Raw genomic sequence first — 121,896 nt, forward strand, 5'->3', positions numbered from 1 at the left:
TGCTGTTAGTTTGGATAGGGCATCCGTCAAACACAGGATTTAAAGAAGGAATGGAGGGTTGAAGAGGGGAGGGACCGTTGGCAGAGGGGCAGGAGGATTGAATGATGGCATTTGTTGAGTGCTTGCTATGTGCAAAGCACTTTTCTGGGCACTGGGGAGATTACGGGGTGGTCGGGTTGTCCCACGGGGGGCTCACAGTCTTGGTCCCCATTTTACAGATGAGGGAACTGAGGCACAGAACTTGTACCTCCCAAGCCCTTAGTACAGTGCTCTGCACACAGTAAACACTCAATAAATACCAATGAATGAATGAATGAAGTGACTTGCCCAAGGTCACACAGCCGACAATTGGCGGAGGCGGGATTTGAACCCCTGACCTCTGACTCCAAAGCCCGGGCTCTAATTATTAATGTCCGTCTCCCCTCTAGACTTGTTAGCTCGCTTTGAGCAGGGATTGTGTCTGCTCTGTTGTCCTCTCCCAAGCGCTTAGTACAGTGCTCTGCACATAGTAAGCGCTCAGTGAATACCTTCGATTGACTGATTGATTATTGGTTTGTCATCCATTGGCGTGGCCCGGCTGTAGACCGATTACCAGACTGTGAGCCCACTGTTGGGTAGGGACTGTCTCTATATGTTGCCAATTTGTACTTCCCAAGCGCTTAGTCCAGTGCTCTGCACGTAGTAAGCGCTTAATAAATACAATTGATGATGATGATGATGATGATTGAACACCCGTCCCTGACTATGGTTCTCTCTGCTTTTGTCTGAATCGGTCAGTCAATCGAGAAGCATTGCAGATAAGACAAAGTGCTGTTAGTTTGGATAGGGCATCCGTCAAACACAGGATTTAAAGAAGGAATGGAGGTTTGAAGAGGGGAGGGACCGTTGGCAGAGGGGCAGGAGGATTGAACACCCGTCCCTGACTATGGTTCTCTCCGCTTTTGTCTGAATCGGTCAATCAATCGAGCAGCAGCGAGGCCTAGTGGATAAAGAATGGGCCTGGGAATCAGAGGCCCTGGGTTTTAATCCTCGCTCCATCACCTGTCCGTTTTGTGACCTTGGGCAAGTGTCTTCACTTCTCTGAGCTTCAGTTACCTCAGCTGTCAAACGGGAATTAAGACTGTGGGACAGGGACTGTGTCCAACCCAGTTAGCTTGTATCTGCCCCGGCAATCGATCAATCAATCAATCAATCAGTCGCATTTATTGAGCGCTTACTGTGTGCAGAGCACTGTACTGAGCGCTTGGGAAGAACAAAAGAGAAGCAGCGTGGCTCAGTGGAAAGAGCACGGGGTGGGGAGCCAGAGGGCGTGGGTTCTAATCCCAGCTCTGCCGCTTGTCAGCTGTGTGACCTTGGGCAAGTCACTTAACTTCTCTGTGCCTCAGTTACCTCATCTGTAAAATGGGGATGAAGACTGGGAGCCCCACGTGGGACAACCTGATTACCTTGTATCTACCCCAGCGCTTAGAACAGTGCTTGGCACATAGTAAGCGCTTAACAAATACCAACACTATTATTATTATTATTATTATTACAAGTTGGCAACATATAGAGACAGTCCCTACCCAACAGTGGGCTCACAGTCTAAAAGGGGGAGACACTTAGTACAGTGCCTGGCACACAGTGAGCACTTAACGAATACCATAAAAAACATCTCTCTCTCAACGTATATATATATTTTTCTCTCTCCCGGATCTCTAGGTCTGAATCTGTCTCATCGTGGGCAGAGATTGGTTTGAAATTTGGGCTCCCTACCATTTGGGTCTGGAGTTGTTAACATCTTAACGACATCTTAGAGAAGCAGCATGGCTCAGTGGAAAGAGCCCGGGCTTTGGAGTCAGGGGTCATGGGTTTGAATCCCGGCTCTGCCAATTGTCAGCTGCGTGACTTTGGGCAAGTCACTTAACTTCTCTGGGCCTCAGTTCCCTCATCTGTAAAATGGGGGTTAAGACTGTGAGCCCCCCGTGGGACAACCTGACCTCCTTGCAATCTCCCCAGCGCTTAGTACAGTGCTTTGCACATAGTAAGCGCTTAATAAATGCCATCATTATCCCCACTTTACAGATGAGGTCACTGAGGCCCAGAGACGTGAAGTGGCTGGCCCAAAGTCACCCAGCTGACAAGCGGCGGAGGCGGGATTAGAACCCACGACCTCCCAAACCCGGGCTCTTTCCACTGAGCCCTGCTGCTTCTCTTAACTATACTGTCCAAGCGCTTAGCACAGCTCTTGAGTGAATGAAAGGCCGCAGAGGCCGCGTCAAGGGGGAGATGACGCGAAGCAGCGTGGCTCAGTGGAAGGAGCACAGGCTTTGGAGTCAGAAGTCATGGGTTCAAATTCTGGCTCCGCCAATTGCCGGCTGTGTGACTTTGGGCAAGTCACTTCACTTCTCTGGGACTCAATTACATCATCTGGAAAATGGGGAGGAAGACTCTGAGCCCCCCGTGGGACAACCCGATCACCATGTAGCCTCCCCAGCACTTAGAACAGCGCTTTGCACATAGTATGCGTTTAACAAATGCCATCATTATTATTATTGTTATTCTCTGTGCCTCGGTTACCTCATCTGGAAAGTGGGGATTAAGACTGTGAGCCCCCCCGTGGGACAACCCGATCACCGTGTAGCCTCCCCAGCACTTAGAACAGTGCTTTGCACATAGTATATGCATAACAAATGCCATCATTATCATTATTATTATTATTATTCTCTGTGCCTCAGTTACCTCATCTGGAAAGTGGGGATTAAGACTGTGAGCCCCCCGTGGGACAACTCGATCACCGTGTGGCCTCTCCAGCGCTTAGAACACTGCTTTGCACATAGTATGCACTTAACAAATGCCATCATTATTATTATTATTATTATTATTATTATTCTCTATGCCTCAGTTACCTCATCTGGAAAGTGGGGATTAAGACTGTGAGCCCTCTGTGCTACACCTCGATCGCCATGTGGCCTCACCAGTGCTTAGAACAGTGCTTTGCACATAGTATGCGCTTAACAAATGCCATCATTGTTATTATTATTATTATTATTCTCTGTGCCTCAATTACCTCATTTGGAAAATGGGGATTAAAACGGCGAGCCCCCCGTGGGACAACTCGATCACCGTGTGGCCTCCCCAGCACTTAGAACACTGCTTTGCACATAGTATGCGCTTAACAAATGCCATCATTATCATTATTATTCTCTGTGCCTCAGTTACCTCATCTGTAAAAAGGGGATGAAGACTGTGAGCCCCACTTGGGACAATCTGATAAACTTGTATCTCCCCCAGTGCTTAGAACAGTGCTTGGCACATAGTAAGGGCTTAACAAATGCCATCACTATTATTATTATTATTCTCTGTGCCTCAGTTACCTCATCTGGAAAGTGGGGATTACGACTGTGAGCCCCCCCTTGGGACAACTCGATCACCGTGTCTCCTCCCCAGCGCTTAGAACAGTGCTTTGCACATAGTATGCGCTTAACAAATGCCATCGTTATTATTATTATTATTATTATTCTCTGTGCCTCAGTTACCTCATCTGTAAAATGGGGATGAAGACTTTGAACCCCACTTGGGACAATCTGATAAACTTGTATCTCCCCCCGCGCCATAACAGTGCTTTGCGCATAGTATGCGCTTGACAAAAGCCATCATCATTATTATTATTATTCTCTGTGCCTCAGTTACCTCATCTGGAAAGTAGGGATTAAGACTGTGAGCCCCCCGTGGGACAACTCGATCACCGTGTGGCCTCCCCAGCGCTTAGAACAGTGCTTTGCACATGGTATGCGCTTAACAAGTGCCATCATCATTATTATTATTATTATTATTATTTTCTGTGCCTCAGTTCCTTCATCTGTAAAATGGGGATGAAGACTGTGAGCCTCCCGTGGGGCAACCCGATCACCGTGTGGCCTCCCCAGCGCTTAGAACAATACTTTGCACATAGTATGCACTTAACAAATGCCATTATTAATATTCTCTGTGCCTCACTTACCTCATCTAAAAAGTGGAGATAAAGACTGCGAGCCCCCCGTGGGACAACTCGATCACCATGTGGCCACCCCAGCGCTTAGAACACTGCTTTGCACATAATATGCGACTAACAAATGCCATCATTCTTCTTCTTATTATTATTATTATTCTCTGTGCCTCAGTTACCTCATCTGGAAAGTGGGGATTAAGACTGCGAGCTCCCCGTGGGACAACTCGATCACCGTGTGGCCTCCCCAGCGCTTAGAACAGTGCTTTGCACATAGTATGTGCTTAACAAATGCCATCATTGTTATCATTATTATTATTATTCTCTGTGCCTCAGTTACCTCATCTGAAAAGTGGGGATTAAGACTGCGAGCCCCCCGTGGGACAACTCGATCACCGTGTGGCCTCCCCAGAGTTTAGAACAGTGCTTTGCACATAGTATGTGCTTAACAAATGCCATCATCATTATTATTATTCTCTGTGCCTCAGTCACCTCATCTGGAAAGTGGGGATTAAGACCGTGGGCCCCCCGTGGGACAACTCGATCACCGTGTGGCCACCCCAGCGCTTAGAACAGTACTTTGTACATAGTATATGCATAACAAATGCCATCATTATCATTATTATTATTATTATTCTCTGTGCCTCAGTTACCTCATCTGGAAAGTGGGGATTAAGACTGCGGGCCTCCCGTAGGACAAATCGATCACCGTGTGTCCTCGCCAGCGCTTAGAACAGTGCCTAACCTATATATATGTATACCTGTATATATGTATATATGTTTGTACATATTTATTACTCTATTTATTTATTTTACTTGTACTTATCTATTGTATTTATTTTATTTTGTTAATACGTTTGGTTTTGTTGTCCGTCTCCCCCTTCTAGACTGCGCGCCCGCTGTTGGGTAGGGACTGTCTCTATGTTGCCAACTTGTATTTCCCAAGCGCTTAGTACAGTGCTCCGCACACAGTGAGCGCTAAATAAATACGATTGATTGCTTGCCTTGCACATAGTAAGCGCTTAATAAACGCTATCATCCCCACAGCACCTGTATATATGTATATATGCTTGTACGTATTTATTATTATATTTATTTATTTTACATATTTACTATTCTATTTATTTTATTTTAATATGTTTTCTTTTGTTGTCCGTCTCCCCCTTCTAGCCTGTGAGCCCGCTGTTGGGTAGGGACCGTCTCTAGATGTTGCCGACTTGGACTTCCCAAGCGCTTAGTCCATCATCATCATCGTCAATCGTATTTATTGAGCGCTTCCTATGTGCAGAGCACTGTACTAAGCGCTTGGGAAGTACAAGTTGGCAACATGTAGAGACGGTCCCTACCCAACAGTGGGCTCACAGTCTAAAAGGGGGAGACAGAGAACAAAACCAAACATACTAACAAAATAAAATAAATAGATATGTACAAATAAAATAAATAAATAGAGTAATAAATATGTACAAACATATATCCATATATACAGGTGCTGTGGGGAAGGGAAGGAGGCAAGATGGGGGGATGGAGGGGGGACGAGGGGGAGAGGAAGGAAGGGGCTCAGTGTGGGAGGGGCTCAGTCCAGTGCTCCGCACACAGTAATTGCTCAATAAATACGATTGATTGATTGATTGCTTTGCACATAGTAAGTGCTTAATAAATGCTATTATTATTCTTCTTCTTATTATTATTACTAGATGACCAGCAGCGTCAGATGAGGTAACTGAGAAGCAGCGTGGCTCAGTGGAAAGAGCTCGGGCTTTGGAGTCAGAGGTCATGGGTTCAAATCCCAGCTCCGCCACTTGTCAGCTGGGTGACTTTGGGCAGGTCACTTCACTTCTCTGGGCCTCAGTTCCCTCATCTGGAAAATGGGGATTAAGGCTGGGAGCCCCACGTGGGACAACTTGATTACCTTGTATCTCCCCCAGCGCTTAGAACGGTGCTTTGCACATAGTAAGCGCTTAATAAATGCCGCCATCATCATTATTATGATGATGATGATGACGATGACGACCAGGCCAAGCGAGCGACCGTTTGGCCGCCGCTCTGCGCCTGCGCGGGCCGTTGCCGGGGCAGCCGCGGGAAGGGGCGGGTCACCTCAGCGGTCACGTGCCGCTCTGTTGGGGCGCCGCTCTGCGCCTGCGCGGGCCGTTGGGCGCGGGAGGGGGCGGGGCAAGGGGCGGGTCGCCTCCGAGGTCACGTGCCGCCGTGTGGGGGCGCCGCTCTGCGCCTGCGCGGGCCGTTGAGCGCGGGAGGGGGCGGGTCGCCTCAGCGGTCACGTGCCGCTCTGTGGGGGCGCCGTTCTGCGCCTGCGCGGGCCGTTGACGGCGGGAGGGGGCGGGGCAAGGGGCGGGTGGCCTCCGCGGTCACGTGCCGCTCTGTTGGGGCGCCGCTCTGCGCCTGCCCGTCCGTTGGGCGCGGGAGGGGGGCGGGGAAGGGGCGGGTCGCCTCCGCGGTCACGTGCCTCTCTGTTGGGGCGCCGCTCTGCGCCTGCGCGGGCCGTTGACGGCGGGAGGGGGCGGGGCAAGGGGCGGGTCGCCTCAGCGGTCACGTGCCTCTCTGTGGGGGCGCCGCTCTGCGCCTGCGCGGGCCGTTGATCGGGGGGGAGGGGGCGGGGAAAGGGGCGGGTCGCCTCAGCGGTCACGTGCGGCTCTTCCCCCCCGCCCCTTTCCCGGAAGTGGCCGCCTCTCGCCAACGCGGCCCGCGCCGGAGGCTGTGACGTCACAGTCGGCCCCCCCCTCAGGAGGAGGGGAGGGAGGGGAGCGCGCGAGGCCGCCCCTTCCCCGCGAGGCGCGCGCTGATTGGCTCCGGCGGCGCGTGCCCCTCGCGCGCGCGCGCCCCCGCCCCGCCCCTCCCCCCGGCCGCCCGCCCTCCCTCCCCCCCCCCTCCGTCCGCCTGTCATTGATGTTGTCGTCGTCGCCGCGGCGGCGGTGGTCCGGTCGGCGGGGCGGATGGCTCTGTGCGGGCCGGCGGCGGCGGCGGCGGCGGCGGCGGCGGGGGCGGGCGCCCTGTCGCTGCCCAGCGAGCTGATCGTGCACATCCTGTCGTTCCTGCCGGCGGCGGACCGGCTGCGGGCCTCGGCCTCCTGCTCGCACTGGCGCCAGTGCCTCTTCTACCCGGCGCTGTGGCCGCGGCTCCGGCTCGGCCTCCGCGTCGCCCCCGCCGAGCGGCCCCGCCTCGATTTCCTCATGCGCAAGTGCGGCTGGTTCGTCAGGGACCTCAGGGTCGAGTTCGCCGCCGACAACTACCCGTGCGGGGCCGGGGCCGGAGGAGGAGGAGGAGGCGGTGGAGGAGGAGGAGGAGGGGAGGAGGAGGCGGCCCAGGCCCAGGCCGAGGCCCAGGCCCAGGCCCCGGCCCCGGCCCCGGCCCCTCACCTGTCCTCCCGCTGGCTCGACGTCCTCCGCACCTACCTGGACCTGGTGCTCTGCGTCCTCAGCAGCATCCGGAACAACAGGTACCTCCCAAACGCTTAGCACAGCGTTCTGCGCGTAGTGAGCGCCCCAGTCAGTCAGCCGGTCGGTCGTATTGATTGAGCGCCGGCCCAGTGGAAAGAGCCCGCGCTTTGGAGTCAGAGGTCGGGGGTCTCTGACGGTGAGCCCGCTGGTGGGTAGGGACCGTCTCTAGGTGTTCCCAAGCGCTTAGTCCGGTGCTTTGCACACAGTAATTGCTCCATTCATTCATTCATTCAATCGTATTGATTGAGCGCCGGCGTGGCTCAGTGGAATACGATTGATTGATTGATTGGAAAGAGCCCGGGCTTCGGAGTCAGGGGTCAGAGGTTTCCAGACTGCGAGCCCGCTGGTGGGTAGGGACCGTCTCTAGATGTTGCCAACTTGGACTTCCCAAGCGCCTAGTACAGTGCTCTGCACACAGTAGGCGCCCCATTGAGTCAGTCAGTCGTATTGATTGAGCGCCGGCCCAGTGGAAAGAGCCCGGGCTTTGGAGTCACAGGTCGGGGGTCTCTAGACCGTGATCCCGCTGTCAGGTAGGGACCGTCTCTAGATGTTCCCAAGCGCCTAGTCCAGCGCTCTGCGCATAGTAAGCGCCCCATTCATTCAGTCAGTCAGTCGTATTGATTGAGCGCCGGCCCAGTGGAAAGAGCCCGGGCTGTGAAGTCAGGGGTCTCTAGACGGTGAGTTGGGTAGGGACCGTCTCTACATCATCATCATCATCATCATCATCAGTCGTATTTACTGAGCGCTTACTATGTGCTTGGGAAGTCCCAAGTTGGCAACGTCTAGAGACGGTCCCTCCCCAACAGCGGGCTCGCGGTCTAAAAGAGGGAGGCGGAGAACAGAACCAAACATACTAACAAAATAGAATAGATGTGTACAAGTAAAATAAATAGAGTGATAAATATGTACAAACGTATATACATCATCAATCGTGTTTATTGAGCGCTTACTATGTGCAGAGCACTGGACTAAGCGCTTGGGAAGTACAGATTGGCAACATATAGAGACAGTCCCTACCCAACAGCGGGCTTGCAGTCTAGAAGGGGTAGGCGGAGAACTAAACCAAACATACTAACAAAATAAAATAAATAGAATAGATATGTACAAGTAAAATAGAGTAATAAATAGGTACAAACATATATACCTATATACAGGTGCTGTGGAGAAGGGAAGGAGGTAAGATGGGGGGAATGGGGAGGGGGACGAGGGGGAGAGGAAGGAAGGGGCTGAGTGTGGGAAGGCCTCCTGGAGGAGGGGAGCTCTCGGTAGGGCCTTGAAGGGAGGAAGAGAGCGAGCTTGGCGGATGGGCAGAGGGATTGGGGGCATTCCAGGCCCGGGGGGTGACAGTGCTCCGCACATAGTAAGCGCCCCAGTCAGTCAGTCAGTCAGTCGTATTGATTGAGCGCCGGCCCAGTGGAAAGAGCCCGGGCTTTGGAGTCAGAGGTCGGGGGTCTCTAGACCGTGAGCCCGCTGTTGGGTAGGGACCGTCTCTAGATGTTCCCAAGCGCTTAGTCCAGCGCTCTGCGCATAGTAAGCGCCCCAGTCAGTCAGTCAGTCCGTCGGTCGTATTGATTGAACGCCGGCCCGGTGGAAAGAGCCCGGGCTTTGGAGTCAGAGGTCGGGGGTCTCTAGACTGTGAGCCCGCTGGTGGGTAGGGACCGTCTCTAGATGTTCCCAAGCGCTTAGTACAGCGCTCTGCACACAGTAAGCGCCCCCATTCATTCAGTAGAAAGAGCCCGGGCTTTGGAGTCAGAGGTCATGGGTTCAAATCCCGGCTCCACCAATTGTCAGCCGTGTGACTGTGGGCGAGTCACGTCACTTCTCTGGGCCTCAGTTACCTCATTTAGAAAATGGGGATTAGGACCGTGAGCCCCACGAGGGACAACCTGATCACTTTGTAACCTCCCTAGCGCTTAGAATGGGGATTTGCACATAGTAAGCGCTTAATAAAAGCCATTATTATTAGTCAGTCAGTCAGTCAGTCGTATCGATTGAGCGCCGGCGTGGCCCAGTGGAAAGAGCCCGGGCTTTGGAGTCAGAGGTCGGGGGTCTCCAGACTGTGAGCCCGCTGGTGGGTAGGGACCGTCTCTAGATGTTGCCAACTTGGACTTCCCAAGCGCCTAGTACAGTGCTCTGCACACAGTAAGCGCCCCATTCAGTCAGTCAGTCAGTCGTATTGATTGAGCACCGGCCCAGTGGAAAGAGCCCGGGCTTTGGAGTCACAGGTCGGGGGTCTCTAGACCGTGATCCCGCTGTTGGGTAGGGACCGTCTCTAGATGTTCCCAAGCGCTTAGTCCAGCGCTCTGCGCATAGTAAGCGCCCCATTCAGTCAGTCAGTCAGTCGGTCGTATTGATTGAGGGCCGGCGTGGCCCAGTGGATAGAGCCCGGGCTTTGGAGTCAGAGGTCGGGGGTCTCCAGACCGTGAGCCCGCTGGTGGGGTAGGGACCGTCTCTAGATGTTCCCAAGCGCTTAGTCCAGCGCTCTGCACACAGTAAGCGCCCCCATTCATTCAGTAGAAAGAGCCCGGGCTTTGGAGTCAGAGGTCATGGGTTCAAGTCCCGGCTCCACCAATTGTCAGCCGTGTGACTTTGGGCGAGTCACGTCACTTCTCTGGGCCTCAGTTACCTCATTTAGAAAATGGGGATTAGGACCGTGAGCCCCACGAGGGACAACCTGATCACCTTGTAACCTCCCTAGCGCTTAGAACGGTGATTTGCACATAGTAAGAGCTTAATAAAAGCCATTATTATTATTCAGTCAGTCAGTCGTATTGATTGAGCGCCGGCGTGGCCCAGTGGAAAGAGCCCGGGATTTGGAGTCAGAGGTCAGGGGTTTCTAGCCTGTGAGCCCACTGTTTGATAGGGACCGTCTCTAGATGTTGCCAACTTGGACTTCCCAAGCGCCTAGTACAGTGCTCTGCACACAGTAAGCGCCCCAGTCAGTCAGTCGTATTGATTGAGCGCCGGCCCAGTGGAAAGAGCCCGGGCTTTGGAGTCAGAGGTGGGGGGTCTCTAGACAGTGAGCCCGCTGGGTTTTTTTTTTTTTGGTTTTTTTTTAATGGCATTTATTAAGCGCTTACTATGTGCAAAGCACTGTTCTAAGCTCTGGGGAGGTTATAAGGTGATCAGGTTGTCCCACTTGGGGCTCGCAGTCTTCATCCCCATTTTACAGATGAGGTCACTGAGGCCCAGAGAAGTGAAGTGACTTGCCCAAAGTCACACAGCTGACAAGTGGCGGAGCCGGGGTATGAACCCGTGACCTCTGACTCCCAAGCCCACGCTCTTCCCACTGAGCCACGTTGTTGGGTAGGGACCGTCTCTAGATGTTCCCAAGCTCTTAGTCCAGCGCTCTGCATATAGTAAGCGCCCCATTCAGTCAGTCAGTCGGTCGTATTGATTGAGCGCTGGCGTGGCTCAGTGGAAAGAGCCCGGGCTTTGGAGTCGGAGGTCGGGGGTCTCTACACTGTGAGCCCGCTGGTGGGTAGGGACCGTCTCTAGATGTTCCCAAGCGCTTAGTCCAGCGCTCTGCACATAGTAAGCGCCCCATTCAGTCAGTCAGTCAGTCCGTCAGTCGTATTGATTGAACGCCGGCCCAGTGGAAAGAGCCCGGGCTTTGGAGTCGGAGCTCGGGGGTCTCCAGACTGTGAGCCCACTGTTTGGGTAGGGACCGTCTCTAGATGTTCCCAAGCGCTTAGTCCAGTGCTTTGCACACAGTAATTGCTCCATTCATTCATTCATTCAATCGTATTGATTGAGCGCCGGCGTGGCTCAGTGGAATACGATTGATTGGAAAGAGCCCGGGCTTCGGAGTCAGAGGTCAGAGGTTTCTAGACTGTGAGCCCGCTGTTGGGTAGGGACCGTCTCTAGATGTTGCCAACTTGGACTTCCCAAGCGCCTAGTACAGTGCTCTGCACACAGTAAGCGCCCCAGTCAGTCAGTCGTATTGATTGAGCGCCGGCCCAGTGGAAAGAGCCCGGGCTTTGGAGACAGAGGTCGGGGGTCTCTAGACCGTGAGCCACGCTGTTGGGTAGGGACCGTCTCTAGATGTTCCCAAGCGCTTAGTCCAGCGCTCTGCACACAGTAAGCGCCCCGTTCATTCAGTGGAAAGAGCCCGGGCTTTGGAGTCAGAGGTCATGGGTTCTAATCCCTGCTCCACCACTTGTCAGCTGGGTGACTTTGGGCAAGTCACTTCACTTCTCTGGGCCTCAGGTCTCTCACCTGTAAAATGGGGATTAAGACTGAGCCTCCTGTGGGACCACCTGATCACCTTGTAACCTCCCCAGCGCTTAGAACAGTGCTTTGCACATAGTAAGCGCTTAATAAATGCCATCATCATTATTATTATTATTATTATTATTATTCTCCCGGCCCCGCCACTTGTCAGCTGTGTGACTTTGGGCAACTCACTTCACTTCTCTGGACCTCAGGTCTCTCATCTGTAAAATGGGGATTAAGACTGTGAGCCTCCTGTGGGACAACCTGATCACCTTGTAACCTCCCCAGCGCTTAGAACAGTGCTTTGCACATAGTAAGCGCTTAATAAATGCCGTTATTATTATTACTATGTGTAGACCATTCATTCATTCAATCGTATTGCTTGAGCGCTTACTGTGTGCAGAACACTGGACTAAGCGCTTGGGAAGTACAAGTCGGCAACAGATAGAGACGGTCCCTACCCAACAGTGTGCTCCCAGTCTAGAAGGGGGAGACAGACAACAAAACAAAGCATATTAACAAAATAAATAGAATAGTAAATATGTACAAGTAAAATAGAGTAATAAATCAGTACAAACACATATACAGGGGGATGGGGAGGGGGAGGAGGGGGCTCAGTTGGGAAGGAGGGGGTGACCATTCCATCGTATTTATTGAGCGCTACTGTGTGGACACCATTCATACATTTAATCGTATTTATTGAGCGTTTACTGTGGGCAAAGGATTCATTCATTCCTGTTTGTACATATTTATTACTGTATTTATTTTACTTGTATGTATTTACTATTCTATTTATTTTATTTTTGTTAATATGTTTTGTTTTGTTGTCTGTCTCCCCCTTCTAGACTGTGAGCCTGCTGTTGGGTAGGGACCGTCTCCATATGTTGCCAACTTGTACTTCCTAAGCGCTTAGTACAGTGCTCTGCACACAGTAAGCGCTCAGTAAATACAATGGAGTGAATGAATGAATTTATTGAGCACTTACTGTGGGCAAAGCATTTGTTCATTCCATCGTGTTTATTGAGCACTCGCTGTGGGCAGAACATTCATTCATTCCGTCGTATTTATTGAGCACTACTGTGTGGAGACCTTTCATACATTTGATCATATTTATTGAGCGCTTACTGTGGGCAAACCATTCAGTCATTCCATCGTATTTATTGAGTGCTGACTGTGGGCTAAGCATTCATTCATTCATTCCATCGTATTTATTGAGTGCTCACTGTGGACAGAACATTCATTCATTCCGTCGTATTTTTACTGTGTGGAGACCATTCATACATTTAATCGTATTTATTGAGCGCTTACTGTGGGCAAAGTATTCATTCATTCCATCGTATTTATTGAGCACTTACTGTGGCCAGAACGTTCATTCATTCCATCATATTTATTGCACACTTACTGTGGACAGACCATTCATTCATTCCATCATATTTAGTGAGCGCTTACTATGAGCAGAGTATTCATACATTCAGTCGCATTTATTGAGCACTTACTGTGTGCAGAGCATTCATTCATTCCATCGTATTTATTGAGCGCTTACTGTGTACAGACCGTTCATTCCATCATATTTATTGAGCACTTACTGTGTGGAGACCGTTCATCCATCGTATTTATTGAGCACTTACTGTGTGCAGACCATTCATTCCATTGTATTTATTGAGCGCTTATTGTGTGCAAACCATTCATTTCTTCATTCCACCGTATTTATTGAGCGCTTACTGTGTGCAGGGCATTCATTCATCAGTCATATTTATTGAGCGTTTACTGTGTGGAGACCATTCATTCCGTTGTATTTATTGAGCGCTTACTGTGTGGAGACCATTCATTCATTCAGTCGTGTTTACTGAACACTTACTGTGTGCAGAGCACTCATACATTCAATTGCATTTATTGAGTGCTTACTGTGTGCGGATCATTCATTCATTCCATTGTATTTATTGAGCGCTTACTATGGGCAGAACACTGGACTAAGCGCTTAGGGAGTGCAAGTAGGCAGCATATAGAGACGGTCCACACCCAGCAACGGACTCAGAGCACTGTGTTAAGTGCTTGGACAGTACCGTGGCTCAGTGGAAAGAGCCCGGACTCGGGGGTCAGAGGTCGTGGGTTCTAATCCCGGCTCCGCCACTTGTCAGCTGGGTGACTTTGGGTAAGTCACTTCACTGGGCCTCACTTACTTCAACTGGAAAATGGGATTGAAGCCTGTGTGCCCTACGTGGGACACCCCGATTACCTTGTATCTACCCCACCACTTAGAACAGTGTTTGGCACATACTAAGAACTTAACATATGCGATCATTATTGTTATTATTATTATTACAGGTTAGCAATAAAGAGAGACAATCCCTGCCCACTCGGGGCTTCATGTCCATGTCCCTAAGCAGCCGGCACACTGACTATAATAATAATAATGTTGGTGTCTGTTGTGCGCTTACTACGGGCCGAGCACTGTTCTAAACGCTGAGGGAGATACAAAGTAATCAGGTTGTCCCACGTAACTGAGGCCCAGAGAATAATAAGGATAGTGGTATTTGTTAACCACCTACTGTGTGCTGAGCACTGATCTAAGCACTGACGTCGATACAAGGTCATCAGGTTGTCCCACGTAACTGAGGCCCAGAGAATAATTATAATAGTGGTATTTGTTATGCACTTACTATCAATCAATCAATCAGTCGTATTTATTGAGCGCTTACTATGTGCAGAGCACTGTACTAAGCGCTTGGGAAGTACAAATTGGCAACACATAGAGACAGTCCCTACCCAACAGTGGGCTCACAGTCTAAAAGGGGGAGACAGAGAACAGAACCAAACATACCAACAAAATAAAATAAATAGGATAGAAATGTACAAGTAAAATAAATAAATAAATAAATAAATAGAGTAATAAATATGTACAACCATATATACATATATACAGGTGCTGTGGGGAAGGGAAGGAGGTAAGATGGGGGGATGGAGAGGGGGATGAGGGGGAGAGGAAGGAAGGGGGGGGGGGCCGAGCACTGTTCTAAGCGCTGACGGAGATACAGCATAATCAGGTTGTCCCACGTAACTGAGGCCCAGAGAATAATAATAATAATGTTGGTATTTGTTAAGCACTTACTATGTGCCGAGCACTGATCTAAGCACTGAGGGAGATACAAGGTAATCTCTAGACTGTGAGTCCGTTGTTGGGTAGGGACAGTCCCTAGATGTTGCCTATTTGTAGTTCCCAAGAGCTTAGTCCAGTGCTCTGCACACAGGGGGAGATACAAGGGGATCAGGTTGTCCCACGAAGGGCTCACTGTCTTAATCCCCATTTTACAGGTGAGGGAACTGAGGCCCAGAGAAGTGAAGTGACTTGCCCAAGGTCACACAGAAGACAAGTGGCCGAGTCGGGATTAGAACCCACGACCTCTGACTCCCAAGCCCAGGCTCTTTCCACTGAAATGCAATTGAATGAATGAATGAAGGAAGGAATAATGATGGTACTTGTTAAGTGCTTACTAATTGCCAAGCACCATTTCAAGCGCCAGGGCAGAGACAAGATCATCAGGTTGCCCCACGTGGGGCTCACAGTCTCCATCCCCATTTTACAGACGAAATAACCGAGGCCCAGAGAAGTGAAGTGACTTCCCCAAGGTCACACAGCAGACGAGTGTTTATTCTAGTGTTCTGCACACAGTAAGCGCGCAATAAATACGATTGAATGAATGGAAGTGGCAGAGCCGGGATTAGAACCCACATCCTCTGACTCCCAAGCCTGGGCTGTTGCCAGTAAGCCCCCCCCACGCGCGCGCGCGCGCGCGCACACACACACACACACACGCACACACATACACACACACACACACACGCATCCCCGCCTCGCTGACTTGGGGTGGGGGGGCAGTTGGGGAGGCTCTGGATGCTGTCCCGGAGGCCCAGGGAGGGTAAAAATAAGAATTATCATAATGATGATGATAATTAGGATGGTATTTGTTACAAGCGCGCTGACAGGAGATACAAGGTAATCAGGTTGTCCCACCCAACTGAGGCTCAGAGAATAATAATAATAGTGGTATTTGTTAAGCACTTAATGTGTGTTGAGCACTGATCTGAGCGCTGAGGAAGATACAAGGTAATCTCTAGACTGTGAGCCCATTGCTGGATGGGGACCGTCTCTAGATGTTGCCGATTTGTACTTCCCAAGTGCTTAGTACAGTTCTCTGCACACAGTAAGTGCTCAATAAATACGATTTAATGAGTGAATGAATGAATGAAAGTTGTCCCACGTAACTGAGGCCCAGAGAATAATAATAATAACGGTATTTGTTAAGTGCTTATTATGTGCCGATCACTCTTCTAAGCACTGAGGGTGATATAAGGTAATCAGGTTGTCCCATGTAACTGAGGCCCAGAGAACAATAATAAGGTAAGCGCTTACTATATGCCAAGCACTGTTCAAAGTGCTGGGGGAGATACAAGGTAATCAGCATGTCCCACTTGGGGCTCACAGTCTTAATCCCCATACAGATGAGGTAACTGAGGCACAGAGAAGTTAAGTGACTTGCCCACAGTCACACAGCGGCAGACAAGTGGAGGAGCCAGGATTAGAACCCATGCCCTCTGACTCCCAAACCCATACTGTCACCACTAAGCCATGAGAAGTTAAGTGGTTTGCCCAAGGTCACACAACAGAGAAGTGGCAGAGGCGGGAGTAGAACCCACATCCTCCGACTCCCAAGCCCGGGCTCTTGTCACTAAATCACGGGTGTCCCGGGTCATTCCTGCTCCGCGATCGGCCAGCCCCCAATCAGGCCCCGGCCATTCGGCCCGGGGTGGGACCCGGTGACCTACAGGTGGGTAAACCGAGGCACCTACAGAGTGTCACCGGAGGAGGTCAAAGTCAAGTCCAGGTCGTCTTTTCCAGTGAAGGTCTTGGAGAGGGGAGAGGCTGCCTTGCGTACTCCAGGGGACAAGTGTGGGTCATCTTTTTGGCCTCAGAAAGGTGGCTCCGTGTGGGAACTGTGGGCTCAAGTTCAAGGCGGAGCATGGGAGGGGTACCTTCAATTGGCATCCCCCTCCCGCCCCCCCCCCGCCCCCCCCCCCCCCCCACTCCCCATTCAAATTCTTCTTCACTGAAATCAAGGTGCATCTTGAAGGGCCAGAAGGGGTTCATGCTTGCCCACGGAGGGGCTTGCCCAATTGTCCTGTGCACTAGCTCCAGCTCAGAGCTTGGCCACGCATTTGAACTAGGTTGACGGAGCTGCAGCCGGACACCAACCCTCGTGCTCATAAATAATTGTAGTATTTATTAACCTCTTACTACGCGCCAAGCACTGAGTTAAACTACGTAGGGGCAAGTAATAGCTATGCAAAGTAGATGCAGAGTCATCCGGTGGGACACAGTAACTATCCTACCTGGGGCTTACCGTCCAAGTAGGAGGGAATAGGATTTAATCCCCGTTTTACAAATGGGGAAACGGAATGACTTGCCCAAACTCTCACAGCCGGCAAGCAGCAGAGCCAGGATTAAAACGCAGATCCTCCGACTCCTAAGCCAGTGCCCTTTCCATTAGGCTGCATCCCTTTCCATCTGCAGCTGTCAAGCCATCCTCCTTCCCAAACTGGAAATTGGGAGGCAGAGGTGCCCTCCAGATCAAACGCGGGCACCGGAGCCCATCCCTGGCTTGGATCCATGTCTTCCCCAGACCTCAAGGCCACCATCTGGCTCACATCCCAACTTGCATTTCACGGCGAAGTGAGGGAATGGGGCAAGTCAGCAGGCTGAATCTTTGACCTCCCCAAAGTCTCTTCCCCCCTTTCTCCAACCCCCCGGCTCTCAACACTCTCTGCTACTCTCCCATCCTTCCCAGCGGTATCCTCAGAGGAACTCTCCTCCCTCCTCTCAAGTGCTACTCCGGCCACCTGTGCTTCTGACCCCATTCCCTCTCATCTTATGAAATCTCTCGCTCCATCCCTTCTCCCCTCCTTAACTTCCATCTTCAACCGCTCACTCTCCACTGGTTCCTTCCCCTCTGCCTTCAAACATGCCCATGTCTCTCCCATCCTAAAAAAACCCTCTCTTGACCCCACCTCACCTTCTAGTTATCGTCCCATATCCCTCCTACCATTCCTTTCCAAACTCCTTGAACGAGTTGTCTACACGCGCTGCCTAGAATTCCTCAACAACAACTCTCTCCTCGACCCCCTCCAGTCTGGCTTCCGTCCCCTTCATTCCACGGAAACTGCGCTCTCAAAGGTCACCAATGACCTCCTGCTTGCCAAATCCAACGGCTCATACTCTGTCCTAATCCTCCTCGACCTCTCAGCTGCCTTTGACACTGTGGACCACCCCCTTCTCCTCAACACGTTATCTGACCTTGGCTTCACAGACTCCGTCCTCTCCTGGTTCTCCTCTTACCTCTCCGGTCGTTCTTTCTCAGTCTCTTTTGCAGGCTCCTCCTCCCCCTCCCATCCTCTTACTGTGGGAGTTCCCCAAGGTTCAGTGCTTGGTCCCCTTCTGTTCTCAATCTACACTCACTCCCTTGGTGACCTCATTCGCTCCCACGGCTTCAACTATCACCTCTACGCTGATGACACCCAGATCTACATCTCTGCCCCTGCTCTCTCCCCCTCCCTCCAGGCTCGCATCTCCTCCTGCCCTCAGGACATCTCCATCTGGATGTCCGCCCGCCACCTAAAGCTCAACATGTCAAAGACTGAGCTCCTTGTCTTCCCTCCCAAACCTTGTCCTCTCCCTGACTTTCCCATCTCTGTTGACGGCACTACCATCCTTCCCGTCTCACAAGCCCGCAACCTTGGTGTCATCCTCGACTCCGCTCTCTCATTCACCCCTCACATCCAAGCCGTCACCAAAACCTGCCGGTCTCAGCTCCGCAACATTGCCAAGATCCGCCCTTTCCTCTCCATCCAAACCGCTACCCTGCTAATTCAAGCTCTCATCCTATCCCGTCTGGACTACTGCACTAGCCTTCTCTCTGATCTCCCATCCTCATGTCTCTCTCCACTTCAATCCATACTTCATGCTGCTGCCCGGATTATCTTTGTCCAGAAACGCTCTGGACATATCACTCCCCTCCTCAAAAACCTCCAATGGCTACCGATCAATCTGCGCATCAGGCAGAAACTCCTCACCCTGGGCTTCAAGGCTCTCCATCACCTCGCCCCCTCCTACCTCACCTCCCTTCTCTCCTTCTACTGCCCAGCCCGCACCCTCCGCTCCTCCACCACTAATCTCCTCACTGTACCTCGCTCTCGCCTGTCCCGCCATCGACCCCCGGCCCACGTCATCCCCCGGGCCTGGAATGCCCTCCCTCTGCCTATCCGCCAAGCTAGCTCTCTTCCTCCCTTCAAGGCCCTGCTGAGAGCTCACCTCCTCCAGGAGGCCTTCCCAGACTGAGCCCCTTCTTTCCTCTCCCCCTCGTCCCCCTCTCCATCCCCGTCTTACCTCCTTCCCTTCCCCACAGCACCTGTATATATGTATATATGGTTGTACATATTTATTACTCTGTTTATTTATTTATTTATTTTACTTGTACATTTCTATCCTACTTATTTTATTTTGTTGGTATGTTTGGTTCTGTTCTCTGTCTCCCCCTTTTAGACTGTGAGCCCACTATCGGGTAGGGACTGTCTCTATGTGATGCCAATTTGTACTTCCCAAGCGCTTAGTACAGTGCTCTGCACATAGTAAGCGCTCAATAAATACGATTGATTGATTGATTGATTGATTTGACATGATGCCTAAACCAAGTGCCACTGATTCAGGCGGTTGACCCAGTCAAGCACTGGTATTTTTGAGCACTCGCTGAGTGCCGAGCACTATACTAAGTGCCTGGGAAAGTACAGTACACCACCCTGAAAAGACACATTGCGCATCTTGTCAATTTTGTCTTGGTCAATTAGAGAGTCTGGACCCTGACTAATCAGTCTGGGGCAACTTGCATGTGGGCAGTATTGGATGTCCGGGTATTGTTTTCTACAAGCAGAAGTTAAATGAAATCTTCAGTCGTATTTATTAAGCGGTTACTGTGTGCAGAGCACTGTACCAAGCGCTTGAAAAGTACAATTCAGCAATAGAGACAATCCCTCTCTAGATCCCTCACTGCCAGAGAAGCAGTGTGGCTCAGTGGAAAGAGCCCGGGCTTTGGAGTCAGAGGTCATGGGTTCAAATCCCAACTCCGCCAATTGTCAGCTGGGTGACCTTGGGCAAGTCACTTAACTTCTCTGAGCCTCAGTTCCCTCAACTGTAAAATGGGGATGAATACTGTGAGCCCGCTGTGGGACAACCTGATCACCTTGTAACCTTCCCAGTGCTTAGAACAGTGCTTTGCACATAGTAAGCGCTTAATAAATGTCATTATTATTATTATTAATCCCTGCCCACAGTGGGCTTGCAGTCTAGAAATGGGCTTGTTCTTTAGTGAAATGTCGCGCACCAGTAGTAGTAATGTTTAAATGCTTACTGGGTGCAGGGTACTGTATTAAGCGTTGGGAGAGAGTCCACAGGTGAGAATTGGACTCATTTCCTTCCCTTTGGAGGGCTCACAATCTAATTTCTTAGTTTTTGTGGAAGTAAGCAAATCCACCCTGTACCCGGTAGTCATGGAACTAGTCTAAGGTCTCCTGAAAGTCCTGGCAGCTGAGGCAACTGTTTAAGGTTTGACTTGATAGTTTTGGTATTTTATCCTTGTTTCCTTCCGTAGTCGCTTGGACCACTGTCTGCCGAGCAAACGCAGGGACAAATGTGCTGTAGCTTTTTTTAAAAACAGGAAGTAAAACTTATCAGTAACTCAAGATAAGAATAAACATTTTTCGGGGCTCTGTTCCTCTCAAGAGTTCGATTTATATAGCATTTTAAAAATAGATGATGATTCATAGGATTGGCGCTGTAGAAAGAGTAGAAAAGCCAAATAATTAAGAAATAGAAAATGCTGTCCATGTCAAGAATTGAGACTGCATTCTTTGATAAAAGACCATCTTTTGGTAAACAATTATTTTTATCTCGTGGCAGAGTAAGGGTTTTTCGTAAGAGTGAAAGAGAAGATTGGACTCACAACCTTGAAATGTGTAGCACTGTTCCTTCTAGAGAACTGCTGACCACTTGGGTTCTTTGTTTGGCTTTAACCCACATTTGAAATGCTAAGTTTCAAATACCCAGAAGAGAATGAAAAGGGAAACCTGTACCAGCTTGGTAAATGAGGTCTTCATTCTTTCCATAGTACTGCCACTAGAAAAGCCCTCGCCTAGCTAAAGAGCTGAACATTTTACCCAGATTTTATGGCCTTTCCACTGTTCAAATGCACTTAAAAGTGGGCTGCTCTTTTCATTTGTCCTTAAGGCAACAGCTTATTGGGTGGGGGTGCATAGTTTAACAGTTACCAGTGGCCCATTTGGCCAGGTTTCGTGACACCATTTAAAAAAAAAATGGTGGGGGGATTTGGGGGGGATTTGTTAAGTGCTTACTATGTGTCAAGCACTATTCTAAGTGCTGGGGGAGAAACAAGTTAATCAGGTGGGACACAGTCCCTGTCCCAAATGTGGGACTTGGCTGATAGTTCTTATAGTTCCTGTATGCTCCCTGGAAGGCCACTGATTCTGTACCTTGCTTTTAGAAGTAATAACAATGGTATTTATGGAACACCTACCGTGTAGGATGGCACCTGGCAACTACAACAAAAACCCTGTACACAAGGAGTTTACCGAGGAGTGTTGCTCTCCACAACAGTGGGTGGGAAACTCAAATTACTTGCTAGACTAATTTTTAAGGTTATTTCTTAAAGTATGATGGTAACTACCTTTCTGTTTGAGGTAACACATTATTATTTGGAGATGCCACCTCTTCTCACAACTGGGGCAGGTACAACACATTTCTGACATTGGTAGTTAGATATTCAGGAGTGTATTTTTTCCAGAGAGGAGGCAGAGTGGCCTAGAGGAAAGAACACAGGATTGGGAGGGGGCTAGAGGATAGCGTTCTAATACCATCATCATAGTCATCATCAATCGTATTTATTGAGCGCTTACTATGAGCAGAGCACTGTACTAAGCGCTTGGGAAGTACAAATTGGCAACATATAGAAACAGTCCCTACCCAACAGTGGGCTCACAGTCTAAAAGGGGGAGACAGAGAACAAAACCAAACATACTAACAAAATAAAATACCAACTCTTCTGTATGGCCTGCTGGGTGACCTTGGGCAAGTCACTGAACATCACAGGTTCATTTTCCTCATCTGTGAAACTGCAATCAGGTGATTGTCCTCCCTCTCCCTTAGACTGTGAGCCCAGGCTGGGACAGGGGACTGTGTCTGGGATGATTGTCTTGCATCTTCCCCAGAGTCCAACACAGTGCTAGTCACTTGGCATGTAGTAAATATCATAATAACGTCTCTGCGCCGCTCTTGGTGGCGGTGATGCTTTTCAAGTCTTCTCAGGTTTAACCCTAATTTTTTTAAAGGTGACTTCAAGAGTAGAAAGTGGGTTAATTCAGGTAAAACCCTAAAATTTCTACCCTAAGTACAAGAGATCGATAATTCCCTGTGCCATCTAATACACATCCTAAATTTAGTTGGATTTCTGCTTGTACTTGTTCCAGGATCCTGTCTCCTAGGCCGTGAGGCCCCGTTTGTTCAATCCAGTCACCTTGCATCTAGCACAGTACTCTGGAACAAAAGAAGCATTTAATAAAGAATTATCAGTGGGGGAAATACTGAAATCAGATCATAGGCTATCAAAAATCCAGACATCAAAAATATGGAAATATTTGAAATCTGGAAAGTTCGAGCAAAAGGCCCCTTAAAAAAAATATTCAGGAAAGGACTGTCAGACCTTTCCACCCCCTTGGCTACCCTCCCATGCCTCCTGCCATCGTGGCATTGAAGCTGCGTCATATTCTCTGCTTCCCCCAACCCTGCTGCCTTCTAGGTCCAAGCCCAATTTTACATCCAGTTTGCCCAGTACCAGGCTGTGCTTCGTGGAGGGTCTCAGTCCGCCACAACCCATCACTCTGGCTTTAAAGCCCCAGTTCTTGCCAGAGCGAGCAGTAGGCGGAAGCTGATGTGAGTCAGAATCAGGTGAACAAATGTCTGAGCTTAGGAGAGGCAGAAAGGGGAGGCGTAAGCATGGAGGAGGGGTGAGGAACCGCTGCTAGAGATTCAGGAGTGTCTAGGCATTCACAATCATCGGTCCAGAAAAATTAGAAATGCATCTGGAAATGTCCAGGGCCTGATTTTTTACTAGACTGTTTTCAGGTAGAGAACAGTTCCTCTTTTGAAAAGAAACTAAGTATAAGTTGGTAAAACCTCAGGACAATGGCGAAGCAATTGCATTTTAATTTAAATATTTAATACATCGGTAGGGTTGTGTTTGCATTTTTTTTTATTTAGGCTCCTGCTATTCAAGGCCAGGGATAATACATTGTTTAAAACATCTGACTGGCAATTGTCAACCAAATACATTCCATTATTTCACAAAAAGATATATTCAGCCAACTCTGATGTAACTCCAATTTCAGCCAACAAAAATTCACTCTAGCCTTTGAAGTTCTCGTTGACTGTTGCACTTGATGATTGGTAATGACTGGGAGAGCGTGCATTTAAGGGGAATAATATCCCTACTACATGATATTGCCCTCTCTGAGCTGTCAGCCCTCCATCAGGAAATATCTCCTGAATCATTTTTTTATTTTTTCCTGAGATCATCTAGGCCACAAAGGCCAGTTGAATTCTGACTGTAAGGAAGAGGATTAAAAAAACCCTCACATTTTTGCGATGCGAATTCATAATGCATTCACTCTCAGAATTCTTCATGAGATTTTAAAGACAAGGCAGTTGGAATAGGTCCAGAGATGGGCAACCAAAATAATTAAAGAGAGAAGGCAGCTTCTCTGAGAAGGTGGGCTTTAAAAATTCAGATGTGGGTCTGGGAATACAAAGACTGGGAATGGGTGTGATTGAAGTCTACCAAAACATGAAAGGAGTGAACCTATCCCGTAATATGGGACTTGAACCCATGCTCCCCTCCCCTTGCAGCTTGAAGGTAGCAGGTATAATGAAACATGTTTTCACATAGTGGAGAGCAAGCAAGGACTTCTCAGGCAGTCTGCTCCTAGAAAATATCAATAAGCCCAACAAGAAGGGTTTTGCTAAATTCATGATGAATTGGCCCAAAATAGTTTTTTGGTTAATTTTGTGGGAATTTTTATGGTATTTAAGCACTTTGAGGCACTGTATTAAGCAAAGGGGTAGATACAACTAATACAACTAATCAGGTTGGACAGAGTCCAATAGGGTTTGGGAAGAATGCTAACCAACACCACCAAAAGGCTGTTGACCGATCTAGATTGTAAACCACATTTTAGTTCCCTTCCAGGCTATTTTCCTCTTAGTCATTCAGCCTGAAAGATTTTCCCAACACTGAGTATTTGGGCCTTGTGCATTCATGAGAAGCATTCAAATTTTTTCACTTGCTCTGAAGAATAAGAACATTCTCTCATTTTTCCTCCTTCGTCATGCAAGGTCTCTGCTCACTGCAAGACTTCCACCGGAGTCTTGTGGAGTTTCTCTGGAAAGCTGGATTTATGCGCTTGATGAGGTGTCGAGGATCCTCCAGAATGAAAGGAAATATAGAGAAATTACGAGGGCATAGTTGAACGGTCCAGCTCTAGATTGAACTATGAGACGGAGAAAGAACAAGGACAGCCTTCCTGTTCTCAAAACTGCATTTGGGTCTGAATTGTGATAAGCATTTCTACAGGGACCTCAGCCTAAGATTAAGGGCTGTAGATATCTACATTTAGACTTTGAAGACTGGCTTACTGGCAATCACTGCTGCTTACTGAGGGAAGATAAGCCAAATTCAGTGCCCCTACATTTAACAGTTTTAATTGGAGAGCAATGGATATTTGATAGCACTCTTCTCAGCCCGTACTTCTTTTTCAATCAGTCAGTCAACGAGTCATATTTATTGAGCACTTACTATGTACAGAGCACCGTACTATAAATACCTGAAAGAGTACAATTCAACAGAATTAGCAGACACGTTCCCCACCCATAACAAGAAGCTCCAGCAGTTGCCCATCCACCTCCGCATCAAACAAAAACTCCTTACCATTGGCTTCAAAGCACTCAGTCACCTTGTCCCCTCCTATCTCACCTCACTACTTTTCTACTACAACCAACCCGCACATTTCTCTCCTCTAAATGCCAGCCTTCTCACTGTACCTCAATCTTGTCTATCTCAACGCCGACCTCGTGCCCACATCCTGCCTCTGGCCTCCTTCCTCCAATCCGACAGACAATGACTCTCCTTCCCCCAGTCCTCCCCCCAAAGCCTTATCGAAGCCACATCTCCAAGAGGCCTTCCTTAAGCCCTCCTTTCTTCTTCTACTCCTTTCTGTGTCTCCCTGACTTGCTCTCTTCATTCATCCCCCACCCCCTCCCAGCCCCACAGCACTTGTGTACAAAAGTGTAATGTATTTGTTTATATTAATGTTTGTCTCCCCCTTTAGACTGTAAGCTTGTTGTGGCCAGGGAATGTGTCCGTTTATTGTTCTGTTGTACTCTCCCAAGCGTAGTACAGCGCTCTGCACACAGTAAGTGCTCAGTAAACGCACTGAATCATTGAATGAACAAGTTTGCAGTCTGAGGTATGGGATGAAAAATATTTTGAGCATTACATTTTTTATTCTTGGTCATGCTAGAAGGAAAATAGATGTGTTACTGATTAAAATAAGAGAAATTGAATTCTACCGTATTTGGTGTTTAAGTGGGGATTCGGTGTGATGTTGATGTGTCTGAAACAACGGGTGACATACAGATTAGTGATTTTGAAAGCGCAGCCAAATATATTTTGGGAATCTTTCAAAATTGCTGCTTTGTATACTTAAGATGACTTTCATGACCACTGGATACTGGATGAATTTTAAAGTGCAGCTCTCCTGAGGTAAAATAAAAACAATGAACCCAGGTGATGTACTTTGTCTTCAAGACCATTACTGTTTGTACTTCTGATCCTGCCCCACTTTGCTGTGGTTAACTCAAATTTAGTGTTCCCCCCCAGTTTTCTGTCTGTTTTCAGTAAACAGTGCTTCTCATCTGTATTGAAGAGGATGCCCCCCTCCCCCATTGTTATTAGCAAGGTTATTAATTGTAAGCCTGCTTCTCTCCTCTTTGCCCTCCTACATCTGACTAATAACAAGCACTCAATAAATACGATTGAATGAATGAATGAAGAAACAAACCGTGGGGCTGGTTGGACTTAGAAATTTCAAGGATAGCCCACCTAGAAAAAGTAACTGTCACTTTCCAATCCAGGATGACAGTGTATTTTTATGAGCTGTAAGTGGAGTATTTTATTTTCAGTGTCAAGATTTTAGTCTCAAATTGAATAGAAGATATTTTTTTTGAAGTAGGTGGGAGGATGTTAGGTTCCTTAAAGATTTAGTTTTAGATAAGCTTTGCTATAGATTATGATTCATAACATTATAAACAATGTGCTGTAATGCACTGGCAGGGTAAGGATTTTTCAGAGGGTTGTAGGTTGGTAAAGTTCCTAATCACGTAGGGTGTAGCAGTAATTAATTCTGTTGAGCTGTCATCTCTGTGTTTGAAGGAAGGCATTTCAGGCTCTTGTAATATTTCCCCAGCATATCTTTTTGTTGCTTACCTTTAGTTGGATTTATTAGTAGAGAACTCTAGTCAATTTGTTGGTTCCACATGCAGAAACAACAACAAAAATAAGTCTGGGGTCACCAGTTTCACTTCAGTTGAAGAGAATTTTGCTGCAGAAACTCCTGGCTCCATGAAGATCATAGGGTGAAAGGATAATCAGTTTATTGCTATGAAATTAGCAAATTTTCCTCTCATGTTACATAGACTCCCCAAGTAGGCCCTCATTTCTTATTTTCCCATTTTTGTCACCCTCACACTTGGACTTGGTTCCTTTATTCACACATTGGATTTGGATCACACACACACACACACACACACACACACACACACACACACACACACACACACACACACACACACACACACACACACACACACACACACCCTCCCTACCCCTCAGCCCCACAACACTTATGTACATCCTCATAACTTATATTAATATTTGTTTCTCCTCTAGACTGTAGACTCACTGTGGGCAGGGAACATGTCTCCCAACTCTGTTACACTGTACTCTCCCAAGCGCTTAGTTCAGTGCTCTACACCAAGTGCTCAACAAATACAACTGATTGATTGGTAAGACTCCCACTTTAGTCATCCATTTGACCCCTGACAATACTAATCTTATTTCAGTGACTGAAGTTGTTGCACTCTATTTTCCATGCCAGGATTCAGAGACCAATATGTAAAGGAATATGAAATGAAAATGGTGGAGCGGGTAATTAACCTGAGTCCTCATTGTGCCTTTGCGTGTCTCTTAAAGAAAGTTTATAGTGAAAAATGTTATCGTTTGAAGTGGTTCTAGCGGACGACTTTGTCAAAGTACTGTTCCATTGATCAGTATGCACATATTTTTCTTTTTTAACTGAACTATTCTGTAGCTTTGAGAAATGTGAATGGTCTGGATTTTTCAGGCTTAACCTAATTTCTACCCCACATTTCATTGCTTTAAGACAGGAAAAACACAAGTATGTCTCTTTGCTCCAGAACATTCTGTATTTCCGCTCTGCTTTTGTTGCTTTCTCTAACTCTCCACTTCATCCCTCCCAGTTCCTCTTTTAGCCTCTTGTCTCCCCTTCCTGGAAGTTAGGCACTAATTTCAGGGGAGGCTGAACCAATACTAGTCACCCCTTGGGGAGGGTGAGAGAGAGAGCACACCTGCTAATACTACTTTGGGGTCAATCAATCAATCGTATTTATTGAGCGCTTACTGTGTGCAGAGCACTGTACTAAGCGCTTGGGAAGTACAAGTTGGCAACATATAGAGACAGTCCCTACCCAACAGTGGGCTCACAGTCTAGTAGGGGGAGACAGAGAACAAAACCAAACATATTAACAAAATAAAATAAATGGAATAGATATGTACAAGTAAAATAAATAGAGTAATAAATATGTACAAACATATATACATACAGGTGTATATAAGTCAGAGCCTTCCATTCTTTTCCTGCACCCCCCCGCCAAACCAACAAAGTAAATATTGCTAGTACCACCCCATCCACAGAAAACTCCCACTGCCACCTCTACCTTGGGCAAGTGGCATAAATGCCTTTCCACTATAACCCTCTAACTCTCCCCCTGCCCCCCGGGGACCTTATCACTTGGGAATCATTTTGTAAATAGCTGAAATTTTTTAAAAAAAATTTAAACCTGGCTTTACTTGAAATTTTTTTAAAAAGGTAACCACTTATAATTTTCCATGAATTGTGTTCTTGTAAACCTCAAAGATCCATTCCTTAATTATAAAGGGGTGTGGATAAACTCGAGAGACCATGCTCCTTGTATGCTCCCAAGTGCTTAAAACAGTGCTCTGCACAGCAAAAGCACTCAATAAATAGTACTGATTGATTGATTGATTTTTTTAACTAATCTGATCTGTCCTCAGCTGCCTTCTTCCACATATCTACTGGTGCACCACATTGTTTGGAATTTTGCTTCCCTATGTCGTTAAACCATTTCCTCGGACCACTTTGTTTGCAGTGACCGTATTTCAGCTCATCTCACGTGTAGGGTGTTCTTTTGTCATCCATTCTCGTAATCCTCACCCTTCCTAGTGAAGATGAGAAGCAGCGTGGCCTAGTGGAAAGAGAACGGGCCTGGGAATCAAGGGACCTGAGGATTAGAACCTGTCTGCATGTGACCTTGGGAATGTCACTTCTATACTTCAGTCGCCTCATCTGTTAAAATGGGGGTTAAGACTGTGAGCCCTCATGGGGACATGAGCTGTGTCCAACCTGAATATTTTGTATCTATCCCAGCGCTTAGTCTAGTTCCTGGCACATAGCGCTTAGTAAGTACCATTACAAAAAAAGTGTGGGGAGGTGGAGGAGGAGGAGGAAGCGTCAATGCTAGTAAGTGGTCTTGGCCATAACAACTGCCGGATAGTCTTACATAAACTTTGAGGAATGAGTGATCATTTGTCATTCATTGCTCAAATCAATATCCCTCCCCCAAGGAGACAAAAATTATCTTTGAACCAGAAAGGCAGATATGCATGTGTGGTTATGCATAGTAGTGTGGTTAGTTAACATAGTTAACCATGTAGAGCTGACTTCTGACTGCAAGATTGTGTCCCTGAGTATGACAGTCATCGAGAGAATCACTTGCGTGCTGTGCCTCCAAAAACATAGCAGGGCACCTTTCCAGGACACTTGCCATTCGGGGTGGGGGGAGGCCGAGCTTGGGCATCAAGTGGGCTGCTAATGGAACTGCCATGTCTCCCTCAGCAAGGGATTAAGGCTTAATTTGATGAGGGCTTAGTCGGAAAGGCCTCCTGGAAGAGAGATGATTTAAGAATGGCTTTGAAGGTGGGTAGAGTGGTGGTCAGTCATATATGAAGGGGGAGGGCATTCCTGGCCAAAAGGAGGTCATAGGCAAGGTGTCAGTGGTGAGACACACAAGATTGAGGCAGAGATTGAGAGTGAACCCAGGGAGTAGGTGGGCAGGGGAGCAGGACAGTTAGATGGCCATTTTACAGATTCCTGGTGTAAGCCATTCCATCATGTAAGACAGACAGGTTTGGGTCTTTGGTCCAAAACCTTCACCACTGTTGGCATAATGCCACTGGCCCCTCTCTGGCTTCTAGCTGTTTCTCCATCCCCCCTCCGTGGTGAGGTGTGGGGTGGGCATTGCGGGGGGGAGGACAATATTAATAATACCAATAATTATAAATAATAAATGATAAATATGACTGATTCATCGGTCCCTACCACAGACAGGCTAACCCGCTGTTTCTTCAGAGTTCCAGGCCCATCACTTGGTTCAGAGTCTTGGAAGCTTCCTCCTTTACCCACTTGAAACTCTGCCATCATCCATTTCAGCCATGGCTTTTTCTTCAACATCTCTGGAGCCAGTATTTCCCTTCGGTCTCTGCAGTCCATTCTCAAATCCTGACATTGGCCACATCTTATCTAAATTTCCAAATTATTTTTCTCCCTGGCCATCTAGTTTCTAGCCTTTCTCCTCGCCAGTAAATCCAGAAATGGTGCTGTAAAAAGTCAGCTTTCTTGCTGATGTTTTACCATATCACTCCAATTCTCAAAACTCTTTATTGGATTCCCGTGGACCTTACCAACCGACTCAGCCTTTCATGAGTCAGGGGTCCCTGCCTTCATCATTTCCTTCACCTCCCTTTTGTTCTTCTGGAAAGCATTCTCCCATTCATACTCTTTGTCCTACATTCCTGTGAAAAAACGCAATAGAAAACTAGCCAGAAGTGGCATTTTTAGTGATTTGTCCTATGACGTGAATACAAGACTAATTTACAAGCCCCATCCCCCTGGCAGCTTTCTCATTTCTTCCACCAGCCCCTCTCCATCACTTTTTTTAAATGGTGTTGAAGCGTCTACTCCATGCCAGACACTGAACTAAATACCGCGGTAGATGCAGTCCGTGTCTGGGACTCAGTCTCAATCCCTAATTTACAGAAGAGGAAACTGAGGCCCAAATAAGTGACTTGCCCAAAGTGACCCAGCAGGCTAGTGGAAGAGTCAGGATTAGAACCCAGGTCCTCTTGACTCCCGGGCCCCTAAGTGTAGTTAGGGGTAATACACATTGTACAGTAAGTGCAGTACTCTACTAAATATTTTATATACCGTATTCTTTGTGATTACTAAAATGATCGCTATTGCAGTATCAGCGCATTAATAATGTAGATGCTACTCTCCTTTTCATAAACCACCTTCATTTGTCACATTGGTCCAAGTTGGGACATTTCTACTTTTAAAGACACAGTTTCCAGGAAACAATTTTAAGTCTGAGGACTTTGTGGTACTGGTGCCATGGTGCCTCTTACGCTGTTCCTAGAAAATAGTCTCAATGACACGCAGGCCCTTCGTTACCGATTGCAGAAAGAAAAACACCGGCAGTGGTGGAACTTGAACAAGGAATAGAGGATCAAAAGCAAGAGAATTTGTCTTGCATTTAATTCTCATAAATTCTAGTGTAAATTGAGTACATCTTGTGCTTTCTGCATTTTTGAAATTGTACTTTGCATTAATCTGTAGGCAGCTTTAACATCTCAAGTCATCTTAAATTTCATTTTATGTAGCTAAAAAAATCTTTTAAAAAGCCTGGAGGCAGAGGGGTGTTGTAAAATTTAATGAGTGAATTGGACTCTCTTATCTGTCACCTGCTTATAGTAGTTTCAAGCTGTTTATTAAGACACCAGACAGTCTTCATTTTTGTAGGTGATGGGACTCTTTAAGTTCTTCCTTGATGCATGAATTTACTACTTGTTTCTGATAGAATGCTATTAAGGAACAGTATTCTGACTGTGCGTGTCTAAATCCCCATTTTATAGAAGAGGAACTGAGACCCAGAGAAGTTGTGACTTGCCCAAGTTCACATAGAGGACCAGTTGCAGAGGCAGGATTAGAACCCGGGTCCTCTGACTCCTGGACCTGTGCTCTTTCCACTAGGCTATGCTCCTTAATTGTCATGAAGGATGCCATTCTCAAACTCTAGAAGGATGCAAAGCCTGAGTACATCAATACAAACGTAAATTCACATCCCAGCTTCTTTAATGTGTTCGTTTGAAATAGAAATTCTTCTGACTACAGTTTTGAAGTGTTTTTTGTTTTTCTTTCAGGAACCTCCAGAAGTTTAGTCTCTTTGGAGACATAAACATTCTACAACAACATGGCAGTTTATCAAACACATACCTCAGCAAGGTGGACCCGGATGGCAAAAAAATTAAGCAGTAAGTTGCCCACTACCACAGCTTAATAGCTTGAACTCCCGAAAAACGGCACAAAGCACTAGTTATCAGAAGCTTTCCCCATGACACATGACTGATTTGAAGCTAGTCCAATTGATAGGGCTTTTGGATATTCACCCCTCTCCCCCCGGCCAACACCTATACCCCCACCCCCCGACTCTAGTTGGAGGTTAAACGTTCTGGCCCAAGGTGATTCTCTTTATTATAATTTTTACAGTATGCTATGTGGGTGGAACATCAAATGGGCTTTAAGTACAGTAACAAGACAATTTGCTTGTCTCTGCCTATGCTCCTGCAATTACACCAGAAGCCTCTGTTTCCAGGGGTCTGCATTTCCTTTAAAAACGAAAAAGTATGACTTGTTTACAACTGTGTCAAGTTCCAGCAAGGATCGTTACCGTAAGCATTCGGAGAAATAATGTCTGACCGACTCCCTCCGCCGTGGCCCTCGAGGTTCACAGCAGTGCTGCCCTTGCTCCGCAACAAATTCCAGACCTTCCTTTCATCCCATCTTGGGATTTTTGAGCCACTTTCCTAGCAAGGGGTAAGAAGACTAGCCAGAAGTGGTATTTTTGTGATTTGGTACATGAAGTGAATATGAGACCAAGGTAATCCCGGCTCTGAATTTACATTACCTGTCCCCTGGTGGCTTTCTCATCTCCTCCACCAGTCCTTCTCTCCTGCCCCTCATGCCAATCATTTTGCCCTTGGGCACCAAGTCCTCCAGTGGCTGCTGATGTCTTCAGGGGAGTGCCCTGCCTCTAGGCAATATATAGCATTTCTGCTCAAAGATGCATTTCTTTCTTCTAAGTTTTTTTTTAAGTTCTCCCTGTTAAGTTACCAGAAGCACCTCTGTGCGCAGATTTGTAGCCCATTCTACTACCACCGGGGCCAGGGGGCATTGGGGGTTGGGTTCAGGATGATTACTACGGAGATCTTGGAAAAAAGAAACACTTTTTATGCTTTCATATTTAGCAAGATTCCTAAATTCTGAGCCAGAAGCAGGTGCCTCAGCCAGAAAGCTGTCCCCGAGCGGTGTTTGAATCTCTACTTAGTGGCCTTCCGCCGGGCACCTTGTCAAAACCTTTCTTTCTGCTTGGGATCTAGTTTTTCTTAAAATTTTCTCCCTCGGTGTTATTTCACGTGCTTACCGAATAAGTTTTTATCTGAATCGTTTTGAGGTTTATAAACAATATTGCTTTAATGGGGCTAGTTTTTAAAGATCTTCTTGGTTTCTCCTTTCTTCTGCTCCTCATGAATTAATTTGCTCGAGAGGGTGGGTACTTCCCAAGCGCTTAGTACAGAGCTCAGCCCCCAGTAAGCGCTCAATAAATACGATTGAATGAATGAATGAATCGCAGTGTGTAGAGTTTGAGGAATAGTTACCAGATGTCACTCCGTTTAGAAATTTGACTTGGAGGGTTTTGAGGAGGTCATTGTTCCGTCTTCCTTACAGAATTCAACAGCTTTTTGAAGAAATATTGGGTAACAGCCGGCAGTTGAAATGGCTGTCCTGTGGGTTTATGCTGGATGTAGTGACCCCTTCCTCGTTGTCATCTCTTTCTAACCCTATCGCCAACACCATGGAACACCTGAGTCTTCTGGATAACAATATCCCTGGGAACACCACTCTGATCACTGCAGTAGAATTGGAGCGCTTCGTGAACCTTCGTTCTCTCGCCCTGGATTTCTGCGATTTTACGGCCGAAATGTCAAGAGTCCTGGCCGAAGACAACCACGTGCCTTTACATCGACTCTCTCTCTTGGTCCATAACATTTCCCTGATGCACAAGACCCTGGATAACATGCCAGAAGACGAGAACTGGAAGGCTCTGACACGAAACAGCACAAATCTCCGGGTCTACATAATAGCTTTCGACATCAAGAGCGATGACATGCTGAAGATCCTCAAGCCCAGCATACCACTAGAGAGGATTCATTTTGACAGCTACATCACTTGTGTTTCGGGGGCCGTGGTTGACCTCATCTCCAGGCAGTATGACAAATTCCTCACTCATTTCATACTAATGAACGATGTGATAGATATGTCTGGTTTTCCCGATCTTAGTGACAACCGGAATGAAGATCCTCTGGTCTTGTTAGCATGGAAGTGCACGAGGCTCTCTCTCCTGGCAGTTCACGGTAGGTCGTTCTCTGCCCCGCCCCATCCTGACTGGGCTCGCTTGTAGTAACGATAATAGTAAGAAATAATGACCGTACGTGTGCCGAGCACTGGGCAGTGACGGCGGTTATTGTCGAGCGCTTACTGTGGGCAGAGCACCGTGCAAGGCACAGGGAAAGATTCCTCGGGGGGAAATTAGACCCGGCCTTCGAGGGGCTCCCGGGTTGAGGATGACTGAGGGGGGTGATGGGGTGATGTGCGACAGACACAAAGGGGTAGGTGTTGGAGGAGGAGGTGGAGGGTCTGGCCAAAGGAGCTTCTGGAGAAGGGAGGCCGTGACTGATGGCGGCGGTGGTCTCTTCTCCCCCCCCCCCCCCCCCTCAACTTGTGCATTTCAGGTTACACTGTCTGGGCTCACAACCTCATTGCCGTGGCCCGTCTTCGGGGCTCCAACCTGAAAGTGCTGGAAGTCACCGAGGAGAGCATCGACTTTGATCAAGGGGAACTGGCCGACCAGGATGTCGATCCGGTGCACAACCTCATCGAGCAGGTATCCCTGGGCCTGGGCCGGCCTTGGCACGCAGTCATGGACATCGAGCTGCTCAGTGTCTTCACCGAGCCCAACCGCCATTTTTACAGAGAGATGCAAAGCTTCAGTGAAGGCATTTAGTTTTTGTTTTGCTTTTCGTTTCGGTTTTTTTTTTTTTTGCCTTTTTTTGCCCTTTTTTTTTTTTTAAATCTAAGATTCCTGTGGTTACATATGCAAGTAGGGTCCTATTATGTTTCTCAGTAGTGTGAATTAACCCCCTTGTGCTGTGTTTAATCAGTATTAGCTCTATAGAATTATATATGTATATTCTACTTCTTGATCAAAGAACGTAGTCGGGTATTGGTTTAGAAGTTGAAAGTGGCAACGTTTAGGGCTTTCACGGTTAATGGATCTGTCCACCGACCCTTAAAGATGTTCGGCCAAAGGTCATCTGAGGTTGCCGGCTAACTTTACCTTCCACTGAGGGACTCTGCGTTTTCAGTGTCTCGGCTTTTGTGCGGCAGAGTTCTGAACTCAGGAACCAAATTGTTTTTTATACATGTATAAATATATATATATATATATATATATATATATATATGTATATATCTCCATAGCCCGGCGGGTTTCTGCGCAATGCATTGTAGTCATGCATTCTGGTCGCATGTCATTGGTTTTGCTATCACAACAGAAAGGTCAGAGGAGAGTGGGACCCCAGCCGATCCAAGGTAACAGTAAAGCCAAGACTTGAAACTACATTTCCCACGGGACAGTCAGCGTGCCCACCACCACGGGGGGTTTTTTTATCGTCAAGCCAGTGGCTAGGCCACGGATTAGTCTCTCTCTCGCTCTCTCGCTCTCTCGCTCTCTCTCTTATTTGCCTGAATGAGAAGCTCGCCCTCCCCCTTCCCCCGAAAAATATTTGGGTGTCCTTTCTGTTCGTGTTTTTGGTTAATTTTTTCCACCGTTTCCATCTCACTCTCTTGGTGATTACATCGTCCACCGGAGTTAGCTTTTAGCCCAGATCTCAAGCGGAGGAGAGGGAGAGAAGGAATTGGTATTCCCCCGGGGTTTCAGACCTCTCCAAGCAACCAAGCAGAGTGACCCCTCCCGCTCCCAAACAAACATTAGTCGTGAAATCCCTAGCAACAAGTCACTGGATTTTCTCTGTCAGCGCCTGTGTCAGCTGCCAAAGAATAGATTCCAAACGAAGAAGTGCCCACATGCTGGCAGGGGCCGAGGCCAACTGGTGGCCAGCCAGATCCTGCTAGATTGTAATATATAAGGTCGAATTTCGACCTGTGGTACACAGCTATGCTGTGGCTCAGTCAGCAACCTCAGAACTCTTAAAACAAACATGCACCTGTTTCACTGTGAATAGTGAATGGAAAGGAAGGGAAGGAAGAATTCCAAGCTTGTTCTATCACAGGTATGAGCTGCTAAGATGCATGAAGAACATTCCACGAAGTATGTTTTAAAATCTTGTTCTCTCTGAGAGGCTTTAAAAGCCGATTTAAACTGTTTCAGGGCAACCGCGGTACAGACGTGGTCTCTGTGAGACTTCCACCTGACCCCAGTTTTAAGCGGTACGAATGTTGTGCATTTAATGTTAAAGGACAGTCTGCAATAATATTAATCCAGCCAGTGGCCATCGTGGGTGCCCAGCAGTGCTGAGACCTGGCTGCTCTAGTGTAAGCTTTGGAAAACACAATTTATGCAACAGATGTCCAGATATGATTCTATTTATGGAAAAAGTTTATATGTGTTTTACAAATGGTTTTACCATCTTATATTAAAATGACCTTTTGACAGGTGTGCGCTGTTTTGTCTCCAGCGAGCACATACCATGCGGATTTTATATGTACATCAGTAGCGAATCCACTGGCACAGTGTGTGTGTTCTATGCCAGATGTGGTGAGATTTTATCTTGTAAGTGTGATCAGATTCCAAAAAACTCCTGACAGAAACTGTAAGGAAACCAGCCGAATGTTTGACCTGATGACTGATGTTGTTTGGTTTATGTTAACTGTATGTTCTTTTAATCGATGAATAAAGCATTCAAAGTTGGTCATTGTAAAATGTTATTGTATCAGCATGGTAACTTTTGAGTGTGGAGTAAGCTGCAACAATCCTCCGTAAATTATGAATAAGCCTGTGTTAGCTCTCATTGTATTCTCTGGTGCAAGAAAGCTTCAATTCCGAGAACTCATCGTAACGGTCTCTCTTGTTAGGCTGGATATTTTTGTGACTTTACATTTTTTTTTTTTTTTTTTTTAGTATCACTTTAGCAAAACTCAGAGCTTAAATGAAAACGATTAGACTGGCTAGCACAAACCCCGGTGTTTTATTATGCATTTGATATGCCTTATTGATACAGTAGATTGTAGAATACGGTAGTTTGGGTTTTTAGAAACTCCTGCACCAGTTAACATCTGCTGGATTTTAAGAACATTGTGCTTTAGAGAAATGTGTCGTATTCTTATTTGTGTCCCACTATTAAATAGATTATAAATACCTGTATTGTTTCAGTTTGGCATTTTATCCATTTTTTTTTTCTTTTGGTGGCTGCAAACATAAAGTGGCAAATGTGACAAAGAGAACGCCTCGTGTCGTTTCTGAAAATGACAGGCCCGAAGAGGCCGTCACATCACTCACTGCGGCTCCCCCTGCCCTGTTTTCCTGATGCATTCTATCGGATTTATGCCATCTAATTGGGATAGTGCAGGCAAGGGACGTCTGTCAGGTCTCCGTGGGGCAGGTGGTTTTCTATTTTATTGTTGTTCTTTTTTTTGTTTTTGTTATTTTTAGGAAATTGACAGTGAAAAAGCGTTTGCCCTGAGATGGGTGGATTCTGCCCTCTTTGTTTTTCTTTTTTTCAGCTATTTGTTTTGCCCCATTTGTCTGGACTGCAAATTCTGGGTTTCGTTAGCCTTGATGAGAAGCCGGCATAGAGCCAAGCCTCCATGATAGTTACCTGGACTTCGTTCTTCAGTTGGCACAGGTCCTAGTGTTCAAGATTAATTATATCACAGCACCTCTAAATCCAAGAAATGGATTCAGAAATTGAGTTGGTCAAGTTAAATGAACCAGTTAAAATGTCGTGGGCTGATGCTTTGCCATGAGATCTCTGAGCCCTTCCCATTTAAGAACCCAAATGGGAAATATTCATCCATTGTCAGTCATTTGATCGTATTTATTGAGCGCTTACTATGTGCAGAACACTGTATTATCACTTGGGAGAGGACTTTCCCCCTCACACCTCTAGCTCAGAGAGGGAAATACCACCATTCCAAACCTTTGGTAGTATCACCGGGGTCATTTCCCTCCCCTCTGCTGACTGTACATCCTTCCCGATAGTAAAAATGGGCTCAGTGGGAACCGAATGGCCTCTGGAGCCGGACTGGGGACTAAAGATTTGGCTTCTAACCAAGGAGCTATAAGGGAAACAAGCACTGGCAGTCTCCTGCCTCAGGCCCATGTGAGTCACTACAGTAATAATAATAATAATAATGTTGGCATTTGTTAAGCGCTTACTATGTGCAAAGCACTGTTCTAAGCGCTGGGGGGGATACAAAGTGATCAGGTTGTCCCACGTGGGGCTCACAGTCTTAATCCCCATTTTACCGATGAGGTAACTGAGGCTCAGAGAAGTTAAGTGACTTGCCCAAGGTCACACAGCAGACATGTGGCAGAGCAGAGATTCAAACCCATGACCTCTGACTCCAAAGCCCGTGCTCTTTCCACTGAGCCACGCTGCTTAGTAGACTATATAGTAGACTATAAACTGGGTGGGTCAGGCCCATGATAATGATAATTGTACCAAGCACATGGGTAGATACAAGATAATCAGGTTGGACAACCCTTCTCCTACATGGGGCTCACAGTCTTAAATAGAAGGGAGAATAGGTGTTGTGTCCACACTGATAGAGGAGGTTCAGAGAAGTGGAGTGACTTGGCCACGATCACACAGCAGGTAAGCGGCGGAGTCGGAATTAGAATCCAGGCCCTCTTGAGTTTTCCACTTATCATGCTGCTTCTCCAATAATTTGGCCTTCAACAGGGGCACTGGGATCCTTGGAGGAACAATGATGTTTGCCCTCCTTGGCTGGCATCCAAAGGTTTGGAGGGTCCACTTATCATCCCTACCGTGGCCGCAAGTAACCACTCGCTACTGGAATTTATCCAGGCCCCTCTTGAACCGGTGATCTTTTCAGCTCGCGTTACTACCACTGGGAAGAAATTTCAGAGCTCGCCCCCGCTCCGGGCAGAAACGTTTCCCTTTGTTTTGAACCCACTTGGCTTATTGGCGCCTAGTGGGATTCAACAATATTTTAGCTGATTTTCATTTTAAGTTCCAGGGCGAATCCTGGCATGGCTGCTAAATGTCACTGTAAGAAGAGAAACCTGCACGTAGTCACGCTTATTTCCTTGACATTTTCCCTGTAAAGAAGACCCAGGAGAAAAGGGCAGTTGTAGAAATTTTGACTCTTCGCGATCTCGTCACTAGTCAAATCTTTCCAGCACCGGGAGAGGAATGTGGAGAGGAATTTTCAAGTAGAAAAGTTGCTTGACCTAAATCCGCATTGGGCAACATACCTCTGACAGCCAGGGAAGTGTTAGGAGGGAATAATACTTTCGAAGGCTTTGTTCTAGTCTTGTCTCAATCAAGCCCCCAAGGAATAATCTTTGGGTCAGCACATGTCCCTACCTGTCCCTGCCCATTTCCTGGTGAGGGGAAAAAACAGGGTTTCAAAGTGTTGATCTTGATGGCATTTCATCATCACCATCATCAATCGTATTTATTGAGCGCTTACTATGTGCAGAGCACTGTACTAAGCGCTTGGGAAGTACAAATTGGCAACATATAGAGACAGTCCCTACCCAACAGTGGGCTCACAGTCTAAAAGAATAATAAAGGCACTTGTTAAGCATTTATTCTATAGAGCTCTTATACAAGTCTTTCTGGGACTGGATTTTTACCAGTCAGTGATATTTGAGTGCTTACTGTGTGCAGGGCACTGTACTAAGCCCTTAGCTGAGTTTAATAAAATCAGTAGGCAATTAGTAGTAGTCATCAGAAACTGGCAATCTAGTGGAATCCCTCCTTGATACATTCCTCATTTTTCCAGAGAGAAGGGAAGGTTTTAAATGTGCTCACAATTACACAGCTCGGTTTTCTCCCATTTCAGTAGAAGCTGAAGTTGGCACGGGGAGTTTGAAGGCCAAATGGGTTTTCAAGAATTGAGGCCGGCACCAAACTAGAGCAAACTAAATACTGAGGAGAGACAAGAGACAGACCGACAGGATTCGCGAAAGATGGCTGGTGAGGGGAAAAGGCTCCCAAAGCATTATCAGGTACGTGATGGAGATTTTTACTCTGGCAACCTTAGGTGATATTTTCCGACTGGATTGTGCGAGGGAAGATGAATACAACACTGGGGGAGAAAAACGGGTCAACCCTGACTTGCAGTGGAATTAATTTACCTAAAAGTGTGGCCTAGGGCATAGTGTGAGCCTGGGTTCTAATCCTGGCTCCACCACTTGGCAGCTGTGGGACCTTGAGCAAGTCACTTCACTTCTCTGTGCCTCAGTTACCTCATCTGTGAAATGGGGATTAAGATTGTGAGCCCTATGTGGACAATGGACTGTGTCCAATCTGATTAGCTTGTATCTGCCCCGGAGCTAGCACATACTAAGCCTTAAATACCACAGTTATTACTAATAAAATAGTCCCTACTGCTTTGGCACAGGGGAATGGTTTTGAACCAAGGCAGGGGAAGATTCTACACACCTCTGAGAATAATAATAATAATAATAATGATGGCATTTATTAAGCGCTTACTATGTGCAAAGCACTGTTCTAAGCGCTGGGGAGGTTACAAGGTGATCAGGTGGTCCCACGGGGGGCTCACAGTCTTCATCCCCATTTGACAGATGAGGGAACTGAGGCACAGAGAAGTGACTTGCCCAAGAAGACATCTCTGAGGCTCCTGGCCTTTGGAGGAGCTGAAAGGGGCCTGGTTTTGCTCTGGGGGCCAACAAGCCCAGGGCTAGCTGTCAGCTGGGGGAGGGTATGGAGCTGCTGCTACCCCGAGGACCGAGGAAATGGGAGGGGATTCTGAATAGGAAGAGGTGGATGAGATGGGGAGAGAGAGAGTGTGTGAGTGTGTGTGTGTTGGAGGTAAGGGGAGCCCAAGGGAGAAGTGAGTTTTAAAAGGAATTTGCCATCAATTTGTGGCCCACACCTAACCTTCAGCGTCAGTGTCAACTGAAAAGCAACATGGCCTCGTGGAGACCAGGGGCCCGGCAGTCAGGAGGACCCGGGTTCTAATCCCAGCTCTGCTTCTTGTCCTTTGTGACACCTTGGGCAAATCACTTCTCTGTGCTCCAGTGACCTCATCTGTAAATGGGGATTAAGACTGTGTGCCCCACGCGGGACATGGACTGTGGCCAACCTGAAGCCCTTGTACCTACCCCAGTGTTTAGAACAGTGCCCGGCCCATAGTAAGCGCTTAAAAAGCACCATTGAAAAAACACAAAAACGAAACAGTACGAATAGGAATCTTCCCTTGCAGGCCGAAATAATTGCTGTTGGAGACAGTCATGCTGGGGATGAACAGTGCACCCCCAAACCAATATACTATTGGGCTCAGCTGAGTGCTCAGCCACCCCGGAGAGAAGAGGTAGAGCCAGCAGGAAATATGGCCACTGAACTGAGCGCATCTAGAGGGGGACCAGAAAGAAGGATGGTGAAGGAATAGATAGAATTACGTATGGACATCAGGACTGTACCAGCGTGACGGAGTACAGAACACATGGCCTAGAAGGGTTTACAACTGGATAATGGTAACACTGATCCAATCAATACAAGGTCTGTGTGCAAAACACTGTACTAAACACTTGGAAGAGTCAACAGAATGAGTAGTGGGTCAAGGGCATTAGGGGTAAGGAAGCAGAGGCAGCAACTGTACACAATCCAACCAGGAAGTTTGGCAGATAACTCCTTGAGGGTACTCTCCAAGTGCTGTTGCTTAATATTAACTCCCACATTTGAACACCCCCGCCCATGCCCTCATATTAATGCTCTCAATATAATAACCACCAGAGCAGCCCCAAGAAGTCAATGTTGAAATTAAAGTGCTTGCTACGCGCAGGGCATTGTATTAACCACTGGGGAAGAGGTAAGAAAATCAGGTCGGACAGCCCCTGGCCCACGTGGGGCGGACGCTCCAAGTAGGAGGGAGAACAGGTATTTAATTCCTATTTTACAGATGGGGAAATTGAGGCACAGAAAAATGAAGCGACTTGCCCAAGAGTCACTCAGCAGGCACCTGGCAGAGCTGGGTTAGGGGCTAGTTCCTCCAACTCCCAGGCCCAGAGACGCAGGCAATGTCCCTAAGGCCCATCCCAGAGGCATGGCCCCTGAGGGGGGGCCAAAACAGAGCTCCTCCCTCTTGCCTAGTTTAAATTTCAGTTTCTGGAAGGCTACGGTTATGGCAATTTCTGTTTAGATGCCACAAAACCATTCAGCTTTCGACACGTGGGGTGATGAAGACCCTCCGGGACACCCACCCGCCTCGGACCGTTTTTCCTCCTTCCAGCTCCACTAGACGGAGAGCCGCGTGGCCTAGCGGGGGTCTTCTTGTGTCATTTCACCCGGCTCGATTAAAATTTTCAACTCCAAGCCAGTCTTTAAAATAAAGGAATTTATTAATTTAGGTTAACATTAAGTTACTTTCACATTTGTTTTCGACCTCCTGGATATCCAGTTCTTGGCCTGCAGGAAAGGCCTGTTCTGTTACAACCCCCGCTAAAAGCGGGGCTCTTAAAAACACCCCTGATGTTTGCACAAGGGGGTGCGGGGCCGGAAACGTTGCACGGCTCCATTGTCGCAGACAAGAGCTGCTCTGTCACTGACCCACCCTCTCGCGGGTGCCTTCTCAACACAGTACCTCAGATAATATACGCGAAGGACTGTACAGTGGACATTACTTATTCACAAGATTCCTAATCATCTTTATTTGCGATTTCCTCTCCTGAGGATTGTGATTCCATTAAGCTCCAGTCTGAGCCAAGATATAATCATCGAAGTAACTACAGTCGCTTAAAACCGAGATCAGCAGCCAAGCGGAGGGTACCGTGAGCCGATTCGAAGTTTCTCCCGAGGGCGGCGGGAGAAATGGTCAGGTATCTTGCTGCGGTTCCAGTTGCGAAGCAGGCGGCTTGCTCGCAGGCTCCATCGTCTCCGGAGCCGGATCGTTTCTACTTTCCGGAAAAGGGGGGAAATATCCAGCCCTCGGGGGCGGGTAGTGTGAATACGGCCCATACGGATAGGCACTTCTCACTGTTGGTGGGAGAGGAGGGGTGGAGATAAGACAGAGACTTGTTTAAGGCTGTAGCAAAGCAGTGGCAGGCACCCTGGAAAAACCAAGCCCGTTTCTCTACTGTCAAATCCTTCCCTAACAATTACCGAACTTCCCCAGCACCGTGTGTGAAGCGGGGAGGAAGCTCCACGCAGAAGGGAGGGCGGAACCAAGGGGCTGGCCTTTCCGATCGGGAAAAAGGTCTGAGTAAAGCTATCCATTTTCCCCCAAAGTAATTTCTACAATATTCCTAAAGTGCTCATGGATGTTTGGGAATTTCACCCTTGACTTTCGCTAAAACATGATCTAACAGATCGTGTTGGGGGTTGGAAGGGAAAGAACGCATAACCAGCGCAGATAGGAACACCCTGAAATCTCCTTTTCCTTCTAGTCATTTGGACTTGGCGGGAGAGTCTGAAGGTAGAAAGGCCATTCCTTAGCAGCACAAGCTTGCAAAGCATCTTTCTACAGAAGACCTTTCCCAACAACAGACGAGCTTGGTGTCTTTTCGGTTTTACGGTTAATGCAAGGAACAACAGGAATCCCATTTTCCTGTCTTTTTCTAACTGGGGGTTGGACAAGTCAGCTCCCCTCCCACTTCCCAATAGCATGGCCTCCATCACCCCTCAGTCCTACGTGACCACAGGAGATACCCAGGGTGTAAAGTGCAAGAATCCTGTCCCCCTCCTCCAAACAAATTCCCGAATTCGCAATGAGCAACGTACTTCCAAATGGTGGGGGCGGCGGTCCAGGGAAATCCCTCGGGGGGAAGTAGTCCCTTGGAGCCCCATACATGCTTCCTGGCAGAGGTGGGGGGAAAGGAAGGCCCCGTCTCATGAAGGGCCCCCGGGGATCCATGGGCAAGAACGGGCCATGGCCTGGCGGGTGAGGTGACGGACCCCTGATGAAGCCAGATGCCTCGTTCTCGGGTAGGAGGGATGACTCGGGCAGGCTTAGGTCCTGCTCCTCCGACCAAAAAAAGAGAGAAACATCACAAACCACGTTCAACCAAAACTACCAGTGACTGTAAGAAATAATAGTCATTTTCATAGCCTAGGGTTGGCGGAAACTCAAGGAGTCACCAAGTCCCCCCTTGCCTGGCTGCCCTCCCCTTAGGGCTGAAGCTGTCGGCACCAAGAGATTGTGGATCTCAATCCCATTCCCGCTACTAAATATCCAAACGACCGTACTACTGGGGAAAAGAGGGTTGTGCCAAGCAAGGATTTTAAAGAGGGACAAGCTTCCTAAACAAATAAATACCGGGTCAAGCCAAGACCATCCCGAACCACTTACCCTCGGCACCATCCAATCCTCACTAACCGAAAGGGCTTCCCCTTTTACGTTCCCCAGAGGTTCCTGGCACCCTTCCCTCTGCCACTTAGAGATCCTTGGCAATAGGGCTGGGTGGCAGTGGGGAAGATACAATCACAACCCTCTCACCACCGCCACCCCAAAAAAAGACATATTTCTGTCTTTCCTTTTACACTTCCTTTCCACAGTCTTGATCCCTTCTCCCTAGTCCACAGATGATTGATTCTCCCTAATAATCCAAGTGGGGTGCAATAAATTAATAAAATTCCCTCTGCTGCTATTAGAATACTTTGGCTTGAAGAGGTTTGCTAGGTTTTTAGCTAAATTACTTCTATGCAGCTTCCCCCACTCCCAACCTAAGTGCATCATCTCCAAGAGTTAAAGTTAAGTCAGCAAACCAGCTTACTCTGGGGGCCCTGAGAAGCTAGAACCTAACGCCTCCCTCCACCCCGTGGGCTGTGTTGATGTGGAACTCTTCGAATGAGTAACTCGACCCTGTTTGTGAGTCTTGGGGACTTTCCATTGCCGCCCTGTCTGTCTCCTTGTGCCAGATGACCATCACCAGGATGCTCTATTCGATATTACAGGCACCCAGGAAATGAACGGGTTGCTCTCGGCCCAATTTAAGTATAAAATTCTCCTTACGCCACTGTCGTCTCTGGTAGAATTCTCGCTGGTCTCCATCTCTGAGGTGGCTGGTCCATCTGGACAGAGAACGACAATTGGGTTAGTTATAGTGCTTCTACCATTTCTTTCAACCTTCTTCCAGAAAGGGTCACGGACACTCACACACACAAAAAAAAAAACCATTATTCTGGCAAGTGGGGCTGGGCATGGGATGGGGCCGAGGCTGGTGGTGTAACTAGGCCCCCCCATCAAACACAAATAAGCGGTAAGGCCTAGTGGAAAGAGCACACGCCTGGGAGTCAGAGGACCTGGGATCTAATTCTGGCTCTGCCATGTACCTGCTGTGTACTTTGGGCAAGTCACTTAACTTTTCCATGCTTCAGTTCCCTCATCCGTCAATCAATACCTGTTCTCACTCCTATTATAATAATAATAATGACGGCATTTATTAAGCACTTACTATGTTCATCTGTCAATCAATACCTGTTCTCACTCCTATTATAATAATAATGACGGCATTTATTAAGCACTTACTATGTTCATCTGTCAATCAATACCTGTTCTCACTCCTATTATAATAATAATAATGATGGCATTTATTAAGCACTTACTATGTGCAAAGCACTGTTCTAAGCGCTGGGGAGGTTACAAGATGATCGGGTTGTCCCACGGGGGGGCTCACAGTCTTAATCCCCATTTTACAGATGAGGGAACTGAGGCACAGAGAAGTGAAGTCACTTGCCCAAAGTCACACAGCTGACAATTGGTAGAGCCGGGATTCGAACCCATGAACTCTGACTCCAAAGCCCGTGCTCTTTCCACTGAGCCGCGCTGCTTCCCCCATTAGACTGTGAGCCCCACGTGAGACTTTGATTACCATGTATCTACCCCAGGGCTTAGTACAGTGCTCGGCACACAGTACACGCTTAACAAATAGTACAATTATTATCATTATTATTATTATTATTATTATCATCAATAACCCTCATGGGCCCATCTGGAGGGAATGCCCCCTCGGGGGTTTCGAACAGAAGGGATCCACGAAGCTTAGAAAAGGCTGTGGGTGGGGAGAGGCTGGCACTTCAATCCCCCTTCCTGTCCCACCCCACCTTTTCTTCTCCAGTTCCGAGAGCAGGTGCTATCGTGTCTCGTCATCATCATCATCATCAATCGTATTTATTGAGCGCTTACTATGAGCAGAGCACTGTACTAAGCGCTTGGGAAGTACAAATTGGCAACATATAGAGACAGTCCCTGTGAGTGGGCTCACAGTCTAAAAGGGGCATAGATTCTCCCTACAGCCAGGGCCAATCCCAGCTCATGGACAGGATCGCGTCTTCCCAAGCATTTCGAGTACTGAGCAGGAGGATTTAAGCAGGAGCGGCATCCCAAATCATAGTTTTTTTCCCCATGAACACTTTGGCGCAGCTCTGCCCTAGGGTTAAACTGCAACTTCCTGCGTGCCTTTATGCTGTCTTCCTACGAGGCCGGGCGGGCTTTAGCTGGGCCACTAAAGCTCCTGGGGTTTGTTCGACTCAAACCTACGAGCTCTTTTCAGGTTTCTAGGAAGACCTGCTTTATAAGATGCCCCCACTGATAGACTCATTCAGGGGCCCGGGAAAGAGACAAAATGACAAAAGACAAAGTAGTGTGGGGACAAACTTGCAATGCCGCAGCTGAGGCAAACAAAGCATTATAGGAGGCACCGTGGCCTAGTTGAAAGAGCGTAAGTCTGGAGTCCCGGGACAGCTCTGCCACTCGCTTTGCTATGGGCTGACCTCGGGCAAGTCAATTACCTCCTCTGGGTCTCAGTTTCCTCCTCTGTAAAACGGGGATGAGATGCCCACTCTCCCTACCTCTTAGACTAGGAGTGCTGTGAGGGACAGAGACTCCAATCTGATTGTCTTCTATCTCTACCCCATCCCTGGGCATAGAGAAGGTACTTAATCAATGCCATTTTTAGAAATACCATTTCCAAGTCTGGGGCTATGCATCTGGTTCTTGGAAAGGAAAAAAAAAAAAGGAAATTTCAGAGTGGAGGTAACAACCATCACTTTCTTTTGACTCAACACAGTACTCTCCCAAGAGCTTAGTACAGTGCTCAGCACACGGTAAGTGTTCAACTAATACAACTGAATGAATTCTTGGGAATTCTAGAAAAGCAATTCTGGTACTCTGTTTTTCGTGCACATCTGCTCCTCTCCAAACAACAGACAGCTGATTTTTTTCAGCCAGAAACATGAACTTTGGGGAAAGATCTCCAAGATAGATATACTCTACTGAGATGACTTTTCTTCACTAACATCTGGTACTAGGCTCAAAAGTGTAAAGCCTTCCTGGGATAAAAAGGCTACAATTCAATATGTCTTTTCACTACTTCATTTCTTAATGTTCTGTCATTTTAATCGTTCAAGTAAGGCTCTAACACATACCTTCCACAGCAGGATTGACAATATCAGTCAACCGGTGGGGTTTATCGAGCACTTACTGTGTACAGAGCACTGTACTACTACTATGTATCCAATAGAGTTGATATACATGAGTGATCCCTGCCTACAAGGAGCTCACAGTCTAGAAAGGGAGATACACACTAAAAAAAGAACAAAAAACCACAAGCAGTATCTGAACTTCGAAAGCTTTTACTGGCAATGGACCCTGGCCCTAAAATCTATCTGAAAATCATCAACAGGACTGGCTGTTCTTTGGAATGTGGCAATCAAAAACCAAAGTGACTCCCACCTGGTTTATCAAAAGATGGTCCGCTATAGCGTCTGTGTTCTCCGGGTCCCGAGTGTCTTCCGGGGATGGGGGAACTGGAATAAAATATTTCTGGTCCTTGAGGAGACAGCGTTGGATCAGGATATGGCTGTCCTGAGATTCAAACGGTCACAAGAAATATTTCCTTGAGTAATTGAAAAAAAAAACAAAAAAAAACACCCAATTCCCAAACACCTTCCCCTCTCATCCCCCGCATCCTCAACCGCTGAGGGTACAGGATTGTGCTAGGCCCTTGGGAGCTACGACAGGAGCAAAAGGCAGCTGTCACCACTCAAAGAATTCATAGTGGGACCAGGGTGGGGAGAAGCAGACACAGACTGCCAAGTGCGTGATAAGGAAGAGTAAAAGTATCGACATCAATGACTGAAGACACAAGAGAATTACAGAAAGAGAAATCAGTGTGACAGTGCCAGGTGTCGATGGCACAACTGGATGAACTGGGGACGGCTTCTCGGAGGAGGTGGCGTTTTGGGAGGAGACTTTGACTGTGGAGGGATGTGATTTGGCAGTTTCCAGGGTGAGGGAGTTCCATGTTGGGGTGGCGTGTCAAGAGCCAGATACAATTAGATGGTTAGCTTTAGGAGAGTGATGAGTTTGAGCTGGGGTACAGGGGGAGCAGGGGAGGAAAGAGGTGGCAGCAGGCAGAGAATTTTGAAGCCAATGGCTGGGAGTTTCTGTTTAAAGCAAGATTGTGTTTTCTGAGGAGGGTGATGCGCTCTGAATAGCGTTTGGAAGAGGAGACGTGCAGCTATGTGGACGGCAGACTGAAGAGGGCAGGTCCGTCAGCTGAGGAAGGAGAAAAATTCTGGGCCGTAGGTCTCCCAGCTGCTGCCAAACAGCTTTTCTCCAGAGAAAAGAAAAGGAATCAGAGAGCCCGGAGTAGGTCCACAGCAGCAATTGGAATGAGGTAGCAGCTGGGAAACCACTAATCGTCTCTCAGGGGTCAATGGCCTCTTTAGAACTCATATGGACAAGGGGGTCCCAGGAAAGCTCTCTAAATGCCTCTTCAGGAAAAGGGCCGGGAGCAAGAACAACGACGGCTTCAGATAAAAAACTGGAGGAAAACTCATTTCCATCCAGGAGAAACTCGTCTATCAAATGGCAATCCGAAGGCTAATGATCCCGAAGAGGAGTGAAGCAAAACACCTGACCTGTGTGGAAAATGGAAGGCAGAAAGCTGAGGCAGTTAAATGCTCTTTTTTTTTTTTTTTTTTTTTTTTACAATTTAGCCTCATGGAAATGCACAGGCCTAGGACTCAGTAGACCTGGGTTCAAAAAATCCCAGTTCTTGGGAATTAATTTGGTGCGGTCGCTCCTGAAGACCTTGAACTACACCCCTTCTAAGCTTTTGGCTCCAGGACTCTGTTTCCTTTGCACACTAATAAACCCAACATGATCCATTATGCCCTAATGTACTTAATTCTGGACCTCAAATCTCACCATTCTAAACATCACTTCATAAGGCCTGACTGAGCTTGTAAGCAAGGACCCCGCATTTGCCCACCCTGCTTCACAGCAAAAGGAAACTACATATACCAGCTCTGTTTCCCCTATTATGAAACCTAACCCAACCGTTACCCCTTCTACTCGTCTCTTCCTCCTCCAGCCGAGGGAACGGTCTGGGATGCTTTACCCATTTCCCGGTACAAATCTCAATGAGTTACTACACACCATTAAGCGCTCAGTATAGTGCTAAGCACACAGTAAGTGCTTAATAAATACAACTGAATGAACCACGGGAAAGAGAGGCAGGTACATCCAAATGGAAGGCTGTTGTCTTCAGTGTAGGGGTGAGGGGAAAATGATGATGGCAATTCATAGGGGAAATCATTTAAGAGGTGATGATGTTACCTGCTCAAATGCAAACCAGCCCGGGCTAGTAAATCGGAGAGCTGGCAAGGAAAAATTTGAGCCCTTTCTAATACGTGATTAAGAGAAACTGCCAAGGTGTACTTATAGGAGTTATTGACATTTGGTCACTACAATTCAACAGGAATTTGATGTTCTCCCACCTTCTCCCTCTCAACTGTGTTGGAAAGGGCAAGAGATGTCAGAATGAAAAGTGTGTGGGTTTCCCATCCTCTCAGAGGAAGCCTACTCTCAATTTTCTTTGAACTCCAGTTCTCATCATTCAAGCTAAAATGTAAGGTATCTAGTTGATTGTTTAGCAACTCGATTCAGATTTATAAATGCATTACTGTCAGCCCAATTTCCTAAATTTGGCCAATTTCAACCATGTGTCTCTGTGGCCACTCGGTGCAGTGAATGATTTTCATGATTCAGTTCAAAGGCAGCAAGTCTTCAAGCCGAAATTTTCACCAATTCATTCTACTCCATCAAAGACAACGGCAATTTTATTCCTGGCCCCACTGTTCCTTCTGAGAGATCAGGTTCATGGCAATTAGGAGGCTTTTTGGGTGGTGGTTGTGATTTGGCCGTATCTCTGTCCCTCTCTGGGCACATCCCACATGGTCCATCAAAAGAAATAACTGGGAACTGAAATATTTACTGAAGAGGAACTTGGTGTACAAAACCTAGCATTCTGTAATCACTGCATCAAACACACGGTTTGGGGATTTGGTCTACATTTATTCCTCGAGTTCAACCTCTAGTGCTTCTCCAAAAAGAATTAAAATTTTAAAATTGCTGGCAAGTGAAAGGAAGGACTCAAAAGACTGGGAAAGCTACCTCTCCAGCCTCGACTTCTATTCTTTGCAGCCTCGCATTTCCTCCTGCCTTCAGTAATTTCTACCTGCATGTCCCACCAATACCTCAAACTAAACATGTCCAAAACAAAACTCCTCATCTTCCTACCCAAACACTGACCTCCCCACTGCTGTAGACAACACCATTACGTACCCTATCTCACAAGCCTACAACCTTGGCATTATCCGACTCATCTCTCCCATTTAGTCCACATATTCACCTGTCACCAAATCCTGTTGGTTTGACCTTCACACCATTGCTAAAATCCACCCTTTCCTCTTCATCATTCAATCGTATTTATTGAGCGCTTACTGTGTGCAGAACACGCTTCATCCAAATTGCTACCACACTAATCCATGCATTTGTATCCCACCTTGACTACTGCATGAACCTCCTTGCTGACAATCGATCAATCATATTCGAATGATTACTGTGTGCAGAGCCCTGTATTATGCTCTTGGGAAAGTTCAACATAAAAAGAGTTGGTAAGCATTATTCCCTGTCCACAAGGAGCTTACAGATTGGAGGAGGAGACGGAAATGTAAATACATTACGGGGAGAACATTAAGTGTTTTTCAAGGGTAAAAATCAAGTGCAAGGATGACGCAGAAGGGAGAGGGAGTAGGGAAAATTGAAGGAGATGTGATTTTAATAAGGCTTTGAAGGAGAGGAGAGTGATGGTCTGTCAGATATGAACGGGGAAGGAGTTCCAGGCCAGAGGCAAGATGTAGGTGAGGGTTTGGCGGCAACTCTCCCTTGATTGCATCGGTGCTTAGAACAGTGCCTGGCACATAGTAAGCATTTAACTAATACCATAATTATTAAAAGGTTGCCTCTAATCATTTAGCAAATAAAAAATGTCAACTACCACCATGGAGAATCTATGTCTCCTGTTCTAAAAGAAACCCGACCCGGCCTTAACCCAGAAATGTAAACCTCACCCCAAGAATCCCAGATGTGCTTCATTCATTATGCCACTTTACCGATAAACTGGCATAACCCAGCCATTTGGAGAAACTCAATTTGTTTGCTTCTCTCTGTTACATGCTATTTTCTTTTCTCTTATTGCAGCAGGTGACATGGCTGAGCCAAAGATGACGGGTTTTAGTCTCAGCTGTGGAGCCTAAGGCACATCATTTAACATCTCTGGGCCTCAGTTTCCTCCTCTGTAAAATGGAGACATGACACCTGCGTCTTCCTACTCTCACAGATGCTATGAGGGCAAAGTGAGATGAATAATGTGAAAGTTTCCTACAAACAAAAGCGTACAACCCACCCAAGCTGTTATTCCCAGAATGCCTGGAATTTAGATGGGCTCTAGAGGCTTAGGGGAAAACGGTTCAATACCTGCATCAAAAAATAAAGCAAGACCCTCCCCGAAATTCCTCCTTGGGAGAAGTTGCTTGCAAGTCTTGCAGCTATCCTGCCCTCACAGTGGTCCCCAATTCTACAAATCCCAACCCAACGGGAGGAAAAAAATACATTCTCAAACGTCTGTAACCATGGCAGTCACTGGCGATAGTCACTGGAAGGCTTCAAACGGAGTCCAGTGCAGCCCTCCACATATTCCCACAAAACAGCCGGCCCTCACTGTCTAATTCACTTCTTGTTATGATCATTTTATTGAAGGCATTAACTTCACGGGTCTCTGGGATCTCCTCCCTTTCTACCCACCCAAGGGATCAAGAGATTAACTTTACGGGTCTCTGGGATCTCCTCCCTTTCTACCCACCCAAGGGATCAAGAGAGACGCTCTTTAGGAGTTGGAAGGAAGATGCCTTTAGTAGTAGTCTCCCGTTTGCTTGTAAGCCATTGCCCTTCTCTTTCAAGGGAGTCCCCCCCTTTGCTGCACCTTTAGGGCCTGTGGGATGACTGTCCATTTTACCTACCTGAAGGAGGCATGAGTATCCTGGGCTCCCTATCCCAGGACAGTGACAGGGATCCGATATCCGAAGGTGTTAGGTGGGGATCGGGTAACCTATCAGAGCTCAACTCTCCGCTTTCATTAGCCGCTAGATATTCCATAGGGGTCCCAGGGCCTCTTGAGCCTAATCAAAGGGGAGAAAAAGTCCAGATACTCGCTGACTCTGTGCTGGATATTTTACAACAAAAACCTGAAAATTCGAGTCTGACCATTTTAAAACGTGACTGTCATTTTGATAAAGCAGGGCTGGATGCCTGGGGAAAGCGATCTCACCCGGGTCAGGCAGAAACTAGAGCTCCCCAATCATTCCAGCAAATTGTTGAATGCTAGCATTAGACCTGTGTATTCTTTTTAAAATGACCATACATGAAATCTGTTCTATGCTTGAAATAAATAATGAAAAAAAGTTGAATTGGGGGTCATTTCTAAGTTATCATTTCTACACGTTTTAGCTCCTCTACGCTGTACATTTCCACTTGGCCTCTATAAAGGTACATATTTAACAGGGAAAAAATGGCGACAATGCTTTTCAACAGTAAAACTCAAAACCTGAAAAAAAAAATCAGAGGTTAGTACAAGGGCTACTCATCCAAAGCAAGACAGCCCTACTCTGAGAGGGACGATGTGATTCTATCGTCTGTGGTGCATAGCACACGGTAAGGGCTTAATAGATGCCATAATTATTCTTTAGAAGATATGTTATGTAAATATGTATATGCAAACATTCTCCCTTTCCTATTTTTGAAGAAACGTCCCTCCCATTTCACATTCCACAAAAAGAAAAATAACACAAGCAAAGAGAAAGGAAAAGGAAGAAAAGACACCTCATCTGCCCTGTAGATGGGAGAGCAAGCATAGGCCCTTTCTGTTTACAACAGAAGCTGCTTTTCCATCTTAACTTCAGCTTCTGCCGATTCTGGATCGACATCCCTAAACACGTTTTCCAGGTAATCAGCACTTTGGCGGGGCTGAGAAATCAAAGGTCCCTTCTGACTCTTCACTGTGCACATTCAGTCGACTGGACTTGACATTGACAGATCGCTTTTCAGATGAGCTGGGAAGAACAGAGAGTGGCGGAGAAACCCCGAATAACAAAGACGCTGAAGCGGTGTACCTCTTCCTCCTCCCCCTGGAAGCATAGGTGAAAGCCTGAGTGGGCCCTCCATCAGGGTTGGAGGGGAGAGAAAAGCTCTCGTTTCTGATGAAGGTCGACCCACTGACGAGGGCCTGTATGGGGAATGCTCTGGAATGATTAAAACAACAGATTTAGACTCACAGTTTCAAGAACTTTGAATACCATTTAATAGAGAAGCAGCGTGGCTTAGTGGATAGAGCGTGGGCCTGGGTGGTCCAGGAAGGTCATGGGTTCTAATCCCGGCTCTGCCACTTATCTGCTGTGTGACCTTGGGCAAGTCACTTCACTTCTCTGGGCCTCAGTTACCTCATCTGTAAAATGGGGATTAAGACTGTGAGCCCCATGGAGGACAGGGACTGTGTCCAATGCGTATCTACCCCAGTGCTTTGAACAGTACCCGGGCACATAGTAAGGCAAAACAAATATCATCATCATCATCATCATCATCATTATTATTATTATTATTATTATTATTAACTGCCCTGCAGAGAGGAGGCTTTCTTTACCTCTTGAAGGAGATGTTGATCATCTCTCCAGGCAACCAAAATGATTTTGGTGACTTGCATGATTTGAGATCATCACCCGACCCAGCACAACTGGCACTAAGTCGCTCCCAGAGAGCCAACGTATTGAGCATAGTGGAGGCTGGGAACTGACTGAACAGCACTCAACGGTGACTCAAGCAACAACTGCCGCCTCTGAGGCTACTTAGTGCAGTCACTCTCACCTTTCCCTTGGCTTGTCCATCTCCACCTTTACCATTTTCAATTTTTTTTTTAAATCCCCACCCCACAAACACCTTCAATGTATTACCCCCCTCAAAGTTTGAAATAATTATTAAGGAGACAAATCAGGCTTCTGTAGTCACATTCTCCCTTATTTCTGACTACCTAACCATCAAGTCAAGCCGGGCGACATTCCCGTGTGATGGGGAGGGCGTGTTATCTGTACCATTTTATGGAATCAACAGTCACCAGTGAATCACCAGTCAGTGGCTCAGCTAAAATCTTGCCTTCTGATTCTAGGGAGGGTGGGGCTATCTATGGGCTCAGACTGTTTTTACAAATTGGATTAGTAATCAATTTCCAGAAGGAAGGGTCGGGGGGTGGGGGGGGAAGAAAAAAACTACCTCGGCCAAATGCTCGATTTGGAACATCAAGTGCAAAAGGATCCTTTTTTAAAAGGTCAAATTTAAGCTCCAACTCAGTTAATCTGCAGATAAAGAAAAAATAAACATCTCTAAGTTACCAGACAAATGGAAAACCTCACATCTAAAGGCAAAGTGTCCCACTTGACCCTGCAAGGACCTTTCTCTTCCCCACTACTCTGCAAGTCTTAACAAGGAAGAAGAGCCAGATCTTCCAAAGTTCAGGCCCCATATATAGGTCTGCCCTGCCCCCCTAAAACCTGCAAAACACACCTTGACACTGTCTTGTAAACATTCATGGCTGCAGAGATGACCTGATGCTCCAATCATGGTCCACTGCATAAGTCAGACACTTTACCAATAGACATACCTAGTTTTTGTAAGCTCCTTGAGGGCGGGCATCATGTCTACCAAACTACTGTAGTGTGCTCTCCCAAGCACTTAGTAGAGTGCTCTCCAATAAATGCCACCAATCGATTGAAAAATCGTTTCCCTATAACAAAGGGGTTGTGTTCTTGTGGAGAAATCTATGTTCTGGAAACTAGCCTTGTAGCACAACTCGTGCTGAACGCTGCACTCATGTACACAAACATTTCTCCCATGCCGCTTCCCGTGATATCCAGACAACCCCTCATTGTTGGAAAAATCACAGTCCAGCCTAAATGGGTCAGGAAAACACCGGTTCTGGCAGGACTGAATCAATTTAATCGGGAATTCTACCTCTCTAGTCAAGTTCAATACTGCTCCTGAATTCCATTTCCTAATTTACCTGAAGGAGAGCCTGTGAGTTAAGACAGTTACAAACAATAACAATCTCATAATTAAAAAGGATTTTGCACAGCATCCCCAATGAACAATTTAAAATAACTTTCTGTTCGGTTTCAAGGACTTAAAATGTGACTTCTCAAGTTTTGGTTTACAGCTCAAACACTACTCAATGGCACAAAGCTTCTGCTATTCCACGGAGGATATTTATCACCTATGTATTTAGCAAATCCAAATGATTTTTAAATATATCCTTTTATGAAGGCCCCACATCTACAGAGCGTAGCAAAATCTCCTCACAATCAGCTTCAAAGTTTTTCAACTCCGTCTGCCTTACTCTTTTACTCTCTTCACTGCCGCTGCTCCTCAACTCGCTCTCTCCTCTTCTCCCAAGCTAAAATGCTAACTTCATCGGACTCAAGCATCACTTCTCTCACTCACGCTCCCCTCGTTGTTCCCCACAGCTTGGACCTCCCCACATCTGTCAGACCCCAACTCTCCCCTCCTTAAGCATGATGAATCTCAAGGAGCCTAAATCATATAAACCATCAGCCATAATTAGCATTTAGGTACTTGTTTGTTCTCCCACTCAGCACTGTGTTTATATAAACTAGCCTTTTGCCTGTTCTAAGTAGTTTACGTTTCCTCCGCTAGAATGTAAGCACCTTGTGAGCAGGGAAACTTCCCTGTTTTGTTCTTCAAAGCACTCAGTACACTGCATTGCCCCCAGTAAATATTTTAATTTCTACTACAAATTCAAAATTCTCAGATAAAGCTAGAACCGAGCTCCCATCCTTGAGAAACCAGTTTTGCCATCTACCTTAATGGTTTTTCCCTTTCCTAATGCTATTACAAAATATTTCTGTAATCTACAGCCAAACCCCTATGCAGGGGTATGTATACAATGTTCCTTCTTGCCATTCATCTCATTTATCTTAGAGAAATAGTTGGTTTTCTATACACTGACAACAGAAGTCATTTCCTCCTCTCCCCACCCCACTCTCAGAAAAAGTGATGAACATGTGTCTCAAACCAATTAGTCTGTAACCTCCCAGACAAAGAATTTGCAGAAAAAACAAGTGCAGAGAAAGTAACCCCACTTGATAAGCAGTCTAAAAGGATTTCATAAGTACTAAGTCGCAAAATTAACACCTAGACCTTTAAAAGTACATTTAAAGGGGTTCTTACTTTTGTCTGCAGTGTGAGTTTTCTTTCTTCAAATCTCCAAGTTGTCTTTCATTGGCCCGAGCCGATAGCTTAAGAGGAATAGGCAGATTTTTAAAATTCATTACATTGAAATTGGGAGAGGATGGATAAACACGCACATCCTAATTGAGGAATAACCAGAATTCATTCATTCATTGGTATTCAGTGAGTCCCTACTTTGTGCAAAGTGCTATACTGCACAAAATAGGTACAAGGGGGGCTGGCAAAAAATAGCACGGCCTAGGCATAGGGACTCAGAGGACCTGAGTGCTAATCCTGGACTATGTGACCTTGGGCAAATCACTTGATGTCTCTGTGCCTCAGTTTCCTCATCTGTAAAATAGGGAGTAAATGCTTATTATCCCTCCTATTTGATGTGAGCCTCATGCAGGACAGGGACTCTGACCAACTTAATTATCTTGAATCTTGTAGCGTGGTCTAGTGCAAGAACACAGGCCTGGGAGTTACAGGATCTGGGTTCTAATTCTGACTCCTCCATTTCCCTGCTTTGACCTTGGGCACTTAACTTCTCTGAGCCTCAGTTACCTCATCTACAAAATGGGGATTATATGCTCCTCCCTCTGGACTGTAAGCCCCACATGGAACAGGGTCTGTGCACAACCTGATTATCTTCGATCTAACCCAGTGTTAGTACAGTGCCTGGCATATAGTAAGCATTTAACAAGTACGGTTTTGTTTTTTGTTTTTTTTAAAAAAGACATCAACAGCCCCTGCTCTCAAGGAGTTTTAAAGCAAATCAATCATCTTCACTCTGGCTGTTTCTATCACCAAAAATCTAAAAGATCTTTAAGAATAAATTCGGAGAATGATATTAAGAATGATTTTCATTTTACTGAAGAATCAATGATCAACGGCAGTTAAACTATATTCCCCAAATCAAACAGAAGACAGGGCTGGAATTTGAACTCAAATTCTCTACCTCCCAGTTCTGTGTTCAGTGTCTAAAGTCACACTGATCCTTATATTTCTTGAACTGCAACAGTAATTAGGGTAAGATTTCAAAAAGAAAACACTGACTTTTTTTCAGTTTTTAAAAATTAGGATACTATGCAAGAAGACACAAACTACCACTTTAACCAACAAGGATGTCAAGATTTAGGACTTACCCAATTATCATGAGCTTTTTTCTCGTGGGACGTTACCTAGAAGAAAAGATCCATTAAAACACATACAAGAATCTAATTTTTTTCTTTTAGCCTAACAACTTCAACTTGCCACTATTATTCCATATACTGCTTAAAGCCTTTCAAAAAAATCAAAGAGCAATTTTAAAACCACCCATGTATTGGGTGTATTTTTTCTAAAGCTTTTTTCTCTTTTCAAAAGAAACCCCCCCCATCCCACTAAAACTATTAACATGAACTGCAAGTCATTTCTTAAGATCAATTATGCCAGATATTTCTTCCAGTTGAGATCAAATCGTGTCTTTGCAGAACTGGAGGGAAACTATAGGTCCACTGAACCGTCTAGCTCATCTTGTTGGTATCAATGCGATTATGCCCAGATTTTGTCTCCACAGTTTGACAGGAGAACTCCCGTGCGGCAATACTACTTTTAAAAGTCCTGTCCAGGTTGACAAGCCACCCATTACAAGACTAAGATTCTGTTCTGCATTTGGCAATGCATATTCAGACCAAGATCTACCTCTGGCAGTCCCTGAATTTATACTATACAAGCAGAACAACTTGTTCTTCCGCCAGGTCAGAGACAATGTCATTGTGCCTCTCTACCAGAGTCCCTTTAATGTTCTATTTCCTGTCTGTTTTATTTTCTTCTTAGCCCGCTCCATCTGGTCCCACATTTCCTCCCTCTTCTTCTTGGGATCATTTTTTTTTTCCTTTTTTCTCTCTCTCTCCTCTACCTTAGTCCTCATTTCTTTTTATGGAAATCATTTTTTCCCTGGGGTCAACTCACACTTTCAGTATCTCTGCTTTTTCAGCATTTTGCCTTTTTCTGCCCTAGTCATTAGATTTTCTTTTCACTCTTTTCTTTCTACCGTGGCAGAATTAAACTACCCAGGCTAACCCTTTTAAAAAATAAAAAAAAATTGAAAAAAATCTGATTTCTTACAACCATTTCTTGTTGGTTGGTCATTTAACACTCCCATTATGTATGGCTCTCTCCTTGGCTCATTTTCTTTGTGCGTCTCTGAATTGACACCCTTTTCCAATTTTTTCCCACTTTTTTTTTTCCATCATGCTAATGCTATTTATTTGTTCTTTTAATCTTTCTTTAGAAATGCTTCTTTGTGGCCTTTTTCCAGGACTCACTCAACTCTTCCCTCTCTTTCTCTTTTCCCTCCCTCTCCCCTGACTTTTTGTCTCTTGACCCAAGCCTGGCAAATTCCTGTCCTTATCTTCTAGGTCACTGACTGCCTCTTGATGAGGACCTCTATTTATGCTTGCTTTCTTTTTACTGTATCCAATCTTCTATGCTTTGTCCAGCTCTTTTCCCTTTTGGATCTTCTGCCCTCTCCCCAACAGGCAGAACTTTCGATGGCATACTCTTTTCCTCCCTCCAAGTTACCACTGATTGATAGCCCTCTACTGTGGGACCCTGTCCCTTATAGACTGTAAGCTCGTTGTGGACAGGGAATGTGTCTGCTTATTGTTATATTGTACTCTCCCAAGCGGTTAGTACAATGTTCTGCACACAGTAAGCGCTCAATAAATATGACCAACTGACCCCCGTGTCCCTCCTTTCCCCACAACGTTCCAGATGCACAATCAGAACCGGGCACTAGCACAGGATTCCAGGAATCTTTGGTTTGGCATACCGTTAAGACTGTTATAGAGAACAAGATAGAAACCACAATTTAATCAAAGGAAAGCACCCTCTCTCCCTCCATGCACATGTATATACACACCTGGCTTTGATAAGAACGAATGGTTTTTTTCAATTCTTCTTCAAGATCTTTGGCTCGTTCCCTGTAATGACAGCAGGGCCACTATTATTAAGGAGGGTCAGTGGCTGGCAAGCCACTGAAAATTGAGAAAAAACAAAAAGCAAATAAAAAATGCAACTGAAATGGCCCCGTAGAAATGAACAAAACAACTTTCGGAAGGGAAGTATTTTGAGGTACACTCTCGTGGGAGCAGGGATCAAAAAGCCATCACAACTGGTGTTGGATGGACGTTCTGGATGCCAGACTGACAGGGAGGGGGCTGTGGCCCCAGGACCACTGCCAATTTCAGACAGGTAGAAGGGATGGAGGGAGGAGCGCCTTAAACCTAAGGCATTCTTTTCCCTTCTGTATTTCATGTGAACAACTTCATTACAGTGCAATGGAGCCCATCTCAAGTGGTCATTTCAATTACCCCATTTCTAGCTTTCGTTCAGGGAGATGCCACATTTAAATGCCCAGAAAACAAAGGCAGATTAGTCATTACCGGTAGGTATTTAGCTCTTCAGCAGCATGAATCATCTTTTCATCTGCTTTGGAAAGTTTCTCCTCTCTCTGTAAACGGTCATTTTCTTCCTCTGTTAACTTCCTTAAAACGAAATGGTTTATTTATTCTTTATTTTTATCTAATTTTCTGCCACTGAATATAGTTATTTCAGTGTCCAGTACTTAACAAGAATGTACAACTCATACTTAAACTTTATAAGTTCACCTACCAACTCTATTATACTGGTACTTTTCCAAACACTTAATACGCCGCTCTGCACACAGTAAGCACTCAATAAATACTAACGATTATAAAGTGTGTTTACCACTTGTGTGGAAATTCTAAGGTAACTACTATACCTATCACTGGATGCACAAGAATTTGTGCATACCTATTCAGGAATCATTTGCAAAAATAACATTTGCCTGTAATTTATTTTGACACTTGATTCCATAAATTTGAATAGAACAATTGTACAACAGGGCAAATTAAGATTTCCAATTTACAAGTTTGGAGAGTACTTTCCACATCTTACAAATACATTATACTTAATGACTCATAAAGCAGAATTGTTGGAACAAAAAAATAAATTGTAAGAAAAATCTAAGTAAAAGCCATCATCACCTCTGTTCATAGTGATAGTCACGACAGAATTTTATCTGTACAATAATTTCACTCCCACTGAAGCAGTGCAATTTATACTACTGATATAAATTGACTACTGCTCATTAGAGCAGTGCACCTATGGTAACAGTGAGCAGAGCAGCATGTAATCATCTCTAAATTGGGCCTAACCCTTGCTTTGACTCTTCGAGGTTTCTTGGTTTTCATTTTAGTGACTTTTCAAAAAATGAGCAATCAATCCAGTCCTCAAAGTTCAGATTAAAGTCATTTTTTTTGGAAGCCTCCAAGACAATCAGACAAAGCAATGGACATGCACCACATTTTTTACTGAGAAAAATCAGACCCTAATCCAGTGAGACTCCCTAATCTAACCAATCAGTCGATGATATTTATTGAGCACGAATCACTATATTAAGGGTTTGGGAAAGTAACGTACAACAGAGTTGGTATATATGTTCCCTGCCCACAACGAACTTACAGTTTAGAGGACCACTTTGTTCTAATATTCTATTAGGAGAGAAGATGACAACACAAAACATCAGCTATGCAAGTTATCTTGGGGTCTAATTAGCCCAAACTTGAAAGTTATTGGGTTAGGACTAAAAGATAAAAGGCTATAGAAATAATAATTTAAATAGTTAATTAAGGATATGATCCAGAGCACTGGTCTTATACTTTCTGAACAACTGGAGCTCTAGATATACAGCATCTTAAGATGTAACATATATCTTGGGCCTTTTGAAAAATGTTGCCTTTCGTTTTGGAACCCCACTGCAAAACCCAGGCATATATTCTTTATGATGCTTCTTAGGACATTCCGCAATCCAACTGCCAAAGTAGCTATGTACAGGCTAATTCGGTACCTGTGAAGTATCCTCTCATTTTCTTGATAGAGCTCAGTCATTACTTTAAATTTTTGTTGCAGCTTTTGGTTTTCACTTTCAAAGTGTGCATTTTCAGACTGTAAAGTGGCTTGTTCAGTTTGCAGATTTTTAATGCACTCTGTGGAAAACAGGTAAGTCATCACAAATGCTGTAATTAAAGAACTGCTGTTTTCTAACAACTCAGCTACATTTCTGGAAATACTACACTTAAAAAATCTGAAAAATGTTAAGTGTGTGACCTTTCTTCCTTCAGGAAGCAAAAACTGAAAGACTGCTTCAGAGTTTGCAAGCAAAAATTGACAAGGGACTGAGAGGTCGGGGTGGGGAGAGGAGGAGTCGGTGCAACCATCCCCTCTCCGGATCCAGCCTCAGACAGTAATTTAAACACTCATCCAGCATCCGGGCTGCTCTGCGGTACTTTGCCTAGCGCACCCTCAGCCAGCAGAAAAAGAGTATGGCAACAGATTAAGTCGTTTAACTTTCCTGGGCCTCAGTTTCCTCAACTGTAAAATGGGGATTCAATGCCGGTTTCCCTTCCTACTAAGACTGTATGCCCCATGTGGGACAGGGCTATGTCCAACCTGACTAACTTGCATCTACCCCAGCGCTTGGGACGTTGCTTGACACATAGTAAGTGCTTGATATAAGAATAATGATGATAATAATAATAATAATAATAATAATAATAATAATAATAGATTACCACCCATGTGACTGCCCCTACTCTCCCCCAATGGGCTCATGACTCTGCTGCCTTTACTCCACCTGCCCAACCCAGCACCCCAGGTGGGTTCTTGCTGTACCATACATCATGTCCTCCACCCTCTCCTGCTGGGTTTAGGCAGCTCAGAAGGGAGAGATTTTTTTGTGATTTCTTTCTAATGCAGTAACACCTGCCACAGAAAACACAAGAGTCCTGAAACATCATCCTACAGTACAGTGAGAACAGGTGGGTTAAAAATTCCAAGAAACAAAACCACCACACAGACAGTACTTCAAATTTTACCCTGTAATTTTGAATCAACCAAGCGCAACATTCTTTTTTCAGGTGTGCCAGTGAATTTTCAAATAAGATTGCTTTTTTGTAAATAGTAATTACCTAATAGTTCCTCTTTCACTTTGTTTTCATCAGACAGTTTAGAATGCAGCTGGTTTCTTTCTGTTTCCAAGGTTTTTAAATGAGCATTTAACTACACAAACACAAAAAAAAAGGCAGGCGATGAAGGACAATGAGCACAAACATTTGCACTGACTGTTTTCTTTACAGAGTGCCAATGCAAAATTCCAGGATGCATATTAACTCATTCCAGAAAATATGAATTACTGGCCAATCTTGCAAACCTTTAAATCTCTAGGTTGTTTTTAAATGAAAGTCACTGGTGTGAATTCAACCTCAAAATGCAGGACCCCGAAGACAAACTATCAATAGGAAATTTGGAACCAGTGAGACCCCTGATTAAAATCCTTACAGTTAAAAGAATTCTCAAAGAAAATCCTATTTCGATTTTTAAATATGATTGGGTTGCAACCCTTTATAGAGGTAAAAATGGCCAAGAGAAAACTAGTAAAACAGGTGAATTCAAATTTTTCTTCCTTCCCCTTGCATGCCCGAAAATAATTCAGCTAGTTCTCTATTGTTCATACCTTGGCAGCATCAATCAGTTTCTTCACAATTCGCTTTTGCTGATCGCCTGTGGCATGAACACAAAAAGGGAAAAGTGTGAATAAGTGAATATTTCCTTCTATATATCCCGAATCTTGTTTTAGGTACTCTTCTTGGCTTTCTAAGACACCTGTTGGCTGTTTTAGTTAACAAAATAAACTAACTGGGTGACAAAGTTCACGACTGTTACCCACCACGGAGTGGCACAGCAAGCAGAGCTCCTGCCTGTAAGGGGGGAGTTTGCAGGAAGTGAGGTGCTCTGCACATAGTAAGCGCTCAATAAATACGATTGATGATGAGGTGCAGGATAGGAAGACCCAAATAAAGATTCGGCCTATTAAATGTTGTCACAAAAATCAGCCTTTAGCACATAAAGACCTTACCTGGTTCTCCCTTTTGATCAGGCTCTCACAAATCCACCATTAAAATAAAATTTAAAAAAAATAAAAACAGTAGGGAGAAGGAGGAAAAAAGCTGAAAAACTGAAAGCATATAATGGAGGTAATCGAGTAGAATTGAACAGCACCCAGAAAGCTTTTCTCTTTTCATTATCTAGACCCAGGATGGCTGAGTAGCTTGGGCCCTGCTTAGGTCCTCAGGAACATATAATGCACCTACTTCAGGTATAATGACGCGTGCTTATTTGCACAACTACATTCTACTTTGCAATAAAAATGCATCTCCAAATGAAACTCTGCAGAAGAATTTTTTTAAAAAAAAGACACATACATATGACGATAGCTAGTTAATTTAAAAGTAAAAGATATGTCTTAGAGAAGCGACTTCTGGGTACCTAAATGTTCTCTATTTTCTGATTCACTCTTTACTTCAGCTTCCCAGTGATTACCCTCCACTTTCTCTTCTTCAAGTACAGAGGTCCAATCCTTCATACTCAGCAAGAATTCCGTCAGGGACTTGAGATTACCGAAGGGAAAAAAAAATGAAGAGAATCTGATCATCGTGCTAAAAGCTTTCAAACTGCTGTCTACTACTGTGATGTCCACAGTTTAGGTAGTCTACACATTGATGAAAGAACAGACAATCTCAAATCCTCTACCCTTCATTAAAATACTCAGGTTTGATTCACAAACAAACAGATAAACCGGATACTTAATGACCCAGCTATTTCCACCAACTACAAAAAAACAGCCAAATACAATATATTTCTTGGAAACTTTTTCATGTTCCTTCTACAGTTTAAAATTCTGATTCTTTAATTACATCATTGAGATGATTTAAAAAATGCAATTCCCCTGTAGTTTTATGGTGATAGGAACAAACCCTAACTTTCAAGTTTATCATGTAACACAAAGTAATATATTCCTACAACTACTACTGCTGCATGACAACGGCTCTTCAACATCCAGCACAGTATCCACAGGCGCACAGGGGGAGGGAAGGGGTTTTCCCTCAAAACCCTTAACTTTTCTCCCTTATTTCCTGTTTGTCCTCATTGTTACTACCTCTCTCCAATACCACTGCATGTCTTGGATTTCTAGCTCCTAGGTAACAGAAAATGTCTTGCCTTTGTTTAGTGACATGAGCAAATAAATGCTAATATATGTATTTTGCTAATGCTTTCTCACCTGCCTGATAGGAGGGGAAATTAGGAAGTATAAACCCCACTATTTATTTTATTTTTTAAGGTGGGAGGGCCAGTGGAGAGGTGGCATATGCTTAGATTGCAGGGCGGGAGGGTGGTTACCATTACACTCTACATAAAAACAGAATACAATATCTGGCAGCAAGGGATGGCACTTGAAATGAGTTCAAATGAGTTACTGTCCCGTGTGCGCAAGTTTCTACCGACCTGCATAGTAGCCATGTCATCATTTCAAAATGTAATCTGTTCAATAATATATCTTGAACATTTTTTTAAAAAGTTAATTCAAATGTACAATTCTACATTTGCCAAGAACAACATTTTCACTTACCTCCCAACTGGTAAACAAAGCAATTAATAATTCATAAGCTTCAGTCCCAAACCAAATTACCTTGATCTGACTTTCCGTATTATTTAAAACTTCCTCTTTGTCTGCTTTAGAAGTTTCTAACATCTTTTTCTCTTCATCAAGTTCCCTGAATCGTTCATTCCACCTTTCAGCTTCTTGTAAAAGCTGGAATTTAAAAAATATATATATGATCTTTACTATTTCTACGGGACATATTCATGTCTGTTCAGACATGTGGATTTATGTTCTTGTGAGTATGTTATGTCTATGTACATCCGGTTAATGTTTGCCTGTCTGGTACCCACTTTGATTTCAAACCCCTTAAAGGCAAACACTATTTCTTTTTCACACTGTGTTCCCACCATGAACAAAGAGAATAATGTCTTGCACTACAGAGCTAATAGCTAATGATGATATTAGACAGGCTGAACACTAAATACAATTGACTTGCAGGCATAAAACCCCTGGAGAAAATAAATGAAAATCACGCTATCTTGAACATTAAGTGATTTTTGTGCACTGAGCACTCCTAAAGTATACAATCCCATTCTCAAAGAGTTTTCACTTTAAAGATACAATAAATTCAAAGTCTTTTGTAAAAACTAAAAAGAATCTTCCATAACTGAAATAAAATGAAATTCAGTTTAGAAGCAAATTTAAGTATGCTTATTCGTCCCTAATATGGACACTTTCCAGCTATCTCAAATTAAACATGGAAAACCTTCTTACTTCTTAACTTTCCCTATCTCATTATCCTCCTTGTTTCACTTACAAACTTGGAATCACCATTCACATCTAATTTGTCTACAAGTCATATTGATTTTTCCTCTGTAATATTTCACCGACCTGTCCATTTCTTTCCTTCCATAATCCCTCTCCTGGTACAATGGCATAAGACCTCATTAAGTGTACTGGCAAAGAAGAGAGGTTTCAGAACTCACTGAACTAAAAACTGCATCTTTTGGAACCCAAACTTTAAAGAAAAGCTTTGGCAAGATGTATTACCATTTGGTTAAAAGTCAAGGGAACCATAAACAGTCTGGTTTAGTGAACAGCAACTAAAATTGGAAGGGAAAACATTAAGATTGAAATAGAATAGGAATACCAAGCCATTTCTTGTTAAGAAATGAGACTCGTACTTCCTTTCTACAATACAACTCTATATTTCTTATGTGTGTGCCTAGGAAAAGGTCATGATAGAGAACATTAAAAACTTTCCTTCTCTGCCTTTTTTACAGTACATATCTGATGGGAGGGAGACTGGAAGAAGAGGATAAAGGAAGACTTCTTAAAATGAAACAATGTAACGCATAAAGTATCATTAGCCCTACTCTGTACTTTCACCACACTTTTCCAATGTGAAACATGTCCACTTTTCTTAAACCTTACAAAGTATATGCTGTTTTCCTAAAGTAGCAAAGCTACTGAATGCAAAAAAAAAAAAATTGCCTCTTACACTTTCAAAAATCAAAGCTTAAGGAAAGGACAATCTACAAAAATGTTTTTTCCAACAACCTAAGCAAACCTGATTTTGGCTTTCCTGAAGATCGGAATTTTCCTCCAGTGCATCTTGAATTGATGTTCTAAGTCGATCTTCATTCATGTTAATTATTTTCAAGGTTGTTCTGGCCTAAACAAATAGCAAGTATTGAGCTGTTTCTAATTTTTGAGAAAAATGAGTGAAACATAAGCAAATCATATATAATGGAGCCATTGTTCTAATCTGGTAGCCATCATCTTGCCGAGACCCTCAGTGCTTGCCTGGACGGTTGGGAAGAAGGAAAAGACGGTACGGGCAGAGCGAGGGACCAAAGCCTGGCCAAAAGCTTAGATGGACAGAGAAGCTTCTACCGGAATCAGGTGTTGAGTGCTACGTGGGCCAAGAAATCTCTGAACCAAGGGACTGCAAAGGGACAGAGAAAGCTGAGAACTTGCGAGGCAAAAATGGAACAGACGAAAAAGAGAAACGTGCAAATAGGCAGGCAGACCACAGAGAAGGATAAGGAAAAAGAAAAATCCTTCTTTCCTCTGCAAACTCTTTGTAGTTTTCAGGTGCTTCCTATTACATTGTTTCCAAACCAGGGGAGTGCTCAAATGTTCACCCTAAACAATACCAGGAGAGAATGTCTACCCAATGGCTTAGAATACATTAACAGGTATTTTAGCAAATCTTTTTGTAATTCTTTAATGTAGTATTTTCTTATGATACCCAGTCCATAATGCAGCAGCTGCATAAACAGAATCTTGGATCTGGAGGGCTTAAGAAGATCAAACCAGTGATTTTCTGAATCCCATTAGTAGAACTGGGTAGAAACCAAAAGCTACATAGCAACACATGTATGATCACATTCACATCAAATTATTCAGTTTATGATTCATTTCATTAACCTTTAACCAGTATGTTTGCATAGTGGCACCATTAATTTGACTTACTTCAGCCAGTTGTGATTTGGTAGATTTTGACTCTTCTTCTAGTGACTCAATCTTCCTTTGTACATCGCCTAACTGGAAAGACATAGTAACCAGTGATACAATCATTTTATGAAGTCTGATGATCTATTTTTAACCCAGAGCCTACTAAATGAGTTCTTTTTGACCCACAGTTGAGGACAGCCTAAGTAGTAAAAATGTCTGTTCCTTAGCACAATCTTGCGTGTGTCCCACATTGGCCTATTCAGCTTCCCACACAACCTAAGCTGATCTCACTGAGGTATCATCTCCTAGTACCGACAATAAATTTTACAAGATCACGGTCTCTGACTTTAAAGTGCTTTATGAATTAAAAAGGTGTCCATTGTGTGGGTCAAAATATCACCATTATTTCATTCTGTCCTTCTGTTTTTGATGGCATTTATTAAGTGCTTAGTATGTGCAAAGCACTGTCCTAAGTGCTGGGGAGGTTACAAGGTGATCAGGTTGTCCCACGGGGGGCTCACAGTCTTAATCCCCATTTTACAGAGGAGGTAACTGAGGCACAGAGAAGTTAAGTGGCTTGCCCAAAGTCACACAGCTGACAAGTGGCAGAGCCGGGACTTGAACCCATGACCTCTGACTCCAAAGCCCATGCTCTTTCCACTGAGCCATGCTGCTTCTCAATACCCTTCAATACCCTTTCCGTTAAAGAAAAAATAAATAAATAAATAAAAGCTGTGTTCCTACTCTCCCATTCCCACAACGTACAAAAACTTCACTAGCAATCAAAAGAGAATGTAAAAAGCCCATTTTATAAATCTTACCAAATCATTTTGCTCTGTGAATTTAGATTGCCCTTCTTCGAGTTCTTTTTCTAGAGTCTCTATTTCACCTTCAAGTTTTGAATTTGACATGTTCAGTCTTTCATATGATGCCTTTAAAAAAAAAAAAGTACTCATAAGATGATTCTGAAACAAAGTTGTGTTAATAATTTGTTGGTATTCAGAAATGTGTTCACTCTTGTACGAATCAATTGATCAATCAATGGTATTTACTGAGCACTCATCACTGTACTAACTACTTGGGAGTGTATCAGTCAGACATAATCCCTGCTTTCAAGGACCTCACAGTCTAGCTGGGGTGGGGAAAGCAGGAACTAAATTAAATTACAGGGGGAAGCAAGAGAGTTTAAAGATAAGTACATAATGCTTCCAGGGCGGAGAGGGGGTTAAGTACCAAAAACACTTAGGTGATACAGAAGTGGTGAAGTAACAAGGAAGGGCTCCTGGAAATGTGATTTTTAGTAGGGCTTTAAAGATAGGAAGAGCTTTGGCCTGCCAGATGTAAAGGGGGAGAAAATTCCAAACAGAAGGGAAGGCCTGAAGAAGATTTAGGAGGCAACAGAGATGAGAACGAAGCATAGTGAATAGGTTGGCTTGAGAGGAAGGAAACGTGTGAGCTTGTTTTGGAAAAAGAGACAGGATAAGTAGGGGGGAGAGCTGTTCGAATGCCGTAAAGCCAACGGTCAGGAGTTTCTCCTAGATGAGGAGAGGAATGGGCAAGCACTGGAGGTTCTAAAAGGGCGGGAAGATGTGCAAAAAATGATGGTTTAGAAAAATGACAGCATCAAAGCATGGACTGGAGAGGGGAGACACTGGAGGCTGGGAGATCTGCTAGGAGGCTAATGCAGTAAGTACTAATTTCCCCAGTTTAATCAAATTGATTATTCAATGATTACATCGGTAATATTACCATTCTTCAAAGTATCATGAAGAAAAATAGGAATTTTCTTCATTAAAAGAAAATTGAAAATTTAATGAAATCAAGTTAGCCTGCCAAACACAGATAGCTAATAGGATAGTTTTAAAGGCAGTACTCTGCTTGAGGAAGTGAACTGGTCTTTGTTCGGTCTTTGATTTTTAATATTTGGTTTAGAGACATTGCATAAAACATACCTCTTCTGTTTGTGATGTTTCAACCAACTTGTCAAAAAAAAGGAACAATTTCAAAGAGAATTATGACTCGCCACAATAAAAGCAAAAGAGTATATTACCTCTGAAAATCATTTACACACCTTCACATATTTTTCCCTATTTGATCATTTGACCTCTATTTCCACTCACTACGACTGACAAAGTGCTTCCTTCATTTTGAGAAAAATGACCTTCAGATTTTCTCAACTTATTCTACACTTCAGAATACTTTCTTCTCCAGCAAATTCTAGAACACTAACACAAATCCCGAAGGGTTGGCTCTTTTCTACTTATGCAGAGACTCTTGTGAGTAGACTAGCATTTACAAAAATGGATTAAAAAAAAAAAAATCAGACCCCACAATGCTCAGTTCAAAACTGAAAAAGAACTGTCAACACTAAGGCCTCTTCTACCAATTGTGCTTTTGATAAATCGTGCCTACCTTTTGGACCCCATTAGACTAAGTTCCTCGAAGACAGAATTGTATCTTCTGCTTCTTTTATAGAATTCCCTAGCCCTTAGTTCAAAGCTAGCATTAGATACTGTTAATGAGGATAAGGACAAATGAGTCTGCAAACACTCTGGTTTCTCTCAGAAGTGGCTAAACCTGTTATTTTTGGTATACAACATTTCTTTAGTGCCTAAGCTTACTCTTGGCCTCTTGCTCACCTATTAGCTTCCTACTCTGCTTCTATTCATCTCAGTAAAAGCAAAGCTATGAGTAGTAGCACCGTCATTTTGGTTAGGGATAGGGGAAAATCAGTTGCTTCGACCCCAGGGAAAGGAACTATTCAGAAGAGTGAACAGGGCTGTGCGTCATACCCAGGAAAAACTGAGGCCAGACACACTCGTTTTCACTGGGAAACTGCACTGCAACATCTTTATTTCCTAACGACTAGCCTCAACTCCAAAATTCGAAGGCACGGGGTGGAGCACATTGAGAGATTTGGGATCCACTTGCTGGGAGCCACAAGCCAAACAGGAGACACACAAAAGAAGATTGTATTTGATCTGCTTACTACAATGCAAGGCACATAGGAAACACTCAATGAATATCACAATTATCATTATTATTCTACTTCTTCCAAAACCCCTCATACGCTCTCACCCCCGGGGAACTTCAGCACCACGCGGCTCTTGGTTTTAGTCAACTAATGGATGACTGGGGGTCAGCGTGGCCCGGAGCTTTTAGATGAAGTGAGTTTTACTGAAGGCTTTTTCCTGAGAGGGAAATGAATGTGACAAAACAGGCTATCCTGTCACCAGCAATAATTGAAGTATGGATGATGATTCTGGGACTGCCCAGGCTCCTTTACTGTCCTTTTCAAATTAATTCACAAAAACGGTCACAGCAGCTGTCCCAGGAAATGCTAAGAGCCCTGTGTGAAACAGAGACTGGGTCTAATCTAATTACCTTATATCTACCACAGCATTTAGCCCAGTGTTTACACATAGTAAGTGCTTAACCACAATAATTATTATAATTCAAGTCCTTACCCACAGTTATTATTATAATTCATTCATTCAATTGTATTTACTGAGCGCTTACTATGTGCCCAGCACGTATTAAGTGCTTGCGGGAGTACAATACAACAGTAACCATGCTTTTTAGCTGCCTTATTTCTTCTCGTTCATTCCAAGATTTTCTGGTTTTGGCCAGGAAACGCTACTTCTAATTTTTTCCCCTAAACTGCAAACTTTGGGAACAATCTATAACCAATCCTCTGCTAGAAAAAAAAATGAATAATCATAATAAGGCTGACAGTTCCTTACTCAATTTAGATAATAATCACCCTCATTTATTTTTTTAATTACCTTAAGACTCGATATTTCTGATGACACGCTTTCCAAGCTGGCATCTTTAGAAGATGCTGTTAGGTCTTCGTACTAAAACAAAGGAGCACGGTATCGTTAGCATCTCTACCACATTTCGACTCTGTCGGAGGTAACTTTTGCAAGCCAGAGGTAGGGCCAGTTCTCCCGGGGAATGGACTTGTTTGAGGCTAGTCATGCACTTGAGGGCTGTAGGTCCAAAGGCACTTGGTTGTATGTACACTTTGGGTTCTGATATTTAACCAGCAAAATAAAGGATGGGGGACCTTAAAAGCACAAAAAAGTTTACCAAAATTATTTTTTTGATGCTGTGCATTGCAACTTCATAAAACAACTTACTCCTGCCTCTGCTACTTGCCTGTTCTGTGATGCTGGGCAAGTTACTTCACTTCTCTGTGCCTCATTTTCCTCATCTGTAAAATGGGGATTCAATATACCCTCACCTGCTTAGACTGTGAGCCCCCCAGTCAGGGAATGGATTCAACCTGATGAACTTGCATCTACCCCAACGCTTAGAGTGGTAACTGACATATAGTAAGCACTTAAACACCATAGTTATTATTATTATTAATATTATTACAACCTCCCAGAGCCAATCCAAACCCGAAGATGCAAGATTCGCATTAAACCAAGAGGTTTCTGGACTTACCTCTCTCTTACAGAGGCTAAGTTTGTCAAGGGCCTTGCATTTTTCTTCCATTAGTTCTGCAACTTCTGCGGCAAGTCGTTTTTCCCTTTCTAAAAGAGAAAGGCTCATATTGTCATGCTCCGACGTGGACGCTTTTAAGGAAGTTCTAAGTCCTAAAACAATTCCAACACCTCTTAAAGAAAAAAAGAAAACTTACCTAAATAAAGTCGGCTTTTCACCTGAAATAAAATGCAAACGTTGTAACAAAGAATGGCCATAAACTCTAATTTTATGCCATTACACACAAAGCCAAAAACACAGCCCAGTGAGATCTATATAGGCCTCTAAAGTCGGGGGAGAGGATGGTGCACTTTACCTCATCTAGACGCCTCAACTTGCCTAGCACAGTTCTCCGCACAAAATAAATGCTTACTCAAATACTGCTGAGGATGATAATGTCACAAGAAAATGAAGCACCTCACTTCAGGACGAATGCCATTTTCACCTCATTTTATATTTCACTGGCCTTCTCCTTTACCCAAATAATGATCAAAATGCAAACTCTATCTGGTGAGAACACACGCCAGCACAGGCTGTGGTAGAAATCATCATAGTACAGAGGACTCGAGGTCCAGAAAATACTTCTATTTATGCTAACTGGGGTAAAAAGAGAAAACGTAGGGCACCAGAGACAAACCGGGAACTATTTGAGATTCGCCGGATCCCTGGTGGTCATGGTATCCCAGACTCTTCCCAAAATGAACATGTTCTGGTCTTGGGCACTGTGTGTGTTGCTAGAGTCCAGAGGGAAGGGAGTTTCCCCAAGTCTGGAGATTGACTGTGGAAACTGAAGCAAGGAAGCTAAATGGCGAAACAAGGAACTCCTCTGGAATTACGAGCCAGTCAGGGCGGTACATCCTGAAGGGTTTAAAAAAACAAAAATAAAAACAAAGCTTGAAGGGGTCCTCTCCCTAACTGGTGAGCTTCTTCCAATCCCCCAGTCCAAAGAGGTGAACCATCCTGAGGTAAGGCAAGGCGCAGTATGTCCACTTGGGTACTTACTGACTGAAAACATCTGCGGAGGAAAAAGAGGACTGTAAAAACGCCAACTATTCCTGCGGGGCCCAGCCTCATATCTTCAGGAAGTGCTGCCACGGCCTTTAATTCAAAGAGAAATAGAATATGTACAGAGAGGGGCCAGCTTCCCTGAAGGCTGGGCCCTCCTCCCGGCCCCCTCCATTACCCAACCACCTTCCCAGCCCGAAGCACCCCCTGACTTGAGATGCAGACAGAGGGGGTTCAACAGGGAGGCAAAACCTGGATTTTCTTGACCAAGGCCACCCATCCCGACTCCTGGGACCCCAGCAACCTCACACATCCGTCTCCCCTTGCAGAATGCAAGCTCCTTGGAAGCAGGAATCGTGTCTACCTACTCTATTGTACTGCACTTTCCCCAAGTGCTTAATACAATGCTCTGCACAGAGCAAGAGGGAAGCAGTATGGCCTAGTGGAAACAACACGAGCCTGGGTTCTAACCCTAACTCTGCCACTTAACTGCTGTGTGACTCTGGTCAAGTCAGCTCATTTCTCTGTGCCTCAGTTACCTCGTCTGGTAAAAAGGGGATGAAGACTGTGAGCTCCTATGGGACACGGACGGTGTCCAACCCGTTTATCTTGTATCATCTACCCGAGCACTTAGGACAGTGTCTGGCATGGAGCAAGAGCTTAAGAGATATCATAAAATGTAAGTGCTAAATAAATACGACTAATTGATTCACAGCGGTCACGTGGGCTCTGAGGAACTACAGAATCTGCACACTCCTTCCCCGCCAAAGAGGTTCATTAGCTCTCCGGCAGTTATCCTGCTACTTCCCAGCCCGGTCCTGGCCTTAAAGAGCAGTGAGGGTGGAGAACAGGGATGCTGGACAAGGGAAGGTGGGGAAGAAAGGATCAGGGCATGACAGGATTTAGGAAAGCCCCGGCCCAACTAGGCTGAATGGCTACCCACTGGGCATCACCACCACCACATCCCAGCTCCTGGGAAGCTTGCAGACTCAAGTGACCCCAGGAAAGGGAGCCGGGGAAAGCCTGGGCAACCCTCATTTCTTGGACTTGATTGTAACTGGCGAGTAACAGCCTTCCCGCATTAGAAATGTTGACCTTATCTACATGTTCACTTCCTTGAGGATGGGCCCAAGGTTTAACTCACTCCTTATATTACTTCCAAAGCGTCTAATACTATGCATTGCACAAAGCGTACACTCAATAAGTAACTGGCATTTGATGGCGATAATGACAGAAACTTTGGGTTATAGGCTCAGCACGCCAACATGTTATTTATATATGATTATAACAAGCATAATTGCTGTAGCGCAAGTCTGAAATCTCTTCAATGCAATTAGTTCTTTTATAAAGCGAGTCGTATTCCCAAAGAACCCGGCATTAGGGAAAATTTGCATCTTAAAACTCACTTTGGGTCTGACACCCAGCTGTTTCTTCTGAGTGTATTACCAGCAAGTCTGAACCAAGGAAAGTTTGCCCCACCTTTCTACTCTAATAGGCAATGGACCACCACACTGGGCTGGAAACAAGTGAAGTTACTGACTTTGGCGGGGTGAACTGAAGTTAGAAAAATTAGGGACCTTGAAGCGTAATCCTAGTCTGCTCCGCTTTCCTTCGGAAAAACACTGAATTTGAGTGGCTTGATAAAAAATAAGAGAATCAGACTGGGCACGGTCCCTGTCCCACCTGGGGTCTAAGAGAAAGGCAGTGCAGGAACAGTGTCATCATCATCATCAATCGTATTTATTGAGCGCTTACTATGTGCACTTGAGAAGCACAAATTGGCAACATATAGAGACAGTCCCTACCCAACATTGGGCTCCATTTTACAGACGAGGCAACTGAAGCACAGAGAATTTAAGTGACTTTCCTAAGGTCACACAGCAGGCAAGTGAAGCAGGGATCTGAACCCAGGTCTCCCCACTCCCCACCCTCTTCATGCTGCTCCCCAAATACTCTGAACAATGGTCTGCATGCTGTGGGAGCCTAAAAAACACTACTGAGGGAAGATAATAATAATTAATAATACCATCACAATAATCCCAGTAATTATATTAATTAGTATAATTATTACCCCATCACAAACTAGTGCCTGGCACATAGTAAGCGCTTAACAAACACCATAATTATTATTTTTAGACTGTGCGCCCACTGTTGGGTAGGGACTGTCTCTATATGTTGCCAACTTGTACTTCCCAAGCGCTTAGTACAGTGCTCTGCACACAGTAAGCGCTCAATAAATATGATTGATTGATTGATTATTACTATTACTACCCCAGCACTTAGAACAGTACCTGGCACATACTCAGGTGCTTAACAAATATCATAATTATTATTACTATTACTCCAGGGCTTAGAACAGTTTCTGGCACATAGTAAGCGCTTAATACTATTATTATTATTATTATTACCCTAATGCTTAGATAAGTGCTTATACCATTACTATTAATAATAGTAATTATTTTTGGAGAAGCAGCATGACAGTGGAAAGAGCCCAGGCTTGGGACTTCAGAGGTCGTGGGTTCTAATCCCAGCTCTGCCACTTGTCTGCTGTGTAACTTTGGGCAAGAAACTTCACTTCTCTAGGCCTCAGTTCCCTCATCTGTAAAATGGGGGATTAAGCCTACGAGGCCCCCGTGGGACAACCTGATCACCTCGTAACCTCCCCAGCGCTTAGAACAGTGATCAGGTTGTCCCACGGGGGGCTCACAGTCTTAATCCCCATTTTACAGATGAGGGAACTGAGGCACAGAGAAGTGAAGTGATTTGCCCAAAGTCACACAGCTGACAATTGGCAGAGTCGGGATGTTTTTTTATAATGGTATCTGCTAAGTGCTTACTATGTGTAAAGCACTGTTCTAAGTACTTACACTCTTCCGTACATTCAACTCCCTTCTCAGGCCCCCGGTTCCTCCCCCTCCTCCTTCCCTCACCCCCAACGATCTGGCCTCCTACTTCATTAACAAAATTAAATCCATCAGGTCCGACCTCCCCAAAGTCTCTTCCCCCCTTTCTCCAACCCCCCGGCTCTCAACACTCTCTGCTACTCTCCCATCCTTCCCAGCGGTATCCTCAGAGGAACTCTCCTCCCTCCTCTCAAGTGCTACTCCGGCCACCTGTGCTTCTGACCCCATTCCCTCTCATCTTATGAAATCTCTCGCTCCATCCCTTCTCCCCTCCTTAACTTCCATCTTCAACCGCTCACTCTCCACTGGTTCCTTCCCCTCTGCCTTCAAACATGCCCATGTCTCTCCCATCCTAAAAAAACCCTCTCTTGACCCCACCTCACCTTCTAGTTATCGTCCCATATCCCTCCTACCATTCCTTTCCAAACTCCTTGAACGAGTTGTCTACACGCGCTGCCTAGAATTCCTCAACAACAACTCTCTCCTCGACCCCCTCCAGTCTGGCTTCCGTCCCCTTCATTCCACGGAAACTGCGCTCTCAAAGGTCACCAATGACCTCCTGCTTGCCAAATCCAACGGCTCATACTCTGTCCTAATCCTCCTCGACCTCTCAGCTGCCTTTGACACTGTGGACCACCCCCTTCTCCTCAACACGCTATCTGACCTTGGCTTCACAGACTCCGTCCTCTCCTGGTTCTCCTCTTATCTCTCCGGTCGTTCCTTCTCAGTCTCTTTTGCAGGCTCCTCCTCCCCCTCCCATCCTCTTACTGTGGGGGTTCCCCAAGGTTCAGTGCTTGGTCCCCTTCTGTTCTCAATATACACTCACTCCCTTGGTGACCTCATTCGCTCCCACGGCTTCAACTATCACCTCTACGCTGATGACACCCAGATCTACATCTCTGCCCCTGCTCTCTCCCCCTCCCTCCAGGCTCGCATCTCCTCCTGCCTTCAGGACATCTCCATCTGGATGTCCGCCCGCCACCTAAAGCTCAACATGTCGAAGACTGAGCTCCTTGTCTTCCCTCCCAAACCTTGTCCTCTCCCTGACTTTCCCATCTCTGTTGACGGCACTACCATCCTTCCCGTCTCACAAGCCCGCAACCTTGGTGTCATCCTCGACTCCGCTCTCTCATTCACCCCTCACATCCAAGCCGTCACCAAAACCTGCCGGTCTCAGCTCCGCAACATTGCCAAGATCCGCCCTTTCCTCTCCATCCAAACCGCTACCCTGCTAATTCAAGCTCTCATCCTATCCCGTCTGGACTACTGCACTAGCCTTCTCTCTGATCTCCCATCCTCGTGTCTCTCTCCACTTCAATCCATACTTCATGCTGCTGCCCGGATTATCTTTGTCCAGAAACGCTCTGGACATATCACTCCCCTCCTCAAAAACCTCCAATGGCTACCGATCAATCTGCGCATCAGGCAGAAACTCCTCACCCTGGGCTTCAAGGCTCTCCATCACCTCGCCCCCTCCTACCTCACCTCCCTTCTCTCCTTCTACTGCCCAGCCCGCACCCTCCGCTCCTCCACCACTAATCTCCTCACTGTACCTCGCTCTCGCCTGTCCCGCCATCGACCCCCGGCCCACGTCATCCCCCGGGCCTGGAATGCCCCCAATCCCTCTGCCCATCCGCCAAGCTAGCTCTCTTCCTCCCTTCAAGGCCCTGCTGAGAGCTCACCTCCTCCAGGAGGCCTTCCCAGACTGAGCCCCTTCTTTCCTCTCCCCCTCGTCCCCCTCTCCATCCCCCCATCTTACCTCCTTCCCTTCCCCACAGCACCTGTATATATGTATATATGGTTGTACATATTTATTACTCTATTTATCTATTTATTTATTTATTTTACTTGTACATTTCTATCCTACTTATTTTATTTTGTTGGTATGTTTGGTTCTGTTCTCTGTCTCCCCCTTTTAGACTGTGAGCCCACTGTTGGGTAGGGACTGTCTCTATGTGATGCCAATTTGTATTTCCCAAGCGCTTAGTACAGTGCTCTGCACATAGTAAGCGCTCAATAAATACGATTGATTGATTGATTGATTGATTTGAACCCATGACCTCTGACTCCAAAGCGCTTAAGTCTGTGAGCCCCACTGGGACAACTTGATTACCCTGTATTTACTCCAGTGCTGAGAACGGGGCTTTGCACATAGTAAGTGCTTAATAAATGCCATCAGAAAAATACGATTGAATGAGCAGTGCTTTGCATATAGTGAGCGCTTAATAAATGCCATCAAAAAATACGACAATGAACAGTGCTTGGCACATAGTGAGAGCTTAATAAATGCCATCATAAAATACGGCTGATTGAACAGTGCTTGGCACATAGTGAGCGCTTAATAAATGCCATCAAAAAATACGACAATGAACAGTGCTCGGCACACAATGAGCGCCTAATAAATGCCATCAAAAAATACGACTGAATGAACAGTGCTTGGCACATAGTGAGTGCTTAATAAATGCCATCAAAAAATACGACTGAATGAACAGTGCTTGGCACATAGTGAGTGCTTAATAAATGCCATCAAAAAATACGACTGAATGACCAGTGCTTGGCACATGGTGAGCGCTTAATAAATGCCATCAAAAAATACGACTGACTGACCAGTGCTTGGCACATAGTAAGTGCTTAATAAATGTCATCAAAAAATACGACTGAATGAACAGTGTTTGGCACATAGTAAGTGCTTAATAAACACCATCAAAAAATATGACTGAATGAACAGTGCTTGGCACATAGTGAGCGCTTAATAAATGCCATCAAAAATACGACCGAATGAACAGTGCTTGGCACAGAGTGAGCGCTTAATAAATGCCATCAAAAAATATGACTGCATGAACAGTGCTCGGCACATAGTGAGCGCTTAATGAATGCCATCAAAACATACGACAATGAATAGTGTTTGGTACATAGTGAGCGCTTAATAAATGCCATCAAAAAATACGACTGCATGAACAGTGCTCGGCACATAGTGAGCGCTTAATAAATGCCATCAAAAAATACGACAATGAATAGTGTTTGGTACATAGTGAGCGCTTAATGAACGCCATCAAAAAATACGACTGAATGACCAGTGCTTGGCACATAGTGAGCGCTTAATAAACGCCATCAAAAAATACGACTGAATGACCAGTGCTTGGCACATAGTGAGCGCTTAATAAATGCCATCAAAAAATACGACTGAATGACCAGTGCTTGGCACATAGTGAGCGCTTAATAAACGCCATCAAAAAATACGACTGAATGACCAGTGCTTGGCACATAGTGAGCGCTTAATAAACGCCATCAAAAAATACGACAATGACCAGTGCTTGGCACATAGTGAGCGCTTAATAAACGCCATCAAAAAATACGACTGAATGACCAGTGCTTGGCACATAGTGAGCGCTTAATAAACGCCATCAAAAAATACGACTGAATGACCAGTGCTTGGCACATAGTGAGCGCTTGATAAACGCCATCAAAAAATACGACTGAATGACCAGTGCTTGGCACATAGTGAGCGCTTAATAAACGCCATCAAAAAATACGACTGAATGACCAATGCTTGGCACATAGTGAGCGCCTAATAAATGCCATCCAAAAATACGACTGAATGACCAGTGCTTGGCACAGAGTGAGCGCTTGATAAATGCCAAGAGAAGCAGCGTGGCTCATTGCAAAGAGCCCGGGCTTTGGAGTCAGAGGTCATGGGTTCAAATCCCAGCTCTGCCAATCGCCAGCTGGGTGACTCTGGGCAAGTCACTTCACTTCTCTGGGCCTCAGTTCCCTCATCTGTAAAATGGGGATGGAGACTGTGAGCCCCAAGTGGGACAACCTGATCACCTTGTATCCTCCCCAGCGCTTAGAACAGTGCTTTGCACATAGTAGGCGCTTAACAAATGCCATCATCATCATTATTATTATTATTATCAAAAATACGACTGAATGAATAGTGTTCGGCACATAGTAAGCGCTTAATAAATACCATTAAAAACTACGACTGAATGAGCAGTGCTTGGCACATGGTGAGCGCTTAACAAAAGCCCACATTCTTCCCCCGAGGCCCCCGGCCCCGCCGCGAGGCTGCCCCCTGGCGGATCCGAGCGGACACGGCACCGTCCGGCCCCGCCGCGAGGCTGCCCCCTGGCGGATCGGAGCGGGCACGGCACCGTCCGGCCCCGCCGCGAGGCTGCCCCCTGGCGGATCCGAGCGGACACGGCACCGTCCGGCCCCGCCGCGAGGCTGCCCTCTGGCGGACCCGAGCGGGCACGGCACCATCCGGGGACCCCGGCCCCGCCGCGAGGCTGCCCCCTGGCGGATCCGAGCGGACACCGCACCATCCTGCCCCACCGCGGGGCTGCCCCCTGGCGGCCTCGAGCGGGCACGGCACCATCCGGGGACCCCGGCCCCGCCGCGAGGCTGCCCCCTGGCGGATCCGAGCGGACACCGCACCATCCTGCCCCACCGCGGGGCTGCCCCCTGGCGGCCTCGAGCGGGCACGGCACCATCCGGGGACCCCGGCCCCGCCGCGAGGCTGCCCCCCTGGCGGACTCGAGCGGGCACGGCACCATCCGGGGACCCCGGCCCCGCCGCGAGGCTGCCCCCTGGCGGATCCGAGCGGACACCGCACCATCCTGCCCCACCGCGGGGCTGCCCCCTGGCGGAACCGAGCGGGCACGGCACCATCCGGGGACCCCGGCCCCGCCGCGAGGCTGCCCCCTGGCGGATCCGAGCGGACACGGCACCATCCGGCTCCGCCGCGAGGCTGCCCCCTAGCGGAACCGAGAGGGCACGGCACCGTCCGGCTCCGCCGCGAGGCTGCCCCCTGGTGGATCCGGGCGGGCACGGCACCATCCGGGGGCCCCGCTTCCTCCTTCCGGAGGCAGGTCCGGCCCTCCCTCCCTCCGTCCGTCCGTCCGTCCGTCCGTCCGTCCCTCGTCGGCGGGCTCCCTCACCCTGGTCAGCTGCTCCCGGGCCGCCCCGTAGTAGCGGCGGGCGGCGGCGCCCAGCCCCGGCCCGTCCGCCCGTCCGGCCTCCATGCCTCCCCGCCGCCACCACCGTCCCGGCCCGGCCGGGGGATCTCCGTTGGCCCCAGCCGGCCTTCCCCCTGCACGTCCCGGCCCCGGCCTCTCCGCGCCCCGCGCCGGGGGCCGCGCTCCCCTGGTCCGTCCGTCCCCCCGCCTTCGGCCCCAAGGAGAGGGTCATAGCCCCCTCGGCCCCCCCCCCTCTCGGGTTGGTTTCGCCCGGAGGCCCCGCCCCCTCCCTTTCGCGCGAGGGCCGGAGGCTCGGCCGCGGCGCCCGCCCTTAAAGGGGCCGCGGCGCCGCCGGGGACGAAACCAAGTGCCGCCCGGGGGCCGGGTAGGCCGGGTAGGCCGGAGCTGACGCCGGCGCCCCCCTCCCCTCCGGACGCTTGGGCGGCCCCGAGCCCCGGCCGCGGCCCCGCCGGCCAATCCCGTGGCCCGGCGGCGCCGAGTCCCCGCCCCCAGGGCGGCGGGCGGCCCAATCCCAGCCCAGCCCTTCCCTCGCCCCGCCCCCTCTGGCCACGCCCCCTCGGCCTCCTCACCTATTTAAGCCCCGCCCCTGCCCCGCTTTCCCTCCCTCCATTCATTCATTCATTCATTCAATCAATCAATCAATCGTATTTATTGAGCGCTTACTGTGTGCAGAGCACTGGACTGAGCGCTTGGGAAGTACGAGTTGGCAACCTCAACTAATAATAATAATAATAATAATAATAATGATGGTATTTGTTAAGCGCTTACTATGTGCAAAGCACTGTTCTAAGCGCCGGGGAGGTTACAGGGTGTCCCACGGGGGGCTCACAGCCTTAATCCCCATTTTGCAGATGAGGTGACTGGGGCGCAGAGAATAATAATAATAATAATAATAATAATAATAATAATAATAATAATAATAATAATAATAACATTTATACAATAATATAATTATGTAATATAATATATAATATCATATAATATATTAATATATAATATAATAATGATGATTATGGTGTTTGTTAAGTGCTTACTATGTGCAAAGCACTGTTCTAAGCGCTGGGGAGGTTACAAGGTGATCAGGTTGTTCCACAGGGGCTCACTGTCTAAATCCCCATTTTTACAGATGAGGGAACTGAGGCCCAGAGAAGTGAAGTGACTTGCCCCCACTCCTCCCTCTCTCCCTCCTCCTTCCCCCTCCTCCCCCTCCCCCTGCCTTACCTCCTTCCCCTCCCCACAGCACCTATATATATATATATATATATATTTGTACATATTTATTACTCTATTTTACTTGTACATATTTGCTATTCTATTTATTTTATTTTGTTAATATGTTTTGTTTTGTTGTCTGTCCCCCTTCTAGACTTTGAGCCCGCTGTTGGGTAGGGACCGTCTCTATATGTTGCCAACTTGTATTTCCCAAGCACTTAGTACAGTGCTCTGCACACAGTAAGCGCTCAATAAATACGATTGAATGAATGAGTGAATTGAATGAATGACGGCAGAGCCGGGATTTGAACCCACGACCTCTGACTCCAAAGCCCGGGCTCTTTCCACTGAGCCACGCTGCTTCTCATCCAAATGGTCAGCGGGGCTCAGTGGAAAGAGCCCAGGCTTGGGAGTCGGAGGTCGTGGGTTCTAATCCCGCCTCCGCCACTTGTCAGCTGTGTGACCTTGAGCAAGTCACTTCACTTCTCTGGGCCTCAGTTCCCTCATTTGTCAAATGGGGATGAAGACTATGAGCCCCACGTGGGACAACCTGATCACCTTGTATCTCCTCAGTGCTTAGAACAGTGCGTGGCACATAGTAAGCACTTAACAAATACCCATTATTATTATGATTACTTAACTTCTCTGTGCCTCAGTGACCTCATCTGTAAAATGGGGATTAAGACTGTAAGCCCCACGTGGGACAACCTGATCAATCAATCATTCATATTTATTGAGCGTTTACTGTGTGCACAGCACTGTACTAAGTGATTGGGAAGTACAAGTTGGCAGCACTTGTATCACCTTGTACCCCTCCAGTGCTTAGAACAATGCTTGGCACGTAGTAAGTGCTTAACAAATAACATCATCATCACTGTTACTATTATTATTATTATTACTTAACTTCTCCATGCCTGTTACCTCCTCTGTAAAATGGGGGTGAAGACTGTGAGCCCCACGTGGGACAACCTGATTACCTTGTATTCCCCCCACCCAAAGCTTAAAACAGTGCTTGGCACATAGTAGGTGCTTAACAAATGCCATCATCATCATTATTATTATTATTATTATTATTATTACTTAAATTCTCTGTGCCACAGTTACCTCATCTGTAAAATGGGGACTAAGACTTTGAGCCCCACATGGGACAACCTGATAACCTTGTTCCCCAGCACTTGGGACATAGTAAGAGCTTAACAAATAAAAAAAAAATGATCTCCCACTTTATCCACTGATACCAGACAGCATCCCCCTCCAACTCCCTTGTCAGCGGTGCCAGAATCAAGAGAAGAGTGGCTAGGACTCTGGTGTCAAAGGCCAACAACATTTAGCCTATAGACTCTTAGAATGGTTTTAATCAGGGTTAAATTAGACTCTGTTAAACAGGCATAGTCTGGGTTTCTTCAGAAATCGTGGCCATTATCCAGATAATTTACCCCTTTCATGAACCTCTGCTTGCCTCAAAAACACGGACGCGTAACAAACAAAAGTATTATGTTTTCTGGTATGCCGATGGTTGCAGCGGTAGTAATAACAGCATTTCTTAAACTCCAACTGTGCGCCGAGCACTGTACTAAACGCTGGGAAAGACTACACGAGTGGAAGTTAGACACAGTCCTTCCTGGCCACCTTGGCACGGTTTCACAAACACCAGCAAGCAATTTAAATTTTAAACTTTAATATCCTGGCAAGCCACTTATCCAGACTTTAAGTTAAAGTGAGCCTGCCTGCTGCTCCATTAATTCCACCGCGGTGATCTGAGAGGATCAGAGCGCTGACCTTGAGAAATTTCTTTGGCATAGTGGAAGAACAGCCTGGCTCATTTTCACCCTATCGCTCCATTACTTTTGTCCCTAAAGTTCTTAGAGGAAATGTGCTACTTAGCACAGAGTCTGGCAAGGATACTTAGCATAAAATAAGGCTGAGAGCCCCAGTCTGGAGAAGACCAGAAAAAGCCGTAAGCTCTGGAGAAACGGCAGTTCACTGAAGTCACAAGAACTAAAGAAGGTCAAGGAATATAAAAGTTGTGAGAATGCTCCGTGCTATGGATAAGGAACTGAAAGAGATACTTAGGGTCAGAGGGAAAACTAGAGATAACTGGTGAGGATAAGCACTGTTTTGTTTTTTTTAAACAAAACTCCCTGTGAGCATAGTGAGGACTGGTAGTAAGAAATCACTGTCACCAATTTTAAAAAATCCTGCATCCTAAAAGTTGCAGGGTTGTGATTCTTTTCTTCTGAGAAACACATAACTGCCAACTTGTACTTCCCAAGTGCTTAGTACAGTGCTCTGCACACAGCAAGCGCCCAATAAATACGATTGAATGAATGAATGAATGCACAAAAACAAAGGGTAAATGGAAACACTTCACCTTTAAAAAGTCTCAAGGGATAATTTCAAGGAACCATAGCAACTCATTAGGCCCGATTATAAATGGATATTAATTAAACATACCATAGTGAGATAGGCCTCATTATAAATGGATATTAAACACACCATAGTGAAAGTTCCTTCCCCTCGCTAATCAAAACACCACATTCACCTTTCCACTGTTTTAGTATGGCCTGATGCTAAACCCCTATGTAAAGAAGCAGGATCAGGAAGAAAAGAACGTGTGAAATTCGCAGAAAGTAAAACTCTGAAAAATTTCACCATGACAAGACTACGCTACAACTTTGTCCACCGTGTCACGTGACACCAGCCCTGTCGCAGGATACCTGTGTCAGATTTCCTTTCGGCTTGCGATATTTTTAGCAAGACATACCTCCTCCTCTGCCTTCGGTGATTCCATTTCCAAGGAAACTTTGAAATCACATGCCCCGAGTCTTTATTAATTCTACGGAGCACTCAGAAGTCCTTAGTTTCTTGGAGGCTGTGGGCTCTTCCAGCAAGATCCTGAACACCTCTGTTCCAAGTGGAGACGGATCCGGTTTTGACATTTATGTGGTACAGGGGGGAGCCCAGGTGGAGTAAAGACTACCAACTCTATTTCAACTTTCATGGACAGCTTTCCCTCCTGGTAGGGTTACCTCATCGCGTTTTCTTTATCTTATTGGGCTACTCTTGGCCCTCCATTCTCTCCTTTGCAAACATTAAAGAAACAGTTTGGATTTCATCTCGCTCCCTTTCTTGCCAAGAGTTTTGGTGATAGGTCTCCAAAAGGTGCCAAAGCCTTTACCCCAAAACCCACTGGAGTTTTTTCCTGTTCTTTGGCTCCTCTAATTCCAGACCATCTTTCTCCTTCCTAAAACACTACTGGACTGTCTCGTTCTTTACATTTTTAACAATGTAAACACATTTGGTAGGCACATGGCAGTTTCTCCCTCCTCTCTTTGAAGAAATTTGAAAAGATCGAAGCGTCAGGAGCATGGCCCCTTGGAGACAAGCCACCCCTGCTCGAGACCTCACAGGGCAGGAAAGTACAGGGGACGGTGGAGCTCATCAACTGCCCAGAGCCACTTCAGTCTGATGGACCTTGACGGGGCCCCATCCGACCAGTATTTAAGCACAGACTGCTCCCACTCAGCTCAGCCACAAGCAGAAGAGCAAACACAAACTACTGAACCAGGTGATGCAAGAGTTGGTTCTCAGAGTTTACTCCCTTAACAGAACCCCAGGGGAGAGGGGAGAGAAGAAAAACTTTCTAACCACCAATTGCGGATTCAACAGGGGGAGCCAACATTTTCAAGGTGGGGAAAAATGTGGGAAACTCAAGAAACCACCTGCAATTTTAACTTATAAAGTCGGAATTAGTAAATGTGTTTTTGGAGGTCATTTATACAAGAAAAATTAAAATCCATTCTGTCCACTGCCTGGCACGATTACCAAAGACATTCTGGCAAACACCAAAAACCAACCTTTCATCCCTCTAGACTGCAAGCTCATTGCGGGCAGGGAACGTTTCTACCAACTCTGTTGCAGCGTACTCTCCCAAGTGCTTAGTACAGTGCTCTTGGCACAATAAGTGCTCAGTAAATACAATTGATTGACTGAATTTGTACTTCCCAAGCGCTTAGTACAGTGCTCTGCACACAGTAAGTGCTCAATAAATATGATTGATGATGATGAATTGCTTGAATAATAACCTGACTTTTCAGGCTCACTTGATTCACGGCTGCTCCCGAGGGCAGAGAATCGTGCCTATTAACTCTATTGTACTTCCCCAAGCAGTCTTGCACATTGTCAGCACTCAGGAAATAATACTGGTTGGTCGATTGCTCAATAAATAGAAGTGACAAAAGACCTGAAGAGAACCTTAAATTTACTTTTCTGTTTTGGTACCTGACAAATTTCAACCCCAGATGGATATGATTAGTTGTCCCGTATTAGCTAGGAACACCATGGATTTTGCCCCTGTTTCCATCATCAAAAAGAACAATTGTGATCCCTGAAAAAATCCTGTTCATTGTCCTGGAGGTCACCAAGGCAGCAGAAGGATTTAGCTGAAAACCAAGTTACTGCTATGCATGGTCTAGAATTCCTGCCTCCACAGACACCTCTGTTCAGGATTAAGCAGGCATGGCAGGAACGTGGGACACTCTGCCATCAGTGGGGGGGACAGGGAAGCACCGTGGAATATCGGCTCGGTGTGGGAAGGGCCGATATTTATTGACCGTTCACTGGTGCAATGCACTATAATGAGCACTTGGGAAATTCTAACAAATGCACAACGATGATGATGATGGTATTTGTTAAGCGCTTACTATGTGTCAATCACTCTTCTAAGACTTGGGGTAGTTACAAGTTAATCAGGTGTCCCACATGTCCCACATGGGGCTCACGGTCTTAATCCCCATTTTACAGATGAGGGAACTGAGGCACAGAAAAGTGAAGTGACTTGCCCAAGGTCACACAGCAGACAAGTGGCAGAGCCAGGATTAGAACCCAGGTCCTTCTGACTCCCAGCCCCTTGCTCTATCCACTAGGTCATGCTACTAGCATGCTTCATGCTACTTACATATGTTGCCAACTTGTACTTCCCAAGCGCTTAGTACAGTGCTCTGCACACAGTAAGCGCTCAATAAATACGATTGATTGGTTGATTCCCGTAAGGCCCAAACTCTGCCCACAAGGAGTTTACAGGAGTTCGTGAGACCCTGGAGGACCAAGAACTAACTCTGGCCCATGTCTATTTCTCACCCTTGTGTTTTCTTCCCAGCCCTTAGTATGGTGCTTTGGGCACAGTGGGTACTTAAATACTATTACACTGCTACTTACCCTAACTTGGGTGACACACATACAATTATTTACAGATAAATTAATCAGCATGAATAATTGCTTGGGCATTGACTATGCAGAAACACCCACAAGTTAAGAGGAAGAGCAAAAAATATACAAATAGGGCAATGGTAGCGTTATCTGCCACGAGGTGCCCTCTTTAATCCTTTCCATGCTGCCCCTCACAGAAAAAAAGTGAGACACGATTCCTGACTGTCTGTTCTACAATTGAGGTTGCATTTATTTTACTTGTACATATCTATTCTATTTATTTTATTTTGTTAGTATGTTTGGTTTTGTTCCCTGTCTCCCCCTTTTAGACTGTGAGCCCACTGTTGGGTAGGGACTGTCTCTGTATGTTGCCAATTTGTACTTCCCAAGCGCTTAGTAGAGTGCTCTGCACATAGTAAGGGCTCAATAAATACGATTGATGATGATGATGATTGGAGATGTTTTTCTTTAATTAGTGAGTTGGAAAATAAAAGGCCACTTACCACTGTCATACACAATGCAGTTATCGAAAAGGTAGCACTTACGAGGTCACAAATGCCAAACTGAAGCAAATATTGGAGAATCTGACTCTTCTGAGCATCTTCTGCTGATTGGAAAGGAAAGAAGACTGTAAGCTCCTTGAGAGCAGGGATCAGGTCTAACTTCATTGTACTTTCCCAAGAGCTGAATACAGGGCTCTGTATATATGAAGCGCTCAATAAATACCATTGATTGATTGATTGATTCACATTCAAAATCATATAACTCATTAATCCACTTTGGCTCCTATGGTCTCATTTTATAGAAAGTTTTCAAAGAGAAAAGAGCTCATTGAAGAGGGGTTCTTACTATCCAACTGAGTGCTGTTGAAAGTTGATGACTCTTCTTGGGCGGGAACTTCAGAAGTTGGTGCCCCTTCTGATGGGTGGCCAAAGCTGTTGTCATCCTTAAACTGTGCATTTCGTTGATATGCCGCTTCACAAACCTGTCTCGGAAACTTGCTTCCAAAGTCTTTATCTGCAAGGAGATGCAGAGGGGAATAGCAATTAATTTTGTCTTTTTTTTTAATGGTATTTGTTGAGCACTTATTATGCGCCAGGCACTGTTCCAAGTGCTGGGGTAGATACAAGACAATCTGGTTGGACACAGTCCCTGTCCCACATAGGGCTCAAAGTTTCAATCCCCATTTTACATTTGAGGTAACTGAGGCACAGAGAAGGTAAGTGACTTGCCTAGGTCACACAGCAGGTAAGCAGCACGGCTGGGATAAGAACACAGGTCCTTCTGAATCCCAGGTCTGTGCTGCTCTTTTCATTGCTGTTTTCTGCCAGTGGGCTCTCAGTTCCATTTAGAGGTAATTTTCAGTCAATTGCTTTTTGAGGTCTTATAAGGAATTTGATTCTCTACTCTAGAGAAGAAATTAGAATCAAACTCTGGCACCTCCCCACCCACAGTCCTCCCAAAAGAGTTTCAAGGTCCTGAAGAAACTGTGATTTCAACGTTTTTTTTTCCAGCCTGAACACCATCAGACTCAATTATACAGGATACATCAGAACCATATTTCAGAAGGAGGCCATGGAACAGATGCAAATCGGGTTAAGTATAATTAGCATTATTAACATAGGGGGTAAGTCCGAGAATCCCAGTAGTAACAGATCAGAAGAAACCATCAATGGTGAACTAAAAGAATGCTTCTCAAAGAACTTCTGCTGTGGTCTGTATTGCAGCCACCCTAACTTTTTGCAGCTATATCTACTTAAACTTGTGTTAATGAAGATGCATACTGAATTGGAACTGTCTAGAAAAATAAGAACTTTGAGTTGAATATGTGGAAAACTATATTTGTAGTTCATTTTTGTCTGGCATCGCTTGAGAGTCAATGATGTCAATCAGCAACTTGTTTCTGGCCAGGCTAATGCTAAACTATCGCAGAAGTAGCGTGGCCTAGATGAAAGAGCCTAGGTTCTAATCCCATCTTTACCAATTGCTTGTTGTGTGACTTTGGGCAAGTCACTTAACTTCTCTGTGCCCCGGTTTCCTCAACTGTAAAATGGGGATTCAATACCTGCTCTCCTCTTAGATTGTGAGCCCTGAGGGTGACAGAGACTGTGTCCGATCTAATTACCTTGCATCTACCCCAGTGTTTGGAACAATGCTTACAAATATAATAATAATAATAATAATACCATATTTATTGAACCATAGACACATCTGTTCAGGAGAAAAACATCCATATCTATGTATGTATAGACATACACATCTACAGATATCTATATATCTAAATCTATATCTATAAATAGATAGATAAAATAAATCCTCTGGTCCACTACTTCATTTCCTAAAATGGCTGACAAGGCCTTTTAATTGTGGCAAGGAGCACGTTTACCAACTCTGTTGTATTGTACTCTCCCAAGCATTTAGTATTATGCTCTACACTCAGTAAGTGCTCAATAAATACCATTGATTTATTGATTTAAACTGCTTAGGTTTAAAACAGGGAGGTGGAAGCAAATGAAAAAAAGGGACATAAGTGGAATATATTAACTGAAAGGGGACGTTTGCTTCAAAATTTGAGAGCTGGAGGAAGTGCTGACAAGCAGAAGCAGATCCATTTTGAAGGCTGGAAAAATAGATGCACTAAGAAGGATGAAGTTTTTGAAAGGAAACATTTAGGAAATCCTTTTCCTTTAATGCTTCCTTTCAAAATCTGCATATATCTGGTCTGTAAACTCCAAGAGGGCAGGGCTCCTGTTTACTAATTCTATTGTAGTCTCCCAAGGGCTTAGTACAGTGCTCTGCACAGAGTAAACAATAAGTACTAATGACTGATCGATCTTATAATGTTTTATATCCTAATCAACTAACTGGGTAATCCAGCACATCCTGCTTCAAAGGAAAGCAGAAAGTTTAGTTCACATTTTAACCAATCTGGACTTGAAACAGACTTAAATCTGATGCATTTGAGCTTGCTGATCACCATCAACTCCGGCATCTGCAAATTCACCTTTGAAATACATTAAGCACGGCTGATTTTTAAGTTCTGAGCAAAAAAAACTTTAGCAGTTTTACGAAGAACTTCATACTAAGGGGTTTCCTCAGAAAATAAAGTCCATTATTTAAAAATGGGCTCTTTCACCATTAGTCTTCACAGTTGACGGTAATGCCAGAATGTGGGTTTTCAATATGCTTTTTGGAAAGACTGTGATTTGAGAATTAGGGAATGTCCTTCCAACAGCGTGAACCTGTCTGGGCTCAGCCTGCCACGTAATCAAAGACAACGCTTGTGCCATTATGTACAGGGTCAGAGCGGGTGAGTAATGAAAGTGTGAGTTTTCTTTTAACATGAGGCTTTGCAAGAACACAGCACAGCACAGAAGAGCTGGGTGAATCTACGGTGACCAGGGACGCAGAATCAATCACTGGAAACTTTTCCACTGAAAAGCTGTGCAATCTCCTTTTCTGGAGATTATCCAGACAAGAAGAGAAACGGAAGGAACTAGGTCAGTCAATAAATCGTATTTATTCAATCAATCAATCAATCATATTTATTGAGCGCTTACTATGTGCAGAGCACTGTACTAAGCGCTTGGGAAGTACAAATTGGCATCACATAGAGACAGTCCCTACCCAACAGTGGGCTCACAGTCTAAAAGGGGGAGACAGAGAACAGAACCAAACATACCAACAAAATAAAATAAGTAGGATAGAAATGTACAAGTAAAATAAATAAATAAATAAATAAATAAATAAATAGAGTAATAAATATGTACAACCATATATACATATATACAGGTGCTGTGGGGAAGGGAAGGAGGTAAGATGGGGGGATGGAGAGGGGGACGAGGGGGAGAGGAAAGAAGGGGCTCCTCTTTCATCATGTACTGTGTGCAGAGCACTTAGTAGAACAGAGTTGGTAGAACTAGATGACTCCTTAAGCTCCTTCCCTACCTTCTGATTTTATTATTCTTTACTAAGTACTTGATATTCACTTCACAACACTTATGTACATATCCATAATGTATTTTAATGTCTGACTTCCCCGTTGGACTGTGGCAGGAAATGTCTAACCAACTCTGTGGCATTCTCCCAAGTGCTTTATTTTGTTGTTAGTATGTTTGGTTTTGTTCTCTGTCGCCCCCTTTTAGACTGTGAGCCCACTGTTGGGTAGGGACTGTCTCTATATGTTGCCAACTTGTACTTCCCAAGCGCTTAGTACAGTATTCTGCACACAGTAAGCGCTCAATAAATACGATTGATGATGGTGATGCTCTGCACACAGTAAGAGCTCAATGAATACCACTGATCATTAAGCGTTTTCACCCCCTCTCTTTATTCCTGGAGGAGCAGGGTTTGTGACCTTAGTCCCAATTACCAAGTTACACATTACGCTAGCCCATACCATCTGTGGACACAAGAATTAAGAGTGTGCAGGCGTGTCAGGAGTTTGATCTGAAAGGGATCTGTCACAAGCACTGGAACCAAGGCCCAGAAGCCTATAATAACAAAGACGTTCGGAGCCATTGAATAAAAACCTTATGGAGAGTTGCTGCAAAGCCATGGGACTGATTTGATCCTTGTCAAACTCTGCCTGGTCAAATGTTTACCTATGTAGATTGAATTCCGGATGCCAGGGCTGGACTGCTACCCTCAGGGACTCTGGGAAAATCCCAAAGGACTTGACTGAGCCGCATCAGCTGCATCTGACTGCAAGCTTGGCAAAACTCACAGCAAGTAAAAGAACGCCTGAAGCCAGTGAGTGCTCTTTTGATATTTTCCCTCTCTTTGATGGAACAAAAGTCTTTAGGAACAGGCCCCGGCTGTAGCTGTGCAAGGTGAATATTTTCTAAGCTTAATTCTACAGACAAGAGCTGCTCATCTTGTGAAAGAGCAGTCACACTCTTAACTTTAATGTGAGCAATTCCAACTATGGTATTGCTTCTCACATCGTTTCTCTCAGTAATGGGATATCTAAGTTTTTCTACATGTTAATTCTGGCATTTCTCCCAGGTTTTAATTGAGCCTCTGCAAAAGGAAACAATAACCTGCTTACAAAGTTATGGTCCATGGCTGCTTTTTCTATCTTCTGTGTGACTTCTCCCAGTTTCCAAGTCTAACCCCCAAATTCCTGGAGAAATGGCTACATCAGATCAAACTAGAACTTGCTCAGTAGCTTTCTGATGGGTCCATACTTTCTCTGCTGTTTTAGTATAAGTCAACATCATTTCTAGGTGGTAAATCATCTTGTCAACTCAAATCCTTCTGTGCCTTTGACACCACCTTCATTACTTTGGTTGTGAGACTCTGGACACTCAAGATATCTCTAAAATGATTAATGGAAGAGAAGATACATGTATTCTTCAAACTGCTTATTTCTGAGGGTTTGATTCTAAGCACAAGTGACTTCTGTGTTTTCGGGAAATCTATGGATGCCTCTACTTGTAGATCTTTTAGCAAATATATCTTAAAATTGGTGCTATTATAAAGATTTTCATACCGACCTGGTTGATCATTTCTCCTTAACTTCTCAACACCCACATTTTCCGGGTCATGGCTTTCAGCTGATGATTCCTGTTCCATCTGATGGTCATCTTCAACTGGGTTTTCCTCATTCCAAGCTCCTAACTGTGACCCTTCTTCCGCTGTCCTGCTTTTGAAGGACCATTGGTTTTCTAAAAACTTGGTCCAGTATGAAGATGGCTCAGTATTAGCTGGCTCTGATAATTTCTCATCAGTCTGTCCATCAGAAGCTGTCATTTCCTCAGCTTCTAGTTTCTGCTCCTCAATCAGATTCGGGCCGGCTGGCAGCAGGTCTTCATTTGTATCTCTTCCTTTTCCCTCACCACCATTTTCTTCTTCATCCATAGTCACTTTGCCCTCAGCATAGGCAAAGTCAAGCATGTTTCTAAAATGTGAATGAAGCCAGCGGGGCTGGGGGGTGGAGACATCACTTGCCACGGTTTCCTCTTTTTCTTGTAGCATGTCCAGATACGGAACTTCAGGTGCCTGAGCAGTCGCCTCAGTGCTGTCCACGGCATCCATTGGTGGGTCGCTTCCTTTGGGCGACATTGCAGGTCCTGGATCCTCTTCACCAAAACCTAAAAATCTTGAAAACCTCCTATCCAGCCAGTTACCCTCTTCCAGGTGGGGTTCAGGTTGCAGTTCAGGCTGTGACTTTATCTCTGACTCCCTTTCCGACTCCACACTGTCCAGAACGAGCTCACTGTCTTGTAGCTCTCTTAAGTCACCCTCATCACCAACTGAGTTGGCTTGTAATGGTTGAACGGTAGATTCTGAGGACTCTTCAATGTGTTCTCTGCCCAGGCCAAACCACCCTGTCACATCAGTTATAGCCCATGATGAAGTTTCAGGATCCCGGTCTTCTGAGTCATTAATACTTGCATCTGCCCCAATCTTGTCTTCTTCTTCTTCCAAGTTTCCCAACGCGTCTCTTTTGAAATCACGTTCATCTGCATCTGGATAGGGATATTCAAATCCTTCATAACTGCTGTGTTCTGAATTCTCTTCATTTTCAAAATGGTAGCTGCTCCCATGAAGACAGATGAAATCAGATTCCTAAAAGGAAAACAGATCATTTTTCAATATTGTCCTGCACATCTTATAAGGATGGAGCCTCCCAACAGAAATGACAGATGAGCCTCAGTCTGGAAACTGAAAATCTGCCCAGAGGACTTGATTCTCATGCTAGTGGTTTACACGATACTGTCTGCCCTGTCTCATCCCAGTGGGGGCCAGAATATAGTAAGAGAATTGGGGGGTGCAGCGGGACGGCACACAGCAAAGTGTATGTGTGGCCTTTGCCCACATTAGCCAGCTACAGGGAAAACCAGGATTAGAATCTAGGAGTCCTGATTCCTAGCACCGTGTCCTGGCTCAAGTACAGCAGCACTTTTTCTCCTTCCAAGTCTGATGCCCCTGAATCATTTCAAATGGGCAGGGAATGTGTCTACCAAGTGCTTAGTACCATGCTCTGCACATAATAAGCACTCACTAACTACCACTAATCTTGCCGCTTCTCCATTCTACTTTTAACTGTCTCCACAATCTCTTTCAATAACCTTACTGCCAGGGAATTACTCCTAATATCCCTGCAGACTGTAGGATCTTTGTGGGCAGGGAATGTGCCTACCAACTCTGTTGTACTATACTCTCCCAAACACTTATTACAGTGCTCTACATGTAGTAAGTACTCAATAAATACAACTGAATGATTGATACCTAACATCAGCCTCTTCTGCTACAATTAAAGGTCATTTCTCCTTGTTCCTTCCTCACCAGATGTGGATCAAACAATCAATGTTTTTTATTGAACACTTATTGTGTACTAAGCGCTTGGGAAAGCCCATTATAACAGAGTTGGCAGACGTGATCCCTGCACACAAGGAGTTTACAGTCTAGAGGGATAACAGCTGATTGCCATCCTCTGAGTAACAATCCTTGAAAATGGTGATTAAATCAGTTTTTTGGTGCTTTTCCAGAGTAAAAACTAATATTCATCTAATCGTTCTTCATATACCTTAGATTCCAAACCGTGTAAGGTAAGGGGCCAATATCTGCCCACTGTGTTCTGTTGTACTCTCCAAAGCTTACAACAGTACAGTACTCTATATACAGCAAGCAATCGATAAATACCATTGATTCTCTACCGCATTCCTATAATTCCCTGGTGTCCTCAGGGTGTCCAGTTAAGCCAATGAGTTTTGAGAACAGAACCTGGTGTTCCCGCCCAAAAGCCCCTGGTGAAAATATGACTCAGACATAATGTAGCTCTGGGTGAAATGGGTATCCCCATGCTGGTGGAAAATGGAGAAGATTCACAGGTGCCAAGGATCCAAAGGACATTCCCTTCCCCACTCTGCTGCCTATACAGCCTCCACTGATGGTAGACAGAGTTTCACGAGTGGGAGGTGAGATCTGTGAGAATTTGGCAGCCGACGATCACGAGTCAGAGAAATCTTTCTGTCGGCCTGGACATTAGCCACAGTAGGAGGAAATAGATCAGTTGGGTCCACGCTGGGCTTTACCTGAAAGCTGTCAGAGTTCAAACACATTTCCAGGGAGGACCCAGCACCCTCAGTGCCACTTGAGACTATCAGAACATTTATATTCAAGGTTGATAACTGCCCATCCTGAAAATGGGAAGAGTGGGAAGCTCACTTACTTTGCTTGGCACTTCAACTTCTTTAGAAATAAACACTTCTTCCACCTGGACTGCCTCCTTTGGAAAGTATCCAAAAGCCATGCCTTTCTACCAAAATAAAAGGAGATGAAAAGCTTTGAGGAAACCACCAAGGAATGAAGAACATTAAGTGCACTCTTGACTTATGCGCTCGGGTAAGATCAAAACTTGATTGATGTTAGATGTGCACCCAGGATTTAATTTTCACATCCAGTTCAGACATACTCTAAGAGTCACACTGTAGTGGATAAAAGGACTTAGGTTCTAATCCCAGCTCCACCACATGTCTGCTGCGTGTCACTGGGCAAGTCACTTCACTTCTCTGTGCCTCAGTTACCTCATCTGTAAAATGGAGATAAGAGTATGAGCCCTATGTGGGACAGGGACTGTGTCCAACCTGATTAACTACCCCAGCACTGAGAACAGTGCTTGGCACATAGTAAGCACTTAAGTACCATAATTATTATTATTATCTAGATAAACACTTTAAGATCAAACTCTGTATACTTCCACAGAATGACATCATTACACTGCTGTGCATGAAACAACATTTGTGTATTCACGTCCCGTGTTTCTGAGGGCAGTCAGTGGCCACCCTATTGTACATAAGGCTGTCAGCAGCTACGTCTTTTACCAGGAGAGACAGTGGGATCATCAGTCATGCTTATAAATTCCTGTTTTCAGTTGAACACATTAATCATTAATTTTTCCCCGTTACTGACTCAGGGGGATGATTAAGGCTTATAGAACCCTTGCTCCTTCCGGAATTTGGCCCATGCAAGGACACACCTTCTTGTTTATCCTTTGGAAAAGTTCATCTCTAATCTTTCCTTGCATTCGATCTCCTCAGTAGAACTCTAATCCTTCTCCACCTGGCCCAGCTGAAAGAACACAGGCCTGGGAGACAAGGAACTTGGGTTCCAATCCCAGCTCCACCACTTGCCTGCTGTGTGACCTTGGGCAAGTCACTTCACTTCTCTGTGCTTCAGTTTCCTCAACTGCTCCCTACCTTCAAAGCCTTATTAAAATTATATCTCCTCCAAGAAGGCTTCCTCAACTAACTCCTCAATTCCCCTACTCCCTCGCCCTTCTGCATCGTCTTTTTACTCGGATTGGTACACTTTAAACACTTGATATGCATCCCACTCTCAGACCCACAGCACTTATGTACATATTTGTGTACATATAGTCTACATTTGGGTAGACTGTAAGCTCACTGTGGGCCGGGAACATGCTTAACAAATACTACTTATGCTACTGAATACAACCAACTCCTGGCTCCCAAATTTCCCAGCTTTGTCTGGATAGGATGAGTTACTACTATCTTAAAAGTGCTTGGAGAGCATCATTGGTCAGATTCTGAGGACAAAATATACATTGTTTATCTCTGAAACATCAGCAATGGGATCATTTGTTCCATTTAATTTTTGTTCAGAATTTCTACTCAGGTCCAGATACTTACGCTTCCTGCCCATAAGTCTTCTCTTTCTCCTAAAAGTTTCACATTCACAAATATCTCTTCTCCCATACTGAAGTTCAGAAATCGACAATCGGGACCTCTGTAGTCTCTTATGGCTTGGACTCTGCATAGTGAAGCTAAAATTTGTGTTTAAAGAAAAAGAACACGTTTTTAACAGCGGTTGTTCCTTGTCGGACACCCAACAGATGCTTTAGATTTTGCTTTGCAAAGAGCAATGCATTGGTTATGTGCAGTTATATATAGAACTACTTTATCCCTACCATCACTTGATCTTAAGTGGTGAAAAAACATTATCTGAGTGAGATAATAATTAAAAATGGATCAAAACTGGGGATACCTTTGAAAAAATTAAGTGGCTCATACATGCTTGTTTTGGAAATGATTTAAAGCTATTTTCATCATTTTGACCTTTCTGTCTATGAGTCCAAACTGGATTCTGTAGTTTCTACCGACAAAGCTAATGGGTAGAGGTATGTAAAACATCAAGATTTTCAATATTCCAAATGTGTCCTTTTACCTTAGACCTTGCCCAAGGCCCAGGACATGAAGAGTTCCTTTCATCAAAGTTTGCTGTTTCTTCTGGTCCATAATAACCTGGTTTTCAGACAAGATTGCCAGGCATGTATAGTGGAACACAATGGTCAGCATCACTAGTGATCCTGTGCCAAAGGGTAGGCACTACATAACACCTCCCACATTCCAAAGGTTGAGTTGGGTTGTCTTCCCATTGAAATCTCCCCTCCAGCCAGGACCAAGCCCAGATTGAGGGAAGAGCCAGAAAGAGAGGTGTTCGTTCCCCGCACCCTCGCCCCTATCTACAAAGCCACTGATTAGCAGAGCTGCTGGATGGGTGAATTACCACAGCTGTTCTGTAGTAGTTGGGGTATTCAGGGCATCCAAACACACTTGAACTGCTACCACAGCCAGACCCCAACACTACTCAGACAACACAGTGGGGGCACTGACGTTTATAATAATAATAATAATAATAATAATAATGGCATTTATTAAGCGCTTACCATGTGCAAAGCATTGTTCTAAGCACTGGGGAAGTTACAAGGTGATCAGGTTGTCCCACAGGAGGCTCACAGTCTTAATCCCCATTTTACAGATGAGGGAACTGAGGCACAGAAAAGTGAAGTGACTTGCCCAAAATCACACAGCTGACAAGTGGAGGAGCCGGAATTTGAACCCATGACCTCTGACTCCAAAGCCCGGGCTCTTTCCACTGAGCCACGCTGTCTGTGACATCACTGTGTCATAGACTGTTTTAGACTGTGAGCCCACTGTTGGGTAGGGACTGTCTCTATATGTTGCCAATTTGTACTTCCCAAGTGCTTAGTACAGTGCTCTGCACATAGTAAGCGCTCAATAAATACGATTGATGATGATGATCACTGAATTTATGTTTGGGAAGAGGGACCCAAAAGGACATCTCTACTCTCACAGACCCCTGTATTTAATGCATCGAAAAGTACAATAGAAGTAAACCAAATAACCCCTGCTCTCAAAGAGCTTACTAACCAATTCTCTTTAACTATAGAGCGTGCAGGTGTTCTAAAGGAGGAGCTGAGGTTCATATGGCGGAGGGGGGGAGGATGAGCTCACATATTTTAAAATATTCTGACACGAATTTCCAGAGGGGAGGCAATGGACAGAAAGCTGCCCACACTAGAAGAGGCAGCAGAGTCAAGGGGACAAACAGATCAAACCAGAGGGCACTTCTTGGAGCCAACTGGATTAATTTTCCAGAACTGGGGCCACACACTTCAGTCACTAACTCTAAGGGTGAGAAAGTTCATTTGAAATTTGGCTAAAAATTGGTTCTTAATCCAAGCAAATTGTACAGCATTTTCCACAGCGAATGATAGGGCCCAGGACTATAGCAACCCCAAAACAGCATTTCAACCAACCACAATTGGCCCCACCATGACCCACCTCCAGACTCTGTGGGGAAACAGGGGGTACCCCAAGACACCAGCAATGCCTTTTCATGGACCAAGGATAGGCCTGGGGACTCAAGACCACCTACCCTATTTCCTCTGTTTTCTCCTCCATTAGATTGTAAGCTCCTAATAAACAGGGATCATGCCTAAAAACTTTAGGATACTTACTCAAGTACTTAGTACAGTGCTCTGCCCACAGCAAGTGCTCAATGAATAGTATATATAGATTGCCTCCAGAAACATAATATCCCTTTGTATCTGCAACTCCTGACCACTTCCAGTTATTCTTTTAGACTGTGAGCCCACTGTTGGGTAGGGACTGTCTCTATATGTTGCCAATTTGTACTTCCCAAGCGCTTAGTACAGTGCTCTGCACATAGTAAGCGCTCAATAAATATGATTGATGATGATGATGATGTCTAGCAGTTTCCCGGGACCTAGGTACTATTCTGTCCAGTCTTTGGAGAATTAACAGCCACAAATCTCCACAGCTTCTTTACCCAAATGAAAAGAAGAAAAACCACTATAGTTTGATTTTGAAATGCATGTCTTGCTTCTGTTATCCTCTCCCAAGTGCTTACTACATTGCTTCACATTCACTAGGTGCTCAATAAACACCACTGATTGGTTGATTGCCTGAGCCTATTTAACTTCTCTTTCAACTCTGGGATCTAATTGAGCCAAACTTTGATTCTCCTTTAAGTTGGACAATTCTATGCTTTACCACAGATACCATAAAGAGAGCGTTTGGAGAGAGTTTGGGACAAACACAGAGAGATGGTGGGATGTTTGAACTGGGCTATCTGGTGAATCAATCAATCAATGGTATACATTGAGTGCTTATTGTGTGCAGGGCACTGTACTGAGTTCCCCAGGGGAGTACAATATGACAGGGCTGGTAGAGATCCCCTGCTCACACCCCTTCTTCTTCTATTAACTGATGTGCCAAGAAAAGGGTTAGAAAAGGAAATCCTGCATAAAAGTTTTCAAATAAATCCTTATCACTAGCAAGGCCAGGATCGTGGCCCAGTCAATGAGAAAACCTCATACCCTACAGAATAAATATCACGAATGCCAAAGAATGACCTGAAATAAAACATATGTTCACGAACAGTACTGACTGCCATTAATTCATTTTTGTAACAGGTGTAAAATGAAACCCTATTGTATGTGGATTGCTTTTGTAACCCTCCAGCATCTAAGGAAGATTAAATGAAGAAATGTTCACTTAAATCTTCGGGGTCGGTGAAATAAGAGGTTGAGAACAGATGAATGGGTTGATTCAAAGGCCACATACTGGCCTTTTACATTTACGAATTAAAACACATTTAGGTAGGGCAGACTAAACAGAATGAAAATTTGTAGGGATGCAAATGTAAATATTTGTATAAATATAAACAAAAAAATAATTTGATCTTTTAAGGCATAAAGATGAATATCTATTTGGTTGGTTAGTCCAACAGAACTAAAACCCCAAGTATGACTATACATTATTCATTTGTACTTAACTTTGACCTTTCATGTATTTCCATGCTATAAAATACTTTTTTCCTTGAGCAGACTAAAAGTATCCCGCATATCTCCTATCTTTTTACCAAGGACTGAATCACCACGGTAAAGTACAACGAGTCCTGTTGCTCACTGTACTGTAACGTTGCCATTTTAAAGCCATTTTAGTTTCATTTTTTAAAAAAAATCAGTGCACCTACTTTCACATTCCAGATCGCCACACATTTTCATCTCAGACAGCAGTTTCATACTCTCCAAGCTTTCCAGCAATGAAATCATTAAAAGAAAAATCCTGATTTTTCCAGATGCTGCCATGCTCAAATACCACACTTAATCCAGAGTGCGTTCAAATGGTTGATTCTGATTGAAGAAATGTTGGACAAAAACATGTAGTCACTTTTCACTTAACAGTGAGGTAGGTTGTGGAACAAATCTTCCAAGACCACATTTTCTCTTCCATCTTCCAGCTTAAGTTGACAGCACAAACACTCTCTGTTTCCCAACCTTCAGAGTCAGGGATCCTGATAACATCCACGTGTTTAAACATTAACAGGCCTGTTGAGCTGACCTAATATTTCATAAAGGGGCCATCCATCTTAAGCCAGTCCCATTAAAGCTGTACTGCATTAAAATGGAGCACTCGGGATACCTGACAGTTCACTCATTTGTTCTTTAAAATCTTCAAAAAAGCAGGGTTCCATAATGGATAAAGCACAGTAAAGGGAGTCAGGCAACCTGGGTTCTAATCCTGCTCAGTACTTGCCTGTTGTGTGACCTTGTGTGTGATCTCAGTTTCCTCATCTGTTCTCCTTCCCCCCACTATACTGTTAGCCCTGGGTGGGGCAGAGACTGTGTCCACTTTGTTTGCCCTGAATCTATCCCACTGTTTAGCACATAGTCTATACTTAACAATAATTACTATTATTGGGAAGCAATCTGAAGATGGGTTATAAACAACCAGGGAAAATTAAAGAAATGATCTTTTAGAAAATCATGGAGAACTGTTGGGAAATTTGCCCACTTTTATTGACCTTAATTATCCTGCACTTGCTGGATTATAAAATCTTTGAGGGTTGTGTTCCTATCTACTTTCTCTATTGTATTCTCCAAAGCACTTAAGTACTCTGCACACTGCAAATGTTCACTAAATACTATTCACTGAATGATTGGTGTGAGGAAGGTCCTCCCTGCTGGAATGTAAAGGTAATTTGTTTCCTACACTTTTTCTCCAATCTACAACAGAGGTGCTATAAAAGCACTGTTCTAAGCGCTGGGTGGGATATATTTATTCTATTTATTTTATTTTGTTAATATGTTTGGTTTTGTTCTCTGTCTCCCCCTTCTAGACTGTGAGCCCACTGTTGGGTAGGGACCGTCTCTATATGTTGCCAACTTGTACTTCCCAAGCGCTTAGTACAGTGCTCTGCACACAGTAAGCGCTCAATAAATATGATTGAATGAATGAAAAGGTGGACTTGAATTTCATTAAAAATGTAGGAAAATCAGCCTCATTTCTTTCACCATGTAATTGCAACTTACATTATTAGGATCAGTTAATCAATTGTATTTATTAAATGCTTACTATGTACAGAGCACTGTACTAAGTGCTTGGGAGAGTACAATACAACAGAATTAGCTAGCTCTCTTCCTCCCTTCAAGGCCCTGCTGAGAGCTCCCCTCCTCCAGGAGGCCTTCCCACACTGAGCCCCTTCCTTCCTCTCCCCCTCGTCGCCCTCTCCATCCCCCCCATCTTACCTCCTTCCCTTCCCCACAGCACCTGTATATATGTATATGTTTGTACATATTTATTACTCTATTTATTTATTTTACTTGTACATATCTATTCTATTTATTTCATTTTGTTAGTATGTTTGGTTTTGCTCTCTGTCTCCCCCTTTTAGACTATGAGCCCACTGCTGGGTAGGGACTGTCTCTATATATTGCCAATTTGTACTTCCTAAGTGCTTAGTACAGTGCTCTGCACATAGTAAGCGCTCAATAAATACAATTGATGATGATGATAATTAGCAGACATGTTCCCTACCCATAACGACCTTACAGTCTAGAGGCTCAGCAGGGCCCCTAATCTAATTAGGAATCACATGATTCATTTTAATGACTAAAGGGAATCGAGAAAAATTAGTCAGCAAAGCAACAACTAAATCAGTGTAGTGATACCATTATTTTGTTTCAATTTTGAAGATGGTTTTCCTCAGAGTGTCATGCAGGGCTGGACCCGAGTAAGAGGTAACTGAATCCCTAAAAACAAGGGCCTGGATCAGTTAACCTGCTCCAGAGCAGTCCTGGCTGCTTGGAAAACCTAAACACGGGCAAAGGAGGACAACAGGCCTGGAAGCTCCAACCAAGATGGGCACTCAGAAAGTGCAAGGCAAGTTATACAGCAGTGGGAGATAAATTCATTCATTCATTCAAGCGTACTTATTGAGCGCTTACTGTGTGCAGAGCACTGTACTAAGCGCTTGGGAAGTACAAGTTGGCAACATATAGAGCCGGTACCTACCCAACAGTGGTCTCCCAGTCTAGAAGGGGGAGACAGAGAACTACGAATAATCACAATTAAAGTAGCATTTGTTAAACCTTTATGTTCCCAGCACTCTGCTCAGCCAAGGAGGTTGATTGATTAATTGAAAAAGCAATCAATCAATCGTATTTATTGAGCACTTACTGTGTGCAGAGCACTGTACTAAGCGCTTGGGAAGTACAAGTTGGCAACATATTGAGACAGTTCCTACCTAACCGTGGGCTCACAGTTTAGAAGGGGGAGACAGAACAAAACCAAACATACTAACAAAATAAAATAAATAGAATAGATATGTACAAGTAAAATAAATTGCAGGGTGCTGCAAATTCTGTCCTTCTCCTGCAGGGCTCATAGCCCCCTCATCACCCCCAACTCCGTTACTCTGGACTGGAGTTCTGGGCTAGTTGGATTCAGCCCTACTTCCCTATTCAATGCTGTGACCTTTGAGATTAGTCGAACTTGAATGTCTTCCTTTACGACAGAGCTTAAGAAATAGGGAGAGACAGACACACAGAGAGAGACAGACTGGAATGGCTTTGCCAGAAAAGATGCTGGGAAGGCCTTCTCCGGGAGGATACAGTATAACCATCTCTATGGGAGACTGGGGGAGACCTAGAACAGAATTCTGAACACGAGAAACGAAATGGTTCCAGCCCAGGAACTATTTATCTGATCTTCGAGCCTCAATGAGGTTTTTGGGTCCCCCCCCCCAACCCCTAGTAAGAGACTCTTGGTCTTTTATGAGTTCACTTACCTAATTTGGAAGGCGACAGTAGCTTTGAAGCTGCAGGAGGCTTCAGAAGGTGCGTTGGGGGTAAGGGATGGCCTATTTCTGCTTCTCCAGATCCAAATCCTGCTGCACCTTCAGAAGCTCCAGGGTCCAGGCTCCTGCTAGGTGGTGGCCCTGCCTGGTCCACGGAGCAGCAGCTGTTTCACCTGTTCTCTCTGACCCCCTTCTGCGACCCTCCCACCAGCTCCACCCCTGCAGGCAGAAACAGCAGGGAGGCATTTCTTCCCCCAATGGGGCCTGGTGTCACCTGCCCCAACCTCAGGCCCTGCTCATTGTTCTTCTATCTCCTAATCCCGGATGCAATTCAATCTTCCGGGAGAGAAACTTCTTCTCCATACAACCCCCACACTTTCCAGGATTATGAAAACAATGCACCTTAAATCATTAAGGTTTGTGATGACCCGGATGTTGCAGAAACTGTTCTTAAGATTGATTGGTAAGTGAACTCTTTGGAGGGGCTAAATGGGTAAATAGGATTAATTGACTAAATCGAAGCAGCTTTCCTCCCTCTCGAAGTGCTCCCACTTTCTAAGTGATATTTTCTAGCGCCTTTTGATTAAAATTAGGGTGATGTCTCTACATGTTGCCAATTTGTACTTCCCAAGCGCTTAGTACAGTGCTCTGCACACAGTAAGCGCTCAATAAATACAATTGATGATGATGATGTGAGCCTTGTCCTGTCCATTTACAGTCAGATACTTTGATGGGAGTGTTTAGTACACTTCACTATTAACTATCTGACATCGTAGATGTTGATAACGATATTTAGTGTTTACTTGGTGCCCTAAGTACTGAGGTGGACATAATCAGCTCAGACAGTTCTAGTCCTATGAGCTCACACTCTGTAATAATGGCATTTATTAAGCGCTTACTATGTGTGAAGCACTGTTCTAAGCTCTATGATGAGTTTCCAAATTCATTATTTCCAAATCCTTCCTAATTGTACCTTCTTGGCAGACAAAAGCTTTAACTGTTGCAGAAACTTTTCTCCAAGTCAGAATCATGTGTACCAGCATTAAGGCAAGTGCGTAGCATCATTAATAATAATTACGGCATTTATTAAACACCGGGCTAAGCCCTGGGTTACCAGATGGAACACCCACTGTTCCTGCCCCACAGGAGGGCTCATAATCAACTTCAATTTGCAAGAGTCAACTGAGGCATAATGAGGTTAAGTGACTTACCCAAGGTGACACAGTAGTGGAACTGAACCTCTTTGCAGAAATAGTATTTATTAAGTGCTTACTGTGTGCAGAGGACTGTACTAAGCACTGAAAGAGGCTACACAGTTGGGAAGTAGACACAGGCCCTGTCCCTAGAGGGGCTCAAAACCTGATTCCTAGGGCTCTCCACCAGGCCCCACCACTCCTCAGTAATCTTCACGAGAAATAATGTATTCATATTAATGCCCGTCTCCCCCTCTAGACAGTAAGCTTATGGGCTGGGAAAATGCCTGCTAATTCTGTTGTGTTGCACTCTCCCAAGTGCTTGGCACAGTGCTCTGCACATAGTAAGTTCTCAAATAGGACTGATTAGATTTATCAGCAATCAAGTCTATAAAAAGCCCCTTGGTGTGCTTTTTTAAAGCACTTCCTATGTTCTAAGCCGTGCACTAAATACCAGGAAGAGAAACAAGATAATCAAAATAGACAACAGCCCATGTTCCACCGGGGACTCATAAGAGAAAGAGAGAGCTGGTATTACTAAAAATCCAACGACCCACGAGAGTGAGTCCTTTAGGAAGAGAATTTGACCTGTTCATCTGCCACTTCCAGCTGGGATACTTGCAGCTCCTGGAGGGTCACGCTTAACATGAAGCAGGAGCTGGTCAAATGTGTCCAACCTAATTACCTTGTATCTACTCTGGCCCTTCTATGTCTGTTTCACTTTGGGCCTTTATGTCTTCACTGGGGAAAAGTTCCAGGTGGTGTTCAAGGAATCTGTTCTTCTGATTTTGAATTGGCTTTCAGAGATGACTTCTGCACCCCCCTGAAGCTAACCCTGGGTGGTGGCTTTGAGAGCCACTTCTTTCACCATGTGAGCAATTGCTGCTAAATGAGTTTTGAAAACCTTTCTTTCTATCATGCAATATGCATTTTAAAGAATCTTCTATAAAAGTCTCTAGCATTTGTAACCAATACATGAACTTTCTGTAAAATGCAGGTTGGATGGCACCAATACAATTGTGCAGTGTTGACAAGCTTTTAAGTGACAGTGGAGCTTGAAACCATCAGTCAATTTGAAACCATCCAGGACGGAATCTATTAACTAAACTATTAATACCACCATGTAGAATTTCAGTGGACATTTAAAAGCCCAGTACAGCAGGGCTCAAAAAAAAAAAAAAAACCCCATTGGGCAAATGATCAAATGCTTTCTGGTTTTGCCCGTGTGACATACTGGTCACCATCTGAGTGTTGATGGTCACATTTAAATGTGTCCTACAGCACAAGGGTGTTTACAGCCATGAAGGGGACATTCCAGAACTCCTAATTCATTGCAACCATTATTACTGATAATTTCCATTTCAATACCTCTTCTCCCTCTCTCAAGACTGAGGATCACTGTGCCTGACCTAATCACCTTTTCCTTGCACCAGTGCTCAACACACTGAAAAACATAATACGCTTTTCATTATGTACTTTAACAAGCAGGTCCCCTAAATCTCATCTCTCCACACACTTCAGCATTTTCACGTCCTAAACTCTAATCTGTACTCCGTCATTTAACTCTTGGCATTTCAGGAAAAGGTGGGGAAACCCTCTGGGCTGAACAGAGGGCATCTGTCCACCAAGCGCTCTGCACGCAGTAAGCACTCAAATATCATTGATGATAGCAAGTTTTGCTAAATTGGCTCATTTCTGTCCTGTCTCCATGCTGAAGACGTCTACTTGGTGCTGCCAGAACCAGTGGACCCTATGGACGAATCATCCGCTGCAATTTCTCTCCCCTTAACCCTCATATTCCTCAGCTCCCTCCGAGAGCCGTAAGAGGTTCAGCCAGACTTTTACCCTGGGAACCCCCACCTGAAAAAGTTGGGGAGTACTATTTTTCTTTTTGCAAAAAACATCTGAAGTATGAACTGGACGAGAAAATTAAGTCATTTTTAAACTTTGTACTTTAATGTTACCTCTTTTGAACGACCTTAAGAGGGACAAGTTAACAGAAGTAGTAGTCTTAGGCATCCACACACAATAGTCTAAGCCACATTTATTTGCACATGTACAGTATAGGCCAACAGATGTACTCTAAGTTCATACAAAATTATAAAACAATACAATTTGATAGTCACTTGGTACACTATATATAATATATATATATATCTCACTGTTTTGTTAACACATTCACCAAGCTTAGACTTGAGTTTTCCTCTTAGCTTTTATACTTTCTCAAATATTCGCAAAAGAAACAATTAAAGGCATTAGGTTCAGCTAAAGCCAACAGAACATTAAAACCGCGACTGCTTCCTGCTTTACATTTTTGACCACCAAGGGCACGATGCTCTCTATTCTAGGGAGAAGATAGGTAGTGACATTTTCTCCTTAGAACAAAGGCGACAGTGCTGCTGCCATTCAGTAAGACTATCAGTCTTGAATCTTTTGCTCCACATATGGTTTGAGAAGTAGAGAAAAATAAGTGTATGTGGAAGGAAAGTGAATGTATTTTAAAAGGGAGGAGAGACTATAACAGTGAGCACAGGCCATTATCTGGGGGAAGTCACATCCTCTCAATGGAACGCAATTAAAAGTGGTGAAAAACGGACAGTCCTTCAGAAAAATAAAAATGTATTTTAAAAGCCTCCTCCGGGGCACCTCAGGTATACAGTGGCAATACTTTAAACTGATCCCCGGGAGGATGTTACACATGTCAACATCTCAAACATCATTTTTTAAAAAAAATGTACATTTATTTCTACAAAAACAAAGTATAGTACAGAATTAGAAGTGGACACACACACCTAAGATTTACCTACTAAAATATACAGATTCTTGATGAGGGGTATAGAATAGTTAAAAAAGATGACAAGGGCTGTGAATCTCTTTTTTATTTCTTTTTTTTCCATTTTTCTGGAATTTCACATAATTTTGATAACTCTTACAAAATTATGTAAAAAGTACAAGAATGTCTGGTAAACAAACAGTCTCTGTATTTTTCCAAAAAGAATTTTACAACATGCATTTCTTAAGGCAGCCTCCTTCCTTACGAGGAAAGGAATTCTCTGCTTCACCAAGGAATCTTCCCCGCTGCAAAGAAATCTTCCTTCTGCTGTTAAGGAAGCCTGGCTTCTTCCGGTTAACGCCTTTTGTCTTTCCTATCTGATTTACGGTCTCTTTCACTCCTCGAAGATCTTTTGCCTGACCGACTACTTTCTGATACGGACCTCTTTCGGTCGGAGGACCGAGAGCTCTTATCCTTCGATCCTTTGGCATCTCTGCCACTACCTTTCGAAGACTTGTGACTTCTTTCTAGTCCCGAAGGGTCCCTCCGCTTCCGCTCCACGCTCCTCCTGCGCTTCCTATCCCGATTGTGACCCCGGCCTCTACTCCGACTCCTACTCTCGCTGCTACTGCTGCTACTGCTGCTGCTATCTCGGCTGCTGCTTCCGCTAGTACTGGTGCTGCTGCTGGAGCTACTCCGGCTACTGCTGCTGCCGCTGCTGGAGCTGCTGCCGCTACTGCTGCTGCTTGAACTACTACTGGAGGAGCTGCTGCTGCTGCTTCTGCTCTTACTGCTTTTGTTCCTCACTCTTCCCCTGCTCCTGCTGCGCGTCTTGACCTTGCTCTCGCCAGGCACCGCCAGCGGCTGGTCTGGCGGCGCTTCGGCCAGTTTTACCGACTCTACGGCCGATTCCTTCTTGCCAACCTGACGCGCTGGTTCTTGAATGGCCTGGAGTAGTGGTTGAGCAGGAGGCGGTGGCAAGGTGTTGGGCTGAGGCTGGGGTGGGGCCTGGGACGGGGCCTGGGGCTGGGGCTGGGGCTGGGGCTGAGGTTGGGCCTGGGCAGGAGCCGGGGCCGGGGCCGGGGCCTGCGCCGGGGCACTGAGCTGCACTGGGGGCTCGGGGTCTAACTGGGCTTCGGGTTCCTTTTCCTGCTTCTCCTCAGGTTTCAGTTCCACTGCTGGAACTTTGACACTTTCCTTTTCGGGAGAACTAGGCTTACCTTCCTTCTCGGACTGGGTCACACACTCCACCTCTGCTTCTTTGCTCGCCTCAGTTTCCAAAGGCTCTACCCTTTCTACCTGGTTTATTTCCATAGCTTCCTGCTCGTTATCCACAACCCTAACGCCGTCCCCCTGCTCTCTAAAATCCATCACATTTTCAGGGTGACTATCCTGCTCCTTCTCCTTCCCCCGCACCTCCACCATGTCCTCCTCCACTTTATTCTCGGGTTCCTGTTTTTGCTCCACCTCTTCCTGTTCTTTCTCGGGATCACTCTGAGCTGCACCTACTTCTTTTTCCTCTTCCTCTCCTGCTTCCTCTATTTCTACATCATTGTGCTGGTTACCTGTCTCCTCCATCTCTTCCTCACGCTGAACCACCTTACCCACTTGTTCCACCTTCTTTTCTTCCGTGTGCACCACCTGGTGTTCTTTTTCCTTCATAGTTTGTCTTCTAGGTCTAGCCTCCATTTTATTTATTTGCTCTGCAAATTCATTGCGTCTATTTTCAAATATTGCTGAGGAATGAGAGGCAGAGGAATTACGTTCAATACAAGACAGAAATTCAGAGCCAACTTTACTAATGGGCTAGCAATAAAAGTCAGAATCATTTGAACAGTTTCTCTATTCAGAATGTTATGCTGCGTAAAGCAAATGTCAACACACAACGTGCTGGCAATGACACTTTACAAAGGTGGAAAAAGAATTAGAGTGAAAAGTAGTAAGGCAATGTTATTCTAATGGAAGAAAATTAGTCAATTTTTCATTATGAACATTTAGCTATAGATATGAGAAAGGACAATGCTTCTGTTCAACTGAACTAGTTTTATGACACTGCACATAGCGCTCTAATTGTTCTGTTCCCAAGGAGACACAAGTCACAGTCACCACACTGGCAGCATCTATATCTACAAAAGAGCTGCCTCCGTGGAATCTTCCTGCCCATTTAGTAACATTTATAGGACCTGCCTATTGGTGATGAGCAGTAAGCGAAGAAAAGCCAACTTATGCAAATGTTTTCTATATATAAAAATTGATCTAAACAAATTAAATAATTCCCAAGTCAAATTCAGCGACATTTTGATATATAAATTTTCCAAAATTATGACATTCGTTTCAGGATACAAGTAAAAGCTATACAAGCTAAAAGCAGATGAATAATAAAAGATACAGTCTCCAGTAAGACATTTTCTTTCGACCTACCCATCTATACTCACCATTCAGCTTTCTCTGTGACTCATCTATTAGCTTTTGAGTAGCTGGACACATTTTTCCAGGAATATAGAACAAATGGGGCTTTGTCTTGGTTCTGATGTACTTAATAATCTTAGAATTATGCTCATTCCATTCTTCTTGCTAATCAAAAAGGAAAAAAAAAAAAATCAATATTTTGGAATAGCCCCAGTTCCAAAATTAAAACTCATTAAGGCTCACCAATTACTCACCAATTGAGCCAGTTCAACCTTTTGTTCCAATAGCCTCAGTTCTGTTTGTTTAGCTCGCCTCTCTTCAAACAGCTCCCTTCTTTCATTTTCAACCTGCTTTCGCTCTTCTTCTGCCTGAACTTCAAGTTTTTGTTCAATTTCCTGACGCCGTTTTTGCTAAAGATAAGTAATTTATGTTAGTATTCACTACCGCCACTGGTAAAAAGGATCTTCAAAGGCTACTACTGGATTTCAATTCCACTTAAAGCTAAACTCCTGCAGAAAGATCTGTTATTTTAAGCATGTGAGAACCCTAGCACACTTGCATTAGCCAGTCAATGTACTCTACTTAGGTCAAGATGGATAAGGTTCCAGCTACATAATTTTCCTTTTCCTAATATGTGAATCAAAATGGTAGAATAGCTAAGGAAATGTGGATTAAAGATATTTCATGAAAAATCCCAAGCCTTAGAGAACAGAGAACCTGAAAGCGTCCCAAGTAACTAAAAACATGATTGAAGACCCTCTGTCCTCATTTCCAGTTGAATGTCCATAACCTGCATATGCAGCCTCTTATCTGGTAGTTCAGTTAGTGTAAATAAACTAACTGATGTAAACTGCGTTAGCATCAGTCCAAACAAAATGGGATTTGGGTATGAGAACTAGCAAATTTTTGAACTAGCCCTGATCCCAATTAGGTTCATCTGGTACAATGCCTTGCACAAATGAGGCACTCTACAAATCCTAACATGCATAAACTGAATTTAAAAATAGTCCTGGGGTAGCAGAATCAAAGTATCTCAATAACTTCAAAGACACACCATCTTCCCTTACTTATATCTGATATTTGGCTGGAGTAAAGCCAATGTTAAATTAACATGCACTGACAAGCGACTGTGTTTCTGAAAACAGACAAAACAAGCAAGCATTTAACACACCCTTTCCGTAGCCACAGTAGACTCCTGTTTAAATTTCTGAAGAGTGCCCATCAACAAGCCAAATATACGTCGATTCCTAAAGAGGAATAAGAATAACAAAGTTTAAACAGGTTTTCCTTCATGAAATGATAATAATAATAATGATGTCATTTGTTAAGCACTTACTATGTGCAAGCACTGTTCTAAGCGCTGGGGAGGATACAAGGTTGTCCCACGGGGGGCTCACAGTCTTAATCCCCATTTTACAGATGAGGTAACTGAGGCCCAGAGAAGTTAAGTGACTTGCCCATGGTCACACAGCTGACAATTGGCAGAGCCGGGATTTTAACCCATGACCTCCGACTCCCAAGCCCATGCTCTTTCCATTGAGTCACGCTGCTTCTCTTTTTACCACACCCTACCAAAGGAAATCTAGACCAAAAATATTAGAAAACTGTATCAACTTTCTCTCCCATCAAAATCATGAGGCCTAGCCAATTAAGCAACTCATGAGGAGTACTGGAAGGTGAAACAAAATAAAACAAGAGTGACACTTAAAAATGATAGCAGTGAATGTTTCATGGTAATAAAGTTGACCATACTGATGAGATACTTTTACTGAACCAAAAGCCCCCTACCACCTGTCCCCATCTGAACCAAGCACTGCAAAAGCGTTCAAAACAAAAACAAACAACAAAAATGAAGCTAGTCAAATATTTAATACACAAATTTCTGCCAGAATGTGTCTTCACACCAGTTTGACAACAGAAGCAGCGTGGCTTAGTGGAAAAAGCATGGGATTGGGAGTCTGGCTGTGGGTTCTAATCCCGGCTCCACCACTTGTCAGTTGTGTGACTTTGGGCAAGTCACTTAACTTCTCTGTACCTCAGTTACCTCATCTGTAAAATGCAGATTAAGACTGTGAGCCCCACATGGGACAATCTGATAACCCTGTATCTACCACAGTGCTTAGAACAGTGCTTAGCACATAGTAGGCACTTAACAAGTGCCACCACTGTCAGCGCTTGGAACAGTGCTTGGCACATAGGAAGCGCTTAACAAATACCATCATCATCTTTTGCCTGGATGTGTGTGACGAGGAGTGGAGGAGTCAGAATAAATGGTTCAGGGGCCTGACAGGGGACCCTGCAATCGATCATTGGGGTCTGTGTGCAAAACCACGTATTAAGTGCTTGGGAGGGTACAACAGAGTTGGCAGACATATTTCCTGCCCACAAAGAGCTACAAGAACCCAATCCCCACACTATAAGACTACATTCATAAAAACAGTAAAAGCGGAGCTGGGGAGAAAGAGTTATTAATGAAAGCGGACAATGGCTTGTTATTTCCTCTAGAAAGCAGCTAGTCACTAAGTCCTGTTAAGGCTGGACACAAACGTAGCCCAGACCCTGCATTTCTGTTTTTACCTCAGGCAGGACGAGCAATGGGAACTTAGTCACAGTGGCCCATAATGAAGCCCTACCGCACAGTTTAAGAAAGTCTATGAAAGGCACCTTTGTTTTCCTTTTTCGTCCATATTTTGATCTTGAATAAGGTCTCGACGTGTTCGTTCTTTGGAGGTAGCCACGACTGAAGACTGCAAAGCTGGCTGAAAGAGGCAAGAAAGATTAAGTGTTGAATACATTACACGTATCCACCCCACCACCCTCAATTCTTATTCAACACAATACCTTTTTAACGTCATCATCCTCTGCGTCGCTTTCCTGGCGTGATTCTCGTCTTGTCCGACGCTCCCCGCCCAGCCTAGTGTAAAAGGAGGGAGAGTTAACAAGCCTAGCGGAAATGGAGGCAATTGGCCTTCCAAGTTAAAATGCCTTTCTGCTGTGGGTGGGAACAGCGAACCCATGCCCAAAATCTCAGGCCCCCACAGCCTACTGAACCACATCCACTCTAGGTGTCCCCCATCTCCTACCACCTGCGGCCCCATAAACCACTTGCCATTTTTAGATGCAATCCAGTTTGAACCTATTAAGGTTAATGCACACATCATCTCAGTTGCTGTACTAGCAGACACAAATAAAAACACTAATTGTACCTGTCCCTTCTGTGTTAGGAAGTTCAAATAATAGATTCTTCCAAAATGATTGGTTTTCAAAGTAGGAACACTCACGACATAATAAAGTGGAAACAAAATGGAAGGAATGTCCCTAAAAGTGAAGAGTTAAGAAAATAGTTTTCCAAAAATTGGATGGATATCAGTAGGTCTAAGTGAAAAAACAATGCCAATTGTATTAGCTGGCAAAGGTACAATTAAATACAAATGTCTGGGTACCATCTCGGATTAAGAGCTGAACATGAGAAGGCAATATAGTAGCACTGTGGAGAAAAAAAAAAAAAATCAATGTGGTCCAGGGATGTATCTACACAGGAGTAAGGATTGTTCAACTGTAATTTTATGACCCAAATTCTTCATTTTGTAATATCTAAAGGTGATCGGGGTGATCGTACCTATGCTATCATTCACCACCCTCTATTGGTAATTTTCATTGTTTAATGCCTAACCCATTAGATTTCAAGCTTTTTGAGGGCACGCCTTTTCTGTTTCCCTACTCCTGTCCTGCCCCAAGCATCAAGCCTTATGACCAAGAAATACTTTCACCCTTGTTATAATCTTGAAATTAAATGAAATGAATGTCTTTCTCCACAGGAACTGGATGCCTTACCCAGCACTCTACCGCACTGATGATACTCAGCAAGAATTTAAAAAAAACAGAGGCAGATCTTTAAATAAGAGAACGATGAGAAAGAGATAATACTGACTGAACAGTCATTTCTAACCAGTTTCTATTACAATTACGGCTGAAAATTTAGTCCTGATTCCTCAATTTACGTAACAAAGTTTCAATGGTTCAGATGATTTCCCCCTGCCCCAGTGGTGGTGGCGGTGGAAATCAACCATTGTAACATACCTATTGACTGCCCCTTCAAGATCTCTTTGTTTGGCTGGGGGTCCTCCTCCACTATCCGAGAATCCACGCCTAGATTAAAAAAAAAAAAGAAATTGAAGAGTAATAAAGATTAGATTGGGTTCTTAACATTTACAGATTCAAAGTAACATTGCAATCCTTATCAAAGATTTCTTGCATTAAACCTCTCTCTCGGGTCTTTCAGCACTGTTTAGAATTTTCAATCTTCCTCAATTGCGAAGTATTTCTTAAAAAATAAAATTTAAAAACCCTTTATATTACTGAGATTAAAAGTGAACCTCGTTCTCAATTGCTTTCGACCTCTTGCTCCCTCCCACTTCCCATGAGGCTGACCACTGCTCGCCCCAGCCTCAAAGTCCTTCTAAACACACATCTCTTCCCGGGATTCTCCTTCCCTTATTAATCTCTCAAATCTATTCCTCCTCCCCCAGCACAACAATAGTTGCGTACTCACCCTGCCCCCATCACTTTATCTATCCTATCTTGATGCTTTATTGCTTACCCCATCTGTAATTTATTTTGGTGTCTGTCTGTAAGATCCTGGAGGGCAGAACTATGCCTGCTAACTCTCCCCAATTCTCCCAAGTGCTCAGTACACTGCTCTGCACAAAATATGTGCTCAAATCAATGAAAACTGTCTGTATGCACCAAGAGGAAAATAAACATATGACTAGAGATTACATAAAACTAGGTTTAAAATAAAACAGGTCTTGATTAGTTGAATCTATTATAATATACATTTTATATTATTATATAAATACTCTAGACTGTGAGCCCACTTTTGGGTAGGGATTGTCTGTTGCTGAATTGTACTTTCCAAGCGCTTAGTCCAGTGCCCTGCACGTAGTAAGCGCTCAGTAAACACGACTGAACAAATGAATATATTATATATTATAAGGTCAGACCATAACCATAACAGGCCAAAAGAAACATCCTAAAGGGTGGAAATACATTTTGCAAGGGGTTTTTCTTACCTTAACAACAAGCTGCCACGGCCCCTACCTCCACCTGGGCCCGACAGGGCCAGCAATCGAGCTTGGATGGGTCTGCAAAGGACACAGTAGGGATTTGGGGGATGAAATTTTCCGAGACGGGGGGGACCCCCGAGCCTGCCATCACGACCCCCTCCACGGGGCAGGCCACCGAAAAGCCCGGCGTGGCCACTGCATTAGGACCCCGATTCTTGGCCACTTTTCCAGTGACTTGCCAAAGATCACACAGCAGAGAAGCAGCGGCGTGGCTCAATGGAAAGAGCACGGGCTTTGGAGTCAGAGGTCATGGGTTCAAATCTCAGCTCCACCAACTGTCAGCTGTGTGACTTTGGGCAAGACACTTGACTTCTCTGGGACTCAGTTACCTCATCTGTAAAATGGGGATTAAAACTGTGAGCCCCCCCATGGGACAACCTGATCACCTTGTAACCTCCCCGGCGCTTAGAACAGTGCTTTGCACATAGTAAGCGCTTAATAAATGCCATTATTATTATGGTGATGATTTGGGAGAGCCAGGATTAGAACCCATGACCTCTGACTCCCAAGCCAGTATTCCTTCCACCGAGCCACGATGTTGTAGTTCCCAAGCGCTTAGTCCCGTGTTCTGCACACAGTAAGCGCTCAATAAATACGACTGAATGACTGAATGAAGGCCCAGCCCTGGACTAAGTGCTTAGGGCGGGTGATGGCGGGCAGGCCTCTCCCCTCTCACAACACCCTCCCCACACCCAGACAGACACACAAACAAGCGCGCATGGCCAGCCATTCACTCATTCAATCGTATTTATTGAGCGCTTACTGTGTGCAGAGCACTGTACTAAGCGCTTGGGAAGTACAAGCTGGCAACATATTGAGACAGTCCCTAGAACAGTGCTGGGCACATTCATTCATTCAATCGTATTTATTGAGCGCTTACTGTGTGCAGAGCACTGTACTAGGCGCTTGGGAAGCACAAGTTGGCAACATATAGAGACGGTCCCTAGAACAGTGCTGGGCACATTCATTCATTCATTCAATCGTATTTACTGAGCGCTTACTGCGTGCAGACCACTGTACTAGGCGCTGGGAAGCACAAGTTGGCAACATATAGAGACGGTCCCTAGAACAGTGCTGGGCACATTCATTCATTCATTCAATCGTATTTACTGAGTGCTTACTGCGTGCAGAGCACTGTACTAAGCGGTTGGGAAGTATATGTACAAGTAAAACAGTAATAAATATGTGCAAACTTATATAGAGGTGCTGTGGGGAGGGGAAGGAGGTAAGGCAGGGGGAGGGGGAGGAGGGATGTGTGGCCAACTCGCACTTCCCAGGCGCTTACTACAGTGCTCTGCACACTGTAGGTGCTCAATAAATACGACTGAATGAATGACTGAATGAATCCATCCTCGTTGGGACCCGGGGAGCCCAGGGAGGCAGCCCCCTCCTCCCCCTCGCCTTACCTCCTTCCCTTCCCCACAGCACCTGTATATATGTTTGTACAGATTTATTACTCTATTTATTTTACTTGTACATATCTGTTCTATTTATTTTATTTTGTTAACATGTTTTGTTTTGTTCTCTGTCTCCCCCTTCTAGACTGTGAGCCCACTGTTGGGTAGGGACCATTTCTAGATGTTAGGAGACGCAGCGTGGCTCAGTGGAAAGAGCCCGGGCTATGGAGTCAGAGGTCATGGGTTCAAATCCCGGCTCCATCAACTCTCAGCTGGGTGACTTTGGTCAAGTCACTTCACTTCTCTGACTGTGAGCCCACTGTTGGGTAGGGACTGTCTCTATATGTTGCCAGCTTGTACTTCCCAAGCGCTTAGTGTAATGCTCTGCACACAGTAAGCGCTCAATAAATACGATTGGTTGATTCTCTGGGCCTCAGTTGCCTCATCTGGAAAATGGGGATGAAGATTGTGAGCCCCCCGTGGGACGACCTGATCACCTTGGAACCTCCCCAGCGCTTAGAACAGTGCTTTGCACATAGTAAGCGCTTCATAAATGCCATTACTATTACGTTGCCAACTTGTACTTCCCAAGCGCTTAGTCCACTGCTCTGCACATAGTGGGCGCTCAATAAATACGACTGGTTGATTCTCTGGGCCTCAGTTACCTCATCTGGAAAATGGGGGTGAAGACTGGGAGCCCCCCGTGGGACGACCTGAGCACCTTGGAACCTCCCCAGCACTTAGAACAGTGCTTTGCATATAGTAAGTGCTTAATAAATGCCATTAGTATTATTACTATGTTGCCAACTTGCACTTCCCAAGCGCTTAGTGCAGTGCTCTGCACACAGTGAGCGCTCAATAAATATGACTGGTTGATTCTCAGGGCCTCAGTTACCTCATCTGGAAAATGGGGATGAAGACTGTGAACCCCCCGGTGGGGCAACCTGATCGCCTTGGAACTTCCCCAGCGATTAGAACAGTGCTTTGCACATAGTAAGCGCTTCATAAATGCCATTAGTATTATTATGTTCCCAACGTGTACTTCCCAAGCGCTTAGTACAGCGCTCTGCATACAGTGAGCGCTCAATAAATACAATTGGTTGATTCTCTGGGCCTCAGTTACCTCACCTGTAAAATGGGGATGAAAACTATGAGCCCCCCGTGGGACGACCTGAGCACCTTGGAACCTCCCCAGCGCTTAGAACAGTGCTTTGAACAGAGTAAGCGCTTCATAAATGCCATTATTATGTTGCCAACTTGTACTTCCGAAGCGCTTAGTGCAGCGCTCTGCACACAGTGAGCGCTCAATAAATACGACTGGTTGATTCTCTGGGCCTCAGTTCCCTCATCTGGAAAATGGGGATGAAGACTGTGAGCCCCCCCGTGGTACGACCTGAGCGCCTTGGAACCTCCCCAGGGCTTAGAACAGTGCTTTGCACATAGTAAGCGCTTCCTAAATGCCATTAGTATTATTATGTTGCCAACTTGTACTTCCCAAGCGCTTAGTCCAGTGCTCTGCACACAGTAAGCGCTCAATAAATACGATTGGTTGATTCTCTGTGTCTCAGTTCCCTCATCTGGAAAATGGGGGTGAAGACTGGGAGCCCCCCGTGGGACGACCTGAGCACCTTGGAACGTCCCCAGCGCTTAGAACAGTGCTTTGCATATAGTAAGCGCTTAATAAATGCCATTATCATTATTATTATGATGTTGCCAACTTGTACTTCCCAAGCGCTTAGTATAGCGCTCTGCACACAGTAAGCGCTCAATAAATACGACTGGTTGACTCTCTGGGCCTCAGTTACCTGATCTGCAAAATGGGGATGAAGACTGTGAGCCCACCCGTGGGGCGACCTGATCGCCTTGGAACCTCCCCAGCGCTTAGAACAGTGCTTTGCACACGGTAAGCGCTTCATAAATGCCATTACTATTATGTTGCCAACTTGTACTTCCCAAGCGCTTAGTGCAGCGCTCTGCACACAGTGAGCGCTCAAGAAATACGACTGGCTGACTCTCAGGGCCTCAGTCACCTCACCTGGAAAATGGGGGTGAGGACTGTGAGCCCCGCACACAGTAAGCGCTCAATAAATACGATTGGTTGATTCTCAGGGCATCAGTTCCCTCACCTGGAAAATGGGGGTGAAGACTGGGAGCCCCCCCGTTGGGCAACCTGAGCGCCTTGGAACCTCCCCAGCGCTTAGAACAGGGCTTTGCACAGAGTAAGCACCTCATAAATGCCATTAGTATTATTATTACGTTGCCAACTTGTACTTCCCAAGCGCTTAGTCCACTGCTCTGCACACAGTGGGCGCTCAATAAATACGACTGGTTGATTCTCTGGGCCTCAGTTACCTCATCTGTAAAATGGGGATGAAGACTGTGAGCCCCCCCGTGGGACGACCTGATCGCCTTGGAACCTCCCCAGCGCTTAGAACAGTGCTTTGCACAGAGTAAGCGCTTCATAAACGCCATTATTATTATTACTATGTTGCCAACTTGTACTTCCCAAGCGCATAGTACAGTGGTCTGCACACAGTAAGCGCTCAATAAATACGACTGATTGATTCTCTGGGCCTCAGTTCCCTCATCTGGAAAATGGGGGTGAAGACTGTGAGCCCCCCCGTGGGGCGACCTGAGCGCCTTGGAACCTCCCCAGCGCTTAGAACAGGGCTTTGCACAGAGTAAGCGCTTCCTAAATGCCATTATTATGTTGCCAACTTGTACTTCCCAAGCGCTTAGCGCAGTGCTCTGCACACAGTGAGCGCTCAATAAATACGATTGATTGATTGACTGATTGGGCAGGGCGGGGCCTCGCCGTAGGCCTCTCCCTCCCTCCGTGATTCCCTCAGGGGCCACGCGCCTCCCTCCTCCCCGTCCTCGCGCCATGGCGCCCCGCCGGGTCCGGCCCCGCCATCCCTCCTCTCCCCCGCTCCGTCCCCGGTCGCTCACCTCACGTCGTTCGGGTCCCGTCCGGTGAGCTTACGGATATTCTCGTCCACGTTTTTCAGGCTCTCCTTGGCCTTCTCCAGCTGCTCCTGCAGAGTCCTCACGGCCACCGCCATCTTCTCCGGCTCCCGCGCCCGCCGCCACCGCCGCCGCGGGCCCGCCTCTCGCCCGCGTCTCGCGAGAGCCGGAGCGGATCGACAGCCCGGCTGGCCAATGGCGACGGGCCCCCTATTTCTCCGCTACCCAATCGGCGCCCGAGGAGGTGCGAACTCGCCGCGGGGGGAATCCCGGCCAATGGGAGGCCGCCCCGCTGATGACGTCATAGGAGAGGGCGCCGCCTCTCCAAGACGGGTTCGCCCCTTCTCCATTCATTCGGAGAAGCGGCGTGGCTTGGTGGAAATAATACTAATAATGATGGCGTTTATTAAGCGCTTACTAGGTGCAAAGCACTGTTCTAAGCGCTGGGGAAGTTACAAGGTGATCAGGTTGTCCCACGGGGGGCTCACAGTCTGCATCCCCATTTTACAGACGAGGGAACTGAGGCCCAGAGAAGTGAAGTGACTTGCCCAAAGTCACACAGCTGACAATTGGCGGAGCCGGGCTTTGAACCCATGACCTCTGGCTGCAAATAATAATAATAATAATAATTATGATGATAATGTTATTTGTTAAGCGCTTACTGTGTGCCAAGCACTGTTCCAAGCGCTGGGGGGGATACAAGGTGATCAGGTTGTCCCACGTGGGGCTCCCAGTCTTAACCCCCATTTTACAGATGCGGTAACTGAGGCTCAGAGAAGTTAAGTGACTTGCCCAAGGGGACATAGCAGACGTGGCTGAGCTGGGATTCGAACCCACGACTTCTGACTCCAAAGCCCGGGCTCTTTCCACGGAGCCATGCAGAGGTCATGGGTTCAAATCCCGGCTCTGCCAATTGTCAGCTGTGTGGCTTTGGGCAGGTCACTTCACTTCTCTGGGCCTCAGTTACCTCATCTGGAAAATGGGGGTTAAGACTGTGAGCCCCATGTGGGACAACCTGATCACCTTGTATCCCCCAGCGCTTAGAACAGTGCTTTGCACATAGTAAGCGCTTAACAAATGCCATCATTATTATTATTATTTTTATTTGGAGCCAGAGGTCATGGGTTCAAATCCCACCTCCGCCACTTGTCAGCTGTGTGACTTTGGGCAAGTCACTTCACTTCTCTGGGCCTCAGTTCCCTCGCCTGTAAAATGGGGATGAAGACTGTGAGCCCCCCGTGGGACAACCTGATCACCTTGTAACTTCCCCAGTGCTTAGAACAGTGCTTTGCACATAGTAAGCGCTTAATAAATGCCATTATTATTATTATTATTCATTAATTCATTCAATCAATCGTATTATAATAATGGATCACCTTGTATTCTCCCCAGCGCTTAGAACAGTGCTTTGCACATAGTAAGCGCTTAATAAATGCCATTATTATTATTATTATTATTATTATTCATTCATTCATTCAATCAATCGTATTATAATAATGGATCACCTTGTATCGTCCCCAGCTCTTAGAACAGTGCTTTGCACATAGTAAGCGCTTAATAAATGCCATTATTATTATTATTCGTTCATTCAATCAATCGTATTTATAATAATAATAATGGATCACCTTGTAAACTTCCCAGCGCTTAGTACAGTGCTTTGCACATAGTAAGCGCTTAATAAATGCCATCGTATTATTATTATGTTATTCATTCATTCAATCAATCGTATTTACAATAATAATGATGGTGTTATGTTAAGCGCTATGTGCAAAGCACTGTTCTAAGGGCCGGGGGGGATACAAGGTGATCAGGTTGTCCCACGGGGGGCTCACAGTCTTAATCCCCATTTTACAGATGAGGGAACTGAGGCCCAGAGATGTTAAGTGACTTGCCCAAAGTCACACAGCTGACAATTGGCGGAGCCGGAATTTGAACCCATGACCTCTGACTCCAAAGCCCGGGCTCCTTCCATTGAGCCACTCTGCTTCTCGAGCGCTTATTGAGCGCTTACCGTGTGCAGAGCACTGGACTAAGCGCTTGGGAAGTACAAGTCGGCAACAGATAGAGACGAGGTGATCAGGTTGCCCCACGTGGGGCTCACAGTTTTAATCCCCATTTTACATTTGAAGGAACTGAGGCCCAGAGAAGTGAAGTAACTTGCTCAAAGTCACACAGCTGACAAGTGGAGGAGTCGGGATTAGAATCCACGACCTCCGACTCCCAAGTCTGTGCTCTTTCCACTAATGATAACGTTGGTATTTGTTAAACGCTTACTATGTGCCAAGCACAAGCCGGGCACTGTTCTAAGCCACGCTGCTTCTCCTGATCAGGTCGGACACAGTCCGACCTGTTGCATTGTACTTTCCCAGGCACTTAGTATAGTGCTCGGAACATAATAAGTGCCCAATCAATACCGCTGATGACTGATTGACTGATCGATCGATCGATTGATTGAACTCGATCCGAGGACTGCTTCCCTACTGAAAAGCAGCGTGGCTCAGTGGAAAGAGCCCGGGCTTGGGAGTCAGGGATCATGGGTTCGAATTCCAGCTCCGCCACTTGTCAGCTGGGAGACTTTGGGCAAGTCGCTTCACTGTGCCTCAGTTCCCTCATCTGTAAAATGGGGATGAAGATTGTGAGCCCCACGTGGGACAACCTGATCACCTTGTAACCTCCCTAGTGCTTAGAACAGTGCTTTGCACATAGTAAGCGCTTAATAAATAATAA

General features: G+C 45.3%; 3 protein-coding genes across 13 annotated transcripts; 1 reads left to right on the forward strand and 2 right to left on the reverse strand.

The window, feature by feature from the left end:
- The first annotated feature begins 6,915 nt into the window (after window positions 1–6,915).
- On the forward strand, window positions 6,916–36,229 carry FBXO33 (F-box protein 33). Its single transcript, XM_038756041.1, has 4 exons — window positions 6,916–7,418; window positions 31,383–31,493; window positions 32,968–33,653; window positions 34,032–36,229. Exons 1-4 carry the CDS (start codon window positions 6,916–6,918, stop codon window positions 34,301–34,303), a joined length of 1,572 nt encoding a protein of 523 aa, XP_038611969.1. The 3' UTR covers window positions 34,304–36,229.
- Window positions 36,230–41,848: 5,619 nt separating this feature from the next.
- On the reverse strand, window positions 41,849–100,478 carry MIA2 (MIA SH3 domain ER export factor 2). 11 transcript variants are annotated; one of them, XM_038756418.1, is made up of 30 exons: window positions 100,203–100,478; window positions 96,530–96,663; window positions 95,050–95,136; window positions 92,369–93,443; window positions 87,720–87,887; window positions 87,374–87,474; window positions 72,566–72,661; window positions 71,721–71,742; window positions 71,525–71,613; window positions 70,858–70,929; window positions 69,025–69,051; window positions 67,894–68,004; window positions 67,091–67,162; window positions 66,183–66,287; window positions 64,700–64,822; window positions 63,499–63,619; window positions 62,687–62,733; window positions 62,142–62,232; window positions 61,022–61,160; window positions 59,535–59,636; window positions 59,012–59,072; window positions 57,252–57,287; window positions 56,107–56,174; window positions 54,136–54,218; window positions 52,986–53,114; window positions 51,837–51,995; window positions 47,203–47,334; window positions 44,482–44,540; window positions 43,251–43,491; window positions 41,849–42,506 (listed from the first exon to the last, which is right to left on the reverse strand). In XM_038756418.1, exons 1-30 carry the CDS (start codon window positions 100,315–100,317, stop codon window positions 42,346–42,348), a joined length of 4,026 nt encoding a protein of 1,341 aa, XP_038612346.1. In that variant the 5' UTR covers window positions 100,318–100,478; the 3' UTR covers window positions 41,849–42,345. The 11 variants fall into 11 exon arrangements, with proteins under 11 accessions (XP_038612346.1, XP_038612345.1, XP_038612352.1 ...); XM_038756417.1 differs by having other exon boundaries at window positions 87,374–87,477; XM_038756422.1 differs by having other exon boundaries at window positions 41,851–42,506; window positions 87,416–87,474.
- A 6,886-nt stretch (window positions 100,479–107,364) lies between these two features.
- PNN (pinin, desmosome associated protein) lies at window positions 107,365–119,296 on the reverse strand. The gene is made up of 9 exons (XM_038756502.1): window positions 119,155–119,296; window positions 114,755–114,826; window positions 113,763–113,831; window positions 112,524–112,596; window positions 112,347–112,441; window positions 110,854–110,929; window positions 109,937–110,092; window positions 109,709–109,847; window positions 107,365–109,009 (listed from the first exon to the last, which is right to left on the reverse strand). The coding sequence occupies exons 1-9, from the start codon at window positions 119,265–119,267 to the stop codon at window positions 107,628–107,630; spliced, it is 2,175 nt and encodes a 724-aa protein (XP_038612430.1). The 5' UTR covers window positions 119,268–119,296; the 3' UTR covers window positions 107,365–107,627.
- Between the last annotated feature and the right edge of the window lie 2,600 nt (window positions 119,297–121,896).

The sequence above is a fragment of the Tachyglossus aculeatus genome, chromosome 14 (genome assembly GCF_015852505.1).
Source record: "Tachyglossus aculeatus isolate mTacAcu1 chromosome 14, mTacAcu1.pri, whole genome shotgun sequence".
In the NCBI taxonomy this organism is placed as follows: domain Eukaryota; kingdom Metazoa; phylum Chordata; class Mammalia; order Monotremata; family Tachyglossidae; genus Tachyglossus; species Tachyglossus aculeatus.

Bases quoted from the DNA above. Each gene is read 5' to 3' on its own strand.
- FBXO33 (XM_038756041.1), top strand. From the start codon at position 6,916: ATGGCTCTGTGCGGGCCGGCGGCGGCGGCGGCGGCGGCGGCGGCGGGG. The intron at 7,419-31,382 runs GTACCTCCCAAA...TTTTTCTTTCAG, and splicing joins AGCAGCATCCGGAACAACAG to GAACCTCCAGAAGTTTAGTC. The intron at 31,494-32,967 runs GTAAGTTGCCCA...TCTTCCTTACAG, and splicing joins GATGGCAAAAAAATTAAGCA to AATTCAACAGCTTTTTGAAG.
- MIA2 (XM_038756417.1), bottom strand. From the start codon at position 100,317: ATGGCAGCATCTGGAAAAATCAGGATTTTTCTTTTAATGATTTCATTG. The intron at 62,233-62,686 runs GTATGAACAATA...GTGTTTGTGTAG, and splicing joins AACTGATTGATGCTGCCAAG to TTAAATGCTCATTTAAAAAC. The intron at 43,492-44,481 runs GTAAGGAGAATT...TTTTGGTCGGAG, and splicing joins CTACCAGAGACGACAGTGGC to GAGCAGGACCTAAGCCTGCC.
- PNN (XM_038756502.1), bottom strand. From the start codon at position 119,267: ATGGCGGTGGCCGTGAGGACTCTGCAGGAGCAGCTGGAGAAGGCCAAG. The intron at 112,442-112,523 runs GTATTGTGTTGA...TGCCTCTTTCAG, and splicing joins AGGATGATGACGTTAAAAAG to CCAGCTTTGCAGTCTTCAGT. The intron at 109,010-109,708 runs GTGAGTATAGAT...CTCATTCCTCAG, and splicing joins GTCACAGAGAAAGCTGAATG to CAATATTTGAAAATAGACGC.